Source organism: Taudactylus pleione, unplaced genomic scaffold (genome assembly GCF_031769625.1).
Source record: "Taudactylus pleione unplaced genomic scaffold, aTauple2 ptg000161l, whole genome shotgun sequence".
Taxonomy (NCBI): domain Eukaryota; kingdom Metazoa; phylum Chordata; class Amphibia; order Anura; family Myobatrachidae; genus Taudactylus; species Taudactylus pleione.
The window spans coordinates 58,578-202,756 of record NW_028284563.1 but is presented as its reverse complement, the minus strand read 5'-3'; the positions used below and the strand labels follow the sequence as shown (position 1 = coordinate 202,756).

Sequence of the window (144,179 nt, the reverse complement as noted above, 5' to 3'; positions counted from 1 at the left end):
TTCAGACCCGCTCGCTAGAAGTGCTCACTCGCGTCCAAAAAGGGGCCGGCCATTTAAAATCCCTGATTGCAAAGCAAGGCTCAAGGACGCCCTTTTTGTCTTTGCGAGCGGCGATGAAGCGATTGCAAACTGGCTTAATACCGCCCCCTCTACTCTCACAGCACACGTCATCTCCAGGAAGTGTATAACACCATCGGTAACATCGAGAGCCATCGGAAGCCCTTGCAAGGCTTAAGGTAGCCCTAGGCGGCCGCAAGTTCTGCGAATACTTCAGTCAATAATCAAACTAGGTGAAGTGTACAATGTCGCGTCCTTGTAATTATGGACGCCCATTAAATGCCGTTTTGAAGGTCAGACACGCCTGCATTCACACCACCACTCCCCCCGTTGACAAGCACCTTCCCCTGGTCCCACCCACGAACGGCACATTCTGTCACTCAACTTTCACAAGTCATTTCCTGCTCACAGTCTGTTCGAGCGATTGAAAAGTGATCGCAAATATACGGCCGCACATGCGCATAACGGACCAGATGCATGCGTGGTAGCAAAACATCGACAGCATACGAGTGAACGGATGCTTACGTCCGGGTCTGAATCAGGCCCTGAGAGAGGAAAAATACATTTATATTGGAAATTGATGGAAATAGTGAAAAAACTTAATTGTCCTGATTATAGCCTAATCATGATAATTCAAAAATAAAGTTGCATTGGATGACATTTTTTTCCAGCAAATCACTAAAATGTAAACAAGGGTTCAATGTATGTTGATGTATGCTTCATCGGTCTGCTTTTTGTCACCTGACTTTAAGGATGATATTTACAAGTTCACTGTATTTTCCTTACATGAAATATAATGCATTAAAGCAATCATTTCCATAAACAGTGTCTGAGAAGATCTCTATAGATTTGTAACCAGTGGAATTGTCCACATGAATTGTGCCATCAATATATACCGGCCTCATAGGGAACCAATATGAATTATGTCTCTCCATAAGGAATCAATATAATGTAAACATGTTTCTTATGCATATGTGTTGTTAGCGGAATGAATGCAATATAGGTGCTATATATCTGAGAAGAGAAATATAATATTTATAGAAAATATTGCTATTGCATTTTCTTGTCAAATCCCTGGAAACCATTACGGAGAAGGCACTTGCTGCCATCTATCTTCTGGTTGTGAGCTATAATGTAATGTATTTGTAAAAAAAAAACATTTGCAATACTACACTTAACATCTTGATACCTGCTAATAACCCTTCACTGCTAGGAAGGTATCCTGACTGTACACTGAGACCAGGGCCATCACTGGAGTAGGGGTACCGATACAGGCAGGACAACTAGTGCTAGAATCATAAGATTATTATATTTTCATCTTCAGACATCTTCTGGTATGAATTGGAAACTAAGGACAATAAAGACTCCAACGCCAAATAGCTACTAAAAAATAAAAATGTATTCAAGATATTTATTAAAAGCATTCTTGTAAAACCTGACAGTAATTAGTTCCTTTGATTTATCCAGGGCAAAACTAATACAAAAATCATATAAAAAAAATAAGGTGTATATAACAAAAGCAAGATATGTACAGTGTTCATGTCAGTGGGACAACAGTGGTATTTTTCACCAGCTGGGGCACAAGATACGTAAAATACTTAGTTATGAAGTTTCTAGTGAATTGAAATGCGTAGGAGTATAAATATAGGCACATATATAATTGTGTAGAGGCAAATGATTGACTTTATATGTGCCCACATCCCTGCCCGAACTTGAATGCCGTGGCCCAAAGCTGACAACTCCATCTGTTTGACACTGGGACTAGATAGTGGCCATCGTACACATGCTGTGATTTTTGGCCAATTAGGTGTAAAAGGGCCCAATTGTCCATCTAATGGGCACTTACAAAGAAGGCAACAATGCCAAAATGAGACAGATAATTAAAACTGAGAGAGCAAACAGAAATAGCCTGTGGCTAAGAGGTAAACTACCGATAGTGTGGAGTTACATGACTGTTATGCTGGGTACACACTCGATGACGTGTGTACCCAGCGAAGCGACCCGTGACTCCCCCACCAACAGGCCGACATATCGGGTGGCCCATACACACTGGAAGATCCGGTGCCCGATCGCTCAATATGCCGCCACTGCCGCATCCTGCTGCATGGGGTCGTCAGCCGCATTGTCTGATTGGACTGCATGTAGGGAAGACCAGACAATGCGACTGACGACCCCACGGGAGCAAGCACCACGATATAGTGCATATGCATACACACTGGAAGATTTTAACGATTGTCATTCCGATGTGTTGGAATCGGGCAAATTGTTACAAAAATCGTCTAGTGTGTAGGGGCCTTTTAAAATCTGATTAGTTGCTCTGCCTTTAGATATACTCATTCAATATCTGCATAGTTATGATTGAAAATGTACACTATTCGATGTTCCAGTCTGTATCTCTTGAGATCTTGTTTTACTGCTCCGCTGAATCTTAATAAAGCAGATTATGATAGCTACACACAATAATAATATTACAATGCATATGACGACAGTCAAGAGAGATGTGTGGCACTCAAAGAATGTATGATAGACATCACTAACCAACTTATCCTTAACCGAAATAGGAGAGTCACATATGTAGCCATTTGGCCACTGCTGAATTGTTAAACCAGACGTTTGGATTTCCTTAATCTCATGTACAAAGGAGCAAGAGCATGTATAGGGAATATTATCACCTTTAAAACTGTTCAGATGTTTAAAATACTGTAACTGACTCCCTTGCAGATTCATAATTGGATTCCCATCTACAGCTAGGACCTGTAGAAGAGGAAAATTTCCCACGTTGGAAAGAGTTGTGAGCTTATTGTAAGATAGATAGAGCTCTTTCAGTTTGAACAATGATACATTCAGAAATTCAATCTCGTTGTAACTTAAATCTAACACATCACAATTTTGTGGCAGACTGCTATTCACTTCTTCCAACCCCGTGTAAGATAGATTTAGGTGAATTAAAGATGGCTGCCACTCACAATAAACGATTGGCTTGGTAAATAAATTATTATTGTGGCTTAAATCTAAATGTATCAATTGGTTATACTTGCTGAGCGTTTGGCAAACTATTTCGAAATTAGCCAAATTGTTGTTTCTGAGCGCTAACGTTTTGAGACCGGGAAAAGAACCATCACAAAATGAAGAGTAGACGTCTTCATCTTGAAGAAGATTTTCCGATAGGTCTAGAGATGACAAAGTTTGAAAGTGAAGACTGGTGTTACAGGGAATATTCCTTAATTGAGATCCCATCACAGCTAATTTGTCCAGGCTAGACATCCAGTTGCCAAACCCACTGAAGGCAGAATCTCTCTGGATTAACGGGTGTGAAGACACGCGGATGAATTGTAACGAGGATATGCGAGGAGGTAGATGGCTCTTGGTGGTTGCAATTGGTTTGCCAACGAAGGTCGTGTTTTCAAATTCAAGTAGCTGGATTGGAATTCTGTGCACCCAGTTTATAAAGATTGACAAAAATTCCTCGGACAACACTATGTTTACAAATTTTATCTTGGTCATCGGGAAACGCATCATGCCTAGAACCTGTTCCATCTCTATATTAAAGGTAGTAAAATCTTCTGTATTAATGAAACTTCCTCCATTAAATTCAAAACTGGTAGCATGAATGCATGAAATGATGCGCATGATATTGGAAAGGTCAAGATGGGAACAAGAACACAGTTTAAGGTGATTATCATAGAGGCAATCTCCATCGCCCTTTGTCATCTTCTGAACAAATAGGAGAATGATAACAAAAGAATGGGTGATCTTCATCTTTGTATCTGGAGATAAAGGCAGCAAAAGAAATAACATTTAAGATTTGTTACATGATAACTTATTTTATGACATATGGAAAACATTTTATATGGCTCTGGTTTATGGTATTAAAAATACAATGCAAATTGAAATTATTTAATCTTGAAGTCCGTTTAATAATGCTAGGAGAGTTTTTAGAATAACTTGGACACTAGGGGCCGTATTCAATTAAAGGTGAAAAGTTGGACAAGTTTCGCCTGTCCGACTTTCCTCCTCCTTTGCTTGTTTCATAGGCGAAAACTTTTCGTGCGTGTCCCTGATTTTTGCTCTATTCAATTCCTAAACACGCGAAAACGGAAAGTGGTGAATGCGGAAAATACTGTCAGAAGTGGGAAAATCCATCTGTACCACAAAAAAGATGCACTAACATAGGGAATCAATGTAGATGTGTACTAATAGCCCTAATAAAGGTGTTTGGTGTACTTAAGTTGTTTAAATTGCTTCTTATTAGCGTCTTTGCATAAGTGGTAAAGAATGGCACAAAGCAGTATTTTTTGGTGAAAACAAGTACTCCAGTCAAATTTGGGGTCCTTGAGAATGGGTGCTAGCATATTTTATGTCTCTAAAGTGAACTTTTAAAAAACGTCAAAAACTGACTCATCCTTGCAGACCCCCAAGAAGTCTATTTCGCTAGTTTTTATGCTTGTCCCCCCACTTTTTACTTTTTCGCCCCAAAAATGAAAGTACTTTTTATGGGTGTTCTTGTTTTTTTTTTTTTTGCCAGATTTGTCCTTTGGGGGACTGTGGGTCATTTCCCCACGTTTGCATCCCAAAATAAAGATATTGCACTTCTTTTCACCTGCTATTTTTAGGAGAAACTTTTGTCTACCTTGTATGTCCCTGTTTTATGTACAGTATGCTATGTTTCCAACACCATTCGACGATGTGGTGCACTGTGGAATTTTAACAATTAATTACAGTCGTAATACCATGCAAAAAATTAAACAGGGCTCTTTGGTGTAAATTGTATATCCAATTATCAAAAACCTCAGACCAGCTGCTAAAATAAGGGATATGCCAGTTCCAAAGGAGTATAAATGTAATTTATACCCCTTTTTTACCAGAGCAAAATCCTGGGTTTTTGCTGGGTCTACCCGGGTCACAGCTCAGTGTAAAAGGGTCCCTGAAAAATAACCCGGGTCAAGTGACCCGGCAATCCAACCTAGGTAGCTACCAGGGTCGGACCTAGGATGGACCTGGGTAATACTGCAGTGTAAACGGCACAACCCGGGATATCCGACCTGGGTCATGCCTAAAATTAGCTGATTGGTGGTTGTGGAGCAGTCACCTCCCACTTTTTATGTCCTCACAAGTTTAGCAGGGCAGACCCAGGTTTAGTGTGAATGGGGCTGACCTGAAAATAACCCAGATCGATGTTGCTGTGTAAACAGTGTCTGATCTGGGTTGGATCCATGTTTCAAAACCCAGGTCGAACCAGGGTTTTTGGTGGAAAAGAGGTATCAGAGAAAGTAGCGCTAGGTGCAAGCAATCAGACTAGTGTGTTGTGGGACTATAAAATGTTAACATAATGATAGAATGTTGACCAGTGTATAGTAAAATAATAACAATATAATATTATTAGTTACAGTATATACTACATAAAATAAACAAATGCTCCCGGGAGTGGGAATCAGAAAATAAACAATAAATAAATAAATACGGACCATAAAGCCGCGTACATACTTGCCAATAATTTTAACGATAACGATATCGTTAAAAATATCGGCAAGCGTGTATGCAAAAAACGACCAGTGATGCGCGCTCCCACTGGTCATTTACGATAACCCCAGTCGGCTGTACATGCTGCGGCCCAATCTGGGGATATCGTGAGCGATGCCATACTGCTGAATGCAGCATGGCCCCACTGACCCCCTCCGCCGTCGTCTGTCGCTGGTCGGCATCGGTAAGTGTGTATACACTTGCCGATGCTGGCACCCCCGCCGGGCCCGCCGATGACGATATCGCCGCATACACACATCGTGTATGCAGCTTAAGAATATGATCCTTAATACATAAAAACAAAGCAAGAGTATACCACTCTGCGCTATTAGAAATGTTATCTAGTGATCCAATAATCGAAGGCTAGAGGTCACATGCAGTGATGCTATGCAAAATTACCTGGCTCAAGGTGCATATATACAGTATATATGATGGTCACCATGTATCCAAATGGGCAGTGGATGGGAACCCACTTCATATATGAGACACTGAGTAGTGGCCAGATACAATAAGTAAGTTATATCCGTGGGAATTGCAAAGTTCCTCAAGTCTCCCAATGGATAATATCAGGGCCAGAGAGTTTAGCCTCTCATATCATGGTACACCTTATGATGTAAGGGTGAAATGAACCTAGGGTGCTATGCACCAGTACAATGTACCAGCAGAGTAGCAGCAGAAGCATCCCTGTGAGTCGAGGCTAGCCATGGCTGCAGTAGCCACATGGATACAGTGGCCTCAGATTCCATCTGCTGGATGGTTATGACATGCAGGCTATGGTGTTACTGCTCCTGTGGTGCCAAGTAGTTGCCTGTGACTGCACAGCACCTGAGGTTCGTTCCACCTTTATTTTATAAGGTGTATCATCATATGAGTGGCCTTTCTCCCTGGATATTATCCATTGAGAGATTGAGGAATTTTGCAATTCCCGTGGATATTACTTACTTTATTGTATCTGGCTGCTACCCAGCATCCCATATATGAAAGTACCTGTGGGTTCCCATCCACTGCCCATCTGGATACACTGTGACTATCATATATACTGTGCAGTATATTCGCACCTTGAGCCAGGTACTTTTGCATAGTGTTACAGCATATGACCTCTAGCCTTCAATTGGACCGCTAGATAACATTGAAAATAGTGGAAAAAGGGGGGTGCCTGGACTACACACCCAAATATTAAACATAATGGGGGAGATGTACTAAGCTCTGGAAAGTGATAACCTAGAAAGTGATAAACTACCAGCCACTCAGCTTCAAACTGTCATGTTACAGGCTGTGATTGAAAAATGACAGTTAGGAGCTGATTGGTTGGTAGTTTACCACTTTCCAATAAGAGGCGCTACCATGCTGAAACTTGTAGTGCCATGCAGAGAAAAAGCACTATTGTAGGTAAGTCCTGGATACATTTATATAATGTGTCAGTAAAAGGGATGTTAGGGACCTATCTGATGAGGCAGGCCCGCCATCAGGGGGATACTGCCGGACTCCAGTCCCGGGCCCAGAGAGAGAGGGGGCCCGGGTGGCAGCGGCGAGAACTGCATGGGCGGCAGGCACTGGCAGGGAAAAAGATAAACAGTGCGGTAGCGGTAGTGGTAACTGAATATGGAGCCAGCCACGAGCCAATCACAGCTCGCGGAACAGCAGCCAATCAGGAGTGGCCGATTCTGATTGGCTGCCGTTCCGCGAGCTGTGAATGGCTCATGGCAGGCTCCATATTTTAAACCGGTTTATGCACCAATTGATGCCCCAACCCCAAAGTAGCTCCACCCACCCCCTTGAGCATTGGGTTATTTTATGCAGTATGTATACTGTAATAATTAATATTAGATTGTTATTTTATTGTATACTGGTCACCATTCATTATATCATTCTATTATCATTTATAGACCCACAACTCACTAGTCTGAGTCCTTGGACCTACTGTAGTGCTACTTTCCCAGTAATTTTACCTGTCAACACTCCCTATTGGAAATTTAGGACATACCCCTCCAGATGAGACCAGCAGGCCATGCCTATTTGGGAGGTATTCAGCATGTCTAAATTGACAACGTAGACAGTCACTATGACGACAACAGAATGTCTAATTTTACCCTGTCGACATGGTTAAAATGTTGACATTCAACATTTGTCTACAAAGTCAAAACGTGTAGGGTTAGTGTTAGGTGTCAACATTCTGAACATGTCGACATTATGAACATGGTGACATGAACTGTGTGGACATGGAGTAACCGAATTCATCCCTTTAAGGCACATATTATATACCCTTCTTTACATCCCTGGCACTCTGCATTCACCGCTATTAACCACACCTCCCCCATTTTTTTAATGATTTATATTATTTAGATTGTTTGAATCTCAAGCACAAACATAATGATCCAGCTTTTACTTGTATTTTATTGTATTCTGAATATCTAAGCCAGAGGTTCTCAAACTCGGTTCTCGGGACCCCACACAGGTCACATTTTCCAGGTCACCCAGCAGGTGCACAGTTGCATTCATTACTCACTGACACATTTTAAAAGATCCACAGATGGATCTAATTATTTCACTTGTGATTCTGTGAGGGGACCTGGGAAATATGCACTGTTTGGGGTCCTGAGGATCGAGTTTGAGAACCTGTGATATAAGCCAGTGGTTCAAAAACTCGGTCCTCAGGACCCCCACACAGGTCACGTTTTGCAGGTCACCCAGCAAGTGCACAGATGTAATCATTACTCAATGACACATTTTGAAAGGTCCACAGGTGGAGCTAATTATTTCACTTGATTCAGTGTGGAGACACGGAAAACATGTACTTTTTGGGGGTCCTGAGGACCGAGTTTGAGAACCTGTGATCTAAACTATACCTTATATCTTTCCTGTTTTGCTTATTTCAATAAATAAAAATTGCACAAAAAATGGCTATAGAACATGCTAACCTAAGATGTATAAGAAGATATTCATAAAAAAATACATACATTGATGAAAATAAAATGACCTTCAACTGAGAATGATCAAATTTAATATGGCATAAAAATTAATTATTTGAAAAACAATCTAAACAGGTTTTCCAATCCTATCATTGTAGTGATTCATGAGAAAAAAAATCAAATATCTTACCTAAAACAAATGACACAGCTTTCAACAATTATATTTCAAATTGCATATGATCTGATAACTCCTTATTTATGCAGAAAAGAACAACAGTATGAATATGTGTAGCTACATAAATATTCCCAATGAGTACACAATATATATATATATATATATATATATATATATATATATAAAAATATAGTTCAATAATGATTTTTTTTTATCCAAAATTCCAAATATACTTGCCAAAAAAAAAAAGTTTGTAAATAAATTAAATCCTACAAAAACTAATCATCATCATTAATCAAAGTGGAAAAGGTTCTTGATAGCCCACACTGTGTTACTGGTAACCGTTAATTATGAAGCATAGCAAAAGTTCACATTAGCAATCTTTGGTTTTACAAATGAGGAAGGGTGTCTTACCATCCGCTGAGTCAGTCTGCTGTAAGCCGAATGCCGATCCAAATCCTTGATGGCTTTCCTTAAGGTTTCTGTTCACTTCTGTATTTGGGGTAGCCACCCACTTTGCTCCCTGTACCGCATGTTGAGACACTTTTACATATTTGAAGAGGGTGTGGTATGACTTTTTGATATTCAGAATGTCAATACCAGAATATCGAAACCAGAATGTCAACAGGTTCTGAATGTCGACATGGTCCTATGGCCGACAATCACTATGTAGACATGTATTAAGGTCGACATGGTTAAATTGTAGATGCTTACAGAATGTCCCCATTTAACAAGTCGACACCAAAATGTCAACATATGGATTTTTTTTGTTATTTTAGCCTACTCTAACCCAAAACCTAATGCTAATCCTAACTCTAAACCTAACCCTAAAAATCAACAAAAAGAATGTCAACATTTTTGCCGTCGAAATGCTAAATGTCGCCATTCTGAACGTGTCAGCGTTTTAACCATGTTGACCTAAATGCATGGCTACATATTGATTGCCTACCTGATGACCGTGTCAACATTCTGACTGTCGACTCATATAATACATCGCCATTCTGGTGCTGAATATCGACCTTCTAAATGACGACAAGTCGACCGGATACCTTTAAGGAGGCCATTCTCAAAGATAATGTGACGTATTTATCAATCAGTATATAAAGCTTCTCTTATATACATTTTATTTCAAACTATGACAAAAACTAATTAAACAAATAAGTATTCTATGAATTTATAATAAACTGAAAAATATATATTGCTATGCTAAAGGCATAAAAAACGTTATATAAATAACATAATAGATTAAAAAATGAATATTATCGGCATCTCATGTAGCTTATATAATAGTAAAAGTAACTGTATAAGTGAGAAAATTTTAACTGACATCAATGTTATATAGAACTGGTGGTTCTGCATTAATCAGAAATCTATATAATGTAATGTATGTGATGGAATGCCTAGAGCTGATAACCCAGCAGATCGTCATTAAAGGGGGAGATTTATTGATTCTGCTAAAGAGGACAAGAGGAGGATTTGCCCATAGCAACCAATCAAAATTCCAGCTATTATGTAATAGTATGTTCTAGATCAATGGTTCTCAAACAGTCCTCAGGACCCCACACAGTGCATGTTTTCCAGGTCACCCAGCAGGTGCACAGGTGTAGTCATTACTTACTGAAACATTTTAAAAGATCTTGAGGTGGAGCTAATTATTTCACTTGTGATTCTGTGAGGAGACCTGGAAAACATGCACTGTTTATGGTCCTGAGAACCGAGTTTGAGAACCTGTGTACTAGATAAATAATAGGTAGACTCTGATTGGTTGCTATGGTAACACCTCCGCTTGTCTTTAGAAGGTTTGATAAATCCCCCCTAAAAGCTGACTGTGTGTGGTTACCGGGGACCAGGCATCTCTCATTTTCAAAGACCCAAAAAGATCTCTCTCTGCATTTATTCCCTTTCGGCACTAACATGACAATATTATAAATCAAATTAGTCTCTTTACAGGACACCTGTTATCTGTTGTCTATAAGGAAATTCATAGATTTAGAGTGAAAGCTTATAAAGTGCTAATTGAATCATTTAATATTGCAGACACGGCCCTTGATTCTTTCTCACAACCTGTCCTTGGTTCTTCCTATACATAAGGGGCAGAGTAGACGATAAATAACACTTTTAGTATTAAAATGTGATAGGAAGTTTAATGGTAATATTTTCCAATTGGACATTACTGTCTGTTGCTTGTTTACATCCCACTGAAGACCTATATTCGTCAATGTACTGTATACCAATATGCTTTCACATTTGTTATAATCACAGGACTAATAACTGCCTATTGATCAATCAATGCCCACCTACCGGGACAGTTGTTCCAATTGACGAGCTGTCCTGGCAAATCGTCAGCGGCTAATTGCAGTGACGAATGTTTACTCTGCCGGTTTCTGTTAGGACATGCATGGCACTGTGAGAGCCAGAGGAGGTAAAGGGATCTAAAATTATCCCCCTTCTTCCAGGAGTTTTTGTCATTGAAAAGGTGGGTTTACATAATTTAAAGATGCCACCAGCACTGGTTTTGCATATTACATGGAGCATAAATAATTTGATTTAGTGGTCTATTTACTAAGCAGTGTTAGGCATACTTGCCGACAATCAGCTCCAGCCTTCCGGGAGGGAGCTGATTGTCGGCTAATAGCGGGGGGCGGGGCCGGCCATTGGGGGCGGAGCAGCCATTTTGGGTTACACTGGGAGCGGAGCCGCACGATCGCGTCATCGTGACTCCGCCCCCTCTTCACAAAGCCGTGATTTTCGGCATTGTGAAGCGGGGGGCGGGGCCACGATGATGCGATTCTGCGCGAATCGCGTCACCGGGCCCCCCGCTGCGGGGATTTCTGTTTTTATCAGGGGGTAGGTGGGGAGGGTGTGAGACTTCCGGGAGGCTTGCCTGCCTTTCCGGGGGGGCCGGGAGCGGCACCCGAAAATCGTGAGGCTCCCGGCAAAATCGGGTGGGTAGGCAAGCCTGGTGTTAGGAGACAGAGTGAAAAGTTATAAGGTGCCAGCCAATCAGCTCCAAACTGTCATTTTTCAAACACCGCCTGTGAGATGACAGTTGGGAGCTGATTGGCTGGAACCTTATCACTTTCTTATCACTTTTCACTCTGTCTCCTAACACTGCTTAGTAAACAGACCCCTTAGTCCTGAACCACCAACCCGTTGCACCCAGTTTCAGAACCACTGACAGCTGCAAAATCTCCTGCATTAAATTTATAGGTGTGATAAATACAAGTTTTAGAGCCTGATTTCAAAAGGGCAGAATGCTCTCTGCCCTTATGGTGGCGCCCTGTCGGCGCCCCGCTAAAACAACCTTCCGGGTGCCATCCCCATCTGTGGCCGCAGTGTCCCGCGGGGGGTGGAACTGAATAGATGCCGTTGGTGTTTGCGGCACTAAGTTGCCATAAGCAAGCATCTGAGGATAGTAAAAACTAAAAGGTGCATTTTTTTCAATCCTTAACCCCGCCGCTTCTTTCTCCCCATGTGCCAGTTTCTTGCAGTGTTCATGGTCAGCTATTAGCACTGAGTGATTCACCCCATAGAGGAAGCAGCAGTGATTTTTTTTTTTACTTTTTTTCATATATATATATATATATATATATATATATTTAGGGGTGGATATTTCTTCATGTTTTGGATCTGGATTGGTTTTGCCAAAACCACCCTTCCGTGTATTGGGTTCTGGGTTTTGTGTTTTGGATCTGTATTTTTTTGAAAAAAAGCATAAAAACAGCTAAAATCACAGAATGTGTTGATTTTTCTGCTCCTATGCTATTATTAACCTCAAGAGCCTTAATTTCCACTCATTTCCAGTCTATTCTGAACACCTCACAATAGTGTTTTTATGTCCAAAAGGTTGCACCGCGGAAGATGGATGACTATGCTAAGCGACACGAGTGGGCGGCACAAACACGTGGCCCATCTAGGAGTGACACTACAGTGGCAGACAGGATGGCAGTTTGAAAAACTAGGCTCCAAACAGTACATAATGCAAAGAAAAAAAAGAGGTGCAAGATGGAATTGTCCTTGGGCCCTCCCACCCACCCTTATGTTGTATAAACAGGACATGCACACTTTAACAAACCAATCATTTCAGCGCCAGGGTCTGCCACACAACTGTGGCTGAAATGATTGGTTCGTTTGGGCCCCCACAAAACAAGCTGGCAATTAATGTGTCCCTGCACAAACTGGCTCTATGGAGGCAAGATGTCGTCCTCATCCTCCTCATCCACCGATTCCTCACCCTCTTCAGTGTTGTGTACATCCTCATCCTCACAGAGTATTAATTCGTCCCCGCTGGAATCCACCACCACTGGCCCCTCTGTACGTTCTGGAGGCTGGTCTCCCTGGAAGAGTTGATAATTAATTTTTATGAACATCATCTTCTCCACATTTTGTGGAAGCAACCTCCTACGCCTTTCGCTGACAAGGATCCCGGCTGCACTAAACACTCTTTCCGAGTACACACTGGAGGGGGGGCAACTTAGGTAAAATAGAGCCAGTTTGTACAGGGGCCTCCAAATTGCCTCTTTTTCCTGCCAGTACAGGTACGGACTGTCTGACATGCCTACTTGGATGCTGTCACCGATGTAATCCTCCACCATTCTGTCAATGGTGACAGTATCATATGCAGTGACAGTAGACATGTCAGAAATTGTTGCCAGGTCCTACAGTCCGGAGCAGATGTCCAAACTTGGTCGTGCATCACCGCCAGTGGGTTGCTTAGGATACCTACGTTTTTTCCTGGCAGCCCCAGTTGCGGGAGAAAATGAAGAAGGAGCTGTTGATGTGTCACGTTCGGCTTCAGCTGACAGTGTTTTCACCAGCAGATCTTTGCACCTCTGCAGGCTTGTGTTGGCCGGAAAGAGAGACACCACATAGGCTTTAAACCTAGGATCGAGCACGGTGGCCAAAATGTAGTGGTCTGATTTCAACAGATTGACCACCCTGGAATCCTGGCAAAGCGAATGAAGGGCTTCATCCACAAGTCCCACATGCCCAGCGGAATCGCTCCGTCTTAGCTCCTCCTTCACTTTCTCCAGCTGCTTCTGCAAAAGCCTGATGAGGGGAATGACATGACTCAAGCTGGCAGTGTCTGAACTGACTTCACGTGTGGCAAGTTCGAAGGGCTGGAGAACCTTGCACAACACGGAAATCATTCTCCACTGTGCTTGAGTCAGGTGCATACCCCCTCCTTTGCCTATGTCATAGGTGGATGTATAGGCTTGAATGGCCTTTTGCTGCTCCTCCATCCTCTGAAGCATATAGAGGGTTGAGTTCCACCGCGTCACAACCTCTTGCTTCAGGTGATGGCGGGGCAGGTTCAAGAGTGTTTGCTGGCGCTCCAGTCTTCGGCACGCAGTCGCTGAATGGCGAACGTGGCCAGAAATTTTTCGGCCCACCCAAAGCGTCTCCTGCACGCCCCTGTCTCTTTTCAGAAAATTCTGCACCACCAAATTTATTGTGTGAGCAAAACATGGGACATGCTGGAATTTGCCCAGATGTAATGCCAGCACAATATTGGTGGCATTGTCAGATATCACAAATCCGCAGGAGAGTCTAAGTGGGGTAAGCCACTGGGCGATGATTTCCCTCAGTTTCTCTAAGAGGTTGTCGGCGGTGTGCCTCTTACTGAAACCGGTGATACACAGCATAGCCTGCCTTGGAACGAGCTGTCATTTCTGAGATGCTGCTACTGGTGACGCTGCTGTTGTTGCTGCATAAGGTGATACATCTACCCAGTGGGCTGTCACAGTCATATAGTCTTTAGTCTGCCCTGTTCCATTTGTCCACATGTCCGTGGTTAAGTGGACATTGGGTACAACCGCATTTTTCAGGACACTGAGGACACTTTTTCTGACGTTTCTGTACAGTCTCGGTATCGCCTGCCTAGTGAAGTGGAATCTAGATGGGATTTGGAACCGGAGACACACTACCTCCATCAATTGTCTAAATCCCACTGCACTAATGGCGGATACTGGACGCATGTCTAACACCAACATAGCAGTCAAGGCCTCAGTTATACGTTTTGCTTCAGGATGACTGCTGTCGTACTTCATCCTCCTCGCTAAGGACTGTTGGAGGGTCAGTTGTTTAGTAAAAGTAGTGGTGTTCCTACTTCCTCTCTGGGATGATGAACAACTCCCAGCAGCAACAGCAGCAGCGGCAGCAGTAGGCGTAGCAATGCAGGATCCTCTGGAGGAATCCCGGATAGGAGAGTCAGTCATGCCATTGACATGGCCTGCAGGACTACTTCCGATCCTGACTAAGGAGGAAATTGACAAGGACGGAGTTGACGGTGTGGTTTGCAGGCGCTTGGATACAACAGGACGAAGGGATTTAGGTGTCCCTGGACTGCTTACGGTCTTAGCCAAAGTTTCTGAACTTGACAGTAACTTTTTATGAACGCGCTGCAGGTGACGTATAAGGGAGGATGTTCCTAGGTGGTTAACGTCCCTACCCCTACTTATTTCACCTTTACATATGGTACATATGGCAAGACAGTTGTCCGGATTTGGATAGAAATATTGCCAGACCAAAGAGGTGGAATGTTTGGTCTTCTGCCCAGGCATGACCGTGATGGGCTTTTTCATCCAACGGACAACAACTGTCTCTCCCGGAGCCTGATTTAAACAAACCACATCACCATCAGAATCCTCCTCGCCAACTTCCTCCTCAGCGCCAGCTACACCAGTATCCTCATCCTGTTGTACTTCAACAGTGACATCTTCAATTTGCATATCAGCAAGTGGACTGTGGGTGCTCCTTTCAGCACTTGTAGAGGGCATGCAAATGGTGGAAAGAGCCACCTCTTCCCGTCCAGTGCTGGGAAGGTCAGGCATCACAACCGCCACCACACTTGGACTCTCCTTGGGGATTTGTGATATCTTCTTAGAACGCACAGTTCTTCGCTGAGCTTTTGCCAGCTTAACTCGTTTGATTTTTTTAGCGGGAGGAGGGCTTCCATCATCATGTGAAGCTGAACCACTAGTCATGAACATAGGAGAAGACCTTAGCCGTTCCTTGCCACTCCGTGTCGTAAATGGCATATTGGCAAGTTTACGTTTCTCCTCAGATGATTTAAATGTTTTTTTAAGGTAATTTTCCTGAACTTTGTCATTTGGGATTGTATATGCCCTCTACTATGACATTGGGCATCGGCCTGGGCAGTACGAAGTTGATGGCATGTTATCGTCTATGTCATGACTAGTGGTAGCAGCTTCAGCACTAGGAGGAAGTGGTTCTTGATCTTTCCCTATTTGATTTTTATCGGAGAAAGTTTGGTCCTCCATTTATGTTATATTGATATATACGTTTGGCTAAGGCGCACACAAACACAGAAAATAATTTTTTATTATTGTTGGAGACTAGTGCACTTTGTGGGTTACACCACCCTTTAAGAAATGAGCCAGCCTGCTCTTTACTTATGGGACACAGGCGCATGCTTGGCGCTGCTGCTTTGAGGATGCACGTACAGTGCAGACAATTCACAAACACAGAAGAAAATGTTTTATTTTTGTTGGAGTGCACTTTGGGGGTTACACCACCCTTTAACAGACAGGCGCACGCTTGTCGCTGCTGCTTTGAGGATGCAGGTGCAGCTACAGCCCACACAATTCACAAAGACAGAAAAAAAAAGAAGAATTTTTTATTCTTTGTGGAGAGCACTTTGAGGGTTACACCACCCACAGACGCACGCTTGGCGCTGCTGCTTTGAGGATGCACGTACAGTGCAGACAATTCACAAACACAGAAGAAAATGTTTTATTTTTGTTGGAGTGCACTGTGGGGGTTACACCACCCTTTAACAGGCAGACGCACGCTTGGCGCTGCTGCTTTGAGGATGCACGTACAGTGCAGACAATTCACAAACACAGAAGAAAATGTTTTATTTTTGTTGGAGTGCACTTTGGGGGTCACACCACCCTTTAACAGACAGACGCACGCTTGTCGCTGCTGCTTTGGGGATGCAAGTGCAGCTACAGCCCACACAATTCACAAAGACAGAAAAAAAAGTAGAATTTTAAATTTTTTGTGGAGCGCACTTTGAGGGTTACACCACCCTTTAACGGACAAGCCAGCAGGCCCTTTACTTATGGGACACAGGCGCACGCTTGGCGCTGCTCCTTTGTTGATGCACGTGCAGCCACAGTGCACACAATTCACAAACACAGAAAATATTTTTTTATTTGGTTTGGAGTGCACTTTGGGGGTTATAGCACCCTTTAACAGTCAAGCCAGCCGGCCCTTTACCTATGACACAGGCGCACGCTTGGCGCTACTTTGTTGATGCACGTGCGGCTACTGCGCACACAATTCACAAACACAAAAAAATATATTTTTTAATTTTTTTTGGAGTGCACTTTGGGGGTTACAGCACCCTTTAATGGTCAAGCCAGCCGGCCCTTTACCTATGACACAGGGGCACGCTTGGCGCTACTTTGTTGATGCACGTGCGGCTACTGCGCACACAATTCACAAACACAAAAAAATATATTTTTAAATTTTTTTTGGAGTGCACTTTGGGGGTTACAGCACCCTTTAATGGTCAAGCCAGCTGGCCCTTTACCTATTAAACAGTCGCACGCTTGCCGCTACTTTGTTGATGCACGTGCGGCTACTGCGCACACAATTCACAAACACAAAAAAATATATTTTTTTATTTTTTTTGGAGTGCACTTTGGGGGTTACAGCACCCTTTAACGGACAAGCCAGCTGGCCCTTTACTTATGGGACACAGGCACACGCTTGGCGCTGCTCCTTTGTTGTTGCACGTGCAGCCACAGTGCACACAATTCACAAACACAGAAAATATTTTTTTATTTGGTTTGGAGTGCACTTTGGGGGTTACAGCAACTTTTAATGGTCAAGCCAGCCGGCCCTTTACTTATGACACAGGCGCACGCTTGGCGATACATTGTTGATGCACGTGCGGCTACTGCGCACACAATTCACAAACACAAAAAAAATATATATTTTTATTTTTTTGGAGTGCACTTTGGGGGTTACAGCAACTTTTAATGGTCAAGCCAGCCGGCCCTTTACTTATGACACAGGCGCACGCTTGGCGCTACATTGTTGATGCACGTGCGGCTACTGCGCACACAATTCACAAACACAAAAAAAATATTTTTTTATTTTTTTGGAGTGCACTTTGGGGGTTACAGCACCCTTTAACGGTCAAGCCAGCTGGCCCTTTACCTATGACACAGGGGCACGCTTGGCGCTACTTTGTTGATGCACGTGCGGCTACTGCGCACACAATTCACAAACACAACATTTTTTTTTTTTTTTTTTTTTTGGAGTTCACTTTGGGGGTTACAGCACCCTTTAACGGTCAAGCCAGCTAGCCCTTTACCTATGACACAGGCGCACGCTTGGCGCTACTTTGTTGATGCACATGCGGCTACTGCGCACACAATTCACAAACACAAAAAAATATATTTTTTTATTTTTTTTGGAGTGCACTTTGGGGGTTACAGCATCCTTTAATGGACAAGCCAGCCGACCCTTTACTTATGGGACACAGGCGCACGCTTGGCGCTGCTCCTTTGTTGATGCACGTGCAGCCACAGTGCACACAATTCACAAACACAGAAAATATTTTTTTATGTGGTTTGGAGTGCACTTTGAGGGTTACAGCACCCTTTAACGGTCAAGCCAGCCGGCCCTTTACCTATGACACAGGCGCACGCTTGGCGCTACTTTGTTGATGCACGTGCGGCTACTGCGCACACAATTCACAAACACAAAAGAATATATTTTTTTATTTGGTTTGAAGTGCACTTTGGGGGTTACAGCACCCTTTAATGGTCAAGCCAGCCGGCCCTTTACTTATGACACAGGCGCACGCTTGGCGCTACTTTATTGATGCACGTGCGGCTACTGCGCACACAATTCACAAACACAGAAAAAATATTTATTTTTTTTGTACTTGGGGGGAGCACCCCTGATGGACAGAGCACCCCCTGGACAACACTACAGCACCCCTTTAGGACTGGGACACTGCACAGGACTTTGGAGTGGACACAGCCCCTATGGACAACTGACTGCACAACACAGTCCAGCCAGCCCCTATGGACTTTGGAGGAGTGGACACAGCCCCTATGGACAACTGACTGCACAACACAGCCCAGCCAGCCTCTATGGACTTTGGAGGAGTGGACACAGCCCCTATGGACAACAGCAGCACAACACAGCCCAGCCAGCCCCTATGGACTTTGGAGGAGTGGACACAGGCCCTCATTAAGAGCCGCTCGTAATCGGCCGCTCGTTCGTTATGAGCGATGTTCGCTCATCTGCGCATGCGTACGGATTGTAATACGCATGCGCGAACCAGTCAGTGCGGCCGAAAATCGTTTGTTCGCTAAATAGCGAATGCCTACTATTTTGAGTGACAGGAGGTGGCGTATGTGGGTGGTAACAGGGGCAGGTGCTTGAAAACAGGGAGTGGAATTCAGAACGCAGACGTGCTTAAAGGTCAAAACGGGCGTTTTAAGGGTGTGCATAATTAAAACAGCAGCGTCATTGACCACGTCACTTGGTTGTTTTATAGGCAGAACTGCTCGCAAGATAGCGGTAGGAAAAAACAACCACAAGAATAGCGAGCAGTTCATACGCTGTTCGATGTACTCGATTAATCTAATAAATAGCGGACATGACGTATGGTGCGAGCGGCCAGGGGGCGTATCTTTCAAAATTACGGCCGCAAGTTTTGTTCGCTCGTTCAGACATAGAGGCGTCAACAGACCGCAAAGAGCGAACGGTTCATTTGAATAGCCACTTCTTTTTTGTGAACGAACGACCGCAAATAGCGTCCGGCTCTGAATCAGGGCCACAGCCCCTATGGACAACAGCTGCACAGCGCAGCACAGCACAACACTACACTACACTACACAGCCCAGCCAGCCCTAACTCCCACCCTCCCTCTTCACTGTCCACAGCCGAGTGAGAAAATGGCGCCGACGCGGGTACCTTATATAGAGTCCAAAACCCGCGAGACCCGGAGGGCGGGATGATGACGTTTTGCCTCGATTTCATTTCCGAGTCAGGCGGGAAAAGTCGAGCCTGACTCGGATCAGCCTCGGATCAGGGGGGCTCGGGGGGGTTCGGATTTCAGAAATCCAAACCTGCTCACCCCTAATATATATAGTTATTTACTGTGCTTTTATGCAATGGTAATACTGTTACTATATAAGAACAACTGTTCTCTGGAAACCATTTAGATCACTAGGTGCCACCTCCGGGTACCTCTTCATACAAGCCCTGCGAAGAGCACTGCTACATGGTTTCATGAGAAGAGGCAATTAGCGATACTGTGGGGAAAGATAGTGGTCATTTTTAAAGATAACTTATTTTAGTCATGATGCTCTAAATGACAGAATAACGCTTTATCTGGATCTCCTTATGGCCCTATAGATATTATAAATTGTGTATATAAAAATATCATGCATTTACACTGATTAACACATGCCTATTTATTGAGCTGTTCTTTTGATTAAAAGCAAAAAAGCAAAAAGAAAGTTATAGGCTTACAAAAACATAAGTGGCTAAAAGAGTTTCCTCTGTAGGCAAACAAACAAGACGTGATGAAATAAAATACTGTAAAGTATTACAAACAACTACAATAGAGAAATGCCCCTTATATAAAAGACTAGGGCAGCGTAACTTACTTTTCAGTCGACTTAAAAGATTCTGCTTATGTTGTCACATTCTCTTCATTGCTCCACTGCGTTTACCCCTGAGAGGGAACCAGCTCATTTTCTGTCTCTCCGCCTTCCTATTAAAGTTTAGGGAAGAGAGAAAAAAAAAAGGAGCTGGTAAAAATAACAGTGAGGACAGACTTCCTATTGAGAATTTTCTGTTTCAAAACCACATTGCAGGAGTCATTCTAAGCCTGCCGTAAGCTTATCCCACCCAAGTATATGACTTTTGCTTGAGGCAGGGCTAAGCCTTGCATGTCATTTCTGGACATAGATTTTGGCATTGTTGTTGTGTTTTTTTTAAACTATTAATTAAGTATCCTCAGACCATTGCATATCATTATATATATATATATATATATATATATATATGTGACATGATGAATGGTCCAGAAGATATATCGCATGTACAGACTGTAAACCAGACACAAACATACTGATCCACAAAGAGAGTTAATGGGTTCTTGTTATATTAGGTCTCATGCCAGCTGGAGGCAAGAATGTGTACAGAGGACACGGCTGGTTAGGAAGAAGGGAGAGAAGGGAGAGAGCAGGACAGTGATTGGAGGAGTGTGACTATAAAGGAGGGGCACTGTACAGTTATTCTTTTTTAAATGTAGGGGTCTATGTACTAAGCCTTGGAAAGAGGACGGAGATAATGTACCAACCAAACAGCTCCGTCCTAACTATTATTTTTCAAACACAGCCTGTAAAGTGACAGGAGCTGATTGGTTGGTACTTTATCTCTGTCCACTTTATCTCTCTCCAAGGCTTAGTACATAGACCCCTTAGTACTCAAGAGCTAAGTTGGGTATAGAAGAAAATAAGTTGCTTATATGAGGTAGTCCATAGTGAATTATTTTTCACACGCCACCACAGAATGGGATTGAAATGCTAGCGGCTGCCCGACAGGATCAAGATCCCGACAGAGGCAGGTAAGTACCCTAACCTCCCCTGTCCCCCCCTAACCCTTCCTTAGTAGTGCCTAACCCTAACCTCCACCCCTAGTGCCTAACGTACCCCTGGGGGTGCCTAACCCTAACCCCCCTTACCGCTCCCTAAACCTAACCCTCCCAGGGGGTGCCTAACCCTAACCTCTCCCCCCTAGGGGTGCCTAACCCTAATCCCCCCCCAAAACCTAACCCTGCTAGACTCCCTAATCCTAACCCTCCCCCCCGCAGGTAACGCTAAGAGCGCCCCAGACTTACCTTCGTTCGGGATGTCGTCCTCGGCGTTCCGGCGTCGGGATTATGATAAACATCGGTATTTCGACACCTATCATGACTCCCTAGCCGGCGTTCCGCTGTCGGGATTGTGCCCGGTCACATGACTACATCCCGCCACCACAGCTCTGTGATGTAATGAGGCAAGTGGGAACGGCCTATTCTGTGAGGACATATACACAGACAGGACGATAATACGTCACTGGGAGTGCTGGTGTGCCCACGCTCATACTTTGTGGAAATTAAATCACCTTAAACAAATCACATGCACAAAAAGTATACTTCTCACATTTTCCCACATTCACTGACTTTGTAAAGTAAGTGGTAGCGGCCATTATAAAAATTCATTTAGTGAATTTTCGATTTAGTGCCTTCTGACTTTTCAAACCTTTAGGGTCTGATTCAGCGCAGCACGCAATCCGCACGCACTGCCAATGTTCACGCAGTTGAGCGATTTTTTGCAAGTGTGCATATGCGAAAAGTTCTAAAGACTCTGCAGAATGTGCGCACAGAGACGCTATTGCGATCGAGACAGACATTATCACTAATGTTGAGATGGCTGCTAGTGCACGGAAAAATGGCGTGCGACTCACAATCAGGACCATAGTGTGAATACATTTTATTTTTTAATCATTTTTTTTCAATAATTAATGAGAATCACAGACTATTTTAAATTTATATTGATTTTTCACCACATTTATGGGTATATTTATTAAAGTGAGAGTTTTTAGAAGTGGATATGTTGCCCATAACAACCAATCAGATTCCAGCTATTATCTTCTAGAACATTGGTGGGGAACATTGTTTCTGACCAGGGCTATTTGGATATTTATAACATCAGTTGGGGGCCATACTGGCCGCTGTGCCGGTGAATTGACTGTGTTGACACAGTGTGTACCCATACTGACCCTTACACTAAAAGCGCTACATTTAGCAGCGCACTTCACAGGATCTATTGGGAAATGTCTGTATACAGGGCAAAGGAACCCATAGTAGCATCCCACTGCATCCCTATCTTGTGCATTGTGCATACCAGCGTGCAGTGTTAGTGACTGGTAGACCCCAGCCGGTCACACACACAATGGAAGCTCCTCTATGCTGCTATACAGGCAACACAGTGCCGCTGCCCTCCCACTGCAGACACAAGGCTGTGCTCTTACCGCCGCAGCGTTGTCATCAATACCGTCCTTCTTCATCCTCAGTACGGCCACTCTCCCGTAATAACCTGACCTTCCCCCCACCGATGCAGCTGCCACTTTCCTCAGAGATCTGCCGGGACTGTGTGCTCCATAACATGGCACCAGGGCTAAACTTGAGCCGCCCGCCCACTTGCCGCCGCGGGATAGGCCTGGAGAGGTACCACTTCTGCCGCTCCCGTGCTCATTGGACCGCGATCAACGCCACTCATGCCAGTAAACAAGCCAATGGGTGCAGAGGGGGGGAGAGTGCTCTGCACTCGGACCATCCCGCAGGTTCCTGCCGCTGAGGGGGACCCCCACTGTGCTGTCACTGATGCCACTGAACAGGAAAGAGCCACAGCCGGCCAGCCTGATGAAAAGATCTTGCGGGCCATATCCGGCCCGCTGGCCGGAGGTTCCCCATCCCTATTCTAGAAGGTGCTAGATAAAAGTTAAGTAGAATCTGATTGGTTGCTATGGCCAACATCTCCAATTCTAAAAACACTCACTTTAGTCTGTGATTCTCATTAAAAAATGTATTGTTTTTTAAAGTGGATAAACAAATAATATATTCACACTATAAGTTTCATCCAGTGGTGCTTGACATCGACACACCCCTCGACTGCCCCATGGGTGAGTGTTCCATACTGTAAATAGACAGTAATTAGTAAGACAATGTCTAGATAGACCCCAGATGTTAGACAGTCAATAGGTTGACAGGTACAAAAGGTCGACACACTAAAGGTCAACATGTAAGAAGGTCGACAGGTACAAATGGTCGACTGTAAAATGGTCGACACAAAAATGATCGACACGTTTTTTTTTTTTTAGGTTTAGGGTTAGGCACTTACCCACACGGTTAGGGTTAGGCATTTACCTAGACGGTTAGGGTTAGGCATTTACCTAGGCGGTTAGGGTTAGGCACCAGGCGGGAGGGTTAGGCACTTACTGGAGGGTTAGGGTTAGGCACTAGAAGGGACGGTTAGGGCTAGGCACCTACCCTGATGGTTAGGTTTAGGCACCAGGAGGGAGGGTTAGGATTAGGCACCAAGGGGAGGGTTAGGGTTAGAGTTAGGGTGAAGATTACGGCTAAAAAAATAAATAAATCAGGTGTCGACCATTTTGTGTCAACCATTTCCATGTCGACCTTTTGACCCTGTCGACCATTTGTGCCTGTCGACCTTCTTACATGTCGACCTGTAGTGTGTTGACCTTTTGTACCTGTCGACCTATTGACTGTCTAACATCTGAGGTCTATCTAGACATTGTCTAACTAATTACTGTCTATCTCTTATACCACACCCATGCGCACAGCGTCTATTCTGAGTACGGGGGGAAGCCCGTGGGCTGCCTAGCGCCCCATTAGTGACATAAACGGGGGCGTGTCACCAGAACACGCCCCTTTAGAATTAGGTCAAGCCCCTTTTCGGAGGCACGCGTGGGTCCCGAATCCCTCCCACCAGATGTTGGGAGGTATGATTTTACTACAGTAATCTCCCTTATATGATGTTTTGAAAGTAGGCAATGCAGATTTCTGTGAATCTGACACGCCCACTTGTGCCTGGAAAGGCAGGGTGGGGGAGGGAAAGGGTGGGCTAACATAGGCCGAGTACAGTATGGGCCGTTAATTTAGTTTAAAAATAAAAAAAACAATTAAACTATGTATTTTCATTGTTAGAGGAGGCAATAGCACCTGGAGGTAGCCCATGCAAAGACATGGATAACATACAAACTTCACACAGATAGAGCCCTGGCTGAAATCAAACCTATGATCTCATCATACAGTAATAATTCTGGAACCTAACATAGTTGCAGATGGTCCAAAATTTCTAAGTACAATGGTAAGTCTTACATGGGATACAGTCAGTATCCCGGGGGCCGCGCTGCAGGCACTGATATTGCTGGCATTGGATACCAACGCCTCTCACAGTACAGACGCCGGGATACCGATGGTAAGTAGTGGGGTTGGGGGGAGGGTTAGGCACTAGGGGAAGGGTTAGGGTTAGGCACTAAGGGGGGAGGGATAGGTTTAGGGTGCGGGGAGGAGGAGGTTAGGTTCAGGCACTATGGAGGGATGGGTAGGGTTAGGCACCAAAGAGGGAGGGTTAGGGAAGGGAGAGGGGAAGGGTTAGCATACCGAACAAGTGTAGGTATGCTAGCCCTGTCGGGATGCCAGTGTCGGGATTCTGACACCCGGGATCCCAACTGCCGGCATCCCATACCCAACCCGTCTAACTCTAGAGTTTTTTGTTACTAACTAAAAGCACAACGCATCTTATATTCTATGTATGGCTACAAGTCTTACTATTATATTAGCCTATGGTTTTTAAAAATGAATATTTATTGATGAAAATATGTAAATATTATCAAATTACACTAAAGCTAGGTACAGTACACACTATGCAATGTTTACATAGCCGACGGAACTACTTGATGGAATGATATATCGCGCCAGCTGTACAGCATACTTGCCAACACTCCCGCAATGGTTGGAAGGCTCTTGACAATTGTATGGAGCTCCCGGCTGCCCGCAAGAGAGGGCAAGTCTCCAGGACTGGACGCCACCCCCCCTGCACCCCTCCGCTTTTCCTGCTGAAACGCGTTATCATAGCGCCGCCCCCTGCTTTACAATTCTGAAAATATCAGCATTGTATAGCGGGGGCCGGGGCCACGATCGCGTCACCACGCCCCTGCATCGCCCACCACTGGGAGGTCACCACGCCTCCTGCAGTGGCAAGCTGGCTGCCCCATCCCAATGGGCGTTCAGGACATGGGGAGCTGGCCCAATCCCTGTGACGGACAGGGGGGGTTGCACAGAGGCAGGTAGGATGGGCAATATGTGTCTGCCTCTGCAGCTGCCACTAAAAGTTGTGAGGGGGATGTGACCTTTACTCAGCTCAAGTGAGCAACTGTGGAGGCAGATTTAAGTGCATTATATAATACTTTCTAGATGACTAAGGACAGGTGTTGTTTGAAAAGTGTAAACTGCTATTATAACTGAAAGAAGATACATGTTAACGGCTTCTGAAATTATAGCTTTCATGTTATTAATATAGAAGATGCCGCGCTTTTTCCTTCATCATTATAGGATTACCTAGACTTGGCTTCACCACTTCAAATCTCTATAAGGAAAGGACCTAAACAATGCATAATACTAAATAATATTTTGACCTCAAATGAAAGTGTGCCAGGCCTTCGCTGTCATATATTTACTGAACAGGAAAAAATTTTGGAACAAATTCTGTTTATCTTTGCGCTTCGCACTTTTTGTTTACTCTTTTGATCGTCAATCTAGAAATTAAGATATAAACTTATGTAGCCATTACAGTAAATCCAACATCATGCAGCAGCCAGTAGGAGTGGTCCTGTCCTTATCACGGTAAATAAACATAATTAAAACATTCATTGTCTATCAACTTAAGTTGTAGTAGTCCAGGGGTGAAACTTGGCTTTCTGTCCTCTACCCCCGTAGATAGTAGTCACCCACAACTTTCTTGAACACAGATGTCAACATTGTAAAGACTGAAATGATTGTAGGGTGAGGGTAAAAAACATACATTAAGGTGCCAACGCCTGCTGCATTTATTCTGTGTTTTCCCGTTTAACTGGAGCATGCAGGCACCATTGCCTCAAAGGTGCGCTGCTTGTACTAATGTACTATACTTCCTCACCCACCACACAGCTGCGCAGTGACCACCATATAATACAGAGAGCATCAAAGTTACTGCAATCTAATTGTGACCGCCATATAATACAGAGAGCATCAGTAACCGCCTTACAATACACAGAGCATTGCATGACTGCCACATAATGCAGAGAACACCAGTGCCCCCATATAATAGTATACAGTATATATTATTAGATTGTAAGCTCTCACGAGTAGGACCATCTTCCCTCATGTGATTTTCCTTTCCTCACTTATACCTTCATCTCCTCCCCACTGGCAAAACTGGCGCCAAATCTTTGGGTTCAGCCTGTGCTGGTTATTGCTGAAGCAATGTTTAAAAACCTTGTCCATGTATTGCAATGTGATGTACAGTAATACCACTTTTACACCAACTTAAAAATCCTGGGTTGATGCACGTGAATGTGCATCAACCCGGGATTTTTGTCGGTGTAAACGGATTAACCCTGGTCCAGTGACCCGGGGATCCGACACGGCTGGCTTGCAGGGTTGAGCACGGGTCGTCCCCGTGTCACCCTGCAGTGTAAACGGCGCGACCCGGGTCACGATGACTGCCCGATTGGCCGGCTTCAGTGGCGCTTGGAGATGACATCATCTCCAAGCATCCACTGCCGGGCCGACCAGAACAGAGCAGCGCACCCCACCCGCCCCTTCTGCTTCCGGATCGCTACGGAGTAAGGGGCTTGCAGAGGGGGAGGGAGGGTAATGAAGGGCTGCTCACCTGCGCCGGAAAGTGCCGCAGTGTAAAAGGGTGTCTGTCCCGGCCGGGTCTGATCCGGGTTGGAAACGTGTTCCAAATCCTGGGTCAGACCCGGGACTTTGGTGTAAAAGGGGTATAAGTCACTGCACCCCCATTTTGTCCATACTGTTTATGTACTATGTATATAGATATATATTCTGCTTTTTTTGTCTCGGATTTCTGCAGGAGAAAGAGGTGTTTGGGGTCTTTAAAATGTATATAATTTCTCCCACTGAGCCTCTAGTGTTAGATCTCATGTTTAAATGCCCTAACACAAACTTAAGAGTTAGGAACCTAAATTATCTTATAGTATAGTATATTGAATCTCTGAATTTTACAGTGCATAACTGTTCAATCAAACTAAAATAGTAGTACCACCTCATTACATTTTATCTGTTTTCCAGACACTAAAATGGTCGAATTTCAGAAAGTTCCAAATGTGGCGTCATTTGAAAGGGACATAAGGGACACAGACTATGCCTGTTCTAACAACAAGAGACCTAAACTGTGGCTGATATGTTGTCTCCCGCATCACTGTCATTTTGTTGTAGTGAATCGCATGACGGATTTGTATTATAGTCCTCAGTAAAATGGCCGCCGCTACACTTTTGTTAATGCAATCCTTGTATACGGTTCTGGTTCTGGAGTTACTTTTATAGTTTAAGATTAACAGTGTGTTTATGTGACGTATTTAGCCATGAGACCGTGCTCTGTAAGAAGGGTTGGTATGTTTCTCTAACTTTCTTTAATAATGAATAGATGCTCGTTTAGATCATTAAAGTAACTCAGACACTAGAAGCAGCCATTGCTTTTTTTTATTGCATCAATTAAATGCATTCGTTATTACAGGCAGCAGTGCAATTATTTAGAGTAAACTAATGTTTCAATATTTCTTCTGTTATGACTTGAATAAAACTGCTGTTTTTTTGTGTGCAAAATGCTGTATTTTTCTCAACTAATACTTTTATTAGTAAATATGAATATTAGTACATAAGTATGCTTAGTACTTTTGCACTGACTTGGATGCTCCAATACTGTAGTAATGATATTTGATATTTATGTTAAACTAGTTTAAAATCATTGAACATTACAACACTTTGAAATAAATCTTGTGTATCTCTTTAGTTTGCTTCATGTAGTAAGCAATGTGTGTTCTGTGATTGGTATGGTCTCCTGGCAGAAATCCTATGTATGGACCAAACAGTGGGTGGGTACAGTTGTGTAAGTTGCTTATCTGGACTTATAGCAGGAGAGCTGGCCATGTTGACTGCGCGATAATGCAGTCAACATGGAAGAGGGCAGGAGATATAGCCTGATAATTGGAGCGCCTCCATCCACTACACGATGTGCTGAGGCGATCTCCATTCACACCCTGAAGTTGGCTGAATGATGGTCGGGTGCGTCGGACATGTTTGAAAAACCAAACCGAACAAATCCAGACTGTTTTTCAGCAGTTTTCAGGCTGTGAGCAATACATAAGTGTGATTCAGATAATGGACGCATGTTTATGCAGACGAGCGATGTTTTGCTACTGCACATGCTCGATAAGTCCAGGAATCCCTTACTGTGCACTTCCGAACCCAAGTGTCCGATGGTGTTTGCAATTTCGTATGGCATCGCTAACACATGAGAAGGGGTGTGCGGTCCCTGGGTGTTTCAGGGTGGAGGCTGGGAGGTGGCCTAAAGTGATCGTATAAAGTTTCATGGGTGTGTTAGGGGAGTGTCACGGGTGTGTTTGGGAACGCTCCTGCACTTTCAATCGCAAATCTAATGCTTCAGGGGCCATTTTTAATTGGATTTTAGAAGAGTAGCTATAGTTGACCCTAGGCAGCCACAAATGTCGATGGTGTGACTGATGTTGCTTCGCTGTTGGAGTGTTTTACAAACTCCTTCGCAAATGCACAGACCATGCAGCCTGAAAGTGGGCGCCTCACCGCTCATACACTCCATTGCACCATGGAGCACAAAGGGAAGGCTGAGATTAGCATTTGCATATTCCCGCAACCGCTCTTGAGAGAGCGACTGTGAGAGCGGCTGCATTACCAGCCATCTCTGAATCAGGCCCACTGAATGGTACTGGTTCAAAGCAGTCGTTTGGTCGGCTAATTTGCACGATTACCGTACAGTGTATGGACAGTTTTACTGGCTACACTGAATTCTTCAGACAACATGATGAGGAGTTTGCTACATGCTGAGCCACCATTGGTTGTGGCCAGTGTAAAAGGGAGATGTGGTAGAAAATTATAGTTACAAGAAGACTAGTTTTGATCTGGTATAGGAGACTGGCAGTCGGGATTCCGGCTGTCAAAAGACCGACAGCGGCATCCTGATGTAGGAGGTAGGTAAGTATACTAACCCTCACCCCTTCATCCCCTCACCCTCCCTTCCTGCATCCTAACCCTCTACCCCCGCACCCTAACCCTAACGCTCCCAGTTAGTGCCTAAATCTACCCCTCACGCCTTAGTGCCTAACCCTAACACCCCCTGCTGGTGCCTAACCCACCCCCGGGTGTGCCTAAACCTAACTTCCCATCCCTGCAGCCTAGCCCTATCCTCTCCAGTGGCACCTAAAACTAACCCCCCATGGTGCTGCCTGACCCTAACCCTCTCTCGGGTGTGCCTAACCCTAACCTCCTACCCCCGCAGCCTAATGGAGCATACACACGGTCAGATTTGTCAGATTTGTCAGATGAACGATTGAACGATTTGAACGATTTTACCAAAGTTTTGAACGATTGAACGATTTTTGACTGCATTAAAATGAATGGAATCGTCCAAGTCTGACTGCAAACACATCAGATGTCAGATATCGTTATCTGACAAACGGGAATGCGCATTGTAAATCGTCCATCGTTCAGGCATGTCAAATATGTCAGATTTTCCTTCAGATATGAACGACTGAACGATTTTTAAATCGTTATCGTTCATATCTGAAGAAAAAATCTGACCGTGTGTATGCACCATAACCCGAAACCCCCCCCCCCCAGTGGTGCCTAAGCCTAACACTCCCCCCCCTGCGGCTAACAGCTAACCCAAGCTGCTATACTTACAATCGGGATGCTGGCTGTCGGGATTCCGGCGTCGGCATCTCACCCGATGTCGGGATTCCGGCGCCGGTGTTGTGGCCACAGATCGGGAATCCGGCGCTGGGATTTCACCCGCTGCAATCCCAATCATAGGAAAAATAAATACATCCCTTCTGGCATACCCCAGTAAATATGCCAAATTGATAGTAGGGATTTATTTTAGCAGCCAGAACATATGGGAATCAGGGGTCTATTTACTAAGCGGTGTTAGGAGACAAGTGAAAAGTGATAAGAAAGTGATAAGGTGCCAGCCAATCAGCTCCCAACTGTCATCTCACAGGCTGTTTGAAAAATGACAGTTGGAAGCTGATTGGCTGGCACCTTGTCACAGACTTATCACTTTTCACTCTGTCTCCTAAAACTGCTTAGTAACTAGACCCCTGTATCCTAACACTGCTTAATAAATTGACCCCTCAGACTGCTACAAAGGTAAGTGTAATAGCAAAACAGAAAAAAAAGCCTGGTGGGTAGTGCTTGTGGGAGATATAGAAACGGCTGATGTCTTAGAGAAGTATCAAAGTAATAGGGAATATGTTGTGTAATAATAACCTATGTACGTACGGCAATTGATATTATTTGTGTCATTTTGTGAGATGGTGGCAATACTTCTAAACAAGAATATGATATTTATTGAACCAATTTTGAGGGAAAGGATTTCCTGCAAAATTTGGTTTAATATGTATGTCCCGTAAAGTGGATGTATAAAAAATCTAATATATAAAATGATAAATAATAAATATAACATGTATTTCAGTTTACATTGAAAATAGGTACCCACTTACTGTAATACATTATAACAATATTATATTTGCTTGTTTATTTTAGGAGAGATTCTGGTGAATTATGCTTTGATCAGAGTGAGCCCTTAGTGGCCGGCGTGACGCTTCCCATAAAGTATGTGGCGTAGGAGGAAGCTTGGAAAGAGATCACAGACTGGACTGGAAGAGCTAAGAGCACAACGTAGAGAACGGGAAGCAGGTGATACATCACAATTTTCTCATCACTATAGGGATTGTTTTTAACATTCTTCAGCTGAGCCACTACCAACTTGGTCCCACCAGAGGCCATGCTTTGGCCTTAGAAATGAATGGCTGTATCTGCCCTGCCTGTGGTAGCTCCAACTGATCTGTTCTATAAGTTGTGGTCAGGACAGTAACCTTATATCAGTCAATGGTGTTGTACAACGTAGACTTAATAACTACATGAAAAGTGGTAGCTTGACACCAAAACCCATATCCATGCACTGAACACCTATCACCTTAACTGTAGTAACCTTCCCCTCTTTCCCCCCCTTTCCCTTTCTCGCCTTCGCACATTTCAGTGACCATGAACGCTGCTGCTATTTTCCTATATAACCGCTCTGCTTCCCCTCCCCCTTCTGCAACCTGCTTCATTGGCTCCTAATCCCCCTCCAAATCCAGTTCAAACTTCTGACCGTCACTTAAAAAGCACTTAATCACTCTGTACATCTCTGATCTTATTACTGTCCACACTCCCTCTTTCCTCTCTGCTCTTCCTCTGATTGCTGCCTCAACTCCACCCTGGTTACCCTCTCTCTCATGCCCGTCTCCAGGATTTCTCCCACTCAGCCCCCCTTCCTCTGGAACTCACTCCCTCGCTTAGTCAGACTTTCTCCCAATCTAGCCAGCTTTATGCATTCACTCAAAACTAGAGATTTGCAGAATCGGATCCGTTCGGATTTTCCCGCCAAATGCAGATTTTTTTTCCCACCAAATTTTCCGGAGTCAAAACGTCATCTTTCATGGACAAACATCATGTTTCATAGACAAAAGTCCATGAAAGGTGATGTTTGTCCATGAAAGATGATATTTGGTGGGAAAATTCGAACCGATCCGAGCATGCACATCTCTACACAAAACAGACCTTTCCATCAGAGCTTACCATCCATCCTCCAAAATCTGCTCTCTTCTCTCCTTTCATGTCCTACTCTTCTCCCCTGTACACCCACCAACTTTGCTTAACATGTAAGCTCTCATGGGCAGGGCCCTCCTTCTACTCTTCATCCCCAGCATTATCCTTGCTTCCATTGCTCTTGTCTTCTAGTCCCATTCAGAGCTCTAGCTCTCCCTTTACTGGGTACATTCTCATTGTGTGCTGAACTGCTGCTCCCATCCCCTTTACTCACCTCCACTTTCCTGTCAAGATTAATTGAGTTATCCAGCTCTTGTCCTCATCTACGTCCTACCTATTTTGTAGGTTTATTGGTACAGTTATTGTATCATTAATATGTCCTTTTCTCTGGTATAGTACTTGTATTTTGAGGGCTGTGGAAACTATCTGACACTTTAAAAATAAAACATCATAATAACGTAGAGACTGTGGCTTGCAGTGGTGTGACAGATTAATGTTATGCTCATCAGTTCACTGGTATATACAATATAGTATATTTACTGATGACAAAACCAGTATGGCTAATGAGCAGCATCCTCTTGGTGCTCTATACCACAGGTTCTTAAACTCGGTCCTCAGGACCCCAAACAGTGCATGTTTTGCAGGTCTCCTCACATAATTACTAGTGAAATAGTTAGCTGCACCTGTAGATATTTTAAAATGTGTCAGTGAGTAATAAATACACCTGTGCACCTGCTGGGTGACCTGCAAAAAGTGAACTGTATGGGGTCCTGAGGACCGAGTTTGAGAACCACTGCCCTATACTAATATAATCCCTTCCCTTCCCTGCCTACCTCCCTTACTTTACCCGTTAAAGTTGCGGATGAACACCTGTCGCCACTCAAGCTACTGTCAAGCTTTTAGCTGCCTGTTATAGACAATAAGCAATAATTGCTATACACTGGTATTGCCTATCCTGCTGCATCATCCCTAATGTCATGCAATTCAATCAGTCAGTAAGAATTTGCAATACACGCTCGGAGATTCAGCCGACTCGTCTCCGGCTTGCCATCTAAGGAAATTACAAATGCCACCCTAAATACGGATTTAAGTTCCCAGACATTGGGTATCATATGGCGTTGGAGACTGGCACTAATACTCCTCGCTGGCAGATAGCTTAGAGTCTTAGGGCCGTATTCAATTAGCGTCGAAAAGCCATTTCTGCGAAAATGGGTGACGTAATTTTGCCAGCAGAAACTTATCCCCGTATTCAATTGTTGCGACTTTTCGCCGGTGCGAAAACGCAGTGCAATGTACCCGGCGGAAAAGTTTAGCTTATGAATAGCTGTCGAAAAAAAGTTTAGAATTGCGGTTTTGTGGTGCAAAGTTGGGGAAACCACCCTGCACCCTTAGGACAGGTCCCCAAAGTAAACTGCGTAAAAAAAATCCCCCCAAAAATGAAAAGAACACCCCAAAAGTTTACTTTGAAAAAGGGGGCGAAAAAGTTAAAAGTTGGGGTACAAACTTAAAAACTAGCTAAATAGACTTTGGGGGTGTCTGCAAGTATGGGGGAGTTTTTTCTTTGGATTGCAGGTGCTTGCTGAAGGTGCGTTTTTCACGTTATTTAAGACCTCACCTTTGCGATTTTTAACCATGCTTGCTCCCATTTTCATGTACCCCAAATTTGCTGGGGCTATTTATTTTCACCCCAAAAAACTACTAAATGCTATTCTTCACCACTTGTGTAAAGACGCTAATTAGCAGATAATGAGAGCATTTAAGTACCCCAAATAGCTTCAGCAGGGCTATTCGGGGGCATCTACCATGATCCCCAATCTTAGTGCATCTTTTGGGGGGGTGTCAGGCTGATTTCCCCAGATCTAACAGCACTTTTCGCCTGTTTGCATTTTGCCGGGTGCTGTTTTTGTCGATTTCTAAGCGGGGACGCGCGCAATACTTTTTTGCATGGAAAACCAGCAATGTTGGCGAAAAGTATGGGACTTTTCGCGTCTAATTGAGTATGTCCCTAAGACAGTAACAGATTCCAATAATTATCTGTAACGTGAAGCCGATAATTGTATGATCAGCCTGATAAATGTATAGTGTGTATGCAGGGGCGTTAGCTGAAAAATGTATTAAAAACACTCCTGCAATGGACCGATCGGGGGGTCAGGACCGGGTGGCCTGCACAGACAGATACTCTTGTGGCATTTTGTAATTACTGTGTCTGTTTAGCTCTAAGGAAAGCACGAAGACAGCAGCAACTCGTCAGCAAAAGGCTGTTGCGGGACCTCACAGATGATGATGAGGAGTCACTGGAAGGAGATCTCCAACAATATGTTCTCTCTGAGCAGCAGGTTAGTAGGCTCTAAAATGTAGGTTTTTTTTTCCCGCTGTTTATTTTATATTGTACGACCTATTGTGAGGTTAGTGGTGTTGGCAGGAATAAATGGTGCATACGTTTATTATATTAATGGCCGCTAGTGAAATGGGTAGTTTCAGCGGCAGCAGTAGACGTCTTCATAAAGGTACTGTTCTAATAAAAAGAAATAGCCAACACTGTTATAAGAATATAGTATACTAATAATAATGCATAATAATGTCATAGAACTGGGATAGATTTACCCACCAACCAATCCCTGTACCCTCAACTGGCGAACTGATGGGGTCCTAATGCCAAGGACCACTGCTGCTCAGGAAAATGTATGTCCGCCAGCGTTGCGCCAAATGCATCATGATGTTTGTAGTGAGTGCATTTAACTGTAGAAACTTGAGCTTTAATATTTATTTGTATTTTCAAAATGGCGATCATGTAAGAGGCAAAAACCAGTTAGTTTTTGCCTTTTAAATGATTTCTGCTTTAAAAATACTGACCAACTTGCCGGAATCTCGCCAGAGCCTGCATCTCCCAGGCTATTAAGTAAGTCCCTTATATCCCTTTCACACACAGATCCCGTGTTCATTATATTGTCTCTGACCCAGGATTTAACGCATGTTGAATTTTTTCACACCACACTGTGGTCCTGGGTAAATTACTGGGTCGTCACTTTTCACACTAGACCCGTGTCTGTCCTGCAGAACAGGGTCATCACGTTGCTACGTTATTAAAAGCTTTGGATAAACCTATGAAGTTCCTTAATCATAACCAATGTAGAGTAACCCGGGACCTTAACTCAGGTCTTAACTCAGCATATCCAACTCAGACCCGTGAAAATCCCAGGTCATGACCAGGGGCACAGACCAGGGTCAGATAACAGAGGTTAAACCTTTTACACCAACACATGACCTGGGTTTTTTCCTGGGTCCTTGCCTCGGTGAGAAAGGGGTTTTAAGGCACATATCCACTTGAAGACATGAAAACTACTGCACGATTACGACATTGTAATCGTGCAGTCATTTGTCAGTCTGTAATGTGTCTACACTGAATGAGAGAGTCGTTCAGTGTAGGTACATCAATCATCGCCAAACATGCTGACCCTGACATTATCGTCGGGTTGTACAACATATGTGCCCGATTATAGATGTCTAAACGACCAGCGGGAGCGCGTATCACTGGTCGTTTTAGAAATACTTTTAAATGATGTGCAAACGATTATTGAACGATAACGATATCATTATCGTTCAATCGCTCAATTTAATCGTCTAGTGGATGTGTGCCTTTAGACTCTTATCTGGGTAATTTATGTAGCCCAGATTGGAGAGGTCATTGCAACTACATAAATAATAAACTTTGGAGACTCTAGCACTTTTGAAAGTGAATTGATGTACCTCCCTTATATGTTTATTGCAGGGCATCTCCCATATTATGTGGGAACATGTTTTTCATTTGTATGTTGATATATTTCAATTATTTAAAAAAAAAAAAAAAATCTAATTAAGCTAACTTGTTGACATAATAGAGTTTGCCATCAATTATGTGGTTTTCACCTACATGTGTGTGTATTAGGGGTGTGCACCGGCCACTTTTCGTGTTTTGTGTTTTGGTTTTGGATCTGGATCTTTCTTCGTGTTTTGGATCTGGATTGGTTTTGCCAAAACCACCCTTCCGTGTTTTGGGTTCTGGGTTTTGTGTTTTGGATCTGTATTTTTTTTAAAAAAAGCATAAAAACAGCTAAAATCACAGAATTTGTAGGTTTTTCTGCTCCTATGCTATTATTAACCTCAATAACCTTAATTTCCACTCATTTCCAGTCTATTCTGAACACCTCACACCTCACAATAGTGTTTTTATGTCCAAAACGTTGCACCGAGGTAGCTGGATGACTATGCTAAGCGACACGAGTGGGCGGCACAAACACGTGACCCATCTAGGCGTGAAACTGCAGTGGCAGACAGGATGGCAGTTTGAAAAACTAGGCCCCAAACTGTACATAATGCAAAGAAAAAAAAGAGGTGCAAGATGGAATTGTCCTTGGGCCCTCCCACCCACCCTTATGTTGTATAAACAGGACATGCACACTTTAACAAACCAATCATTTCAGCGCCAGGGTCTGCCACACAACTGTGGCTGAAATGATTGGTTCGTTTGGGCCCCCACAAAACAAGCTGGCAATTAATGTGTCCCTGCACAAACTGGCTCTATGGAGGCAAGATGTCATCCTCATCCTCCTCATCCACCGATTCCTCACCCTCTTCAGTGTGTACATCCTCATCCTCACAAAGTATTAACTCGTCCCCACTTGAATCCACCACCACAGGTCCCTCTGTACCTTCTGGAGGCTGGTCTCCCTGGAAGAGCTGATAATTCATTTTGATGAACATCATCTTCTCCACATTCTGTGGAAGCAACCTCCTACGCCTTTCGCTGACAAGGTTCCCGGCTGCACTAAACACTCTTTCGGAGTACACACTGGAGGGGGGGCAACTCAGGTAAAATAGAGCCAGTTTGTACAGGGGCCTCCAAATTGCCTCTTTTTCCTGCCAGTACAGGTATGGACTGTCTGCCATGCCTACTTGGATGCTGTCACCGATGTAATCCTCCACCATTCTGTCAATGGTGACAGTATCATATGCAGTGACAGTAGACATGTCAGAAATTGTTGCCAGGTCCTTCAGTCCGGACCAGATGTCCAAACTTGGTCCTGCCTGCCCTGCATCACCGCCAGCGGGTTGCTTAGGATACCTAAGTTTTTTCCTGGCAGCCCCAGTTGCAGGAGAAAATGAAGAAGGAGCCGTTGACGTGTCACGTTCCGCTTCAGCTGACAGTGTGTTCACCAGCAGGTCTTTGCACCTCTGCAGGCTTGTGTCGGCCGGAAAGAGAGACACCACATAGGCTTTAAACCTAGGATCGAGCACGGTGGCCAAAACGTAGTGGTCTGATTTCAACAGATTGACCACCCTGGAATCCTGGCAAAGCGAATGAAGGGCTTCATCCACAAGTCCCACATGCCGAGCGGAATCGCTCCGTCTTAGCTCCTCCTTCACTTTCTCCAGCTGCTTCTGCAAAAGCCTGATGAGGGGAATGACCTGACTCAAGCTGGCAGTGTCTGAACTGACTTCACGTGTGGCAAGTTCGAAGGGCTGGAGAACCTTGCACAACACGGAAATCATTCTCCACTGCGCTTGAGTCAGGTGCATACCCCCTCCTTTGCCTATGTCATAGGTGGATGTATAGGCTTGTATGGCCTTTTGCTGCTCCTCCATCCTCTGAAGCATATAGAGGGTTGAGTTCCACCGCGTCACAACCTCTTGCTTCAGGTGATGGCGGGGCAGGTTCAAGAGTGTTTGCTGGCGCTCCAGTCTTCGGCACGCAGTCGCTGAATGGCGAAAGTGGCCATAAATTTTTCGGGCCACCCAAAGCGTCTCCTGCACGCCCCTGTCGCTTTTCAGAAAATTCTGCACCACCAAGTTTATTGTGTGAGCAAAACATGGGACGTGCTGGAATTTGCCCAGATGTAATGCCCGCACAATATTGGTGGCGTTGTCAGATATCACAAATCCCCAGGAGAGTCTAAGTGGGGTAAGCCACTGGGCGATGATTTCCCTCAGTTTCTCTAAGAGGTTGTCGGCGGTGTGCCTCTTACTGAAACCGGTGATACACAGCGTAGCCTGCCTTGTAACGAGCTGGCATTTCTGAGATGCTGCTACTGGTGACGCTGCTGCTGTTGCTGCGTAAGGTGATACATCTACCCAGTGGGCTGTCACAGTCATATAGTCCTTAGTCTGCCCTGTTCCACTTGTCCACATGTCCGTGGTTAAGTGGACATTGTGTACAACGGCATTTTTCAGGACACTGAGGACACTTTTTCTGACGTTTCTGTACAGTCTCGGTATCGCCTGCCTAGTGAAGTGGAATCTAGACGGGATTTGGAACCGGGGACACACTACCTCCATCAATTGTCTAAATCCCACTGCACTAATGGCGGATACCGGACGCACGTCTAACACCAACATAGCAGTCAAGGCCTCAGTTATACGTTTTGCTTCAGGATGACTGCTGTCGTACTTCATCCTCCTCGCTAAGGACTGTTGGAGGGTCAATTGTTTAGTAAAAGTAGTGGTGTTCCTACTTCCTCTCTGGGATGATGAACGACTCCCAGCAGCAGCAACAGCAGCAGCGGCAGCAGTAGGCGTAGCAATGCAGGATCCTCCAGAGGAATCCCGGATAGGAGAGTCAGTCATGCCAGTGACATGGCCTGCAGGACTACTTCCGATCCTGACTAAGGAGGAAATTGACGAGGAGGGAGTTGACGGTGTGGTTTGCAGGCGCTTGGATACAACAGGACAACGGGATTTAGGTGTCCCTGGACTGCTTACGGTCTTAGCCAAAGTTTCTGAACTTGACAGTAACTTTTTATGAACGCGCTGCAGGTGCCGTATAAGGGAGGATGTTCCTAGGTGGTTGACGTCCCTACCCCTACTTATTTCACCTTTACATATGGTACATATGGCAAGACAGTTGTTGTCCGGATTTGGATAGAAATATTGCCAGACCAAAGAGGTGGAATGTTTGGTCTTCTGCCCAGGCATGACCGTGATGGGCTTTTTCATCCCACGGACAACAACTGTCTCCCCCGGAGCCTGATTTAAACAAACCACATCACCATCAGAATCCTCCTCGCCAACTTCCTCCTCAGCGCCAGCTACACCAGTATCCTCATCCTGTTGTACTTCAACAGTGACATCTTCAATTTGCATATCAGCAAGTGGACTGTGGGTGCTCCTTTCAGCACTTGCAGGGTCGTGCAAATGGTGGAAAGAGCCACCTCTTCCCGTCCAGTGCTGGGAAGGTCAGGCATCGCAACCACCACCACACTTGGACTCTCCTTGGGGATTTGTGATATCTTCTTAGAAAGCACAGTTCTTCGCTGTGCTTTTGCCAGCTTAACTCTTTTGATTTTTTTAGTGGGAGGAGGGCTTCCATCGTCATGTGAAGCTGAACCACTGGTCATGAACATACTAGGGATCGACCTTAGCCGTTCCTTGCCACTCCGTGTCGTAAATGGCATATTGGCAAGTTTACGTTTCTCTTCAGCTGATTTAAATGTCTTTTTCAAGGTCATTTTCCTGAACTTTGCCATTTGGGATTGTATGTGCCCTCTACTATGACATTGGGCATCGGCCTTGGCAGACGACGTTGATGGCATGTTATCGTCTATGTCATGACTAGTGGCAGCAGCTTCAGCACTAGGAGGAAGTGGTTCTTGATCTTTCTCTATTTTATTTTTATCGGAGAAAGTTTGGTCCTCCATTTATGTTATATCGATTTGATATATACGTGCGGCTAAACACAGAAAATAATTTTTTTTTTGGTTTGGACTGGAGTGTACTTTGTGGGTTACAGCACCCTTTAACGGTCAAGCCAGCCGGCCCTTTACTTATGACACAGGCGCACGCTTGGCACTACTTTGTTGATGCACGTGCGGCTACTGCGCACACAATTCACAAACACAGAAAATAATTTTTTTTTGGTTTGGACTGGAGTGTACTTTCGGGGGTTACAGCACCCTTTAACGGTCAAGCCAGCCGGCCCTTTACTTATGACACAGGCGCACGCTTGGCACTACTTTGTTGATGCACGTGCGGCTACTGCGCACACAATTCACAAACACAGAAAATTATTTTTTTTTTGGTTTGGACTGGAGTGTACTTTCGGGGGTTACAGCACCCTTAACGGTCAAGCCAGCCGGCCCTTTACTTATGACACAGGTGCACGCTTGGCACTACTTTGTTGATGCACGTGCGGCTACTGCGCACACAATTCACAAACACAGAAAATAATTTTTTTTTGGTTTGGACTGGAGTGTACTTTTGGGGGTTACAGCACCCTTTAACGGTCAAGCCAGCCAGCCCTTTACTTATGACACAGGCGCACGCTTGGCACTACTTTGTTGATGCACGTGCGGCTACTGCGCACACAATTCACAAACACAGAAAATAATTTTTTTTTGGTTTGGACTGGAGTGTACTTTGGGGGTTACAGCACCCTTTAACGGTCAAGCCAGCCGGCCCTTTACTTATGACACAGGCGCACGCTTGGCACTACTTTGTTGATGCACGTGCGGCTACTGCGCACACAATTCACAAACACAGAAAATAATTTTTTTTTTGGTTTGGACTGGAGTGTACTTTCGGGGGTTACAGCACCCTTAACGGTCAAGCCAGCCGGCCCTTTACTTATGACACAGGTGCACGCTTGGCACTACTTTGTTGATGCACGTGCGGCTACTGCGCACACAATTCACAAACACAGAAAATAATTTTTTTTTTGGTTTGGACTGGAGTGTACTTTCGGGGGTTACAGCACCCTTAACGGTCAAGCCAGCCGGCCCTTTACTTATGACACAGGTGCACGCTTGGCACTACTTTGTTGATGCACGTGCGGCTACTGCGCACACAATTCACAAACACAGAAAATAATTTTTTTTTGGTTTGGACTGGAGTGTACTTTCGGGGGTTACAGCACCCTTTAACGGTCAAGCCAGCCGGCCCTTTACTTATGACACAGGCGCACGCTTGGCACTACTTTGTTGATGCACGTGCGGCTACTGCGCACACAATTCACAAACACAGAAAATAATTTTTTTTTGGTTTGGACTGGAGTGTACTTTCGGGGGTTACAGCACCCTTTAACGGTCAAGCCAGCCGGCCCTTTACTTATGACACAGGCGCACGCTTGGCACTACTTTGTTGATGCACGTGCGGCTACTGCGCACACAATTCACAAACACAGAAAATAATATTTTTTTGGTTTGGACTGGAGTGTACTTTCGGGGGTTACAGCACCCTTAACGGTCAAGCCAGCCGGCCCTTTACTTATGACACAGGCGCACGCTTGGCACTACTTTGTTGATGCACGTGCGGCTACTGCGCACACAATTCACAAACACAGAAAATAATTTTTTTTTGGTTTGGACTGGAGTGTACTTTCGGGGGTTACAGCACCCTTTAACGGTCAAGCCAGCCGGCCCTTTACTTATGACACAGGCGCACGCTTGGCACTACTTTGTTGATGCACGTGCGGCTACTGCGCACACAATTCACAAACACAGAAAATAATTTTTTTTTGGTTTGGACTGGAGTGTACTTTCGGGGGTTACAGCACCCTTTAACGGTCAAGCCAGCCGGCCCTTTACTTATGACACAGGCGCACGCTTGGCACTACTTTGTTGATGCACGTGCGGCTACTGCGCACACAATTCACAAACACAGAAAATAATTTTTTTTTTGGTTTGGACTGGAGTGTACTTTGGGGGTTACAGCACCCTTTAACGGTCAAGCCAGCCGGCCCTTTACTTATGACACAGGCGCACGCTTGGCACTACTTTGTTGATGCACGTGCGGCTACTGCGCACACAATTCACAAACACAGAAAATTATTTTTTTTTGGTTTGGACTGGAGTGTACTTTCGGGGGTTACAGCACCCTTTAACGGTCAAGCCAGCCAGCCCTTTACTTATGACACAGGCGCACGCTTGGCACTACTTTGTTGATGCACGTGCGGCTACTGCGCACACAATTCACAAACACAGAAAATAATTTTTTTTTGGTTTGGACTGGAGTGTACTTTCGGGGGTTACAGCACCCTTTAACGGTCAAGCCAGCCGGCCCTTTACTTATGACACAGGCGCACGCTTGGCACTACTTTGTTGATGCACGTGCGGCTACTGCGCACACAATTCACAAACACAGAAAATAATTTTTTTTTTGGTTTGGACTGGAGTGTACTTTGGGGGTTACAGCACCCTTTAACGGTCAAGCCAGCCGGCCCTTTACTTATGACACAGGCGCACGCTTGGCACTACTTTGTTGATGCACGTGCGACTACTGCGCACACAATTCACAAACACAGAAAATAATTTTTTTTTTGGTTTGGACTGGAGTGTACTTTCGGGGGTTACAGCACCCTTAACGGTCAAGCCAGCCGGCCCTTTACTTATGACACAGGTGCACGCTTGGCACTACTTTGTTGATGCACGTGCGGCTACTGCGCACACAATTCACAAACACAGAAAATTATTTTTTTTTGGTTTGGACTGGAGTGTACTTTCGGGGGTTACAGCACCCTTTAACGGTCAAGCCAGCCGGCCCTTTACTTATGACACAGGCGCACGCTTGGCACTACTTTGTTGATGCACGTGCGGCTACTGCGCACACAATTCACAAACACAGAAAATAATTTTTTTTTTGGTTTGGACTGGAGTGTACTTTGGGGGTTACAGCACCCTTTAACGGTCAAGCCAGCCGGCCCTTTACTTATGACACAGGCGCACGCTTGGCACTACTTTGTTGATGCACGTGCGGCTACTGCGCACACAATTCACAAACACAGAAAATAATTTTTTTTTTGGTTTGGACTGGAGTGTACTTTCGGGGGTTACAGCACCCTTAACGGTCAAGCCAGCCGGCCCTTTACTTATGACACAGGTGCACGCTTGGCACTACTTTGTTGATGCACGTGCGGCTACTGCGCACACAATTCACAAACACAGAAAATAATTTTTTTTTTGGTTTGGACTGGAGTGTACTTTCGGGGGTTACAGCACCCTTAACGGTCAAGCCAGCCGGCCCTTTACTTATGACACAGGCGCACGCTTGGCACTACTTTGTTGATGCACGTGCGGCTACTGCGCACACAATTCACAAACACAGAAAATATTTTTTTTTTTGGTTTGGACTGGAGTGTACTTTCGGGGGTTACAGCACCCTTAACGGTCAAGCCAGCCGGCCCTTTACTTATGACACAGGCGCACGCTTGGCACTACTTTGTTGATGCACATGCGGCTACTGCGCACACAATTCACAAACACAGAAAATAATTTTTTTTTGGTTTGGACTGGAGTGTACTTTCGGGGGTTACAGCACCCTTTAACGGTCAAGCCAGCCGGCCCTTTACTTATGACACAGGCGCACGCTTGGCACTACTTTGTTGATGCACGTGCGGCTACTGCGCACACAATTCACAAACACAGAAAATATATTATTTTTTTAGCACTTGGGGGGAGCACCCCTGATGGACAGAGCACCCCCTGGACAACACTACAGCACTCCTTTAGGACTGGGACACTGCACAGGACTTTGGAGTGGACACAGCCCCTATGGAGAACTGACTGCACAACACTGTCCAGCCAGCCCCTATGGACTTTGAAGTAGTGGACACAGCCCCTATTAACAACAGCACCACAGCACAACACAGCCAGCCCCTATGGACTTTGAAGTAGTGGACAACAGCAGCACTACACTACACTACACTACACTACACAGCCCTAACTCCCACCCTCCCTCTTCACTGTCCACAGCCGAGTGAGAAAATGGCGCCGACGCGGGTACCTTATATAGGATCCAAAACCCGCGAGACTCGGAAGGCGGGATGATGACGTTTTGCCTCGATTTCAGATCCGAGTCAGGCGGGAAAAGTCGAGCCTGACTCGGATCGGACTCGGATCGGGGGGGCTCGGGGGGGTTCGGATTTCAGAAATCCGAACCCGCTCACCCCTAGTGTGTGTATATATATATATATATATATATATATATATATATTAGGGATGTGCAGGCTCGGATAGGTTCGAGTTTGCACGTGGAGTTCGGATTTTTCCCTCCAAAAAAACGGAACTCACAACGAGGCAAAACGTCATCTTACATGGACGAACATCATCATTCCTGGTCTTTTGTCCAGGAATGATGATGTTCGTCCATGTAAGATGACGTTTTGCCTCGTTGTGAGTTCCGTTTTTTTGGAGGGAAAAATCCGAACTCCACGTGCAAACTCGAACCTATCCGAGCCTGCACATCCCTAATATATATATATATATATATATATATTAGGGGTGAGCGGGTTCGGATTTCTGAAATCCGAACCCCCCCGAGCCCCCCCGATCCGAGTCCGATCCGAGTCAGGCTCGACTTTTCCCGCCTGACTCGGATCTGAAATCGAGGCAAAACGTCATCATCCCGCCTTCCGAGTCTCGCGGGTTTTGGATCCTATATAAGGTACCCGCGTCGGCGCCATTTTCTCACTCGGCTGTGGACAGTGAAGAGGGAGGGTGGGAGTTAGGGCTGTGTAGTGTAGTGTAGTGTAGTGTAGTGCTGCTGTTGTCCACTACTTCAAAGTCCATAGGGGCTGGCTGTGTTGTGCTGTGCTGCTGTTGTTAATAGGGGCTGTGTCCACTACTTCAAAGTCCATAGGGGCTGGCTGGACTGTGTTGTGCAGTCAGTTCTCCATAGGGGCTGTGTCCACTCCAAAGTCCTGTGCAGTGTCCCAGTCCTAAAGGAGTGCTGTAGTGTTGTCCAGGGGGTGCTCTGTCCATCAGGGGTGCTCCCCCCAAGTGCTAAAAAAATAATATATTTTCTGTGTTTGTGAATTGTGTGCGCAGTAGCCGCACGTGCATCAACAAAGTAGTGCCAAGCGTGCGCCTGTGTCATAAGTAAAGGGCCGGCTGGCTTGACCGTTAAAGGGTGCTGTAACCCCCGAAAGTACACTCCAGTCCAAACCAAAAAAAAATTATTTTCTGTGTTTGTGAATTGTGTGCGCAGTAGCCGCACGTGCATCAACAAAGTAGTGCCAAGCGTGCACCTGTGTCATAAGTAAAGGGCCGGCTGGCTTGACCGTTAAGGGTGCTGTAACCCCCGAAAGTACACTCCAGTCCAAACCAAAAAAAAATTATTTTCTGTGTTTGTGAATTGTGTGCGCAGTAGCCGCACGTGCATCAACAAAGTAGTGCCAAGCGTGCGCCTGTGTCATAAGTAAAGGGCCGGCTGGCTTGACCGTTAAAGGGTGCTGTAACCCCCAAAGTACACTCCAGTCCAAACCAAAAAAAAAATTATTTTCTGTGTTTGTGAATTGTGTGCGCAGTAGCCGCACGTGCATCAACAAAGTAGTGCCAAGCGTGCGCCTGTGTCATAAGTAAAGGGCCGGCTGGCTTGACCGTTAAAGGGTGCTGTAACCCCCGAAAGTACACTCCAGTCCAAACCAAAAAAAAATTATTTTCTGTGTTTGTGAATTGTGTGCGCAGTAGCCGCACGTGCATCAACAAAGTAGTGCCAAGCGTGCACCTGTGTCATAAGTAAAGGGCCGGCTGGCTTGACCGTTAAGGGTGCTGTAACCCCCGAAAGTACACTCCAGTCCAAACCAAAAAAAAAATTATTTTCTGTGTTTGTGAATTGTGTGCGCAGTAGCCGCACGTGCATCAACAAAGTAGTGCCAAGCGTGCACCTGTGTCATAAGTAAAGGGCCGGCTGGCTTGACCGTTAAAGGGTGCTGTAACCCCCAAAGTACACTCCAGTCCAAACCAAAAAAAAATTATTTTCTGTGTTTGTGAATTGTGTGCGCAGTAGCCGCACGTGCATCAACAAAGTAGTGCCAAGCGTGCGCCTGTGTCATAAGTAAAGGGCTGGCTGGCTTGACCGTTAAAGGGTGCTGTAACCCCCGAAAGTACACTCCAGTCCAAACCAAAAAAAAATTATTTTCTGTGTTTGTGAATTGTGTGCGCAGTAGCCGCACGTGCATCAACAAAGTAGTGCCAAGCGTGCGCCTGTGTCATAAGTAAAGGGCCGGCTGGCTTGACCGTTAAAGGGTGCTGTAACCCCCAAAGTACACTCCAGTCCAAACCAAAAAAAAAATTATTTTCTGTGTTTGTGAATTGTGTGCGCAGTAGCCGCACGTGCATCAACAAAGTAGTGCCAAGCGTGCGCCTGTGTCATAAGTAAAGGGCCGGCTGGCTTGACCGTTAAAGGGTGCTGTAACCCCCAAAGTACACTCCAGTCCAAACAAAAAAAAAATTATTTTCTGTGTTTGTGAATTGTGTGCGCAGTAGCCGCACGTGCATCAACAAAGTAGTGCCAAGCGTGCGCCTGTGTCATAAGTAAAGGGCTGGCTGGCTTGACCGTTAAAGGGTGCTGTAACCCCCGAAAGTACACTCCAGTCCAAACCAAAAAAAAATTATTTTCTGTGTTTGTGAATTGTGTGCGCAGTAGCCGCACGTGCATCAACAAAGTAGTGCCAAGCGTGCACCTGTGTCATAAGTAAAGGGCCGGCTGGCTTGACCGTTAAAGGGTGCTGTAACCCCCGAAAGTACACTCCAGTCCAAACCAAAAAAAAATAATTTTCTGTGTTTGTGAGTTGTGTGCGCAGTAGCCGCACGTGCATCAACAAAGTAGTGCCAAGCGTGCGCCTGTGTCATAAGTAAAGGGCTGGCTGGCTTGACCGTTAAAGGGTGCTGTAACCCCCGAAAGTACACTCCAGTCCAAACCAAAAAAAAATTATTTTCTGTGTTTGTGAATTGTGTGCGCAATAGCCGCACGTGCATCAACAAAGTAGTGCCAAGCGTGCGCCTGTGTCATAAGTAAAGGGCCGGCTGGCTTGACCGTTAAAGGGTGCTGTAACCCACAAAGTACACTCCAGTCCAAACCAAAAACAAAATTATTTTCTGTGTTTAGCCGCACGTATATATCAAATCGATATAACATAAATGGAGGACCAAACTTTCTCCGATAAAAATAAAATAGAGAAAGATCAAGAACCACTTCCTCCTAGTGCTGAAGCTGCTGCCACTAGTCATGACATAGACGATAACATGCCATCAACGTCGTCTGCCAAGGCCGATGCCCAATGTCATAGTAGAGGGCACATACAATCCCAAATGGCAAAGTTCAGGAAAATGACCTTGAAAAAGACATTTAAATCAGCTGAAGAGAAACGTAAACTTGCCAATATGCCATTTACGACACGGAGTGGCAAGGAACGGCTAAGGTCGATCCCTAGTATGTTCATGACTAGTGGTTCAGCTTCACATGACGATGGAAGCCCTCCTCCCACTAAAAAAATCAAAAGAGTTAAGCTGGCAAAAGCACAGCGAAGAACTGTGCTTTCTAAGAAGATATCACAAATCCCCAAGGAGAGTCCAAGTGTGGTGGTGGTTGCGATGCCTGACCTTCCCAGCACTGGACGGGAAGAGGTGGCTCTTTCCACCATTTGCACGACCCTGCAAGTGCTGAAAGGAGCACCCACAGTCCACTTGCTGATATGCAAATTGAAGATGTCACTGTTGAAGTACAACAGGATGAGGATACTGGTGTAGCTGGCGCTGAGGAGGAAGTTGGCGAGGAGGATTCTGATGGTGATGTGGTTTGTTTAAATCAGGCTCCGGGGGAGACAGTTGTTGTCCGTTGGATGAAAAAGCCCATCACGGTCATGCCTGGGCAGAAGACCAAACATTCCACCTCTTTGGTCTGGCAATATTTCTATCCAAATCCGGACAACAACTGTCTTGCCATATGTACCATATGTAAAGGTGAAATAAGTAGGGGTAGGGACGTCAACCACCTAGGAACATCCTCCCTTATACGGCACCTGCAGCGCGTTCATAAAAAGTTACTGTCAAGTTCAGAAACTTTGGCTAAGACCGTAAGCAGTCCAGGGACACCTAAATCCCGTTGTCCTGTTGTATCCAAGCGCCTGCAAACCACACCGTCAACTCCCTCCTCGTCAATTTCCTCCTTAGTCAGGATCGGAAGTAGTCCTGCAGGCCATGTCACTGGCATGACTGACTCTCCTATCCGGGATTCCTCTGGAGGATCCTGCATTGCTACGCCTACTGCTGCCGCTGCTGCTGTTGCTGCTGCTGGGAGTCGTTCATCATCCCAGAGAGGAAGTAGGAACACCACTACTTTTACTAAACAATTGACCCTCCAACAGTCCTTAGCGAGGAGGATGAAGTACGACAGCAGTCATCCTGAAGCAAAACGTATAACTGAGGCCTTGACTGCTATGTTGGTGTTAGACGTGCGTCCGGTATCCGCCATTAGTGCAGTGGGATTTAGACAATTGATGGAGGTAGTGTGTCCCCGGTTCCAAATCCCGTCTAGATTCCACTTCACTAGGCAGGCGATACCGAGACTGTACAGAAACGTCAGAAAAAGTGTCCTCAGTGTCCTGAAAAATGCCGTTGTACACAATGTCCACTTAACCACGGACATGTGGACAAGTGGAACAGGGCAGACTAAGGACTATATGACTGTGACAGCCCACTGGGTAGATGTATCACCTTACGCAGCAACAGCAGCAGCGTCACCAGTAGCAGCATCTCAGAAATGCCAGCTCGTTACAAGGCAGGCTACACTGTGTATCACCGGTTTCAGTAAGAGGCACACCGCCGACAACCTCTTAGAGAAACTGAGGGAAATCATCGCCCAGTGGCTTACCCCACTTAGACTCTCCTGGGGATTTGTGATATCTGACAACGCCACCAATATTGTGCGGGTATTACATCTGGGCAAATTCCAGCACGTCCCATGTTTTGCTCACACAATAAACTTGGTGGTGCAGAATTTTCTGAAAAGCGACAGGGGCGTGCAGGAGACGCTTTGGGTGGCCCGAAAAATTTATGGCCACTTTCGTCATTCAGCGACTGCGTGCCGAAGACTGGAGCGCCAGCAAACACTCTTGAACCTGCCCCGCCATCACCTGAAGCAAGAGGTTGTGACGCGGTGGAACTCAACCCTCTATATGCTTCAGAGGATGGAGGAGCAGCAAAAGGCCATACAAGCCTATACATCCACCTATGACATAGGCAAAGGAGGGGGTATGCACCTGACTCAAGCGCAGTGGAGAATGATTTCCGTGTTGTGCAAGGTTCTCCAGCCCTTCGAACTTGCCACACGTGAAGTCAGTTCAGACACTGCCAGCTTGAGTCAGGTCATTCCCCTCATCAGGCTTTTGCAGAAGCAGCTGGAGAAAGTGAAGGAGGAGCTAAGACGGAGCGATTCCGCTCGGCATGTGGGACTTGTGGATGAAGCCCTTCATTCGCTTTGCCAGGATTCCAGGGTGGTCAATCTGTTGAAATCAGACCACTACGTTTTGGCCACCGTGCTCGATCCTAGGTTTAAAGCCTATGTGGTGTCTCTCTTTCCGGCCGACACAAGCCTGCAGAGGTGCAAAGACCTGCTGGTGAACACACTGTCAGCTGAAGCGGAACGTGACACGTCAACGGCTCCTTCTTCATTTTCTCCTGCAACTGGGGCTGCCAGGAAAAAACTTAGGTATCCTAAGCAACCCGCTGGCGGTGATGCAGGGCAGGCAGGACCAAGTTTGGACATCTGGTCCGGACTGAAGGACCTGGCAACAATTTCTGACATGTCTACTGTCACTGCATATGATACTGTCACCATTGACAGAATGGTGGAGGATTACATCGGTGACAGCATCCAAGTAGGCATGGCAGACAGTCCATACCTGTACTGGCAGGAAAAAGAGGCAATTTGGAGGCCCCTGTACAAACTGGCTCTATTTTACCTGAGTTGCCCCCCCTCCAGTGTGTACTCCGAAAGAGTGTTTAGTGCAGCCGGGAACCTTGTCAGCGAAAGGCGTAGGAGGTTGCTTCCACAGAATGTGGAGAAGATGATGTTCATCAAAATGAATTATCAGCTCTTCCAGGGAGACCAGCCTCCAGAAGGTACAGAGGGACCTGTGGTGGTGGATTCAAGTGGGGACGAGTTAATACTTTGTGAGGATGAGGATGTACACACTGAAGAGGGTGAGGAATCGGTGGATGAGGAGGATGAGGATGACATCTTGCCTCCATAGAGCCAGTTTGTGCAGGGACACATTAATTGCCAGCTTGTTTTGTGGGGGCCCAAACGAACCAATCATTTCAGCCACAGTTGTGTGGCAGACCCTGGCGCTGAAATGATTGGTTTGTTAAAGTGTGCATGTCCTGTTTATACAACATAAGGGTGGGTGGGAGGGCCCAAGGACAATTCCATCTTGCACCTCTTTTTTTTCTTTGCATTATGTACAGTTTGGGGCCTAGTTTTTCAAACTGCCATCCTGTCTGCCACTGCAGTTTCACGCCTAGATGGGTCACGTGTTTGTGCCGCCCACTCGTGTCGCTTAGCATAGTCATCCAGCTACCTCGGTGCAACGTTTTGGACATAAAAACACTATTGTGAGGTGTGAGGTGTTCAGAATAGACTGGAAATGAGTGGAAATTAAGGTTATTGAGGTTAATAATAGCATAGGAGCAGAAAAACCTACAAATTCTGTGATTTTAGCTGTTTTTATGCTTTTTTAAAAAAAAATACAGATCCAAAACACAAAACCCAGAACCCAAAACACGGAAGGGTGGTTTTGGCAAAACCAATCCAGATCCAAAACACGAAGAAAGATCCAGATCCAAAACCAAAACACAAAACACGAAAAGTGGCCGGTGCACACCCCTAATATATATATATATATATATATATATATAGTTTTTTTTTATGGACGTTTGGTGTATTTTAATTAGTTGTTTAACCTTTTTTAATACAAGTACTGATTGCTACATATCTGTGCACAATCAGAGTCTGTGCTGAGCTGGCCACTTATGGGCCCATCCTACAAAGGCTGAGTGGATTGTTGGCTGCTTTTAAGAAAATGTAGACATTTGTGCCAGGTTTCTGCAGTCGTCTTCTGGCTGCTCGAACATATATGCTTGAATATTGATCCTGTGTTTCATCACAATCATTGCTGACCCATACACAGTGGCTAGTGTGCATTCTACCATCCTGCAGCATTTAAAAAAAATGACTTTATGGACTTAAAAATATGCTAGTACCCATTTTCATGTACCCCAAATTTGATGGGACCACTTAAAAAAAAAAACGAAAAAAAACCCTAAGTGCTCTTCTGCATAACTTCTTTAATGTCGGGGAAAAAACACTTGCCGCTGCTATTTAAAACCCTGACTTTCATTTGCAGGCTAAAACGGGGGTACCCATAGTTATCCCCAATGTCTGGACATCTTTAGGAGGGTCCTACAATTCCCGAAAATTCCCGGTTTTTTTTCATAGCTCCCAATTCGCCGGGTCCCGTTTTCGCTGACCTTAAATTGAATATGGGGATAAAGCGGGCACGCGCCCGATACTTTATCCTAGGAAAATCTCCGATGTAGAGCGAAAGGTCCAGCACGGACTTTTCGCTCCCATATTGAATACGGCTCTAAGTGCAATATCTCAGAATCTGTGACCCACATTAGAAACGTCTGTTTGCACCCCCTTCCCCTGCGACATCATTGTCGACCCAAGTTAGAACAACATTAGTGCTCACTCCAAGTCCAAGTTGCTGTGAAACTGTTATTCTCTCTCCTGCATTGTATCACTGCACAGATAAACCCTTACAGTTGCTATTTCTGATGCTTTTCGTCTTGTATAAAACGTTTCCAATTTATGGATGGGATTATTTAAGGCAAATTGATCAAAGGGGATTTGTCATTTATGATATTTCTATTGTGGGATGTGAGCTGAGAAAGTTTTCAAAAAATACTCGTACATATAGACATAACTAAGGCAAAGGAGTCTTCTTCCTCTGTTGTTATCAACATACATTACATCAGTGATGGGAATTGTGCTGTATGTCTTGGAATGGTACACATTCTCTTTTGCACAATAATAACTTTAGCAAATTAGATTTCTAGGTGAAATTCATATAATATGAATTGGGGGTGAGAGGTGAGGTGACCGAGGACTATTTCAGTTGTGACATACAAAAATCCCATCATTGTGAAAAAAAATGTTAGTGATGGGAGGGAATTACGTTGGGTGGAAATGGGCCCATAGAGATGCTAAGACGTTTAGGATAAGAAATGTAGTTGCTCTATCTAGTCAGGCTGTGGCTTTGTGGGGTACAAAGCTTACTACAATGTGGTCAAGTTGTGAAGCTAAATAATCTGGCTTTCACGTCAGGAAATCCTCAACCTCCTCAGATTGTGCGTTTGTTAAGGCTGAAAAGTGAGGTTCTCTGTGATCTCCTATTCCAAACTTATGTAATAAAGGTTATGGGTCTGATTCTGAGTTGGGAGCAAAGCAAAAAGAATGCAAGTCACTCTTCATCTCAGCAAAAGGATGTAGCACTGCAGGTGGAGCAGAGGTAAATGTGAGAGATCGGTGTCCAAACTCAAATATAAATTGCTGTGTAAGAATAAAGCTGTCCAGCATTTGTGGGCTACATGCAAAAGCAGCCAGTACTTACCCTGCATGCTAAACATATAAATGTATTTGCACCAGGGGCGTTTCTAGAGAGGAAGGGGCTCATGTGCAGTCTCTGTCCTGGCCCCCTCCTCACTCTCCGGCGGCCAGCAGCGCTCAGTGCTGCACCTGTAGACTCTGGGCACTAGAGTGTGCGCAGGTCACCGGGAAAATGGCCATTTTTCTGGTGATTCCTTTAGTGTGCATGCGCAAAACGCCGGATAAATGGCCGCAGCTGCCATTTTTTTCAGGTGTCTTGTCCAGCGCTACAGCCCGACGTGGGCTTCGGAGGGGTAAGTGTTAAAACATATGGGTGCAGGGTGTGCATTTCACACCCTGCACCCGTTATAAATCCGCTCCTGATTTGCACCACTTGCAGTGCAACATTGTTTGTTCCAGGTGCACAGTTACTCGCTTTTTTTATTTTTTATTTTTGTTTTGTTCCCAAATCAGAATGTCAACCCCTATGTGTGAATCATTGAAGATTATATTCAATTCAGGGGGTTTGGAACAAATATAGGCGTTTCAGAATTATATTCCTTTCAATCGCTATGATCCTGCCCAGCCATGTTGCTTTAAACCTTCTCTGTGAAGAATGGGTTGATTTCAATGTTGGAAATGAATTGGGGAAAGTGTCCTGGTAAATATGTCCATATCAGAATGTAATAGAAAACACTAGATTTTAATCTTGATCCTGTTAATGTAGCCTATTGGAAGTGTAATTTCAGCCCGTGTGATAAAGAGCAGCAGATCCTCCATAAATAGAGATGTTTGTAAGGTGCACTCATCATGTCCTCTCCATAAGTTTCTATATCCTCTCCTTTCTAAGGTTGCACAGCTGGTCAGAGATCTCCAGCATGGGCCAGCAGGCAAGCTGAAGTCTCTTATTGATCTTCGACTTGGTCTCCAGAGGAAGGACGTGCAGCTTATCTTCATCAGGTAAAAGCTAGGCACACACAAGACGCAGGGGCAAACGCAGGATTTTAGCAAAGGGGTTTACACAAATGCATATAGTGTGTGTGTATATATATATATATATATTAGGGGTGTGCACCGGACACTTTTCGTGTTTTGGTTTTGGATCTGGATCTTTCTTCGTGTTTTGGATCTGGATTGGTTTTGCCAAAACCACCCTTCCGTGTTTTGGGTTCTGGGTTTTGTGTTTTGGATCTGGATTTTTTCTTAAAAAATAAAAAAAAAACGCTAAAATCACATAAATGGGCCTTTTTTTGTTCCTACGCTATTAATAACCCCAATAACATTAATTTCCACTCATTTCCACTCTATTCTGAACACCTCACACCTCACAATATTGTTTTTAGGCCAAAAGGTTGTACCGAGGAAGCTGGATGACTATGCTAAGCGACACAAGGGGGCGGCACAAACACGTGGCCCATCTAGGAGTGGCACTGCAGTGGCAGACAGGAAGCCAATCAGCGTTATGGTGCCCATTTGCATGTAGCACGAACCCGGGAGATCCGTGCTACATGCATCTGTGTGATTGGCACAGAGCAATGACAGGTCCGTGAGACCCGTCTGTGCTGCTGTGGTAAAAAAAAAAACCTGTGTAAAAAAAGAAAAAAATGGCGTGCACCCCCCCAAAAAAGAGCAACCAGCCCCGGGCATTAGTAACCCAGTGCTGGGTGTGCTTAAATACAGGGGACAAACGACGTAGGGGTCCCCTGTACTTAAGCACAACCAGCACCGGGCTAGTCAGAACCAGCGCTGGTTGCCAAAATACGGGGGACAAACGACGTAGGGGTCCCCTGTATTCTGCGCAACCAGCTCTGGGCTCTGATCCGGTCCTGGTTCTGGAAATATAGGGGACAAAAAATGAGTAGGGTTCCCCTGTATGTTCCAGAACCAGCACTGGACTTTTTCTAGCGGGGGGCTGATGCCACAGCCAGGGGAGCCCTTTCACCGGGCCCCCCAGCCGCAGCATCAACCCTGACCGCTAGTCAGCCCAGGCCGGGGATCCCTGGAGAGCTGGGGACCCCCCCAATAAAGGGGTCACCCTCTCCAGGGCACCCCAGGCCCAGGCTGATAGCCCGGGGCTATCCCCGCCACCCCTGGTGGCGGTGGGTGGCGGGTTGATTGTGTGGTGTGGTGTAAATAAAGAATATCAAACATTGTCTTTACAAGTAGAACTGCAAGTCCCAGCTAGCCTGCCCCGCATGCTGGTACTTGGAGAACCACAAGTACCAGCATGCAGGGCATTAAGGGCCCACTAGTACCTGTAGTTCACCTGTAAAAAAAATGTTTAAAAAAACACAGGACACACACACCGTGACAGTATAAGTTTATTAAACATACATACACACACACACACACACATGTACACATACTCACCTATGTAACCTGTAGCATCGGTCCACTTGTCCGGTAAAGTATCCCTAGGGGACCTGTGAAAAAAAACATACTCACCATCTCCTATGCGAGGTTCTGTCCTCTTCGTTCCAAAGTAGGCATCCCCGGACTTGGCAAAAAAAAAAAACGAAAACGCGATCCACGAACTTAGTACCGTTCTATAGAACGGTACTTCCCGAATGAGAGCTTAGCGGCGGGGTATCACCATGGAAACCCCGCTGCTAAGCGTTCATTGGCTGAGAGAGGTCATCTCCCGTCTCTCAGCCAATGAACGGCTCCCTCCATTGTAGTCAATGGTGGGAACCGCAGGGTAAACTTTAATAACCTTGCGGCTCCCAGCATTGACTACAATGGAGGGAGCCGTTCATTGGCTGAGAGAGACGGGAGATGGCCTCTCTCAGCCAATGAACGCTTAGCAGCGGGGTTTCCATGGTGATACCCCGCCGCTAAGCTCTCATTCGGGAAGTACCGTTCTATAGAACGGTACTAAGTTCGTGGATCGCGTTTTCGTTTTTTTTTTTTGCCAAGTCCGGGGATGCCTACTTTGGAACGAAGAGGACAGAACCTCGCATAGGAGATGGTGAGTATGTTTTTTTTCACAGGTCCCCTATGGATACTTTACCGGACAAGTGGACCGATGCTACAGGGTTACAAAGGTGAGTATGTGTACATGTGTGTGTGTGTGTGTGTATGTATGTTTAATAAACTTATACTGTCACGGTGTGTGTGTCCTGTGTTTTTTTTAAACATTTTTTTACAGGTGAACTACAGGTACTAGTGGGCCCTTAATGCCCTGCATGCTGGTACTTGTGGTTCTCCAAGTACCAGCATGCGGGGCAGGCTTGCTGGGACTTGCAGTTCTACTTGTAAAGACAATGTTTGATATTCTTTATTTACACCACACCACACAATCAACCCGCCACCCACCGCCACCAGGGGTGGCGGGGATAGCCCCGGGCTATCAGCATGGGCCTGGGGAGCCCTGGAGAGGGTGACCCCTTTATTGGGGGGGTCCCCAGCTCTCCAGGGATCCCCGGCCTGGGCTGACTAGCGGTCAGGGCTGATGCTGCGGCTGGGGGGCCCGGTGAAAGGGCTCCCCTGGCTGTGGCATCAGCCCCCCGCTAGAAAAAGTCCAGTGCTGGTTCTGGAACATACAGGGGAACCCTACTCATTTTTTTCCCCTGTATTTCCAGAACCAGGACCGGATCAGAGCCCAGAGCTGGTTGCGCAGAATACGGGGGACCCCTACGTCGTTTGTCCCCCGTATTTTGGCAACCAGCTCTGGTTCTGACTAGCCCGGTGCTGGTTGTGTTTAAGTACAGGGGACCCCTATGTCGTTTGTCCCCTGTATTTAAGCACACCCAGCACTGGGTCACTAATGCCCGGGGCTGGTTGCTCTTTTTTTGGGGGGGGGCACGCCATTTTTTTCTCTTTTTACACAGGTTTTTTTTTTTTTTTTTTACCACAGCAGCACAGACGGGTCTCACGGACCCATCTGTGCTCTGTGTCACTGTCAATCACACAGATGCATGTAGCACGGATCTCACGAGTCCGTGCTACATGCAAATGAGCACCATAATGCTGATTGGCTGAGAGCCGTGACAGACGGCTCTGTCAGCCAATCAGCACTTTGCCCATTAAAGGCAAAGGCATTTTTTTTAAAATGGCCGCTCGAGGCAAAACCTCGAGATCCGACAGCAGATCTCGAGGTTTTGCCTCGGGAGAGGGATCCGGGGCAGACAGGGAGATCCGAGCTTGGGCTCGGATCGCCCCGGATCCCCGAAGTTCGGGTGGGTTCGGTTCTCAGGGAACCGAACCCGCTCATCCCTAATATATATATATATATATATATATATATATATATATATATATATATATAATATATATGGAATAGACGAAAGTCGGCACTCACAAGGCTTGTCTTCAATCACCAATATTTATTTGTAATCCAACATATGTTTCGGGCAAGAGCCTGCCGTCAGGAATTAACATACATCTCACAAAGAGTGTTTTTATGTAGGCAGTAACTCCCTCCCACATCCAATTAATTGTGTGCACTTGTGAAGGGTAATCAATGTTATTCACCTGCAAGCAATTAAATGCAAGCTTTTAACATCCACTGATAACCCAAACATTAAATATAGTAATAGAAAGATGTTATGTAAGTGAAATACCATAATAATTCACTGATACAAGAAACATATCATAAATAGTATTATATACATATAATTAAAAACAATTTGAAACAGTTTGTGGCAACATGTTCAAACAACATTGATTGCAAATATAAACTCCACACATATTTGCTTCTTACATCCAAATTTGAGATATTTACTCTTTATCTTACCATCTAAAACCTGAGTTGTTATATTCTATGTTTGTACTATCGTATCAGGTATTTAAATAAACCTTTTACTATTATTTTTAGAAAAAAACAATATAGGTCTAAAGTTTCATTCAAGCAAGTATAAACTCCACACATAATTTTTGCTAATTACAACCATATGAGAGATTTTTAAACCTTATCTTACCATCTAGGACCTGAATTGTTTACTTCTATGTTTTTACTATTATATCTGGTATTTAGATAAAGCTTACATTATTATTTTTAAAGGAAACAATGCAGGCCTAAGGTTTTATTTAAGCCTTTTGGTGACAATGTGTCCAGTTTGTGTATCCACCTGCTCTCTGATTGTAGCAGGCGCTTACCTCTATTGCCTCCTCTCCTAGATTGGGGTGCTTGATCAGTCATTTTTGTCCGTATACTAGATACATTATGACCTGCCTCCAAACAGTGTTTAGCCACTGGTTGTTCTGCCACTCCTTTTTGGAAGGCTGCCCTAATCGCTGTACGATGATTTGCCATCCTTTCTTTAAATTGCCACTCTGTCTTGCTCACATAGTATTTACCACATGGGCAAGACATAGCATATACCATGAATCGCGATGTACATGTTAAAGGGTATTTTATATACATACATATAGACACACACACATATATATAAACACATACATTACACACGCACTTACCTTGCAGAACTGGCAGGCTGGCACCATGTACTTAGGCCTCCTCCCCCTAGTGTGAAAATGCCACGAATTGTGGGTCAGTCAGGGGGCAGAGCCAAATGACGCGATTCTAATTGAAACGCGTCACACTGGCTCCGCCACCTCCCTATCGACCCGCGAATCGCAGCATTTTGCTGCTAGGGGGGCTGGGCTTAAGAGCACGATGCCTACTTTAGAGTCTTTCAGAGATGGGGGTTTCTGGGTACTCAGAAACCCCCCCTGCGTGCGCTACTGAGACGACTTACAAACGATGCAATGTCGTCAATGATTTCCCTTGAACTCCTGGGCAAACGATCTAGTGCATACACACTGTGCAATCTAACAAACAATATATCTTGCATCGTTTGGTGGTTAGATCGTTTAATATATAATGTAACCATATCTGCAGAAGCGACGAATGCCGCCACGGGAGTGCGCTAAGTGCGTAAACACTTGACGATTTTAATGATTTGTCGTTCCGATACATCGAATCGGCCAAATCGTTCAAAATATCGTCTAGTGTATTAGGGGCCTTTAGTGTTTTATCATCCTTTGGCTCCTTATTTATTAACCGGAGCAGAAGGGAAATAACAGCAGCAGCTATCTGTAGCCTGAATTGAAAACGGTCGCTACATCAGAGCACTTTGTGTACAGATTAATCAGTGCAGGCTCGTAAAGCGGTTTTGCTGCATCGACTAAGACGCACATTCGAGTGAAAAAGATGCTCAGCTCTAGCCGAGTCGCACGGGACCTGGCACACCGAGACTGCGGCAGTAGTGTATGAGGACACATCTGTATGCATGCAACGTTTTCCTAGCTGCAGTGATTTTTGGTAACCCCCTAAGTCGTCAAACTTCAGAGCCCTCTGCTTTTCTTTCTGGAAAAGATACACCCGCCCCATGCTGAGTGCATAAGATCCGCCTGAAACAGATATCCCTGCAGCGTCCAGACACCTCACAGCATGAATGTTGAGTATACTCGCACGGGACGCAGCGGCTGCATGCATCCGAATAGTTGCTACCCAGAAACGCTTATTTCACATAAGGCTCCATCCACTCAAGACGCAACTCAGACGGAACAATTTGCTGCACGGACACATCATGCAACAAATGCGCAGTCAGCAGAAAATTGACAGATGAGTTCATTTCTGCAGATGTGTCCCATTCAGAGTCAGTCCCTCGCCGCCGTATGTGTATTCACTTGTCTCTTACCTACAGATGTATCCTCATACACTATTCCTGCAGTTGTGCCAAATATCCTTCTCGGTGTGCCAGGCCCCGTGTGCCAGGCGTCTTTTTCACTTGAACGTGTGTCCTAGTCACAATTTGATGAGACAAAACCACTTTACTAGACTGCGCTGATTAATGTGATATGCGACATCTGTGTGCGACTGAGTGGGAATCTGTATACAAAGTGATCTGATGCCGATGCTTTCTTTCACGCCAAGTTCCACTGTGCTTCATATACAGATTCAGTGTCAGTCGCACACAGATATACATATACTGTATATGTTGCATATCAAATTTATCAGTGCGGTTTTGTCGCATCTAGGGATGTGCAGGCTCGGATAGGTTCGAGTTTGCACGTGGAGTTCGGATTTTTCCCTCCAAAAAAACGGAACTCAGAACGAGGCAAAACGTCATCTTACATGGACGAACATCATCATTCCTGGTCTTTTGTCCAGGAATGATGATGTTCGTCCATGTAAGATGACGTTTTGCCTCGTTCTGAGTTCCGTTTTTTTGGAGGCAAAAATCCGAACTCCACGTGCAAACTCGAACCTATCCGAGCCTGCACATCCCTAGTCGCATCCAATCACGACTAAGACGTACATTCCATCAAAAAAAGATGTAAAAAAGACACTGCACCGTTAAGTGTGGCTCACTTACGCCAGGCTTCTTGTGCCGCATGGCGTATTGTGGCAAGGGGGTAAATTTGATAAGAAACTTGCATGACATCGCGTGGACACGTGTGAGTTTGTTTCAAGCAAACCCACAAATTTAGAATTGTGTTTGACTGAATTGTGTTTTCCGATGGTATATGCAATCGTGTTTGCAAGTATGTCGGCAGCATGTATAGCAGACTGTAATAGGGGCATTAAAGTGTTACATGTTTTTAAAAAAACAAAAATGACGTGGGGTTCCCCAAAAGCATTACCCCCCTGAACCCATGAGTCGGAGCTGGGAGAAGAAGCCCACTGATTGGCTAATGCTGGGTACACACTAGGCTGACCCGCCGACCTATCTGACACTTATCTGACTTCACAACTGGGCAGGCGTTTAAAATTGTCTGCCCAGTTGAGCTGTCGCTCACCACCCAATCCCTGCAGCATGTGTGTGGGCCGTCGGCAGGAATTAAAATAAACGGTATGGCAGGTTGCCAATACACACCAGCAGATGCACCGATATATCTGCAGATATATCGGCCATCTGCTGTGCAGCACAGCCAAAGCGATATGTCTGTGAACGACGTTGTTCAAAAACATATCTGGGGTACACATTTTCCGACGCACTTACGATATATATCGCCCAGTGTGTACGCAGCTTTAGAGACAGACCACTCGCAGCCAATCAGCGGCCTGTTCTCATGGTAGTGGCTGGTGATTGACTCACTGCCGTAGAAGAGCAGGAACACATGGGTTCCGTCACTTTCGGGAGAAGACCTATGGGTATACACATATAGGCCCTCATTCAGAGCCGTTCGCTATTTGCGTTCGTTCGTTCAAAAACAAGGGGTGGCTATTCAAATGATCCGTTCGCACATTGCAGTCTGTTCACACCTCTAAGTCTGAACGAGCGAGCAAAACATACGCTCGTTTATTTGTTAAAAACGCCCCCTGGCCGCTCGCACCATACGTCATGTCCGCTATTTATTAGATTAATCGAGTACATCGAACAGGATATGAACTGCTCGCTATTCTTGTGGCTGGTTTTTTCAACCGCTATTTTGCGAGCAGTTCTGAGTTAAAAAAAAACAAGTGACGTGGTCAATGACGCTGCTATATTAATTATGCACACCCATAAAACGCCCGTTTTGACCTTTAAGCACGCCTGCGTTCTGATCTCCACTCCCCGTTTTCAAGCACCTTCCCCTGTTACCACCCACATACGCCTCATTCTGTCACTCAAAATAGCAGGCACTCGCTATATTGCGTACAAACGATTTTCAGCCGCACTGACTGGTTCGCGCATGCGTACTAAAAACCGTACGCATGCGCAGATGTGCGAACATCGCTCAGAACGAGCGTACTGCCGCTAGCGAGTGGCTCTGAATGAGGGCCATAGTTCTTCCATGTCTGCTTGGATTGGGTTACCAATTTTTAATTTTCATACCCCCTCAGGATGGGAAGCAATCGGGACTGTCTTATCCCGGCAAGGGTGAAATGCCGGGCGTCTAGATGTAGACACCCGCATTTCCCCGTCGCCGGTAGACCGGCGCCCGGCATCACGATCGTAGTGATGCCGGGCGTCGCGAGCGGACAGCCGCGGGGGGGAGGGTTAGGTTTAGGGGGGGAACTTAGGGTTAGGCACCCCCCCGAGAGGGTTAGGGTTAGGCTAGGGGGAGGGAGGGTTAGGGTTAGGCACCCCAGGGGGGGACTTAGGGTTAGTCACCTCCCCGGGGGACTTAGGTTTAGGCAGCGGGGAAGGGGGTGGTTAGGGTTAGGCACTTAGAGGGGGGATTAGGGTTAGGCACTTGGGGGGGAAGTTAGGGTTAGGCACCCCTAAGGAGGGTTAGGGTTAGGGGGGTTAGGTTACGTTAGTGGATACTTACCTATCCACGATCGGGATTTCCAGCGCTGTCGGGCTTCCGCTGCGTCGCACTCTGCTCCTGTCGGGCTGCCGCTGCGGCCGGCGGTATATCATACCCATTCCCTCAGGATGATAGTGGAGAAGAGGACCGACCAGCGCCTAGGATGCCTACTGGACAAGGGGACCGACCGGCGCAAGGGAGTAGGTTAAGTATGGAGTGCGAGTGAGTTAATTAGTAAGTGCATGTAATAAAGGACTCCAACATTTGGTGTGTGTACTGTCATTATTTTAATATTTTTTCCACAGTGGGGTACCGGTGCTAGCGGCCTGTTAGCACTTGTAGTTCGACAAGAGTCAAAACGCAGACTTGCTGGTAACTGTAGTTCCACTGTGAAAAACAATGTTAACCATTTATTTAACCCATTGTCCCTGCATCTACCACCCCCATGGATGCAGGGAAGAGTCCTGGGCTTTCAGCCTGCCCTGGGCTGACCATTTTTGGGGCTGGTTAATGGTTTGGCAGGGGGACCCAACGCTGTGTCCCAGTGCTGGTTAGAGTAAAATAGGGGGAACCCCAAGTAATTCCCCCCCCCCTGATTTTCCTCTCCCAGTCCAGGCAGAGGTTCAGGGCTGGGTATGACTTATGGGGAAGGGGGGTAGTCCCCACGTCATTTTTTTTTTTAAATTTAACACTATAATGCCTTTATTTCAGTCGGCAGCATGCACAGATCACACTGATCTGTGCATGCTTTTGCTAAACACGCTGCTCAGGAGGGGGTCCATTTATAATTTCTGTTTTGTCCCGAGTTTGCTCCACTTACGGTCGTATTAGCAGACACGTTTCTTGGTAAATGCCCGTATTGTATTCCTGTCTATGGAAAGTACTTGCAAGTTTGGCTGATGGTGTATTGATTTCTATTTGTGTTTTCACCCGTGTATAGCAGAGAGATTCGTGTTTTGTCACCCGTGTATAGCAGAGAGATTCGTGTTTTGTCACCCGTGTATAGCAGAGAGATTTGCGCTTTGTCACCCGTGTATAGCAGAGAGATTTGCGCTTTGTCACCCGTGTATAGCAGAGAGATTCGTGTTTTGTCACCCGTGTATAGCAGAGAGATTCGTGTTTTGTCACCCGTGTATAGCAGAGAGATTTGCGCTTTGTCACCCGTGTATAGCAGAGAGATTTGCGCTTTGTCACCCGTGTATAGCAGAGAGATTCGTGTTTTGTCACCCGTGTATAGCAGAGAGATTCGTGTTTTGTCACCCGTGTATAGCAGAGAGATTCGTGTTTTGTCACCCGTGTATAGCAGAGAGATTTGTGTTTTGTCACCCGTGTATAGCAGAGAGATTCGTGTTTTGTCACCCGTGTATAGCAGAGAGATTCGTGTTTTGTCACCCGTGTATAGCAGAGAGATTCGTGTTTTGTCACCCGTGAATAGCAGAGAGATTTGCGCTTTGTCACCCGTGTATAGCAGAGAGATTCGTGTTTTGTCACCCGTGTATAGCAGAGAGATTCGTGTTTTGTCACCCGTGTATAGCAGAGAGATTCGTGTTTTGTCACCCGTGTATAGCAGAGAGATTCGTGTTTTGTCACCCGTGTATAGCAGAGAGATTCGTGTTTTGTCACCCGTGTATAGCAGAGAGATTCGTGTTTTGTCACCCGTGTATAGCAGAGAGATTCGTGTTTTGTCACTCGTGTATAGCAGAGAGATTCGTGTTTTGTCACCCGTGTATAGCAGAGAGATTCGTGTTTTGTCACCCGTGTATAGCAGAGAGATTCGTGTTTTGTCACCCGTGTATAGCAGAGAGATTCGTGTTTTGTCACCCGTGTATAGCAGAGAGATTCGTGTTTTGTCACCCGTGTATAGCAGAGAGATTCGTGTCTTGTCACCCGTGTATAGCAGAGAGATTTGCGCTTTGTCACCCGTGTATAGCAGAGAGATTCGTGTCTTGTCACCCGTGTATAGCAGAGAGATTCGTGTTTTGTCACCCGTGTATAGCAGAGAGATTCGTGTTTTGTCACCCGTGTATAGCAGAGAGATTCGTGTTTTGTCACCCGTGTATAGCAGAGAGATTCGTGTTTTGTCACCCGTGTATAGCAGAGAGATTCGTGTTTTGTCACCCGTGTATAGCAGAGAGATTCGTGTTTTGTCACCCGTGTATAGCAGAGAGATTCGTGTATTGTCACCCGTGTATAGCAGAGAGATTCGTGTTTTGTCACCCGTGTATAGCAGAGAGATTCGTGTTTTGTCACCCGTGTATAGCAGAGAGATTCGTGTTTTGTCACTCGTGTATAGCAGAGAGATTTGTGCTTTGTCACCCGTGTATAGCAGAGAGATTCGTGTTTTGTCACTCGTGTTTGCCGTTCGTATACCCGTGAGAGTTTCCCCTGATTTTCAGACATGGAAATTTACTAACTCGACCAGGCACTATTCTTAGTAAATTTACCCCTAGGTGTATGAGGACACATCTGTAAGCTGTAATAAGAATTTCAGTATCAGCGTCTGTACTAATCATGGATAAAAATTCAATAACTTTGCTATATTATCTTCTAATGTTGGGCCACAAGGGGATTCTACACAGCTGGCGCCGTGTGTAAGGAGGATACTTTATTTGTTACATCATCTGACAGGTTGGACAGCATTACACAGAATGTAGCCGCTTGACCAAAGGAGCATTAAAAACAAATAAATAAAAGCATTGGTTCAATTACAGGTCTGCCAAAGAGATGATCTCACCATGAAATACCCTGGTCTCCTGCATAGAGCCATTGCTGAGCATAAGTAGATGAACAGTATATGTATGATAGACGGCTCAATCAACAAATGTTTTTCCTCGTTCATTAAGAGTGAAGGGAACAGATTGTTTGAAGGGAAACTATCATGAAAACTGTTGATTTTGCTTTTAAATACAGGACATGCCTATCACCAATGTTCAAAAATAATATGATTTGTGTTCAAGCCCAGCAGTCGTGTCTCTTATTCCTTACAGTTTTTTCCCAGCTCCACCTATATGTTAATATAAAAAAAAATATATATATTTTTTTATTTATAAATGATCACACCATTGCTGCAGCACTGTGCAATATGGGTGATTAAACATTGGCGACTTACCCAAGCATACTTACTTATATCTCCAAACTGGGTCAAGTGATAGAGAGGCCCCTGTTATTGCACGCAGCACAAGATCCATGTAGGGAGTGTGTGACAGATCAATAATACAAACCCTGAGCACCGGATCGGACGACATTTCGTCTAGTGCAGGGGTGGGCAATAAGCGGCCCTCCAGCCGTTGTTGAACTACACATCCCAGCATACCTTGCAACAGTTTTAGCATGGCCGAATAGCAAAATGGTGGCAGAGCATGCTTATTGCCCACCCCTAGTCTAGTGTGTACCCGGCTTTACTGTCCAGCTGCTTCTAAACTACATATAGACATCTCTTAAGGAGGTATGAATAATTTTCTGTAGTTCGATTGAATTAAGGTAGATACATTTGGCAACAGAACCTAATTCTATTTTGTTCTTTGATGTGATACCACTAAAGAAGACTTAATAGAATCTTTTATAAATCCTTTATATTAACTTCTTTCTGCTTTTCAGATTATTAAAGTTCTTTCAACTGCTTCTGATTGTTTGCATTCCTCCTAATGGCGCACCAGAAATAACATGGCCATAAGACATACCAGTTTTGAGCGTCTTAATAGCCAGCTCCCAGTCACTGCCCATTAACGCCCAGCACTTTTCAAAGACATATCTGATACTGTGCGTCCCCATCACAACAGCGCCTTTGTGCATACCAGGGCCGGACTGGCCATCTGGCACTTCTGGCAAATGCCAGAAAGGCCAGTGACCTGATTGGTCGATCCAAATTGAAATCTGGCTAAGCAGCTCCGCCTCCCAGCGCACTGCTCAGCCGGTATAGAGACCGGGGGGGTGCGGTGAGGCCACACCCCCTTTGTGTGAGATTCATGCCAGGGCTGATCTGGAACCCCAGTCCGTCCCTGGTGTATACACACTGTGTAACGCATGCGCTGTACAAGTTTTAGTGATTTCCGCGCATGCACAGTAGCAAAATAAACCATGGACCTTCGGCGTTGCCTGCAACTCACAATCGGGCCAAATGTGCTGCATTATATAACCTCTAACGTCTGAGGAGGGATTCTATCCTTGGAACATTAAGGGGCGGATGTACTAAGCCTTGGAGAGTAATAAACTACCAACCAATCAGCTCCTAACTGTCATTTTTCAAACACAGCCTGTAACATGGAAGTTAGGAGTTGATTGACTGGTACTTTCTCCAATTTATCACTCTCCAAGGCTTAGCACATCTCCCCCTAGGGGTGATAAGATACTTAGCCAAACTGAAGCGTACTATTTACTGTTTAATACAGGAGGAATTGCTTTAGTTCCAAAGACCAGTTCTCCTGACAGATCTGGTAAATATAGATGCACAAATTGTTCTTCTTTATAAGGAAATATTTGAGCTTCTAGTTTCTCATTAATCTATTCACTAATTCCTGTGTATTTTATACTGCAATGTGGTGATACAGATGTGTCCACATCTATCCTCTGTGCGCTACAAGTCACGTTACACATAACTGCTGACACACTAAAGCTGCCCATCCACTAGGAGATTAAACCTAGCGATGGAGCGATAACGACGGCCATTATCGCTCCATCGCTTGGTAATCGTCCGCAAATCGGGCAGTAAAATTTTAAAAACGACCAGCGATGCGTGCCCCTGCTGGTCGTTTTTAACATCAACCGCCGTCAGGTTACCATGTTCGGGGATGAACCTGCTGCCATATAGCAGAGTGCCAAGAGAGGGAGCGCTGTCACTCACCTGTCTAGAGGGACGCTGCTGCCATGGAATGTCCGCTGCTGGGAGCCGCTGAGGAGGGGGTCCTGCAGCCTGCCGGAGACCAGTGCCCTGCTGACTCTGCCCGTCACCGCCGAGGACTGCTGGGAGACTTGGAGGACCTGGGACCTGGGAAGAAGAATCGTCCCGTTGTCCCCGCATCGCCTAGTGGATGGGCAGCTTAACAAAGCATTTGGCATGTAGATACACCTGCAGTTGTACACAGTATATAGCCATGCCGCATATCATTTTAATCAGCACAAGCTGCTTGTGTGTCCTATTCACATCACAGTGCAAATAAGACACTTTGATGGGAAAATGTTGCACCAAAAGATGTTCGACGCTACTGAGTTACGCCATGGCTTGGCGCGACTAGAAGGGTTGCTTAAACTGCAAGGAGGCTAGATGTTTGTGGACACATCTGTACATCCATTGGTTTGTTCTAGTTTTTACATATATTATTTTATTATTTTCTTATAAAATATGTCATTGCAATGTTACCTCGCATAGAAGCAGCCTATATATAGATAATCTATCAAGGTATTTGTAAATGCTGCTAAAGGTGCCTACACACTAGGCGATATTTTACATGAGTTGCCCAATTTAGATGCATCGGAAAGGAAAATCGTGTAAAATATGTCAAAATCCTGAATGTCCACTCACGATGCCGTTGCACGTTCCTGCTGGTCGTACATCGCATCTTCAGATCTTGCCTGCTGCAGGCAAGATCTGCCAATCTGGGACACGATGCACTGGAAAAAGTTAAGGATGCACGGTAGATCGTTTGTCATATTGGACAGTTTTTAACACCATATCGTGTCCAGGACTGCCGGGGAGCTGCTGGGGAGAGTTCAAGGGGAAATCGGACACAAGATCGCACCGTGACCACATCGCATAGTGTGTAGGCACCTTTACAGGATAAAATGTTTTTTTTCCCACACAGCAGAAAAGAAACCCATTTTTCTTGCTTACACTGTTGCTGTAATGACGATTATGTGCTCATTCATCCTTGGGGCCGCATTCAATTAGTTTAGCACATGCGATATTTCTTCGCATGCCTACATCGTGTGTTTTGCATGCAAAAAAGTATCGAGCGCGCACCCGCTATTCCCTGTATTCAATTCCAAAGGACGGGAAAACGTGTCCCGGCGAAACTCAAACAGGCGAAAAGTACTGTCAGAAATGGGGAAATCAGGCTGTCACCCCCCAAAACATGCAGTAACATTGGGGATCAATATAGATGTCCCCGAATAGCCCTACTGAAGCTATTTGGGGTACTTAAGTGCTGTCAATTGCCTCTAAATAGGGTATTTGCCCAAGTGGTGAAGAATAGCATTAAGCAGTATTTTTGGGTGAAAATAAGTAGTCCTGTCAAATTTGGGGGTACATGAAAATGGGTGCAAGCATGGTTTAAAATCACTAAAGTGAAGTTTTAAAAAACTAAAAAAAAACGCACCTTCAGCAAACACCTGTAGTAAAAAATCACCTATCCCATATTTGCAGACCCCCCAAAAGTCTATTTTGCTAGTTTTTAAGTTTGTACCTCCACTTTGTACTTTTTTACCCCCATTTTCAAAGTCAATTTTGGGGTGTCCCTCAATTTTTTTTTTTAGGGATTATTTTGATGCAGTTATCTTTGGGGGGCTGTCCCAAGGGTGCTGGGTGGTTGTCGCACCTTAGCACCCCAAAATCGCAATCCTGCACTTTTTTCCGCCTGCTATTCAGAGGCGAATCTTTTTCGCCTATTACATTGCATTGCGTTTTCGCGTACTTGAAAAGTCTTTGGTATTGAATACGGAGGAAACTTTATTGCCAATCTCGGCTTTTCGCACACCTAATTGAATACGGACCTTGGTTGGATGTAGAATAATGTTCAGTGACCTTTTTGTTGCAGGACAGAAGGCAGCATGCGGGTCCTGATTGGACTGTTCACTTGTCAGATTGCCAATGTACAGATGGAGGCTGCTAGGTGCCTGCACGAACTCTCTCACTCAGATGAGCCATCGGTCTCTAAGGCATGCCTGCCAGCTACCTCGTACCTTCTAACTTATTTATCGGGGAGTAGCGCAGATTTCATGGTAAGGCCCTTTGTATTGTATTACTTTAGTTACTATACTAGTATTTTGGACTTGTCCTCCACCGGTTCGCTAGCTGTTGCACCCCCTCTACCTTTTCCATTTCTTCCTCTTACCCCCTCTCCACCCCGTCCATGCCACTTTCTCATCTCTCTTCCCATCCTACCCTCCCCATGCTGAACTTTCTCATCTCTGGGGAGCAAAGGACATCCTAAATCAGAAGTGACATTCTCTGTGAAATACACATACAGGTAGCAGGCATGAAATGGGGTAACACACACCTGGGACAGTCCAGCGTGAAAGCTGATTGCTCCTCCGGCAGCCTTAATGCCGATTACAGGGTGCTGTGTGCCGAGATGTATGAGGAGCAAGAGACTTGGATTAGATCTCTGGTGAACGCAATGTCGGGAAGAGTTCACATGACCACAGGAGAGGACAGCGTAACGGAGCATACACACTAGACGATATGCTCCCTGAGCGATATCGTCTAGTGTGTCCCCGGCAGGGTGTGCTCAATGTCGTTCATGACATTGAGCACACCCGCTGAACGATATCATTAACGATATCGTTCAGCGCCAGGCTCTCTCCCCCATTCCCCAACATGCAGCAACCTGACAACATCATCAGCTTGGCCTACATGTTTACTCGATGAACGATAAGGAGGAACGACCCACGGGAACGCGCGTCGTCATTATCGTTCATCGTTTTGATGTTTAAAATGGACGATAAAGTGTACGACTGAACGATAACAATATCGTTACCGTTCAGTCGTCCACTTTAATCGCCCAGTGTGTTAATCGCACCTTTAACTCTCAGTGCAGTCTTGCCTTCTCCTCCAGTTTGTGAGCCCCTCCCCCCAGCTCTCTACTTGACTTACGCTAGACACACGCCCGTACCTATATATATATATATATATATATATATATATATATATATAATAGATTATTTTTTACAAGTTTGAAATCTGTAAAAAGTTAGATGTGTGAACGAGCATTTCATATTAAGGGTTGTTATTGTTCGCCTCTACGTGCAACAAAGTTGCCTGAGTGCAGAGTTAAGAGGACTGGAGGCACTTGGAAGACTCCAGTCAACCTTACCTGTGCTGAGCAGGACCACCATTCTTTCAATTGTACCTGTACTATCAATGCATGAAGTGATATGAACTTCGCAGTGAAAGTGAAAGGTGAAGACACATGGACATTGCTGAAGTAAAAAAATATTACAATGGGTGCTAACAGCAGTTGTAGCGTCATCATCATAAAAAAAACAAACAAAATGATCATTAACATGGAGTATTTGCAGTTTGAGTGGGACCGGCCAGGTTTGTTTTGATGTAAAGTCTTTGCTGTCTCCACACTGCGCTCGGCCGTCGTACACTACTGTGAAATTGTCCAAGAGTTTAAAGCTGGGTAAACACTGCAGCAATGTGTACCCGGACGATATGGCGGCCGATATATCGTACCTCCTGTACACATCAGAACGATGTAATAAAGGATCGAACGACCCCTCGTTCCGAAATTCATTACCTTGCACGGCGCCGCCTACGTTATTGTCCTGTTGGTTGTGCAGCATGGCCGGCCGGAAGATATCGCTGACGACCGCGGGAGCGAGCAGGTTTGCCATACATGCTGAACAATACGCCGATATGTCGTTCGCATTTGGCTGGAAATGACATAGGCTGATATCGCTCCAGTGTTTACCCAGCTTAAGGGTTGCAGTAGAGTTAAGAGAATGTCTAGATATGCAACTTATTATATTAAAGATAATATTTGTGTATTGAGCTGAAAATATGGTGAATACTGGGTAGGAAACTGTTAATGTACAGGATGGAACTACTTGTGATTAAAACTTAATTTACTGGGAAATAGGTTCTGGTGGAGTTTTGCTGATTAAGGGAAATTTAGTAACTGATGATTTAATTCCTTAAGGGATTGTGGAATTGAAGCCAGCAGCATATTAATGTACAATGCCCTGCGTGAGCCTTTTCACATAAATAGATAGAATGTGATCGATCACTTACTGCATTGCAGCACTAGACACTATTGTCTGTGGCTATGCCAGACTGATGGAGCGTATAGCACATTATTTGTTATTCAGACATAAAAGTACAGCTCCGATGCCTTCCTGTGATGTCACACAAATCCCCTCGCTGTTACAGGGAGGAGCAAGGATTTGCAGGCTGAGATGGTGGTGTCTGATGGGGCATGAATTTATGCACCTGCATGAAGAAGTAGGATTTTATTTGAGCCATTTGCTAATTCAAATGGCTTCCAAGAGATGGTTGAGGTTTTGGGCTTTTCCTCCCCACAAAAGGACTTTTATTGCACAGATACTCAGAATGTGCCTATAGTCAGGAATAGTCCTATACATTTACATGGGATGACTTTTTAATAATAATAATAATAATAATTTTATTTATATAGCGCTTTTCTCCCATAGGACTCAAAGTCGCTTTACAGACATCAGAAAACATGGTACATTGTACAAGGATTTGGTGTTGCAAAAGAATAGAAAACCACACCGAGATAATTAAAAGCAACCGAAACCTAGAGAGCACAATAAGCATATTGTGGTGTTGGTGCAGACATTTTGGGAAATAACTTCCATGGGTTATATATTCCACCCACAAAGGTACCAAATGAGGCAGCCGTCTTGGGCGCACTACGTAGGATTACTCTGGGTGGAATAGGTTATGCCTAGAAGAGATGACACAAAATGGGTGGTTGCAAAATCCTGATGCTAGGAGTAGGGTCCCAACAGAATAGTCAGGTCCATGTATTTTTCATCCCATCCACGAGTGTACCAGGTGAGGCAGCCCTGATGGGCGCACTACTAAGGTTGCACTGTGGGTGATAAACCATACAAGGACCCAAGGCATATATGGGAAAAGTGACACATGTGCGGCAGTGATATACCCTTTGTGAATAGATCCACAGGTTTCACCTTGCAGAAAATCAGGATTCCTCTGCGACAGGAACTTTTGCTCTGTATATAAACCACTTGCTTTCTTTTTGGACAGCAAATACATTTAAACAAAAATAGATGTAGGAGGCAGGATGCCGGGTGCCAAAGGGCAGAACCCTCCTTTTCCCTATAACCACCTACAGCCTCCATCCTCCACAGATTTTTTTTCATAGTGCCCTATTTAGGTGGTGGCATTGGATTTGTCTTTATTAATTATTTGTTCTCTTTATGTAGTTTATTATGTTTTGGTACCTACAGGAAGGACTGGTTCCGCTGTCATTTGGAACGTCATAAGAGATGATTAACACCCTCTTAGTTCTTCTACTACTTCTGTCAGATCCATCTCTTTCACAACTGTTTCAGGCTCAGTCTTAGGTCATGTGGATTTTTCCTGCTACCTACGATGGAAGTTTTCTTTTCCCAGTACTGTTAACAGGGAGAAAGGGTTCCAGGACAGTAAGTGGCTGGAGGAGTCCTGGTAATCCCACAGAGGAGCTGTGAAAAAGGCAATAAAGGATTAGAACATCTGAGGTGTCTCTTACTTCTGTTCTCCTATGTTATTATTGTCCTTGGCATAATCCATGGCCTGTGGAGCAGTGTATGCCAGGAGACATCATCTGGTTGTTGTTGGATGTTGTATTGTTTGAGGACCTCTTAAATGAGAGTTTGGAAGGTCTCTTTAAGAAACTTTTCATTGCCATGATCTTGTAGGCCATCCTTCTACTCTGACCTGGTTCTATTGTCCAAGTGGGATGGACATTAATAAAAAAAAAAAATAGGTTCCTCCTATAGAAGCAAGTCAAGATAGACTTTCTCAGCTTGGGTATCCTGTTGATAGAGACAGTTGGATTCACTACATCTGCAAATATCAAAGAGACCTACCTCTATATCCCCACACTGCGGGATATAGAGGTAGGTGGGGGAGCCTGCTGTCCATATCGGTTTTCTCCACTTGCATTCATCCTCAGCTGTGGATGTCTTTAAGCAAGGTCCATGCAGCCTGTCTTCATTGCAGGAGGTCATGGTTATTCTTACTGTAGGCCTAAACCTGGGAACTGGTATCTTCAGCTGGTCTTCCTACTTTGTTGAGCATCATGACTGGTTGTCTCCTAGGATGGCTGCTCCTCTTAGATAGTGGATGTAGCCATTTCATACTACTCTGAAAGCCCTTTTGATCCCAAATTCAGATGATTTTCACTATCTGTGCCAGCCTACATGATCCTTACTAGAAGCCATTCTAGGTATGGCTTCTTTGGGAACTTGCAGTCGGTTCAGATGGACATTGTCATATTGATGGTACGTCTGAACCATCAAGGAGGACAACCGATGCCCTCAAATCACGAGGTTACTTGCTGCAAAAGTTCCATGCTAACTGACCAGCAAGTTGCTTCTTCATACCTTCTTCAAGTTGTATAAGGTTTGTGATGCTGTGTGTACAAGGCTACATTTGGCAGAAATGTCCTCCAAGCAGCTGTTTCTCATTAAGAATTCCTCCCAGTCATTGTGGGTGGCTGAGGGACATCCCTCCATCTGTATCTGCCTTACGCTCAAGTAAAAACAGGGTTTTTTCCTACTTATTACATTCTTTTCTTAGGCTTGGACACAAACGATCCCTCCAAAGAATGATTTATACATTTTTTGCTCTGTCCACGCTTGCTTTGCTACTTGTAAGCTGAGAAAGAGTTGGGCTGCTGGGAGTTTTTGAGGAGTGGAGGAATGTATCCTTTGACCAAAATAAAGTTATAACCACTGTATTCCCTTACAAGCATTGGAATAATGGATCTAACAGTACTCTATGTGCACAATGAAAAATCACTGTCTTCCAAGTTCATGTTAGCACCTGTGCAGTACGACAGTGGAGCAATGGTCATAGCCAAGCTGTTAAAAAAAAATTAACATGAAATAAATGTGTATTCAAGACAGGACCGCAAAACCATTTCATTTACTCGGAAGCAATGTGCATCTAATAGACTGAAGCTCATCAACAAGATAATTTTTCTTGTGGGGTACAACCTGCAAACAGCTAACTACCATTGTTCCTCTTTAAACAAAATATGTAGACTACATCCCCATTAAACATCAATTGGGTTGGACCGCTCCCTCTAAAGTGGATGAGACAGGTGCACACAGTGTAGGCAGCCATTTTGAACCTGCACTGAACCTATCAATTCACAAGGAACTAGTGACATCACTAACGCATGAGTCTGATTTGATAACCTGTGTTTAAAATACTGCGTTTAATAAACTATTTATTTATCTTCTCTCTCTCTGTAGGAATTATGCCTGTATACTTTAGGTAACCTTATTGTGGAAAGTGAGACAGCGAGGAACCAGCTACTTTTGCAAGGAATTTTTCCTGCCTTTGCACTGTGCACACAGGTACAATATACTAGGTAGCAATGCTTCATAGTCTGTATTAGGTATTCTCTTTGTTGCATGTCCTAGAACCCATGGAGTCCTACCAAGCACAAGTAATGTCTCTCTTGCACGACAGTCCCCTCACATGACCGTTTTAGAAGCCACCGGATATGCACTGTCTCAGTTACTGCAGGCAAAGGAAGCTTCTGAGAAAATAGTTCCGTAAGTTACTACACTAAATATGTATTAATGCGCATCATATCTGTGTGTGTGTGTATGTGTGTGTGTGTTTATATATATATACTGTATATATCACAGGGGCTCTGCACTCACTCACCATAATAACAGTAATAATAATAAACAGTGGGGTTTTGGTTCATGAATTGATCAATGCATTTAAGCTTGCAGCCCCGGACAAGGGACCCCACTTTACTGCAAGTCCCTACTCTATTGCTCAGAATTGTAACATGGAAATAGCTATCACATTAGTGTTAAACTCAGGGTGAGCTATCAAGGTTTAAAGCTCACAGCAACTTTTCTTTTAAACGTGAGACAGTTACCAAGCACACTTGTTGCAAAGCACCTAGGAAAACAGCTGACACAAGTTAGATAACTAGTTAAAAGGGGTGCATGAGAAAATGTGATCACAAAAATGATTAATTATAAAAATTAATCATAATAAACAAAAAGCACTAATCCACGGCACTCACCATTCCTAGATTTGGGGTGCAACATGGTATGTGACCACATTGTTTAAATAGAAATCACAGGGGCTCTGCACTCACCATAATAATAATAAACATAATAAACAGTGGGGTTTTGGTTCATGAATTGATCAATGCATTTAAGCTTGCATCCCCCGTCACGGGACCCCACTTTACTGCAAATCCCTACTCTATTGCTCAGAATTATAACATGGACATAGCCATCACATTAGTGTTGAACTCAGGGTATGCTATCAAGGTTTAAAGCTCACAGCAACTTTGCTTTTAAATGTGAGACAGTTACCAAGCACACCTGTTGCAAAGCACCTAGGAAAACAGCTGACACAAGCTAGGTTAAACAGGTTAAAAGGGGTGCATGAGAAAATGTGATAACAAAATGATTAATTCAAAAAATGAATCAAATAAACAAAAAGCACTGATCCACGGCACTCACCATTCCTAGATTTGGGGTGCAACATGGTATGTGACCACGTTGTTTAAATGCATTGATTATCTCTATTTAAACAATGTGGTCACATACCATGTTGCACCCCAAATCTAGGAATGGTGAGTGCCGTGGATCAGTGCTTTTTGTTTATTTGATTAATTTTTTTAATTAATCATTTTGTGATCACATTTTCTCATGCACCCTCTTTAACCTAGCTTGTGTCAGCTGTTTTCCTAGGTGCTTTGCAACAGGTGTGCTTGGTGACTGTCTCACGTTTTAAAAGCAAAGTTGCTGTGAGCTTTAAACCTTAGTAGCACACCCTGAGTTTAACACTAATGTGATGGCTATGTCCATGTTATAATTCTGAGTAATAGAGTAGGGACTTGCAGTAAGTGGGGTCCCTTGTCGTGGGCAGCAAGCTTAAATGCATTGATCAATTCATGAACCAAAACACCACTGTTTATTATTATTATTATAGTGAGTGCAGAGCCCCTGTGATTTCTTTTTAAACAATGTGGTCACATACCATGTTGCACCCCAAATCTAGGAATGGTGAGTGCTGTGGATCAGTGCTTTTTGTGTGTGTGTGTGTGTGTGTGTGTGTATATATATATATATATATATATATATATATATATATGTGTGTGTGTGTATATATATAAATATATATATACTGTGTGTGTATGTATATATATATATATATATATATATGTATATATATATCTCATACAATAACAACTGAATTGTTTACTTCTGTAGTTTTAACGTTTTACACACGTGTTTGCACCTTTTCTATTTGATTCTGTGTATTGGGTTATATCTGTTTTCTTGATTGATACATACTGTAAATAAGTTGTTTTCTACAACGTTTAGTATACATAGCTCTTTTACAGTAACCTCTTAGTACTGTGAGATCCACCTTTTCTTTTTTTTTTTTGTTTTGCATTTGTTTACTTGGTTTTTACAGATCAGCACCTCCATTAATAACCGTAAATTACTAATTGTGTGTGGGTGGTTTCTTACCTCTATTATGCATACTTATTACAGCCTGAATAGGTGTTGGTGCTATGCAACGCTGGGCAATGTGAATGTATTAGTCACTTTCCCACATCCTAAGAAACATAATTCAGCTACTTTAAAGATTAACTCCACTTTTACCCAGCTATGGTGTTGTTTAGAATGCTAAGATGTATGAGACTTTTTTTTTTTTTTAACTTAAAGATCACCTTCCTGTTTATATGACTGTAGTCACTGCTTTGTTCATCACTTGTTGCCGGGGGGATACAATTTAAAATGTTGAGTAACCTGGTGTACATATCCAACTGCGATATTTAGCTGATGGTCAGTTAGTTTCTGATAGGTTGCTGTGAACCACACATATATATGCCTGTACCCGCTGTCCACGCTTGTCCTCAATTTTATCTTTAGTGGTGTCAAACAGTACAAGAAACAGTTGTTTCAGCATTGTAATGTGTGTTACTATTTGGTGAGTCCAACAGTCCTTTTAGTGCTGTATTATTGCCTGTTGTTATATGGAAGTCATCCCTTTCTTCATGCAGAATCGTTCTGGAGTCTGGACTTGTACAGGACATACTTAGACTGTTACTCTCCGATTCAGAAGATGGGTTTGGAATGATGATTGAATTTGCTTGGTGTCTCCATTACATTGTTAGTAGGTAATTATTACAACCCTTGTCAGCACTCTAAACCAACCGGATATGAAAGAGTGTCTAGCTGGATCATATTGTAATAAGTGGATGTTAGAGGTATTGCAAGATTTTGGTAGTATGCATAAACTGAGAATTACATAGGAGCATTAGCCCAATCATTATAGTATGTTCCTAGGGCCTGATTCAGCAAGTAACGCAGTTGCTAATAAGCGCACAATCGGCCGATTGTTGCGTTCTGCTAATGCATCACAGTGCTTGAGCCAGCGACAGCGATCGCAGTGACTACGCAAACCCAGCGCAGAGTGATTGACAGGAAGTGCCGTTTGTGGGTGGTGACGGGGGGGGGGGGGGGTGGTGGTCAGCGAAACACAGTTGTGCCAGTGCGTTTCAACGTCATTGCAGGGGCCTGCCTAAATTAGCCGCTGCGATGCCATACGCAGCCTGAGGCCTGATAGCGTGCGCTGAAGTTAGCAGTTTCTGAGTAAGGTCAGACCTTGTGCAAGTTGCGTGAGGCTGCGATGGTACTGATTGTTACCGATGGTTTTGCAGTCTTGCTAAACATTACGGATGTGTATAAGGTAAAACGGGCGTCCTTCTGTTATGCTGCGATGGCATAGCGATCGCAGTGGATTAGCATAGTACCGCAGTTGAACTGCATGAGTAATTGCATTCGCAATAGCGATCCTTACTGAATCAGGCCCTTAGTTTGCAGCCTATAACTTAAAGCAGATCTTCTATGCAAATTGCATGCTGCCGAATTGAAGCATCTAACATTAGTAGTAAAGCCTCAGGAAAGTTTAATTACACTGTACAGGTATTAGCACATTATTCCAGGGTTTATCAACTGTAGAACTTCTTCTCCCCTACATTGAACATCCTGATCTTACAGGAAACTGGAAACCCCCACCCCTCACCTCTTGTTCCTCTTATATATCTCTCCAACCCACAGAGGGTGGGTGGGAGCAAACTGAAACTATAACTGACCAATCAATGTGCGTTAAGTGTTACATTGACAATGTGGGTCTGAAAACTAATACAACTAATGCTGGACATACACTATACAATTTTCTGTCCAATCTGGCTGGTTGGAATGAAAACCTGATAATGTATGGGAGAAAATGACAGTTGATTATATGGTTTTAAACACCGGAAAACAGACAAAAAACAATTGTTCAAATTGGTTAAAATTGTGTGCTTTAACCAATTTGTCTGAACAACCATTTTTGTCTGTTTTCCAGTGTTTGTGAGCACATGGACGGTTGTCATTGGCTCCCATACATTACCAGATTTTCATTCCAACCAGCCAGATTGGACAGATATCTGACAGATAATTGTATAGTGTATGCCCAGCATTAGTGTGGTTTACCCAATAAGTGCTTATGTATATGGTGTATTTTCATGTGTTACTTTAGTGTGTTGGTGACTGATCATTACTATTTAAATAAAGGCAATTAACGGTGTAAACCTAAGTTGAAGTGTAAATAAAATTCACTCTGATTTAGTATTTATGAGGTGGTAAACTACCAGAAATGTAACAATAATTAATAATGACCGATAAATATAGCCCCAGGACTTTGTTATTGCAGCTTCTGTGTTCTTTTTCAGCAAGGTGAATAGTTTGTCGCTGATCTCACAAAGCATCGTGTCCAAATTGACACATTTACTTATAAAGCAAGCTGAACTTGTCACTAAATCCGCTTTTCCAGGCATTGAACTGGTGAGTAGATTAAGCATTTCACTCTAATTTTGATGTGACTGAAACAATTCACCTATTTAGCTTTGCGATTGAAACTGTAATTGTCCCTTGAGTAACTTCAGATGGTCTCAACACCAAGTCTTAAAGTGGCACCACCATCTACTAACTTTGTGATTCCCAGTTCAGGGTCTACTCTGGTCAGCAGGTTCTCCTGGGGGTCTCTACTACTTCTTCTCACAGCCCTGGCTGCAAATTGGGGCCTGGTGATTGCTCCTGAGTGTGGGTGGGCAGAAAGACCAGTTAGCTGGTTCCGATTGGTCCTCCTACACACGCATCCGCTACTACCATAAAATGGTTAATGAAATAGAATTATCGGTTTACTATTACCAGGAGTGGTGCCCCCTGGGTAAAAAGGCATGTACAGAGCATCATTAGGGGCGTTTCCTAGCGGGTATCACTATGTTAGTAAAAAGTATGTAATATGTGCTAATGCAGCTTTAAACTTAGCTGGTTTGGGCATATTTCTTGATTTAATGCACAATATACAGTATGTGTCAGCTATTGTCATTTTATAAGAATACCAACGCACATCACTCAGTAACTGTAACCCGACATCAAAGGTTTTACTGCGCACATCTATAAATCTCTGATGCTGGTGAATAAGTCAGAACGTTAGCAACCCACTGCCATCACATAGAACTGAATTGTGCCCCAGTCTGTGTGTAGTTTTTCTAACATCACTTGAGATGAGTTTTTCCTCCTCATCTAGTAGGAAGGACGATCCTGCCTGTCTGTCATTCCCTCTAAGACTCTTTGCAGCCCCCGCTGCCTTGTTGTCATGGGTGCTAAGCTTTATTAAAATTAATGTGTTCATTGTTTAAGAGTTTGGCGTAAGGTATCCAGGCACCCATGAGTACACAGCAGTGGGAGTTTGAAGTGTGTGGGATGATTCAGCGGACAAGCTGGGAAAACTGCGCAGGTGGGAGAAGCCGGATCTCCAATGGGGGAGGGAGTCAAGTTGTTTAAAAAAAAAAAGTTAAATGCACTTTTAAAACTAAACTTCTTTGATGCACTTAAACCCCCCCTTTTTTTGCATTTAACTGTTCTTATACAATGTACAATAACCCCTATTTTTTAGAAATAATCTCTGTATAATATTTCTCTCCCACCATGCAGCTGATTTGTCCAGTAGTGCGATGCGTGGGGAACCTGCTAGCTGACGTCTGCCCAGGAGGCGGCACGGTACAGATTCAAGATGGTCGGCTACTTGTGGCCTTGTTTGTTTTCATGCAGCACTTTCACAGAGAACATCAGTTCATGGTGCGCGAGTGTCTGTGGGCTCTTAATAACCTGACAGGTAAAATCAAGAAACAAAAAGGCTTCAATGGAAATACAACCAGAACGATATTATAAATTATATGTAATTACAGGAGTAACCCTGGATATCCTGAGCCTTTGGTCTATTCTCCTCTCTTTGCCTACCTAGGCTGCATTGGGTGTTGTCTGTCTAATGTGCCTCCATTAGCCTGGATAAGTACAGATGATGGTTAGCATTACTGCCTCACAGTGAGGTTGTGGGTTCGATTCCCTCCATGGCCCTAACTGTGTGGAGTTTGTGTATTCTCCCTGTGCTTGCGCGGGTTTCCTCAGGGTGCTCCGGTTTCCTCCCACACTCCAAAAATATACTGGTATTTTGATTGGCTCCCAACAAAAAATAACCCTATTGTGTATATGTGTATGAGCATGTGATAGGGAATATAGATTGTAAGCTCCACTGGGGCAGGGACTGATGTGAATGGCCAAATATTCTCTGTTAAGCGCTGCGGAATATGTGTGCATTATATAAATAACTGGTAATAAATATAAATAAATACATAACTTTAGTCTTCAGATCATACCTTGGCTATTGAGCTTTGATGTCCCTGTGAAGCAGGTAACGCCAACATCTGTTAGAACCAGAGTTCTTCTTTGGTCCATAGACAATGCACAGGCTTCAGCCCTAAACATAGACAGACCCTTTGTACAAGTGGTTGGCAAGGCCTTATTAAATGTTCTCGCCACAGTACCCGCTGGCTGGCATGGGAAAAAAATTAATACTTCAGCTTCACTTTAAGTATTGGTGAGATTTCTACTGTGCGGCAATATAGAAGTAAAACAATAATATCTACCCAAAAGAGTGTGAGAGAATGAATGCACATAGAGTTGTAAAGGGTTCGTTAGTGACTATGATGTATTTAATCATAATTACCAGTATATTTTGAAAATTCTATACACGGTAGGGCCAAAAGTTATGAGATAGATGCCTACTCCCTCTAGCCCGGCGAAGTGCAGCAACTCGACATGGCATTGATTTCACAAGTGGACAAAAGACTTCTGGAGAGATGTTAACCCATGCCAGCCTGGACAGCTCCCTGATATTTATAAGTGCAGGATCTTGGGTGCGAATGGACCTCTCCACCGCATCTCAGTGTGGTGGACACAGCATTCATCGGAACTCTCCAGAATACTCCTCGACCAAATTCTGGACAACTTGGGACCGATGATATGGTGCATTATCCTGCTGGAGTATGCCATCATTGTAGGGGTACATGAAGTCCATGAATGGTCTTCAAGCAATGCAACATAGCAGATAACGGTCAATGACGTGTCAGACGGATTAGCGGACCCAACCCATGCCACATGAACACACCCCACACCATTATGGAACCACCATCAGCCTTCACAGTGCCTTGTTGACAACTGGGTCCATGGCCTCATGGGGTCTGTACCTTACCTGAAACTACCATCAGCCTGAAACAACTGGAACCATGACTCGTTTTACCACGCCACATGTTTCCAGTCCTCCAGGGTCCAATTAGCGATGTCACAAGCCCATGTGAGGCACTGTGTCTGGTGTTATCAGGGACAATCTGGTGGGTCTTCTGCTCCCATATCCCATGGAAGCTAAACAATGCTGCACTGACCTGCTGGAAATGCTTCTGGTACCTCCGGCATTGACCTTTATTGAATATGGATATGATTTGAGCCAGTGTAGCTTATCTGTTACCACAGACAATTCTGTCCAGATGCGGTTGGTCATGATCATTAAGCCCCCGTGGTCAGCAACCCCACAACTTCAGAAATGGAATGTCCCATCCGTTGGACACCCACTATCATGCACCGTTCGAACTCTGATAATTCATGTCGCTTAGCCATGAGCAGCCTGGCTGGTCTTCAGACTGACTCACGAGACGTCAGATGACAACTGATGCAGGTCTGGGTAATTCCAAGACGTCACAGTACGTTGATGCCACCTACCATTACCTTTACATACTGCTGTCCCATGACTTTTGGCACTTCAGTGTACATTGGTTTATATAACATACACTGTTGATATGGTTGTGTTTGCAACTTTTGTAGACCACTGTGCTGTCCTCCACTGGGTCTTCCTTCAATAGGTATAAATAATCCGGATTACAGCCATTTTCACACTAAGGAGAGGTCACGCATTCTCCATTTTTATTTATTTATTTATTATACCTTTTACTATTGCATGTTAGAATTTTAAATGGCAATGTTGCATTGAGAATACTAAATCAGATAATAACATTTACATTCTCTTGCCATTTGACAGTGGAAAATCCTATTATGTCCTCAGCAATGCTGCACTTAAACTTGGTGCCTTCCCTGCTGCAGTTTTTGGACCACTCCAAGGACATCATGGTGTTGGTAAGTCCTGATACAAGTGTGTGTGCAATCTATTTTACTATACACACAACACACATACAGATGTGTCCTCACTCGTCTTTGCTGCAGTTGCGTCAAACAGCCCCTCTTGGCGCACCTGGACCCGTGACACTCTAGCACTGGACAAGTTTATTGCGTCTTTTTTGCCAAACATGTGGCTAAGATGCAATGCGATGCAACGAGGACGCACCAGGAGACTGTGCTGATGAATATGATAGGTAACACTTGTATATCTGTGTGCACCTGAGTCTCTGAATCAGCATGTGAAGTGTTACATTGCAGCGGTTACAGCTTTCTTAATAATAATAATAATAATAATAATAATAATAATAATAATTTTATTTATATAGCGCTTTTCTCCTAAAGGACTCAAAGTGCTTTACATTTACGGTACAAAATAAGCTTAAACAAGGGACATTAGTGAAATGCTTGGGTGAAGAGGAGACTCTTGAGGCTTCTAGAGTGGAGGCCTCTCGAACTGTGCAGGGAAGCGAGTTCCAAAAGGTTGGAGCCACAAAACTGAGAGCTCGACCCCCAGACGAATTTCGGGAGATTGTAGGTACTGTTAATTGTCCTTCATCAACGGATCGCAGTAATCGAGAGGGACGGTAAGGAATCAGAAGCTGCTTCAGGTTCTTCTACACCAAGTTCTGCTTCCAGACTCAGTTGCACACAGATATACAAGTGTCACCTATCATATTGATCAGCACAGTCTCCAAAGAGCATGATGCTAGCAGAGTTGCACAGGGCCTGACGGCTTTCACTCACGCCAGGCATATCACGCTGCATGGCATAGATGTAGCCGGACACATATGTAGTGCCTGATTGCCTGATTTAGAGGTGGACGCAAGTAGCCAACGTATTCAGTCGGCGCATGCGTCCGAGTCGCACTGCACACGGTTCCTGATAGTTACCGCTCTAAGACGCAGAACGAGTGATTTTCAGTGGGAATTTCCGGGTGGTAGCAGAGGGGCGGCTAGCCTGGTTGGGTACGAGATGCTGGTGCTCAGGATCCTGGTGGTCAGAATCCTGACACTGGCATCCCGACAAGGTTAGGATACCGACACTTGTTGGTCAGTAAAATAAAATTCCCCCTCTCCCTACCAGCGCTGCAGATGGTATATGTCTCAGAAGGAAGACCATCAGCCAAAGAGTCCTGGGTGGCATTAGCCAAAGATGCCGTCGAGGCTGCAACTGCATCCACCTCTGAATCGGGATCATAGCCTCTACACTTTACCATTCCATGGTGTCGCATCTATTTTAATTGGATGATGCTTCGTACAGCTGGACCCACTTGCTTGTATTATGAATACAGGCCGGGCAGAACTGCTTAATGACGTGCCTCAGTTATATCTCTGGTAGGGAATTGATAGCCTGCATTCTCATGAATATTGAGGCAGTCAATAAAGTCCCAAAGAAATAAGGCATTAGTAATTCCCCGGGACTCCAGCAGATGGCGCAAGTTGCATCTTCCAGTATCTCAATGAAGTTAAGCAGCTTTAAAAAGAGAGAGAGAGAGTGCTCTAAATATCCTATAGGAGCTTATGCACAAAGATGCTGCCCCCATAGTACATACAGTCTGGGCTAGTTTTAATTGAAATCTGTGTAAAAGTGCTGGCAATACACACTGCTGATCAGAGTACGCTGGAGGGATGAGTGCATCACCTCCTACTGTCTTGCATCCTATCCACGTTTGCCCAATGTTCCCTCTTGGCATCTGCCTACATGTAATGCTAGTTAAGCTGCTTTCATCAAGCAGGGGCGTAATGAAGACCAAACATATCATTGGTAAAGTGAAAGCTCACTTGTGTATGTGCCCTATAATATATAAGGGAAGTCAGCACCCTCTCCAGTCAGTGATCAGATAGCAAACAAAGGAAAGGCTACGTTCCCAGAGCTGATGGGGTTTGCAGTTCTCATCTGAACCCAGAGGGAAAAGAACAGCCACATTGTAATTTGGATTAAACCTGTACTTGCTTTAGCTTCTGTTCATTCGTCTTGGCGAATGCGTCTCTGCTGTAGATGCTGTTATTGTACATGTATTGATAGGTTCTTCCGCCGCAGATTACAACGAGGGTAGTAAGAAATGACGCTCGTTATTGGGTTTTGTTATTGCATAGAGCGGCTTCTTTGAATGACGAGCGTGAAAGCCTGTAATGTCTCCTCCTCAGGTTCTCGCAGTGCTGTGCAGCATAGCTGACTCTGGGCCTGCCTACTGTCAGTCTCTTCAAGAAACAGGCGTATTCTCCCCACTGTCCCGGCTCCTTGGTAGCCTAGATGCGCAGGTGGCTCTATGCAGTCTGGATCTAGTGGGCATCATCTCGCGTCACTGTCCCGAGGTACAGTTGTCACCTGAACATATCACGTCAGTGGAATATGCAGTTTAGTCGATGATTTGGTGCAATTCTCGTTAACATAAATGTTAAAAGGCAAAGTCTGGAATTCGGGAAGTCTGTACAAAGTCTGAATTCTTGGTGTGAAATAGACACATTATAAGAAAAACAGGCAGTTCCACTGTATCAACTGCACTGACACCGAAGGGCATGTCCCTTTCCAAATTTGTTGTCCACGCACCCAGGACTCTTTATTCATACTCCAGAAACATGGCAGCACACTCCTTGAAATAACTGTCCATCATTTTCATATTACTAATTACTATTTTAAAAAAAATTAATAAAATCAGACAGGGTTTTACAAAGCGGCTTGTTGGCTTGGGGTGGAGAAGGCATGCGCCTATCTCCAGAGTGTGTGTACCACTTTGCCAGTATTTTGGTCCATCTTCTGGCCCCTGATCACCTTGGTGATTCTGCATGGTAAAGAATCTATAATGCCTTGTTAAATAAGCAAAGTACAAATGCTGGGGAAGGATCCAGAAATGTAGATTTTGTGCTTGTAGATCACCCTGAAATTAATAGTGTGATAAAATGTTATAACCCCTAAACATTGTGGCAGCCTAATTTTTATATACCAATAAACTGCTTAAGAAGTTCAATCTTTAATTTCCTTGAATGTTCAATACCAAACGCTCCAGATGGCTGTTATTGTAAAACGGGATTATCTGAAATGAGCGAGTGGGTACTGCAAAGGGAAATTACCAAACAATCCTCCTACTGAGCGCTTTTAGGTCATCTTTCTTTCACTGATAGTTTATGTAGATTAAGTTGCGCTTAGAAAACTTAGACATTACCTATGGAATAAAATCCACCATTCGCACACAAACGTTCTTAGTTTTTTAATTGATATTATAAACATCACTGAACTGATCAGACGCTGCCATTAAGTAGTAGACCCCCACCCCATTTAGACGGCATATATACTCTATACTGACAATTGCAGGCTATTTCTGTTTTCTGTCTGTATGGGCATCAGCTAGAGAATCTTCTAAAGCAGGGGCAAGCAACGTGCTGCACTCCAACTGCTGTAGGACTACACATCCCAGCATGTTCTAACAGCAAAACTGCGGCAGTGCATGCTGGATCGTGTATTTCAACCACAGCTCCATTCGTTGACTACCCCTGCTCTAAAGTGATACTACCTTTAAATGTGTATATATACTTGTATAGCTCACCTTATTACATATTTAAAAACTATTAATAAACAAATATTGCACCAATCAAGTGCTTGTATGTGGTAAGGTGTACTAAGAAACAGTTTAATCAGTGGTATAGAAGCATTTGAATCGAAGAATGTGACACATGAAATTTAGACCGTTTCGATGTCCCTATTTTCATTACTTTTTTTTAGACTGTTGCCCGCAGCTTTGCCCCCAATGAAATCGCTTCTGCTAACATTTCATTTATTTGAGGTGTTGTAGTTGTATTGCTTTGCATAGGGGCAGTCGCTGGTGTAGCCCACGTTACCAGCCGCGCTATACAGACTGGTGGCAGCAGCGCCTTCACCCACACCAATGTCACTGTGTGCCCTATTCACAGACTGCTATGTAACCTATCCTATTCACCCACCACTCACACCAATATCACTGTGTGCCCTATTCACAGACTGCTATGTAACCTATCCTATTCACCCACCACTCACACCACTGTCACTGTGTGCCCTGTGCACAGACTGCTATGTAACCTCTCCTACTCACCCATCACTCACACCAATGTCACTGTGTGCCCTGTGCACAGACTGCTATGTAACCTCTCCTACTCACCCATCACTCACACCGATGTCACTGTGTGCCCTGTGCACAGACTATGTAACCTCTCCTACTCACCCATCACTCACACCAATGTCACTGTGTGCCCTGTGCACAGACTATGTAGCCTATCCTATTCACCCACCACTCACACCAATGTCACTGTGTGCCCTGTGCACAGACTGCTATGTATCCTATCCTATTCACGCACCACTCACACCAATGTCACTGTGTGCCCTGTGCACAGACTGCTATGTAGCCTATACTATTCACCCACCACTCACACCAATGTCACTGTGTGCCCTGTGCACAGACTGCTATGTATCCTATCCTATTCACCCACCACTCACACCAATGTCACTTTTGTGCTCTGTGCACAGACTGCTATGTAACCTATCCTATTCACCCACCACTCACACCAATGTCACTGTGTGTCCTGTGCACAGACTGCTATGTAGCCTCTCCTATTCACCCACCTCTCACACCAATGTAACTGTGTGCCCTGTGCACAGACTGCTATGTAACCCCTCCTACTCACCCACCTCTCACACCAATGTCACTGTGTGCCCTGTGCACTGACTGCTATGTAGCCTATCCTATTCACCCACCACTCACACCAATGTCACTGTGTGTCCTGTGCACAGACTACTATGTAGCCTCCTGTTCACCCACCACTCACACCAATGTCAGTGTGCCCTGTGCACATACTGCTATGTAGCCTATCCTACTCACACCAATGTCACTGTGTACCCTGTGCACAGACAGCTATGTAGCCTATCCTACTCACCCACCACTCACACCAATGTCACTGTGTACCCTGTGCACAGACTGCTTTGTAGCCAATCCTACTCACCCACCACTCACACCAATGTCACTGTGTACCCTGTGCAGACTGCTATGTAGCCGATCCTAAGTGAATGTGGTCCTAAAGCACCTCTACCCCCCACCCCATACCAGCCACGAGCATGGTACCATTACCTATTTTTTGTATTGATGAGGTCAATAAATTTTGTTTTTGCTCAGCTTCAACTTGATGGATCGATATGAGACAAAGTGCAGGTTATTTCTAGGCGTTTCCACAACAAAATTTCATGAAAAATCGGTTCAGTAGTCAGTGTTCTCCCCAGAAATTGTTTCCAGCCAAGTGGGGGCCTTACCCCTTTTCCCGTTGTGCGCATAATTGCATATCCCCCTTACCTAATCCAGGCCGACAGGTCTCAGTCAAATGTGCCCATTATGCAGTGCCCCCTGTAGTTTAACTTTGCCCTTATGCAGTGCCCCCGGGCTTAAATAGTGTGCCTTATGCAGTGCCCCCAGACTGGTCCTTGTCCCAGCCCAGCACTTACCTTTACTAGATCCAGCAGGCGTGCGGGGCAGGCTCCTCACGCCGCGGATGACGTCACCCGCGCAGTGCATCACTGGGAACGCTGGTCTCTGAAGCGATCGGAGGCTTCTTTAACCTCCGGTCACTTCAGAGGCCAACGTTCCACAGCGGGGGTCGGCGGAGAAAAGTGCCGGGTGATGCGCCCGCAGAAAACAGCCTGGGGGAGAATACTGAGTAGTATTTGTGCCAACTTGGAACAAACGGACCGACACAAAGTTATTAAATTAGAATAGATATATCTGAGACTTGAAGTGGAGTTCAAATGAATAAAGGGTCATGGTCCGAAGTGATAATAGCAGGATTTTGAAGTGATGATTTCAGTTTTCTTTATAGATGTGCACTCCTGTCTTTTGCTTAATCCTACAAATGGTTATGTAAAGTATTTTGAAAGCAAATGCCAGGAATCAGCTGTGTGAGCTGGAAGTGTTAAAGCATCCTATTAAACTACTCAGTATAAACATATGCCTTATTTAATGAATTTAAAAAAATATATTTTTTTGCTTTTAGATGGTAAAAGACATCCTTGTACATTCTGGATTACAAATGCCCACATCTTATGAAGATCATCCTGATATTCACCAACGAGTGCAAGCGATATGGAACTGCTGTAATAACCCACTGGTGAGTAACGACAATTAGGTGGGGCAAAAACAAAACTGCAACTGTTTAAGACTCCGAAAACACTTAGGGGTAAATTTATTAAACTGAGAGTTTTAGAAGTAGAGATGTTGCCCATAGCAAGTGCAACCAATCATATTCTAGAGATTGCATAGAGGGTGCTTGTTAAATGTTAATTAGAATATGATTGGTTTCTATGGGCAACATCTCCACTTCAGTAAATTTACCCCTTTGAGTCAAGTGTACGGGATCTCCAATGGCTGCCACAAATGTGCATTAAACTGTTCCAAACGCAGGGACTGATTCAGCAGTGCACTGCTGATCCCAGATTATCGTGTATCTGCCGCTAAAAACTCTTAATATTGAGACTTCTTGTGTAGATCTACTCAACACATGTGATCATCAAGGGACCATTATACATATGGAAATTGTCTTCCGCACTCTCTCATCAGCCTGCCTCTTGTACCTACCCTGCAATGTCAATTGATATCAGGGGAGTGACAATTTGTGCACACTGACAGCAGAGGTGCTCTTTTGCTTCCTTCCTACCAGCTGCCAAACCCCGTTCTCTCATCCCGTGTCCTCTGGTTACATGACACAGTGACAGCAGAAATGGGGGAGACAAATGTCTGGGCTCCTTTTTGGAACAACTATCAGGAGCGTATATACTTTTGTATAAAACGTTAACTTACAATAATTGCATGCAACTTACTTCCCAATTTAGGTGACACAGTGATTAAAAGATTTTGATACATGTATATTGAGCATCATGTATTAAGTTTATTCACAGCCATTTAAGTTTGCATGCATCCGATGATCCATGGACTTCGCCTATTAACACCACGTAGGTGCTGTTTAATAATATGATCTTTTTATCAACAGATTATAAATAACAAACGTCTGTTGCTGCCTGTGTTAGAATCAATGCAGAAATTTACACTATTACCTGGGTATGGTGATTCTTTTCATGCCTGTCTATGTGAGCAATTGTTTGGTAATTTTTTATGCTCACTTATGTGAGCAAATGTTTGGCTGTATGTGACATCAGGAGATCTCTTCCTAGTTACATACCTATATTTGACAATTTAGTCGATTGAATTTCTTGTACCTTACTATTATTCACCTGAAGTTAAGCTTATTTCAGCTTAGCTCATTTTCACATCATTTAATAGTGCTATATGCACAATCTGTTCCACCTATCTGAGCGATATTGTGGACAAAATATATTATACATTCTTTTGTGTTGTATGTCATGTACTGTTGAATTACCTACTGTTTTATATTTAGTCACATTAAAAGTTAAGTTTTAGTATCACTAGTTTTACTACTGATACAACAATTGAGTGCCCCCAACATCGAGTCTTCTTTTCTTTCTCTACACATTTACATACTTTGCATCTTTCTGACTCAGGGGAGCACCGCCAACTCAAAAATCGAAATTCTCTTTATCATTGAATATTATTATTACTATATAAGTTGGTCCAAAGAGGTATATACCACCCATCCTACGTGTGTAGTTTGTATACACCCAGGAGGTCTACAATATTACCCTTTTTCTGTTTTTTCCTGTGCGGGCTCTAAAGATATTTTGTTCTGTATCTGCACGTGTACAAGATCCATTCTGCGAGTGTGCAGGATGGGCCCTGTGTAATCGCACACAGACACTTTAATGTCTTTTGCCTGATTGGCAGGCAGAGGCATTTAAGGGGCAGGGTCATCTGGCATTCCCACAAATGGGGGTGTATCTACCCCAATTTCTGGGAGTGGCCAGCCCAGGATCTTCATTGATCAACGCAGTGTCCTGAACTCGCAAGCTGGCTTACTCAGGTGGCCGGAGGCCCAGTGCCGTCCATCAAGGGTCACAATGGCAGCTTGCCTGGGATCTCAGTCACAGTGTTGAGATCGCAAATGCAGCAGTGGGTGTCGTACACCTTCTGCTGCATTTTCATAATAGCAAAGATTGCAGTTGCAAAGCTGTCTGCGTGCAGTTTTGCAATTGCGATCCTTGCTGAATCAATGTATGTATAGCTAGTTCTAAACAGTGGTCTAAAGCTACAGATTTTCTCAGATGCAGCCATTTCTTGTGGTCTCACTTACAGCAGGAAGGACCAAATGAAAACTGTATTTTATCATGCTATACCATGGTTAGCAACCTGTAACACTCCAGTTGCTGTGGAACTACACAGCCCATCATGTCTTGACAGTTTTAGTATGACCTAATAGCAAAACTGTGGCAGGAAATGCTGGGATGTGTAGTGCCACAGGTTGTCTACCATTGGGCTATACAATATTCCTGCTGTAGGTTATATTTGCTGATGTATACCAAATCTACTTTATTTATTTTTTTATTTAAAAGGAGAAAGACAACAGCAGTGGACTTTCACCTATGGAATAAAGTAGCAGCCTAAACAGAAGGATAGTGACTGCAGGATAAACAAGGACTCCATTCACACATCCTTTTAATGATGTCATATGAATAATAAGTGTTTACAGTTTTCTAATAAACTTAAATGATTTTCAAACAGACAGCGTCATTTCTGTTATAGGATCAATTGCACAGTCCACAGCTACTTTCCAGGATTTCCTTTTCCTAATTCCCATCAAGACAAATACTTGTCGCATCTCCTACGAGGGTGATGAATAAATAAGACTTCACGGCTTGCTGTTCACAACAGACTCAAGGGCCTTGGCGACTTGTTCAGCTTTCAGATTATTGAGTGGCAGACAAACTTCTTTCCCGAAATCTGTATGGACACATTGTATGTTTTAGTTACTTCAGAAAAATTATAGAAGGTAGAAATATCCTATCTTCATAGTTTAGAGTCTTGGAGCACTGTAGTCTCGCTGACACATATGCTGAATGTCATTACACCATGATATTTGGCTATACCTATAAAACGGGTGTCAGGCGGTTCAAATCCCGGCAGAAGTGAATATCCCGATCGCTAATTAAGGAAAGTATTGCTAACCTAATTCTCCCCCCTCTAAGTGCCTAAACCTAACAACCACCCCCCACCCCCTTACCCGCAGCCTAAACCTAAGTCTGCTGGGGGGCTGCCTATCCCTAAGCCCCCCTGGGAGCCCCTAACCTAACCCTCCGCCCGGCTTACTTTCGTTCAGTAAGTCGGGTGTTTGGCTCCCGGCGTAGGTCTGACAGGAGTCTGGATTTCGACGCCTGTCATTAGTACTTTTCCGGTATTAGACAGTCGGGAAGCCGGCAGTCAGTATTTAGACCGTCGGCTTCCTGACTACATCCCCTGTAAACTACTCAGAATTTTTTTTTTTTTCTTAAAAACACCTTTTAAAAGCAGCAAATAGGAATGAATGGTAATAATTGCATTTATCATGGACTAAAAAAATACACTTATAATACAGTTGCACAAGATTTCCAAGATGAAATACACTACATGGCTAAAAGTATAAGAACACCCATTCTAGCTATGGTGTTTAGCCACTTCTACCACACCATTGCGTACAGGTAGATAAAATCAAGCATACATCCATGCAGTTTCCTTAGTCAAACATTAGCAGTAGAATGGGACATACTGTAGGGTTCAGGGTCATTCAATGTGGCATTGTTTGTCAAATGACTGCCCTGCAAGAGCCGTCAGTCATCGGTGATTTCTCTTATTATGAAGTGGAAGAGTTTGGGAGTAATAGCAGCTCAGCTATGAAGCTGTGGCCACCCAGTCACACAGAACAGATGACAGAGCTAGAAATCAGAAATCAAGCAATGTAGGAGTTAATGCTGTACTAAATCATTTTCACTTTATGGGGTCAAATCAATTAGCAAGTTTGTGAAAACCAGTTTGTATCATGACACTTGCATACATTGCATGAATGTGCACACCTGAGACATACAATTAGAAATGCCAATTTGCGGTGAGGTTATGCAGCTTTTTTACAAAAAAACATCCTGGGAGAAGGAGCATGACAAAGTGGGGATACCGTTCTGGCCCCCAAAGAGTGACAACTGAGATAGCAGGACCAGAGCCGTAACTAGGGTAATGCAACCAGTGCCATGACACAGGGCACCGCAGCGCAGGGGCCACTGTTTGGCTCTATCAATTTTCCTGTTTATTATCATTCTCACTTGCAGCTTCCTCTTATTTTATCCCCTGCAATTCCTGGCCTTTCCCATCTCTTCCCTGGCCCTTCCCCATGAGGCCAGGGCCCTTTTTCAGGTGCACTATATTATGTCCGCATTTAATAAAATGAGAGGGGGGGGGGGGGGGGGGGGGGGATGCGCCGCCGCCAATGCTCTCTCTGGCACAGGGCACCAAAAAATCTGGTTACGGCTCTGAGCAGGACCTTATAGAAGGCTGTTAGCGGCCATAAGGAAAGTCCTGGTTTTTTTTTTTAAAGTGTCAAATGGCTGATTTTTTTCCACTTTTTTTTTTAATTAATGGTTGAAAAGTTATAGCAAGTCATAGCCCTTTTACACCAGAGCTAATACCCAGGTTACTGCAGGAGTGACCCGGCAAGCCAACACAAGTAACTTGCAGGGTTTAACAAGGGAATGACCCATGAAACCCTGCAGTGTAAACGGCGAGATCCAGGTCACGATGACCTGGCATGTGCTGCACTTCAGTGGCGCTTGGAGATTACGTCATCTCCAAGTGTCCACTTCCACGCGGGAAGAGCCGTGTCTCTGCAGACCCGGCTCCGGTGTGAACGACGCCAACTTTGGAATATTCTGGGTCGGCGCTGGCTAAATTCCAGGTCTGATCCGGTTTGGAACCCTGGGCCTGATTCAGAGCCGGACGCTCTGACCAGAGCGCTCGCTCTGAATCAGGGCCCTCCTACCTAAAAATGGAGCGGCCTCCTGGCCGCTCGCATAGCTGTGGGTAACCACCCACAGCTTATGCGAGCGGCCAAAAAGATGGTCAAGACCATCGGGCTTGCGACGAGACCCTGCGGTAGGGTCTCGCTGCCGCAAGCCCTGGAGTGCTTTTGGCTCTATCAGAGCCAAAAGCACTCCCACTGACATCACTAGTGATGTCAGTGGGGCCGGCCCCAGACGGAAGGCGTTCCCATGGGAACGCCTCCGTCTGGGCAGCAATGCCCCCAGCACGCCCACCAAAGGGGGTGTGCTGTCAATCACCATCGACAGCACGCCCCCTTTGGTGCGAGACCCATACTGTCACTATGCGGGCCTCGCACATGCGCATGACGGAGCTCCTGTTCCAACCTCCGGATCAGACCCGGAATTTAGGTATAAAAGCGGTGAAAGTGTTTCTCAGCAAATTAAAGTCTTTCCGCCATTCTGGGATAAAGAAAATGTCTTATTTTTATTTTTTTGTGTTTTTATATAAGTTTGTAAAAAGTTGGAATAAACACTTACCTCTTATCTGCAAGTTCAAAAACCTCACTCCCATCAATACACCTCCACGTACCTGCCCCACGTCATTTACTCCCTCCACCTACCTGCCCCACGTCGTTTACCTTTATTTAGAGAAATTCACCTGAAAAATGACATGTCTATATAGGCCAAATTATACTACTTAAACCCCTCCAAGTGCACGATTATTAATTGGGAGGAGTGCAACAGAGGTTCTGCACTGTGTCCTGACAGATTTCCTCAGAAAAATCAATGCGGGTTATTGAATTGCCAATGTGATTTGTGGTGCGAGTTCGCTGTGAGAACAGCTCGCAGGACCCAACTCGCACTGGATTGAAATGACCACTATATATTTTCCCTTTCCGATAACTTTACATGCTGAGTGCGATGTGTAGGTAACAGCCACTACTTTATACTGTAATCGCTTGTAATGGTACGTAATGGAGATATGCCCACTGCTGGTCACATGCTCACCATATCTCGCCCATAGCTTGGGCTGCACTTCTGAGCATTCTCTAATCAGTATGGGGAATTCCGGATTAGCCTTTTTCAGTTCCACATAGTTCTGTTCAATAAAGTCTCTAGGAAAAGAAAAAAAATAAGTGGACAGTATAGTTAATCTCATCAAAACCCATCCCTTTTTCAAATAATACCACTACATGGAATATACTAAAGAAATACTGTCCTACATTTTAAATGATACACAGAATAGAAGTTGCTTAGAATCAATGTATTAACCCATCACAGGTGCATGTAAGGGAGGCGTTAAAATAGACAAGAAAAAACAAGATACAAATTCCCCCAGCACACTAATGGGACAGGCTTCCTACATAATAAAATGCAAAGTACCCCGTTACACATTTGCAAATATATGGACCGGCAGAGAGCGAGAACAAGCTATGAGCAAAACGCGCGTCAGCGGAGGTCACGTTCTGTGCACAGACAGGACTATGGGGCATAGGAGAGTGTTCTGCTGCAAGTTTACCAGCATGTCAGAATCAACGCATCTGGCATCTTCTGGACATTTGAAGCATTAAGGGGTCTATGTAATAGTAATCACGGAACTGTCGCGATTATTAAGTATCCATATTGCAGGTGATATGTTCATTAAAATCTCACCACTATGTACAAAGGGGAACTCGCATACGCACAGTGTCAGCTTCTGCCACCGTTTGGCGGCTGCATGAGAGAGATCACATGATCTCTCTCATGCTCGTAACTTCCATAGGTTCAGTTGGTGTACTAATCAGTTCACACATGTGCACTAATACGGACATGTGAAGTTCTGACACTAGTAACACTGCACAACAATGAAATAGTTTCCGATGTGAAAATAGTTACTTCTATTTGATTTCAGCATGCAAAGAATGAATATGACATTTAAAACTCTCAGTTAGCTCTGAGTTCCGAGATATAGCCCATTTATGACGATGTAGGGGTATTACTAGTGAAGTGGGCAGAATGGAAAGAATCTTACCAGCAATCTGCGTTCCGCGCAGAGGGGGCGGGGCCTAATGACCCAATTAAATGAATCAGTTATTTGTCCCCTCCCCTATTCAAATATATGCGATTCACGGGATTACCCACACAAGATAACGGTGGTGCACTGAGTGACAAGCATAGTGAGCGATTCCACCAAGACATTTCAGCAATGGAACAAAGATATCAGGGCAGGTGATCACTACTGTTGGACAGTGACAAGAGATTCCCCAGAAGAGGAGTACAAGCGACAAGCAAAGAGAAAGCACCCAAATGAATAGGCCACTATATTACATAGTACTTTCCTATGCTGTATGTTTGTTTCGTTTTGTGTTCTTATTTGTGATTGATTGATAGAAAATAAATAACAGTTGTTTTAATTCAATCAAGAAAATATCAGATTATTTTAAAACAGCTTTTCACTATGACTATATTACTAATGTACATACAGTATAGTGCAAGTAGTGAAGCTCAAAAAATAGAGCTAGTAAAAACATTCTGAAATCATTTTAGTTTTTCTTGACCTCAAATTAGTAATGTATGACTATTTTTAGAAAGGAAACAAATTAAAAGTATTGATTTGTTGTACAGTGTAATTAGTGACAAAATTGGCAGTGTGTTTTGAAACAGTTGTTTCCGCACCAGAGCAATCTCAAATTACTCGAGTAATATGGTATCCAGTGCCGCAACTCATGTTAATTCTGACACCGAAGTATTGGGGCACATTGCTAAGTGTGGTTTCAAATCCAGGCATACATCTAATAGTAAAACATCCTGAAGAAATATTTCTCACAATAATTAATAGTTGTAAGTGAAAATCAAACTTCACAGTAGCACAACAAGAAAAAGGGTTTTGAAGTGGTATGGAAAAAAATGCAACATATAGACAAAAAAAAAAATACGCTCACTGTGAATTACTGCAACGCGTTTCACACAATCAATATGGTTCCTCAAACAGCAAGGACCAAATTGGGACAGGAGAGACCTGGATCAAGGCAATCCTCCCCCAGTGCACAAAAAGCATAAGTAAATAAAATAGTTTAACATTAAAAATGCTAAATTAAAATAAGTACCTTTCACCGAACACTGTTCACAGGCCATTAAAAGTGTACCAAGCCATTATATGACACCTAGTCAATTTGCATGTATGTTTCCTACTCATGTAATCATCATAATGGGCTTCTTTTTGGTACTTGTTAAGGATACTGGCGCCACTATAACTCTCCAGCATGGCATGCACTTGCACCATCTCCCAGCACCTGGTGTAAAGGTGCCTACACACTTGGCGATGTGCTCACAATCAGACATCGTGTCCAATTTCCCCTTGAACTCTCCCCGGCAGTCGTGGGCACGATTTGGTGTTAAAAACAGTCAATTGTGCCTCCTAACTATTCCAGTACATCGTGACAGAGATTGGCAAATCTGCCCTACAGCACGGCAGATGTGAAGATGTGATGTACGACCAGCAGGGACGCGCATCGTGATTAGACACTCACGATTAGGACATATTTTACACGATTTGTCAGAATCGGGCAAATCGTGTATTATATCACCAAGTGTGAAGGCACCTTAAGGCAGGGACTAAATGGCCGGGCAGTGGAATAGGTGATTGCTGCAGCACGCATTACCAAACAGACGCCAGCGTGTTTCTTTAGCTTTTCATTTATTTTACTTTATTCTGATATTTAATTTGTACCCTATATATTTAGTACTGTTCATAGTTTTATTATGCAAAATAGATTTTTCAATATAATAATAATAATAATAATAATATAACTAATTATACTAACACATCAGTATAAATTACATTTGTTCTGGCCATGACAGATTGAAGCAGCAGTGATACTGACTATCATGCAGTACAGTGACATGAACGGGTCTCAGGTCACCTCCAGCTGCGGAACTACAACTCCCAGCATGCCCTACAGTCTCTGTGAGCAGTGACATTGCTACCAGGAAGGTGACCCCCGCAGTCACAGTGCAGGCCTCCTACCTCCCCATCGCCCCCCATCCTCACCTCACCCCCTGGCTGCCCGCAGACCTCTGGCACAAGTGGATCCTGATCTCTCGCACATTCCTGCTCAACTTGGACCCGATGCTCCTCACCACGGCGGCCGCCATTACTATCCCCCTGGTAACCAGGAGAGGACCTCGCTCAGCTAATCAGCGCTATTGAAAAGCGGCGATTGACGGAGGCTCAGCCAATCAGGATACCGCTATTGCTGTGATGGGCGGCGCTGATGTGAGCGTTTCCACCGTCCAGTGAGAAGCCGGGGAGAGGTAACTGTACGGAACAGTAGCCACTTTCTGTTTCCGGTTGTTGCTGTACGGTGTACGGAGTGTCCACATCCTGTTTCCGCCGGTTGTTGCTGTACGGAGCAGCAGCCACTTCCTGTTGCCAGTTGTTCTACGTGAGGCTGCAAACATGCCTGAAAGAGACAGTAAGTAGTAATATTGTTATCTATGTGCCCTGTATATGTGTCTGGTCCCTGTGACAAATACTGTATTGTGGGGGCTGTGTTTACACTTGCTTACATGGCTTTATAATTGCTATCTATCTCATTATCTATCTATGGCAATGTGTTCCCTGTGAATAGTCCACTTTTACTTCCAAGATTGTTTGTTCACACTAGTATAGCTGCTCTTCTCTATGTTTTGTAGAACTGCAAGTCTCAGCGCGCGTCGGCCGTGCTCCATGTTAGGTCTTGTAGTCACCCAGCAGCTGGAGCGACCCCTGTGTGTACTGATTGGTGCACCCTGCAGCGCAGTGCACACACTTCATTTAGCGGAGTAAAGCTGCGTACACAGACGATATGTTGGATGAATCAGAACGACAAATCGTCCATATCGCCCAGTGTGTATGCACTATTGTGCGCTCCTGTGTGTCGTTTGTTACATCTTCAGATCGGACTGCGGTGCAGGCCAATCTGAAGATTCGAGGAACGACACCATGCTTCTGGATGTGGTGGGGGAACAACATATCGGGCGGGCGTAAACCAGATCGTGCAGTGTGTACGGGCGGCCAAAAATAGCGTCCAGTCGCATCTGCTGTCGCTGGGTACACACATCGGCTAATGGGTACCAGCTTAAGTGTCCCGGTTCCCAGCAGTGTAAAAAGTTGTTACTGCGGGGATAATTATCCTGGGTGGTTGGGTAGAGAGAACGCAGCATCTCTGTATTAGTGCAGCAAATGGTAACCTGAAATGTGGGTGACTTAACATCAGCCTGTGCTTGGTCATGGAGCATACACATGGTGAGATTTGTTAGATGAACAATTGAACGATTAGACCAATGATTTGAACTAGGAACGATTTTTGACTACATTAAAATGAATGGAATCGTCCAAATCTGACTGCAAACACATCAGATGTCAGATATCGTTACCTGACCATCGGGAACGCTCATCGTTCATATATGTCAGATTTTCCTTCAGATATGAACGATTTTTTAAATCGTTATCGTTCAGATCTGAAGAAAAATCTGACCGTGTGTATGCACCATCAGACATAACGACATGTAATGTAGTGTCTGTATTACTGGGAGTACTATAGGGTTGCTAGCCATCAGTCCCTACACATACAAATTCCCTATGCATGATATATGCAATGCTAACCTTTATTTACCGTTCAGCAGTGACCAAGTGGGGCATTTCTGGGTCCTTGCGTGCCTGCCCTGTGGCATGCGGACTTCACTGAATATTCCCATTCTCCACAAGCTTGGGGGACAGGTTCCTCTTTCTATGAGGCTGTCTGGTTTTGGAAGCCTGCTTTAATTCTGACGTCGCTGCTAAAGCAGGGGTTCAGTATGTTTTGTCACCTATCATACTATCTACAGTCATTATCTAGACACCATAAGTATTGACATCAACCTAACTATATCATTTAACTTTCATGTGTTGACATTTGGACTGTCAATATAATGCTAACTACATATGTTGTGGTATTACAGCTAATATTGGGTAGTTGGTCTGGTATGGGAAAATGTTTAGCCCCATAGAAGGGCCAATCATGGGCCTCATTTGCCGAGTTTTCACTCACAAAGAGTGATTAACCTTGTTACTTATGATGGTGCTCCAGCCAATCAGCTCCCAACGGTCATCAGTTAGAAAAATGACTGTTGGGAGCTGATTGGCCGGAGCACCATTTATCATATGTAACATGGTTTATGACTCGTTGTGAATGATAAATGAGGCCCCATATTATTAATGGCCTTGCTGACAAAGGCGGTCAGAAGGTGAATGTTATTGGCCTGTGTGGACATTTTGCGGCCACATTACACTGTGGTAATGTTGCTTGCCGCACAGTGGCTAATCCAATGTGTGGCCGTCTTCGAGTTTGGTCCATTCGCTTGCTGCTCCTGCTTAGCAGAAGTATCTCTAAGATTACGCTTATTCCTAAATGGTGCAATGTGTGACCTCCGCTTTGGTAACCTATTGGCTGTTTATTATGTTAATGTTCCTTTCCTTATCATTTTAGGTGAGTTGTTTTCCAATCCTCTGGCCCCTGATGGCCATGAGGTGGAAGATCTTCATTCCTTCCAGTAAGTAACATATGCTCCTTGTTGCCCTCAGTTTCGCTTCTTGGCTTTAGCATTAAATAACTTTCAGAGAATTTCGGAAGCGCACGAGCAATCCCTCAGCCTAATCCAACAAGTAACTTACATAGTAATGTCTAGGAGACAAAGGGTGATCTTATTCTACAAGAATGCGGTGAATAATGTCACATAGTTAATTAATCAGAAGAGCCGTGAAGTAGGCATTCTGATTCGCTAGCAGCAGGGAACCAAGGGCCTGATTCAAAGATGGACAAAAATCCCGTCATGACCGCATCTTTGTATGCTGTGACTGTCTGAAAATATGCAAGTGTCACAGCCGCCAGGATTTGTATCGAGACGCCCACCGGCCGCTCCACAAATCCAAGCGTTCGCACGTTACGCAGCCTCGGACACAGATCAGTCGATTATCGACGTTCTGAGTTACGCCATGGTTACTTATACTGACCGTCTGAACTGAGACGCCGGAGATTTCACAATTGCGTACGGGATCGCCTCGCAAACGGTAGTGACCCTCCTGCATTTGAGTCGCCTCACCACCACTTGCCGCCCACAAAAGGTCCCTGCCTGTCACTCACTTTGCAAATAAATCCTCATGTGACCATCGTAGCACATGCACAGTGTGACATATTTTTTTTTGCTTCGCTTCAGGGGTAGGCAACTTGCTGCACTCCATATACCATAGAACTACACATCCCAGAATACCCTGCCAAAGTTTTTCTGTTCTAAAAATGGCAGGGCATGCTGGAATGTGTAGTTCCACACAGCTGGGATGCAACAGTTTGCTCACCACTGCTGTATAGTAAATGGGTCAACGCAAAATTCCCTGCTACTTACATTTGAAGAGCTAGAGTTGCTAGGAAGGATCTTAGTTGGTCTGGGACCCAGGATTAGGTGACTTCGCTCCACTGACCCTGAGATTAGACCACAATGAAATATGAAACACACTTGCATCAGTGTCTCTGAAGTAATGCAGGATTTAGTCTTGTTATGCAATCGCCGCATCTATCAAATGTGGTAGAGTTAGCCGGCATAATGGTATAACAAACTGCCATTTTTAATTTAGCGCAGATCAGAGCCTATTATAATTTGGCGTCTAGGGTTCATTTAGTAGATGAAGAATAATTGAACCAGACTGACTACAGAGGATTCCTGGCAAGGCAGTATAGCTCCTAGATTCTGTCTCTTTACATCACCATAAATACTATTTGGTATTTTGTTGCGTTGAATGTTGTCTTATTCTGTGCATTTTTCTTTATGTAAATGACCTTGATACCTTTTCACCTGCTGTTGAGTGACAGGACGAGCCCATGTGGCTCATTACATGTATTAATTGGTAAATATTTATAGATAATCTGTGGTTCTTTTTAGGTCAAAGTTGACAAATGAAGACTTTCGTAAACTGCTTATGACCCCTCGTTCAACCCCTTCCTCTGCACCCCCTACAAAATCCCGTCACCATGAGTAAGTACAACTGTTAGTTACATTCATGTTTGGAGGAATATTATAGCCTCCTAATCTGTAGCCCAGTTCTTATTGCCCCTTCATTGCAATAGATGATCTCTACTGTTGTCTCTTGTAGAATGCCACGCGAATATAACGAGGATGAAGATCCAGCTGCTCGGAGAAGGAAGAAAAAAAGGTAATCTCCTGTCAACTTATATACTTTATTACATGGTGCCTGAAACAGGCATTCTGCAGATGACATGGCAGCTTCTACTAAAGCTAGCTACTATATAATTATATCATGTGACGTTACAAAGTGCCGCTACGGTCCGTTTCCTGTGGCCTCCAGCTCCTTCCTACTTTATTGTTGAAGTTGTTCGTTATAGTGTGTAACACTTGCTTAAAATGCCTCCTTTATATGCGATTATTTGGTTCGAGAGCCACCCATGCTGCCCTTGAAGTGTATCAGGTTTCCTATTGCTGGTCTATGGGCCTGTATATAGGGGCGTTAATTTTACACCTCAATGCACATTCTTACTTTATTACAATCTGTCTAACACTCCTCCTTTTGTGCACGCCCTTACAATCGGAGTTTCTGGATTGCATCCGTATGCCCTTCACGTGAAACAAATGCTCTTTGCAGATTATATTTTTGACTTGTAATGATTTAAAAAAAAAATAATAAACGTACAGTTCTGTTTTAGCAGTGATTCCCTTGTAAAATAATCCTTTAAACTTAATTCTGTACCGCTGTTAACATACCTGCAGCTACTACGCTAAATTGCGACAGCAAGAGATTGAGCGGGAGAGAGAGCTAGCTGAGAAATACAGAGACCGAGCCAAAGAACGTCGAGATGGAGTCAACAAGGACTATGAAGAAACTGAACTTATCAGCACGACAGCCAATTACCGAGCAGTAGGACCCACAGCGGAGGCGTAAGTTACTCGCAAAATGTAACCTCTCCGTAGTTTTATTGTCTAAAAGTGTTTATTTTAGTTTACGGTGTGTCCTCGGCAACTCTGAGAATTCAGCTCTTGATTGATACAATTTACATTTTTCGCCATTTCGGGTGCAATTCTTAGTTGCTAGGGGGTATGTGTTTGGTGGAACGAATTTACACAACATTACTAACTAGGTTACTTTTTTGTGTCACCTAGACATTATGTATGTATAAATTTATATAGCACCCCTGGGGATACTGAGCTTTACAAGTGCGTCCTTTTGCAGTGACAAATCGGCCGCAGAGAAAAGGCGCCAATTGATCCAGGAGTCCAAGTTCTTGGGTGGTGACATGGAGCACACTCACTTGGTGAAAGGTTTGGATTTTGCTCTACTACAGAAGGTGAGTAACATTATTCTCAATATAATCTATGTGCAGATTTACATGTGAATACGTTTCTTAAATGGTTTAATTGGAAATGTCCTAGTCCATGTTGTTTGGTGGAGGATGGAATGTTGTAGTACCTATATAGAAGTCTTCTGCAGATACCTGCATGCTAGTGTCTCCATCCTCACAGGGCCAGGTGTATATGGTCTTCTGTCTACAACTACCCCACCCCCAAACTGTAAGCTACAGAGCACCATTCACTTTGTACTGAGTAGTGAAAATAATATTCTCACCTGTGAAAAATATTTGAAATAACTTACATATGGTGATAATGTGTGTGTGTGTTGTATTGTTAGGTCCGTGCTGAAATTGCCAGCAAGGAAAAGGAGGAAGAGGATATAATTGAAAAGCCTCAAAAAGAAACCAAGTAAGTGACCTTCAGACATTTGAATAAAACAATTGCGGGTTACCTGGCTGACATGATTTCATAACATGTTGCTGTTTCTAGGTAACAATAATTAGATACAGCGTCAATTTGTACTTAGACTTCCTATTATTATATATTTCAGTCACTGTATCAGTGGATGCCATAGGGCCTAAGCATTTTGAAGTAAACGTATAATTTACAGTCATAACCCCAGAGCAAAAACATAGCATATGGTTAAAACTGGTTGATACTGTAAGTGGGGTGACGTCTGTGTTTCCTAGTTCTGTGGGCACGATGAGAGCTATGCTAATAAAGCAGCCTAAAGGTTTGGAACTTGATTGGAATGTTTTGCACATGACAACAACCTCATTATGTTTGTAATTCAGGGTTTAACTTTATATATTGGCTTCAGGATAGATCGTTCAGATGTGCCAAAAGTTTATTTTATTATACTAAGGTTCCACTATATTCATCACTTTTCTTTAAAGGGATATTATTCTTGTTATTAGTAATATGGTGTGAGGAGCTGATAGTTCTTATCCTTTAACAGTCTACGTTCAAGGCATGTGAGATGGACGTCCTGTGTCATCCACCAGGGAGGAGATGCTTCAGATTACTGTTCTATATTGGGCAGCCCCCCCTCCTGTATAATGTTGTAGATGCTGCAGCTCGATACAGTGTCAGTTTAGTAAATCTAATTGTAAGTGAGAGATATGAAATGGCCTCTAAAGCCCCATCGTTTAATAATTTTTTTCTCTACAATAGGAAAGATGAGGATCCAGAAAATAAGATTGAATTTAAGACTCGCCTTGGTAAGGATTTCAAGCACCTCTTCCCCCATTATCTTCTTTAAAAAAATAAAATTAGTACCAGCAATGGCCTGTAATCTTCTACCCACAGGTCGCAACGTGTACCGTATGCTCTTTAGAAGCAAAGCCTACGAGCGCAATGAGCTCTTCCTGCCGGGACGGATGGCGTATGTCGTTGACTTGGATGATGAATATGCAGACACAGATATTCCAACCACGCTCATTCGAAGCAAGGCTGACTGCCCGACCATGGAAGTAAGTCCTGTCAATGTAAAATTATTACAGCACTGAACAGTTCTAAATCATTGTGGGTACTGTAATAGTATTTTCTCTTAACTATTGGGAAGCATTGTTGGACCTAGAGCCAAGTGGTGGTTAATTGGGCCATCCTGCAGTGAGAACCCACCAATCGAGTTAATACGGCAGCATGATAGCAGGGGGGGACACAATGCTGACATCAACTTACCCATAGCTTATTTTGTTTTATTGATAGTATCCAGGTAACCGCTTTGCCCATTTATTTTTCAGGCTCAAACAACACTCACAACTAATGACATAGTCATCAGCAAGCTGACTCAGATCTTGTCTTACCTGAGACAAGGGACTCGGAACAAGAAGCTGAAAAAGAAGGACAAAGGTAGTTATTGCTGTATTTATCATGCACTGCACATCTCTATATCCTCCTCCTAATCAAACGCATCAGTTTTGCTGCAACGCACAACATGGGGACATTAATGGAAACTGGTGCATAGGTGTTGGAAGAAGTGCAGCAACTAATCGCAGGATTGCTTTCATTTTCTGGAAGTGCTGAGAAAAGACATAGGGGCCTATTTATCGATTATTTGATGGATATAATAAGTATCCCCCCATTGTATGTAGCCGGGGACCGCAGTCTCCCGTTTTCCCTCACCAATGCAGCCCCCATAGTTTCTATGGGGACTGCTTTTTAGCCGAATTTGCCAAGCTCCAGAATGCGATGTATTCCAGGGTCTGGCCCGGTAGCTAACGCTATCTGAAGATAGCGTTAGCTTGTTGGAGCCTGTAGGCTACATTATGCAAAAAACCTCCCCGGCACTTGCCACTAGCACATGCGCAGTAGTGCGCCCTTCTACCAAAGACGATGTGAAGGGTTTGCGAATTGGATCTCTTTTCCCTGCGAGTGTGTTTTCATACATTTGGGTGATTCATAATTTCTTATTGCCGCAAATAGCGACAATAAGAAATTATAATTATTGGGTCTAAAGGGGGGTATCCACTAGACGATAAAGTTGAACGATAATGATATAATCGTTTGATAATCGTTCAAACATCGTTTGCAAATCGTGCAGAAATTGTTTCTAACGATGTACGATGCGCGCTCCCGCTGGTCGTTTGATCGTCTCCTCCATCGACTGAACATGCAGGTCAATTTCACTTGATTGCTTAGAAATCGTTTACACACCGTTTACACATCGTTCACGCTGAACGATCAAACGATGAACTACTATCTGCCCACTATAGCTGAAAGGTCTCAATCACAGATTGAAACAACATAGTTTATCGTTAGATCTTTTGCAAATCTTTTGAAAATCTTTTACAAATCTTTTGCAAATTGTTCAGAGTGGAAGATCAAATTTCAAGGGAAACTTCAAGGGGAAATCGTTAAGAGGTTGGACAGGGATAAAATCGTCTAGTGGATGCCCCCCATAAGACCTGATAATAAATATGCTCCATTAGAATCTGGTTGCCATGGTTATAGAACATCGTTATCCCAGTTACGTGTGTATAGTTTCTTATTGAGTTCTACAGAGCACCCATTTTTCGTGTATAGTCTTATTGGTTCTAGGAATGTGAGGTTCTAGCAATGTGTTCATTGAGAGTTTGGCGCAAAAAACTGCTGAACATGAATATTTTACTGTATGCCGTCTTTCAACTTATTACGTGCACAGTAAGGAAGGGCCGAGTATTTATAATGGGTTACAAAGTTGCATTCTGGATGTACTACATATAGTGACTGATTGTGGACCTCAGTGCAGTGCTCCGATAACTCCGTGAATGTTGTACCTCTATGCTGCTACCTACAAAGTTTGCTTAGGATGAGAGTAATTTTTTTACTTGATGGAAAGGTTGTGAGTTGTAGAATTCAGGGAAACGGACTATAAATCTCTTTAGCAGATTCATAGGAGACCTCACCACAGTGCCTGGAAGGGTAAGCCACCAAAATCCAGGTGATCACTAGTGATCTTCCAGCATTATCCCAAGAGGGTACAGTAGGTGACACACTGTATAAACATAATAGCTGCCAACTCTTTGCCATTCCTTAGTGCCTAATGACATTGTAATGTTCTGAAACTATATAGTTTGGAGCATATGCAGCATTTGTAACAGTTGCCTTTATGGACTTTTTAATGCATTCTTCTTTATTTATTTGTAGGAAAATTGGATGAAAAGAAGCCTCCAGAGGCTGATCTGAAGTAAGGTCTTTTTTTTACATAATTTCCCAATTATTTCTGTAGCTTTGCTCTTGTATGAGATAAATGAAGTTGTGTCATATAGAGCTAGAATGCAGGGACTGTCCACAGTTTGGTATAAAGGACCACTAAATCGCTGCTTTATGTAATAGCGCTGTATAAATACAATTACTTTCTCCCAGGCCTGCTAGTATCATTCACAAATAGATAGGCAGTTTTAGAAACCGCAATGTCTAACATATTTTCTTACCTGAGGTAAACAAACCGATGGGCATCACCGGCGGTTTGGGGGTCCGAAAAACAGGATTTACTAAGCAACGGATTTGATTCTGTTGTTCTATGCCCATCGGTTTCTAAACCCCGATCTCTCCTCAAAAACACAGTGGGGGCGTTTCAATGCAACGTGAATTGGATAGTGCCGGGAGCAAGCTCCTGTAGCTATTGAATCTAGTGCGCTGTGTGGTCAGAGAATGCCGGTTCTCGCGCCTTAACAAGGGTGTTAAGGCGCGGTAACCGGCATTCTCTGACCAAAGTGCCGGGCGCGCGGTTGTTAGCGCCGCGTTATGCAGAAAAACAGCTGCACGCCCGGCACTTTGGTTGGATTTCTACTCGCATCCCCAGGGGGGTGCGAAAAGAAATCCTTAGCCCGCCCAAACAGCGCCGGTATATTGAATAGCTTCGGGAGCTCCATCCCGTCGCTATTCAACATCGCACTGAATTGAATTCCCCCCAGAGAAACCAATGATTTTGTGAAACTGAACCAGATGCCACCTCCAAACGGCCAGGGGCGCTGCATATGCGTAGCAGGGGTCTTGCACATGTGCAGATGCACTGTAACCAGATTTGGGACAAATCTGCATCAGGCACTAGGCTAGTGGAATAATCATGGTGATAGAGAGCAATAGGGTCCCCTCTAATTTTCCACTAACCAGCACTAGGCTTTACCAGCCAAGGCTGGTGGCGCTATAGCAGGGATCCTGGGGCAGTCACCACAGAGCTATTATCCCTAGGGCAGTGTGGTTTCTCTAGTGTATTGCAGCGGCTTTCAGCTTAGTTTATCATCCGGATGCAATTGCACCGATATGGCCAAACCCACATTTAGTCAATTTACCTCTTAGGGGGGAAATTCAGTTGTTTATTGCGGCCACAGCTCCCGTCTAAAGTGACCGGGAGCTAGTGAATTGTTTTTGGGCTCCCAGTACTTATTGCAGATTTTTGCTCGCTGCCTACTGAGGTGCAAGCAGAAAACCGCCCAAGTTAGGGCTTTTAGTTGCCTTAGCTGGCACTTTGCACGGGAGAAGCCGCTTTACACGGTTTATGCAGTGCATCACGACAAGGACAGAGCTGGATGCACAAACCATTGAATAGTTCCCATAAATTGAACCCCCCCTAAATTGGAAAATGACAGGTTAATAGCGTCTAGATGCTGATCTTGCATTCAGCTTATATAGCAAGGGTAGAGAATGATTTGAAACATTAAAATTGTTTTTCAAATGTTAACAAGATCCCTTTTTCACATATTTAGAGCTCAGATTTAGTTCCATGACTATCATGAAGTTTGAGCTTAGTCTGCCCTTGTAGCACACCAAGAGGCCCCCGTTGCTTATGACTTTCCTACTTGCAGATGATTGAGTTAGGATATGCATCAAGTAGAAATATGCTCAGATGGAATCTGCTTTAGAATGTGTATAATTGTCCTTCCTCTTCCTGTCCTGAAGCATATTTGATGATATTGGAGACTACATTCCGACCGCGGCCAAAGCTCCTCGAGAGAAAGAGCGAGAGAAACACAAAGAGAGGGAGCGGGATAGGGAACGAGAGCGTCCAAGGGAGAGAGAGAGAGACCGAGATCATGACCGAGAGAGAGAGCGGGACAGAGACCGTCCTCGTGACCGAGAGAGGGACCGGGATGAAGAAAAGCGGAGACAGAGCTATTTTGAGAAACCAAAGGCTGATGATGATGATGATGAGGTGAGGACTGTAACTCTAGACCAGATTCTTTTCCTTCTGTTAGAGCTGCTCTCCTACAACGCTGAGTTTTAGTCTTCTGCGTAATGACCTATGGATCCAGGGGATGCTCCGACAACCAATCTCTACTGTTTTTATGGCAGACTCTCACCCACTCATTCCTGGGAAAAACCAAGCCCCTCAATAAATAGTAATTGTACTTATTCAGAGATCTGTACTGGGGTGTAGTTGGCATCCCGGCGGTAAGGATGTCAGCGGTCGGAATGCCAGCGTTAAATTCCTGACAACAGTCAGATTCCCGGCACCAGCATCCCGGCAGCTGACATTTTGTCAGTAAGTATCAAGATTGGGTTAGGGTAGGGGTTAGGCACTAGGGGGGAGGGTTAGGGCTAGGCTGTGGGGAATGAGGGTAAGGCTGCAGTGGGGAAGGTTTTAGGGTACTTGTCAGGAGGTGTCGGCATTGTCACCCATTCAGGATTCTGGCGTTGTATCAATTATTGTTATGGAATCTTTGTTAGTATCTAATCCCATATCTCTATCTAATTCTGTATAACTAATCCCTCTATCTCTATTTAATCCCGTATGTCTGTCTAATGCCGTATTCCGTATCTCTATATAATCCTGTGTGTCTGTCTAATGCCGTATCCTGTATCTCTATCTAATCCTGTATCTTTATCTAATTCCATATATCTGACTAATCCCGTATCCCGTATCTCTATTTAAATGAGGCACGTAGTCCTAGTCTGTACGGTGACCAGGTCCACCACACAGTTTGGCCGATTGGGACACATCTCGGGAGCAGATGCTTAGTTACCTGTATGCAGACTTGCACTTCTTTCGTCGGTGCACCCGCCTCTTATCCATACTCTTACTTGAATACTCTGCATTCACATTGGGGCTCCCATTCACCGGCATATACTAGTTGTAAAAGATGTGACTGAAAAAGGCGTATTTAAGCTTCTGTCTAACTCTGAGTAGCCGCAATTCCGCCGATACGCCTCTGTTGAACTTGCCTATGTGACAGCGCCCTGCTACAGGCCAGTTACGCTCCTACAGTCGCAAGTGCAGACTCAACTCTGTACAACTCTAAATCGGTCATACTTGCGGATGCTGGGTTCCGGCGCATGCTTAGCGTGAAAGCTTGCAAGATCAGCTCAGCAAAAGGGCATACACACCATTCTGCCTCGTCACCTTTGTTTGATCATCAAAATAATATGACAAGAGGCATTATCTTACTAGACTACATAACACATGGAGCTATTAGAAACTTTAGCGATGTGTCATCCCACTACTGAGAAATAGCTTCTAGTTGATCTTACAGTTATGCAATAAGCTACACTGGGCGTTCTTTCTGCGATTCCATCACCTCTATTCATTGATATGAATTGTCCTTAAGATTTATTGAGAACATGCAAAATCTCTATGCAAGGGCGCAGGATTGTTTTTGGTAACACTAAATAGAGTTAGGGCTAGAATTACTAAGCGACGGTTTTTGTAAGCTGCAGGTATTTAAAGCGGCAATAAATAGTTTTAAATTAAGTAATAAAACTTTTTTAGATTTACACAATTCAAGTTGTAAGTTATTGAAGGGGAATCCGTTTTTATATTGCCTTTGATTGGATAATTAATTTTGGTTCTAAAACGTAAGTGCAAATAGCAAGAGGCTTGTCTTTCCCATAAAGGGAGATTATTATGAGTTTTAAGATTATTTATTCACGGCTAAATGTTTTTGTACAGAATTGAAGAAAAATAAATAAAATCATTTTAGAATTTCTTATTTCTGTAATATAAATCACCATGGGTTTTTCTCAAATTTGTGTATTTTTTTTTTTTCTTTCAGCCTATTAATATCGAGGAAGGTAAGTAGCTATTTCTAAAATAAATGTACAGGAGCTAAATGCAGTTGATACCAAGTACGGAATTAAGGGTCAAGTGTTAAAGAGGATGTACAGTAGTTTTATGTATACAGGGGTGGCAGGTGCAATCACAGGGGTGAATTTTTAGAATGCTGGAGATAACAGGATGCTCTGTGATGTATGGAATTGTGGTTGCGCAAACAGGGCTAGTAGGCTAAAATATCTATATACATTAGGAATAAGGTACAGAAAAGATGAAATCTTAATCACGTTTTGAAAACTCCTTGTACAGTATATTGTCTAAATCTTCCTATGTGCACATTAGATGGTATTGCTGTGATTGTATGGGAGTGTGGTCTGCACAGTCACTAGTAGCTGTCGGACTCGCTAATGAAGTCCTGCCACACACATATTAAACATTAGTCCTGATTTCTCCTTCATCCACTAGGGGACAATGGAGTTACGACACTGGGTATAGACGTGGGTCGAGAAAAGCGTGACACTTTTTATACATTTCAAAAGATGTGACTGGCTCCTCTCCCTCTATACCCCATCAGCCCCAGTTTTTAAAACGTGCCCGAGATAAGCCGGAGCAATGTGGGCTGTCTCCAGCCCTATTGGATTTTATTTTTCAATCTTGTTCATTTTTAACTATGTGTTGATGAGGACCGACAGGCTGCTTTCTGCGACAGCCTGCCTGCTACATGGCTGCCGCTGGGGAGGGCACCGTCATGGCTACTGCTGCCAGTGTCCGGTGCCCTGATAAGGAATCAAGTAAGACCTGCCACAGCAGAATCTTGAGCTTGTGCCGGTCCTCTCTCTTCTTCAGCCCAGCACCCCAGCCGCAGCAGAACACTGAGTATACACACCGCTCCTGATTATCAGGAGCGGTGTTAAGTCTGGGCTCTAAGTGCGGTACTTGGTGCCTGCTGATGGGTAGCGAGAGCTCTCCTCCCGATAGCTGGGGGAAGGAGAGCGGGTGGCCTTAGGCCCAAAGGAACCAGGGTTTCTATTAAAATCTTTTCATAGTCCCCAAACCAGATGGTTCGGTCCGACCCATCTTGAACTTAAATTTCCTTAGATCTTTACCTGTCTTATCACAGATTCAAGATAGAATCCCTCCATTCAGTGATTGCGGTATTGGAAGAGGCGGAACATCTGGTCTCCTTATACATCAAGAATGCTTATCTTCACATCCCCATTCCGAAACTGCATCAAGCATTTCTTCGCTTTGCGATTCTGGATTCCCATTACCAGTTTCAGGCCCTACCGTTTGGCCTATCTTCGGCTCTCAGGGCCTTCACCAAGGTAATGGCGGTGATGGTTGCCAATCTTCGCTCACAGGGAGTGAACATTGGGCCTGATTCAGGCCTGCTCGCAAACGGGTCGATGTTGGCCCAGTGCGCATGCGCACGACGGACCCGGATAGCGATGGGCAAGCCGTCGCTATGGGTCTCGCTACAAAGGAGGCGTGCTGTCGATGGTGAGTGACAGCACGCCCCCTTTGGTGGGCGTGCCGGGGGCGTGGCTGGCCAGACTGAGGCGTTCCCATGGGAACGCCTACCGTCTGGGGCCGGCCCCACTGACATCACAAGTGATGTCAGTGGGAGTGCTTTCGGCTCTGATAGAGCCGAAAGCACAACAGGGCTTGCGGCAACGAGACCCTACCACAAGGGTCTCGTCGCAAGCCCAATGGTCTTGACCATCGCGACCATCTTTTTGGTCGCTCGCTATAGCTGTGGGTGGTAACCCACAGCTATGCGAGCGGCCAGGAGGCCGCTCTAAAAAAAAGAAAAGGACGGCCCTGATTCAGAGCGAGCGCTCTGTCAGAGCCATTGTCAGGGTCATTGTCCAATATTTGGACGACCTTCTAATTAAAGTATTGTTGAGGGAAAATCTACTGGAACATGTAGCCTTGACACACCAGTTCCTCATTCAACACCGCTAGATCATCTATTACCAGAAGTCCCAGTTGATACCATTTCAACGGCTTCAGTTTCTGGGCATGAATCTGGACACAAATTTTCCTTCCTCTGAACAAGGCACAGGCTATCCAGGACTTGGTACGTCTAGTCCTCAAACCCTAACGTGTTTCTGTCCAGCTTTGCATCAGACTCCTAGGGAAGATGGTTGCGTCCTTCAAAGCCATTCAGTTCGACAGGGTTGCACTCCAGGACGTTCCAGTTGGATCTTTTGTCCCAATGGTCCGGATCTCATCTGCAGATGCATCAGCTGGTAACCTTGTCTCTGCAATCTCGGATTTCTCTACTTTGGTGGCTCCAGATGGATCACCTAATGGCAGGACGTTGATTCGACATTTGGAACTGGGTTCTGACTCCAGTCTTCGGGGTTGAGGGGCGGTGATCTTGAACAACCAGTTCCAGGAACACTGGACACGCCAGGAGTCTCTCTTGCCTATCAGTGCCCTAGAACTGCGAGCCGTCTATTGCTCTCTTCTTGCATCGGCTTCTCTGTTACGGGGGACACCGGTTCGTGTCCAATCAGGCAACGCCACAGCCGTGGCTTACATCAATCGCCCAGGGGGGATTTGCAGCCGCATGGCAATGTGAGAGGCAAGACACATTCTCAGATGGGCAGAAAGGAACATCCCGACCATCTCGGCAATCTTCATTCCGGGAGTAGACAACTGGGAAGTGGACTAGCTCAGTCGGCAGGTTCTTCATCTGGGGGAATGGGCTCTTCAGGTCTTCCCACGACTGGTGTTCTTCAGGTCTACTGGCGACTGGTGTTCCGTTGGGGTGCACCGCAGATAGATCTCATGGCCTCCAGGAACAATCACAAATTACCTCTGTATTCCTCCAGGATCAGGGATACCAAGGCGGTAGGAGCAGACGCTCTGTCTGTACTCTGGCCATACGATCTGGTGTACCTGTTTCCTCCTTTCCCTCTGATTCCACAGGTGCTCAAGCTCATTCAAAGCGAATCGGTGACAGCCATTCTGGTGGCTCTGGATTGACCTCGCTGAGCTTTGTACTCTGACCTTCTCTCCCTCCTGGCGAACGATCCTTGGCCTCTTCTGCTTTGATCAGATCTTCTGCAGCAGGGCCCTTTCGCTCACCCCGATTTACGGCGTCTCCGTTTGACGGCGTGGCTATTGAAACCGCCATATTTAGAAGTCGGGAGATTCTGTGGAAGGCGATTTATACAATGCTTTGGGCTCGTAAGCCGGTCACCTCGGCACATTACCATAGAACTTGGAAATCTTATGTGCCCTGTGGTGAGCTGCGTGGTACTACTACTACTACTACTACTACTACTACTACTACTAATACTACTACTACTACTACTACTACTACTTTTTTTTACCTCACCGCCTTCTTTTTCTAGAAAGAGGCTTGGATGCTGGGCTTTGGTTGGGTTCCCTTAAGGTGCAGGTTTTCTGCCTTAGCTGTTTTCTTTCAGTGTCATGTGGCGCTGCTTCCCGAGGTTCAGACTTTTCTCCAAGAAGTTCTTTGTGTGCAGCCTCCCTTTATTCCACCTACATCCCTATGGGATCTTAACCTTGTTCTTTCTTTTTTTCGGTCTGTGCTCTTTGAACCGTTTGGTCGAAATTGACTTGAAATTGCTTACCTGGAAGCTGGCGCTTGCTTCCACTAGAAGAGTTTCTGAATTCGGCGCCCTTTCTTGCAGGTCTCCTTACTTTTTCCATGAGGTTCCTGCCCGTCTTGCCTAAGGTGGTGTCGGCTTTCCACATAAATTAGCCTATTGTGGTTCCGGCACTGAAGGATTTGTCAGGAGCCTCAGATCTTCTGGATGTGGTGCGAGTCTTCCGAATTTGTTTCTCACACTGAGGGGATCCATAACTCAGATGCTATTTTTGATCCTTTATGAGGCGGCCAAGCAGGGTTGGCCGGCATCAAAGCAGACCTTTTATCGAGGTGGATCCGACTGAATATTCGTCGGGCTTATTTGTCTAATTCTTTGCCCCTGCCCATTTCCATTGCTGCACATTCTACGTGCTCAGTGGGTACTTATTGGGCGGCGCGCAGGGAAGCCTTCGCTTCTCAACTTTGTAGGGTGACTACTAGGTCCTCTCTTCACACCTTTGTAAGGTTTTACAGGTTTGATACCTCTGCGGCCTCGGATGCTAGTTTTGGCCGTCAGGTGTTATAAATTTCTCAGCGCTCTCCCTCCCTTGATGGGGGCTTTGGGATGTCCCCAGTGTCGTAACTCCAGTGTCCTCTAGTGGATGAAGGAGATAACAGGATTTTGGTACTTACCGATTCCACAGGGGACACAAAAGGCCCTCCCAGCCCTGCTTCTTGTTGTGTTTGGTTGACAGTTACCTGTTGTGGTTGTTTTCTTCCGCACTCATTGCTGCAGTTTGTTGTTTATGGTGTGACTGCTGTGTGTTTGGTGTTTGTATGGTGTGGCGCAGTGTGTTTGGTTTGCAGCTGTGCTGATTTCCTTATAAGCTTTTCCTTCTCCTTTATATGTATCCTCCGTCTCTTCTCGGGCTCAGTTTTATAACTGTCGCTGATGGGGTATAGAGGGGGAGGAGCCAATCACATCTTTAGAAATGTTTAAATGGCCAGGCTCTTCTCGGCCGACGTTTATACCTAGTGTCGTAACTCCTGTGTCCCCTGTGGAATCGGCGAAACATATCCTATTTTTAGTTAAATAACTGTTTAAAAGCAGGATTTTAATAACTTTTTTTGATCTCTGTATACAAATTGGAAACAGTTGATCCTTTTTTAGTCTTGTAGTATATGTGGAAACTCCTTTGCTTTCTATGCTTCTTTCCCCTCACTAATGCTTATATATAGGCTACTTTGTAACACCTATGTGAAGCAGGATATGATGATCTGGATTGTGAGCTCCACCTCTAACCATATTACACATATATAGCTATAGTTACACTATGGAATGGGAGTGATTTGCTTAGCCCTCCTCTCTCCCGGAGCTTCCAGATCACTGCATTGCTTCAATTTTATGGTGCCCCATTAGTTCTTGTTCAGTTAACAAATTCTTACCTGCTTGGTATGTGGGGTTCATGTGTCTCACATAAATAAGTGGGACCACACTTGGACTGATGTCTTCTCTGGACACTTGCTCTGTTTATTGTATATACGATGTGCCAGAATATAGACCAGGTCTCACTTGTCATGCTGAAGTCAAAAGATTTGTAGTAAGGTTGTATCCCTTGTCTCCTGTTTCCACGTGTTAGTGGTATTAGCTGGTTTTGTGCCATTGCAACTTCTTATTTGTGTTTTCATTTAGTAGGACCCGGATCCACCAAGGACCTTCTCAAGTCCATCAATGATAACTTTATTGGAGCTCCTGGATGGGAAGCAATGGAATATCCTTTTCATATTTTGCACAAGCTCAAAATAGAATACACTTTATTATTCATGCTTACTAGTACTGCAAAGAGCTTCATGATGTATGCTCTAGCCCCCACCCCTTCCCCACTCCCTCCTCTCTCCATACCTCCTTAGCTGCCTATGAACTTCAATCCAGCTCAGCATAAATGTATTAGTAATGCCTTACATGATGGGATGCCTTATTCAGGTTCCCTTTGCATCTATAGTAAATATTAGGGTTAGGCTGTGGACGGGGTTAGGGTTGGGCTACTTACCTTCAGGTGTTGGGATTCTGACTGTCGGGATGCCACTGTTGGTTTTCTTACTGCTGGCATCTTGACCGCCGGGATCCCCTACCCAAATTCGTATGCAATGATCTGGGGGTATATGTACGATGCCGTGACTTTTGTCAATGCTTCTCGGCAGGTTTGACCTCAAAATTTAAAGTTGCCATAATATTATGTGCAAATAACTCCAGACACTACACTTAATGTTAGTGGTGCTTAAAATTTTTAAGTCAACTCCGCCGAGAAGTAGAGGCTTGCAAATAATGCCAGACTTCAGTTGACCTGTTCCATCAACAAAAGCCAAACCATTTAAGGACAGTGGGGGAGGTATTTCAAGCCTTCTATAAAGTGAACATGAGGAAAAGTTCCCCATCGCAACCAATCCACTTCTAGCTATATTAAAGAATGTACTTGATAAATGATAGCGATCAGCTGATTTGTTGCTATGGGCAACTTGTCCTCTTTTAGGAGGTTTGGTATATTTCTACTATTCATATAACCTGTTTCAGTCCTAATATTCTTGTATTCTAGGCCTGTATAGTGTTATTGATCATTGCTAGTTTGCTATATAAGATAGAATAGGTCATATATTACAATATGGTCTTTAACGGCTGCAAACAATGAAGAAACATGAAGATAAGAAGCAGCTGGGGGATTTCTTTGGCATGTGGAACAGCTATGCTGAATGTTACCCTGCTACGTAAGTCTTTCTTGGTCCATCCATCACAGAGGAATCCACCTGTTGTTGTGTCTTGGTTTTGTGTAATCCGTTCCAAGGACTGTTCATCCTGGGCGAGGCAGCCATCTTGGATGCACTAGAAAGAATGACACTGGGTGGAATAGGCAATGCGTGGAAGAGATGACACATAATGGGAGAGATACAAAATGTTAGGTAAAATCCTCCGAACCATGCATTCTTCTTCTTACCATGAGTGTGCCAGGTGAGATAGCCATGTTGGGTGCACTACATAGGTTAAAGTGTGAGAGGGACACAATACATGGAAATAAGACATACACATGTAATTAGAGATGAGCGGGTTCGGATTTTCATGCCAAGTTCTGAGTTTTCCCGACAAAAATCGGGTCTCAGAAAGAGGCAAAACGTCATCTTTCATGGACAAACATCATCATTCCAGGACAAAATTCCAGGAATGATGATGTTTGTCCATGAAAGATGACGTTTTGCCTCTTTCTGAGACCCGATTTTCGTTGGGAATAATCCGGACTTGGCGGGAAAATCAGAACCCGCTCATCTCTAGTAAAATGGAAAAGTGACTAATAAAATATCCACTGAATAAATAGCTCACATGTTATTCATCTTGCCCGTGAAAGTACCAGGCGAGACAGTCACCTAGGGCGCAATATACAGATTACAGTGAGCCGGATGAATGATTCATAGGAGTGTAACATACAGTGGGGAAGCACAGACCAAATCATCAAAAAAAAAATAATTCTAAAACAGGGAGGCAACCATTTTGTGTGCATCATGAGGCGGGGCTGGGGGCCTGGGTTATATTATAATGTTTTGGTGGTGAGGAAGCGAAGATGAAATATTAGGTTGAAGGTGGGAAAAGCTATTGGAAAGCTATTGGCTAGTAGGAAGAAGGGGGACAGTGGTGGGATGGTGGAAGGGGTATGAATGGATATTTGGAAAGCTGACAGTGTATGGCCAGTCGGAGCACATGGTAAAATAGATTATTAAGTCTTTAAATGAAATGCTTAAAACATAGACTTGACAATTAAAGGTTTAAATATATGTTTGTGGTGGGTTTTTTTACTTTTATATCCAACGTTCTCAACCCTCAGGTTTTCCCAACAGGTCATGTTTTATGGATTTATGACTGTGGAAGCAGGTGGGGGATAATTACAGATCCAGCAAAATAGATTAACTCACTTGTGAATGAACAAAGAAATCCAAAAAAGATGACCTGTTAGCATTACTTGAGGACTGGAGTTGAAAACCATTGCTTTCCATTCGGTTATAATCTGTCATGGGTCTAGTGGTGGGTCAGACAGTAAAACGGAGTGTCCGGCACTATGCAACTATGAATTCAACAGAGTGAATGGTTATAAATATAGTGTGTTGGTTTTGCATCAATTTGAAGCTGACCTGCTCGGAATTCTGTTTCTTCAGCATGGACGACATGGCAGTCGACAGCGATGAAGAAGTGGATTATAGTAAAATGGACCAGGTACGTTTCAGTAAATTTTGTAAATAAACCCATTCAGGGAAATATGACGCGTTTAGTAAACTTAGATATTTCCCCATATCAAGGTACTAAGCAACATATTTCTTATATCTTTGATGCAGGGTAACAAGAAGGGACCGCTAGGACGATGGGACTTTGATACACAGGAAGAGTACAGTGAATATATGAATAACAAAGAGGCCCTACCCAAGTGTGTAGTATTCATTGCTTTACTGGCACAGAGATAAATTGTGTGTGTACTATGAATCCAGTTGCTTTTATTATAGATTTACCTTATGGGTAATGTGATCCTATAGTCGCACGTACACATTGTTTGCTGATTGGACTGGTTTCCAGTTCTACCCATGCATTCAATAATCCCTGCGTCTTGCCCCCAGGGCTGCATTTCAGTACGGCATTAAAATGTCGGAGGGACGTAAAACGAGACGCTTCAAGGAGACAAATGAAAAAGCGGAACTGGACCGGCAGTGGAAAAAGATCAGTGCGGTAAGATTCCATTCTATACATCTATTTTTCTCTGCTGGCAAATCTCCAAGTCTCATCACGTACATCCTGGTTTCATTATCTTCTGACACACATGGTGTGTTGCTGGAAACACTCCATTGCTTTTATGTGCCCTACCGCTGCTAGTAGCTGACAGTAGTTAGGTGTAAAGGAAAAGGACTAATCTTTTTTTTTTTTTTTCTTTCCCCAGATCATTGAAAAACGTAAGAAGCTGGAGGCTGATGGGTAAGTAAACCGTTTTTTATTTTTTAGCTTTGACAGTTTTTCTATATTTGCTGCAAACTTCCTTTACGTCCCCTTTGTTACTTTATTTATAATCTAATGTAGAACAGTTTATATACTGTAGAAGGTCAGCACATAACCTAAAGGTGCGTATCCACTAGACGATTAAAATGAACGATTACGACATCGTTATCGTTTAATCGCTCATTTATCGTTCATAAATCGTGCATTAAAATGTTGAAAACGACCGCTGGTCGTTTTTCGTCATCAATCATCGCCTGAACGTGTTGGTCAATCTGCCGATAACGAAAGGTTGTGCATGTTCGGGGATGAGGGAGGGTGTCTGCACTGATCGGCATATCGTTCAGTGTAGGGACATTATCCACTGCACAGGATGGAGAACGATTGCACGATTACAGTGTTGTAATGGTACAGTCGTTCCACTCTCGTCTAGTCATGTAATAATAAATCCACTTAAATATCATATCTAAGCAGCCAATCACATCTAACATCTAGTACTCTGTCAGAGCTTTGCAGCATGGGAATATATTATATTTACTGTATTAATCAGCTGCTATTCACATCTAACATAACGTACTCTGTCAGCATTGCTGCACAGGAATATATTTAACATGGCATTGAACGCTAGAGATATTTTCTCCTTCATCCACTAGGGGACACTGGAGTTCAAGACAGTGGGGTATAGACGGTGGTAGAGTAGAGCCTGGCACTTTAAATAATCTAGAAGTGTGACTGGCTCCTCCCCCTCTATGCCCCATCAGCCCCAGTTTTTAGAATGTGCCCGAGAGAGCCGGTCGCACATCAGGCTGTCTCCAGCCTTTCTCATATAATCATATTTTAAGCTTTTATACAAGCACTGAGGACAGGCAGGCTGCTTACTGTGGAAGTCTGCCTGCTACGTGGGAGCCGCCGGGAGGGCACCACACGGCTACTGCAGTCTGTGTCCGGTGACCCTGAGGGGGGACTTTAAACAGAGTCATCGGACTCCATGAGGACCCGCCACAACTGAAACCGGTTCGTGTCCGGGTTTCCTCATTTGCCCCCCAGCCCAGCAACCCGGCCGCAGCAGTCCGTAAGTATATCCCACTACTCCTGACTAGCTGGAGTGGTGGGCCAAAACGCTGGGCTCAGGGACAGCGCACACTGCATGGCTGTCACACACTGCTCCTTCCCCCTGCCAGTGAAAGTGGTAGTGTCGGAGCTGCTGACTGACTTATTCCTAGCCATCCCCCTCCTATTAACGAGGGGATGGAGTCGGGCTCGTGCTCTAAGCCCTCATCTGAGAGCAGCGCGGTCTGCCGGTCCGTTAGCGCTGCTGCGCTGACATACTCTGCATTAGTCCCCCCGGGAAGGGACCTCAGAGGTACCTGGGAGGGCATCCTGCCGCGTCTAGAGCGGGCAGCAGCAGCCCCCCCATTATTAAAATGGCGGCCGCACTCGGGGAAAAGCCACGCCCCCCTTCGCGGCCCTAATTGCGGGGCAGCCCAACCAGCGGGGCAGCCAGGTGTGAGTAAGACAGACGCCGCACCGCTGCTCACTAAATAGTGCAGCACAGGCGAGGTCCTGCCATCTGGTGTAATGGCCGGCTTCAGGAGGCCAGACGCGTCCCTCTACAGAGGCAGTTGCAGCGCTGACAAGCAGCGCGATCCTTGGTAAGGAGTACCCGCGTAAAGAGGCTTCCCTTATTGAGTGGCCCAGCCTTATAAAATGTATCTGCTGGTCCCGCACCCCGTTCTGCAGGGCCGGGAGGAAGGTTGTCTTCCCTACATTACGCCCAGCCCACTCTTTCCTAGTAAGTGGGCAGAGGCGAGCATAACAGTGCACGCGCGCGCGCACACACTGATAGCCGGGATTTTAGGGAAGGGCGCGTCATGCATAATAGCCGCGCCATCTGTACCACTGCCTGCCGCTGGTTAAAGGTGCAGTGCAGACCAGAGCCTGAAGAGCGCGGCTGCCTCCTAACTCCTGCAACAGGGTTAATTAGCGTGGGTATCCTACGCGACTCCCTCCTTCTCCCACGCTGGGAGTGCTGCTAGCACAAAAGTAGAGATAGGAGTATAGGGCTGGCTACAAATAAGTATCAGCGCAGGGCTCGGATCTCTCCACGGCTCTTGCTGTGTGGAGTTTGTATGTTCTCCCGGTGCAGGCAGCACTGTCTTTGCTTAGGCTGGTTTTAAAAAATTAGCAACGCTCCTCATCTAGATCTCAGGAGGAGATGCCGCGTCCCGCAGCTCCTGGCTGGGCTGAGCAGGCTTCCCTGTTAGCTATAACATAGGGCTAATAGCCTTACGTTATACCAGCACAATGCGGCTCCCCGATGCAGTGCTGTATGACCTTCACACTCCTGTCACAGCAGGACAGCATCACCGCTTTATACTATTAAGGGGGCTAGCAGCGCTGTGCTAACTGGAGTGTAGCAGTTTGCACACGTACAGCGCTGTATTCATGTACAAACAGCGCCCCCTGTTTCCCTTTTAAGGACTGTAGTTACTACTGCACACAAGCATGATAGCTCAGTGCACTACCTGCAGCAGGGAGTGCTTTAGCGTGGGTCTCTTACGCCTTCCACACAGGGAGTGCTTCAGCGCAAAGGGTAGGGGAGGCCCTGTCCTTGTATGACAGGAGTTTAGTGCTAGCTACAGTGCATAGCTGGTTGCTAGCTGTATGGGAACTAGCTCAATTCCCTTTTGCACCATAACACCACGTTAGGCGGTTCTGAAAGAGGCCAGTTCAGTCGATGCATCACAGCTAGAAGCGAGGGATTGACGAGACAGTCCCGCCAATGCAGCGCCGCTTGGCAGGCTTCCCTTCGTTCTATAACAAAGGGCGCCTAGCTTAATCTAATGGCTTGGTATCTTAGCTTGTGAAGTATCATAGCCTCATGGTGTACTAGCTCTACTGTTCTGGTGCTGCTGCCAGAACTTATGGTTATAGCATACCCTTCACCCAGGGTTAGCACATTTTGGCGTCCCATCCCCAGGCTTATGCCTCACATGGGCTCGCCTTAAAGAGGGGCAGTATCTTCCCATGCATATATGTGGCAGCACATATACTACATTACTACATATACTACATTATAGGCTGGTCTTAAAACCTTTCACCAGTTTTCTGTGCTTACTTTAGAAGGTATGCATATGTGCATCTATTTATTTCTCATGTGTTCCCTTCGGCAGCACATACAGGAAGAGGTTAGTAACGTGGCATTGCTGCCTCACAGCACTGAGGTGGTCTTTTTGATTCCCACTTCGAAAAATGGGTTAATCTGGCGCTAAAATGGCTCACCTGCTAAGGCGAGTACACCTGTAACAGAAGGGTCCCAGGATTGAAACCAGTCTGGGACAGCACGCAGCTAACATACCCTGCCCCTGCGCAGTAGCAGAGTGACGGCCACACGCCGTACATGAGCAGTCCCCCTGCGTGGGGGTAAGCCACGTGTATGGTATGTATATGTGTGTGTGTATATATATATATATGTAATATGTATATTGTATTTTATACTAGCCCTGCAGTAGAACATATACATGCTGGAGTGAATTTTGTCCTTGGGCTCAGTTCCTTCCATGGCTTTAATTTTTGCTCATGTTCTAATTTTACAATATTATTGTCACCTACTAAATTTGTATGTAGGTATGCATATGCATATGTGGATATCGCTTCTTATCCTTACCATAAGAGCAGGGGTAGGATCTGTTGTTATCAGTTTTATGTCTGATACCTTGCATATTGATAGAAGGCTGCGATTGGAGGCTGGACTCCTGATGCGGTAGATGGTACAATAACTCCGCTTAACACGATCTCTCCCGGGGGATTGGGTTGTGTGTATATACATGTATATGTGTAGGAGGCCTATACTTCTACAAGCATTAGGTTACCTATAACACCACGCATGGGAAGCCGCCAGGGATTACCAGAAGCTGTAGGCTATATCCATACATATTATATGGTGGCTCTATAATCTAAAGTCATGTGCTGCAGCTTACATAGTGATAGTCACAATTCCCTAAGGCATTGCTTCTAGTATGGACCCTAGCCATGTCACATGTATATAAGGATATATACTTATATAGCTCGGTTCATGTTAGTCTATATCTATGGCGCCCCGTTTCGGGGGACCTATTATCATTACAGTGATGCACTTGGTAGCAAACTGGTAAGACGCCCATTCCTTGTATGTATATTTCCTAATAATTGGGAAACAAAAACCTGTTTTCTGTTTAACCCTACTGGGGTTATCACTACTGCTATCTCCCTTCTTTGCTTGGGATAACTAACGAGTTCTATGTCTAAGTACAGGTACCCTTCTCAGTATCGATTCCGATACTCCATATTATTGTCGTATATCTCAATAGAATGAGTCTAAAGGGCCCTTAGGTACAATTCATATCTTGAAGGCCTAGGGCCACCTACCGATTTAGGCAGGGACAGACCTGGGTTATATTAGATTGGTGGGCATAATACACATTGTAAATATTTATGTAAGGATACTTAAACTAGCAGACCGTTTTTGGGGTATAAGTATAATCTTCAGATACACGTCTCTAATGGAACAGGCTCAGGTATAGAGTCCTGTTTTACGACCTTCTTGTCTCCACTAACATTCTGCTAGTTTCCACAGTATTTTCTACTGCACATCTCCAGACTGAAGTACGTGCTGTAGGGCATTGGTCTTAGCCCACTGAAGCTACTCTCTATTCCTAATGTGGCGGGTTGCTTTGCGATACAACAGGTCAGTGACATTCTACATTTCGGGCCAGAGGGCTTCTGGTCGCTCACAGGTGAGAGCTTACCCACTAATGCCTCGGTAGAGGCTCCTATTTCATGTAAACTGACATACATAGAGTTCTTCTCCCTTACTGCCTCCTAGCAGCCATCCACTCTTTTAATCAGTTGGCTCTACACTTTAGAATTTTCCTGGAGTGTTGGTGCATAGTTACAACATTGAGAACCAATTCTACTATAATCTGTTGGCGTTATGGACCAAAGCACATCTCTGGGCTACTGCACATCTTTACATAGAAGTGTGACAGTCACTATGTTCCACTCAGGGGGCCTGGTGGGTTTCCTGTTCAGTAGCTGTTGATATTTTTATCATACTGACAGGTACCTGACTGGTATCTTCCTGGTTGTTTTCATGCTATGTTCAGGCCAGCAGTTACTACTACCTATGCACTTCCATCATGTTGAAAGTTGTCCGTTGTTTTCTCTTTAGCGTCAGGGTTTCAGTTGCTGGTTTATTCCTGTTCTCAGAAGGGGTTGTACTGCGGTCTGACCCTCTGGAAGGTATTGTAATCTCAATCTTCTCGAAGCCGCCTCGGCCTCATGCCCAGGGTGATCTCCACTCGTTGGAGATTTCTATGGTCTCATCCTTCCGCTGGTTCACAACTTTGTAGTAGTTGGACTTTCGGAAGGGTTCAGGGCGACTGTGCGGCCTTGACTTTTACCTTATACTTTTTGTGAGGAGTCTGTGGACTCTCTGTTTTTGTAGATTGGTATCGTTATACTTCTATCTATATGAGTTATGTCCAGCAGTGCTGGTATTCTGCTATCTGCAAAATGTGGCAGCTTCCTGTTTCCGAATCTGGTACGGTTTCCTCGAGGTTTCTTCTCGGGTTACTGCCCTTCTCCTATGGATTCGGGTAGGAGTTCTCTGCTCCCAACAGTCTGGCTTGGTCTGTTTTCAGCTGAGTTTACAGTGTTCTGATGCTTCTCATCTGAGGGTGTTTTCTCGCTAGCCGCTTATTCCATTCGATTACTGTACGTTGTGGTAGTCTGTGTCTGTTCCGCACGGAGTTCTGGTTGTCTCCTGGCTCACGACACTTGATTCTCAGCTCTTGCCTTCCGTTGAACCTCCGGTTCTATGCGGTCCCTGTTCGGTTGCCCGAAGGGTCGGCATGTTCTCCGCGCTTCCCACCCGGGAGGTTGGCTTTTGGACGTCCCCACTGTCTTGAACTCCAGTGTCCCCTAGTGGATGAAGGAGAAAACAGGATTTTGGTACTTACCGATAAATCCCTTTCTCCGATTCCACAGGGGACACTGGACGCCCGCCCGGCGCGGCGTACCTGCCTGTTGTGGGTCTTTATATAGTTGTGTGGCTGCATGTGTTCCCTGCAGTGGTTTCCTCTGTTCTCCTTCAGTCGGTATTGTTCCGTTCTGTGGTCTTCTCCTTCTCCTCGTTTTCCTGTTGTCCTCCGTCTCCTCTCGGGCTCAGTTCTTAAACTGGGGCTGATGGGGCATAGAGGGGGAGGAGCCAGTCACACTTCTAGATTATTTAAAGTGCCAGGCTCTACTCTACCACCGTCTATACCCCACTGTCTTGAACTCCAGTGTCCCCTGTGGAATCGGAGAAAGGGATTTATCGGTAAGTACCAAAATCCTGTTTTTGCATACCTTGTGTATTTTATTATTTTAGAGTTTTTTTGCCTTGTTATTGATGTCTGAATAGCTCTTGTAGGCACCCATGCTCTATACCTTAGAGAGATCATTGGATCTTAGTGAATTGCTAGGCTGTACTCATTGGTTTAGCTCACACACGTTCTGCCTCCAGTCTGTACAGGCAATGAATATAGGTTAAGTAGTTCTTGAGGCTCTTACACCATATCAATACCATGCACAAAATGTAACTTGCATGACAAACACAGTTGTAGGCTTGTCCATTTGTTGTTTTGCATTATTGCTGTATTTTTTGTTGAATTGAGCTTGTTATAAATAACTTTTTATTTTCTTTTTATTTACAGGGTTGAAGTGAAAAGACCTAAATACTGAATTTCTAAATAAAAGACCTTATTTTCCATTTTCAGATGTGGTAGGGGAGGTGTGTGTATTATGATCTGTATTAAAGTGCACCTGTCTCTTATACACAGTGGTGGCAGCAGTTTTGTTAACTGGCATTCATAAGCAGACAGCTTTCTGCCCTCACGGGTGACATCACTGGCACCATTAGTGAAATCACGGCTCCTTCAAGTAACTAGCTCTTAGTAAATTGACATGCCGTACGTTGAAGCATGTAACAAAATGGCTGCCTCTATCTGTATAAGAGGAATATGGTTTAAATGTACAATGTATTATTTTATAGATTTCTTGCCTTTTTTATAGATGTTGTAAATTAAATTAAATTGATGCATGCTAAGAAAAAAAATATCAAGTATTGGGCTTTGTACGTAGCGTCATTTTCCTGATTTATCGCTGGTTTTGTCTTTTATCCCTGAATTGCAAAGGGAAACTGCACATGAGAACCATTTGTTATTGAGATCATCAGAATCCTGTGTTGTGTAACAGATCCTATTAAATATTTAACATCCTGTTGGTGTCTAGGGTTTTCATTATTTTTAGTTTAAAAAGTTTTTGTGTAAGGTTTTATACTGTGAATTTCTGTTATGGGGATAACAAATCTGAAATCATTAGAAGTAAACCTTTTCAAAGGGTTAATAGGGAAAAATGTTACTACTTTGGTAAGCGCCAAGAACGCACCTTTCTCACCTTTTTTAAAGGATTGGCCATTTGTAAGCAAACCCCTCTTTTAATTGAATTTTCTTCCTTCTAAGTGGGGGGGAGTTACAAGGGAAAGAGATCCATCCCTTCATTTGCATCATGTTCAAAGCAGGTCTTTGTAGTCTTCTGTGAAGCATTTTCTATGTGGAAAATAGGCAAGCACATTAATTACCCACTAAGCCTTATTACATAGATTATCCCAACGAAACGCATTGTGCGAGTCTTCTACAGAATCTTGCAGTTAATGGATCACAAGTGTTTTCTAGGTAAACCTCACTAACAATTTATACGTATATATGCCTGCTGCTTTTCTACACTGACTCTGAAATGGAGGAAGCATCGAAAATGGGTGGAACATGAATGTGGTGTTTTGTATTTTGCTTTTTAAAAAGGAGAGTGGATAGAGATTGTCTTGGGTGGCGCACAATATTAGTTAAAAATGTAACTTTTATTACTTTCTGATTAAAACATTGTTGATTCCAGTGAAATATTTAAAACTTTCCACAAACAAATATACAAATACACATAAAATATAATAAAGTAAAATGTGATAAAAACTAAAGGTTCCACTGTGAATTTATTCTAATTATGAATATTCTAATTTAATGCATGCCAAGGTATACTTTAGCAATATAATCGGGTGAGCTACCAATGAATTTTTAAAGTATATTGTGTCCACTTATCCTATCCATTCATATTGTGATTTAATTTGTTCTTGATTCTTGTCATTCTGGTACGATGCAGGTCATAGGACAGTTTATATGGTGACAACAGGTATATGGTCCATCCCTCCAACAATTCTTTTGTGGCTGTTTTCCCACCGATGAATGAGCTTAAACTGGCTAAGACACTACATACAGATTCACAATATCTAACCAATTTCTATCTATAATCCATAACTTGTGGACGCATAATACGACTCCCTTGCCGATAGAACTGGAAGTCTGCAAATAAACAGGGTGTCAGTATAACACTAAACAATACATATCTACGATGTTCAATGCCTTTAATATCAACTACATACATTTTACACCATAATAAGCTAACAAAACCTCTAATATTACGCTCAATGCTAGGGAACCTTTATATACTGTATGTACTTGCATAAGTGAATGTTAGATATTTACAGGAATTCATCAGTATGCGTTGTGCGTCTGACCGCAGCACAAACGTGCTGCGTGTATGTGTTGTATATCATGCAAATATGTGCTGTACGTGAATGTGAGTCTGTATATTGAAATAGCAACTATTTATATGTATGCGAGTACGCATGTAAGCGATGTGTACGCATATGGATACACATGCGATTGTGTATGTATGTATATATATATGTGTGCAAATGTGCATCTGTGTATGTGTCATGGATTATATATATATATAATGTCCAAAATAGAACGTCACTCAGAGTTGTCCAAAGCAAATAAATATATTGTGTAAGGTATACGACCGTTTCCGGGCTGAAGCCCCGTCTTCAGGACCACAATTACAAAAAAAAAATGTGATACACAAACACTTACCCCCCGTATGTACCTCATCACCAGCCGGTGTGCGTCTCCAGCCGTCCATCAGGAACCGCCCGCTGGAAGCACGTGACCGCCGGAGTTACAATAAAAATCAGCATGAGAGCACAAACGATATTTAGCACTCGAAAATCCACAAGCCCACAGATATATATCCATATATATCCAAGCTCTTAGAGGTACAGACCTAATAATAAATCTAATAGAAAATTAATACATAAGGCTATTCCAATTGATCTTTTCATTTAATCCATTGGGAGCAATGGTATTAAGTCTCAAAATCCATTTGGATTCCTTAATAAGTAACTGCTTCGCCCTATCTCCACGACTCAAATTGACAGGCACATGGTCGATCATAAAGTACCGCAATGTAGCCAGAGTATGCCCAACCTCCTTAAAGTGTCGGGCAACTGGCTGATCAATAGTCCTCCCTTGTAATGACAGCCTGATAGCGGACCTATGTGCTGCCATTCGTTCAGGAGGCAGAGAAACAGCTGGTCAAAGGAAGCGTCCCTAGGCTCCTCAGGTCCCGTTTCCCGAAATGTCTGGAATGCCCTTGTTCAGAGCTACTCGACACCGATTTTAGGCCATTTTGACCTTCAGAAGGGGGAGAAACAGCCGGTCAAATGAAGGGTCCCTAAGCTCTTCCGGTACCGCGGCTCTTCCGGTCCCGCTATAAGTCAATGGAGATTTCCATTCACTTTAAAAGCTTGTGGTTATCAATCCATGGGGTCTAAAATTATGGGAGAAGTATGACTGGGAAGCCTTTATTCAGAGCTACCTTCACATCGATTTTGGGCTATTTTGACCGCCAGCTGGCAGAGAAATAGCCAGTCAAAGAAAGGGTCCCTAGGCTCCTCAGGTCCCGCTTTAAGTCAAAGGAGATTTCCATTCATTTAAAAGCTTGCGGTTATCGATCCATGGGGTCTAAAATTACGGGACCAGTATGCGTGGAAAGCACTTGTTCAGAGCTACCTTCACACCGATTTTGGGCCATTTTGACCATCAGGGGGCGGAGAAATAGCCAAAGAAAGGGTCCCTAGGCTCCTCAGGTCCCGCTTCCAGAAATGCCTGGAAAGCTCTTGTTCAGAGCTACCTCCACACCAATTTTGGGCTATTTTGACCTTCAGGCAGCAGAGAAACAGCCGGTCAAAGGAATCATCGCTAGGGTCCCGCTGCTCTTCCGGTCATGCTTTAAGTCAATGGAGATTTTCATTCTCTTTAATAGCCTGCGGTTATTGATCCATGAGGTCTTAAATTACAGGACCAGTATGCGTGGAGAGCACTTAGTATGCGTGGAAAGAGCTACAATAACATCGATTTTGCGCCATTTTGACCTTCATGTGGCGGAGAAAAAGCTGGTCAAAAGAAGGTTTACTAGGCTCTACCGGTCCCGCTTTACATCAGTGGAGATTATCATTTGCTTTAAAAGCTTGCGGTTCTTGATCTATGAGGAATAAAATTATGTGACAAGTATGTATTTGAAAACCCTTGTACAGAGCTACCTTCACACCAATTTTGGGCCATTTTGACCTTCAGGCGACAGAGAAACAGCTGTTCAAAAGAAGGGTCCCTAGGATCTTCTGGTCCTGTTTTAAGTCAATGGAGATTTTCATCCACTTTAAAAGCTTGCGGTTATTGATACATGGGGTCTAAAATTACATGACTAGTATGCATGGAAAGCACTTGTTCAGAGCTACCTTCACACCGATTTTGGGCCATTTGTACCGTCATGTGGCAGAGAAATAGCCAGTCAAAAGAAGGCTCCCTAGGCTCTTCCAGTACTGCTTTAAGTCAATGGAGATTTTCATTTGCTTTAATAGCTTGCGGTTATTGATTCATGAGGTCTTAAATTACGGGACCAGTATGAGTGGAAAGCACTTGTTCAGAGCTACATTAACACCGATTTTACGCCATTTTGACCTTCATGTGGAGGAGAAAAAGCAGGTCAAAAGAAGTGTCCCTAGGCTCTTCCGTTCCCACTTTAAGTCAATGGAGATTTTTATTCGCTTTTTAAGCTTGCGGGTATCGATCCATGGGGTTTAAAGTTACGGGACCAGTATGTGTGGGAAGCACTTGTTCAGAGCTACCTTCACACCAATGTTGGGCCATTTGACCTTCAGGCAGCAGATAAATAGCCATTCAAAGAAGGGTCCCTAGGCTTTTCTGTTTCCGCTTTAAGTCAATGGAGATTTTCATTTGCTTTAAAAGCTTGCGGTTATCGATCCATGGGATCTAAAATTACGGGACCAGGATTGGTGGAAAGCACTTGTTCCGAGCTACCTTCACACCGATTATGAGCCTTTTTGACTTTCAGGCGGCAGAGAAACAGCCAGTCAAAGAAGGGTCCCTAGGATCTTCCGGTCCCACATCCAGAAATGCCTTGAAAGCCCTTGTTCAGAGCTACCTCTACACTGCTTTTTGTGCCTTTTTGACCTTCAGTTGGTGGAGAAACAGCCGGTCAAAAGAAGGGTCCCTTGGCTCTTCTGGTCCCGCTTTAAGTCAATGGAGAATTTCATTCGCTTTAAAAGCTTGCAGTTATTGATCCATGGGGTCTAAAATTACGGGACCAGTATTCGTGGAAAGCACTTGTTCAGAGATGGCCCAAAATCGGTGTGAAGCTATTTTTACTGTAAAGCGGCAGAGAAACAGCCGGTCAAAAGAAGGGTCCCTAGGCTCTTCTGGTCCCTCTTCTGGTCCCGCTTTAAGTCAATGGAGATTTTCATTCGCTTTAAAAGTGAAATATAGAAATATATTTCTGGAGAGTTCTGTGTCAAAATTAAGCACCAAAATCAATTTCTGTCACCGCAGCAAATCTTTTTTTAAGGTGTACCGAAAGTTTTAAGCATAATTTCGGAATTTTTGAGAAAAATTCTTTTTAAGGTCCGGGGCTTAGGGAATTTCTCATACGGGTAAATATATTTCTGGAGAGTTGTGTGTCCAAATTAAGCACCAAAATCAACTTCTGTCACCGCAGCAAATCTTTTTTTAAGGTGTACCAAAAGTTTTAAGCAGAATTTGGGAATTGTTGAGAAAAAATATTTTTGGCCAATTTTGACCTTCAGGCAGCAGAGAAATAGCCGGTCAAAGAAGAGTCCCCAGGCTCTTCCGTTCCCACTTTAAGTCAATGGAGATTTTCATTCGCTTTAATAGCTTGCGGCTATTGATCCATGGGGTCTAAAATTACGGGACCAGTATTGGTGGAAAGCACTTTTTCAGAGCTACCATCACACCGATTTTGGGCCATTTTGACTTTCAGGCCGCAGAGAAACAGCCGGTCAAAAGAAGGGTTCCTAGGCTCCTCCGGTCCCACATCCAGAAATGCCTGGAAAGCACTTGTTCAGAGCTACTTCCACACCAATTTTGGGCCATTTTGACATTCAGGCGGCAGAGAAACAGCCGGTCAAAGAAGGGTCCCCAGGCTTAAAGCAGGTCCCGCGTCTCCTCCGGTCCTGCTTTAAGTCAAAGGAAATTTCCATTCGTTTTAAAATCTTGCGGTTATCGATCCATGTGGTCTAAAATTACGGGACCAGTATTGGTGGAAAGCACTTGTTCAGAGCTACCGTCACACCGATTTTGGGCCTTTTTGACTTTCAGGCGGCAGAGAAACAGCCGGTCAAAGAAGGGTCCCTAGGATCTTCCGGTCCCTCTTTAAGTCAATGGAGATTTTCATTCGCTTTAAAAGCTTGCGATTATCGATCTTTGGGGTCTAAATTTACGGGACAAGTATGTCTTTGAAAGCCCTTGTTCAGAGCTACCTTCACACCGATTTTGGGCAATTTTGACCTTTAGGCGGCAGAGAAACAGCCGGTCAAAGAAGGGTCCCTAGGATCTTCCGGTCCCTCTTTAAGTCAATGGAGATTTTCATTTGCTTTTAAAGCTTGTGGGTATGGAGTCTAACAATACGGGACCAGTATGTTTGGAAAGCACTTGTTCAGAGCTACCTTCAAACCGATTTTGGGCCATTTTGACCTTCAGGCAGCAATGAAACAGCCATTCAAAAGAACGGTACCTAGGCTTTTCTGGTCCCACATCCAGAAATGCCTTGAAAGCCCTTGTTCAGAGCTACCTGTACACCACTTTTTGTGCCTTTTTGACCTTCAGTCGGTGGAGAAACAGCCGGTCAAAAGAAGGTCCCTAGGCTCTTCTGGTCCCGCTTTAAGTCAATGAAGATTTTCATTTGCTTTAAAAGCTTGCGGTTATCGATCCATGGGGTCTAAAATTACAGGACCAGGATGCGTGGAAAGCACTTGATCAGAGCTACCTTCACACCGATTTTGGGCCATTTTGACCTTCAGGCTTCAGAGAAACAGCTGGTCAAAAGAAGGGTCCCTAGGCTCTTCCTGTCACGCTTTAAGTCAGTGTAGATTTTCATTTGCTTTTAAAGCTTGTGGCCATCGAGCCATGGAGTCTAACAATACGGGACCAGAATATTTGGAAAGCACTTGTTCAGAGCTACTTTCAAACCTTCAGTCAGCAATGAAACAGCCATTCAAAAGAACGGTACCTAGGCTCTTCTGGTCCCGCTTTAAGTCAATGGAGATTTTCATTTGCTTTATAAGCTTGCGGTTATCGATCTATGGGTATGTCTTTGAAACCCTTGTTCAGAGCTACCTTCACACCGATTTTGGGCAATTTTGACCTTCAGGCGGCAGAGAAACAGCCAGTCAAAAGAAGGGTCCCTAGGCTCCTCCGGTCCCACATCCAGAAATGCCTGGAAAGCACTTGTTCAGAGCTACCTCCACACCAATTTTGGGCCATTTTGACCTTCAGGCAGCAGAGAAACAGCCGGTCAAAAGAAGGTTCCTTATGTTCTTCCGGTCCCGCTTTACATCAATGGAGATTTTCATCCACTTTAAAAGCTTGTGGTTATTGATCCATGGCATCTAAAATAACGGGATCAGTATGCTTGGAAAGCACTTGTTCACATCTACCTTCACCGATTTTGGGCAATTTTGACCTTCAGGCGGTCAAAAGAAGGGTCCCTAGACCTCTCCGGTCCCACATCCAGAAATGCCTGGAAAGCCCTTGTTCAGAGCTACCTCCACACCGATTTTGGGCCGTTTTTACCTTCAGGCAGCGGAGAAACAGCCGGTCAAAAGAAGGGTCCCTAGGCTATTCTGGTCCCGCTTTAAGTCAATGGAGATTTTCATTTGCTTTAAAAGCTTGCGGTTATCGATCCATGGGGTCTAAAATTACAGGACCAGGATGCGTGGAAAGCACTTGATCAGAGCTACCTTCACACCGATTTTGGGCCATTTTGACCTTCAGGCTTCAGAGAAACAGCTGGTCAAAAGAAGGGTCCCTAGGCTTCTCCGGTCCCACATCCAGAAATGCCTGGAAAGCCCTTGTTCAGAGCTACCTCCACACCTATTTTGGGCTGTTTTGACCTTCAGGCGGTGGAGAAACAGCCGGTCAAAAAAAGGGTCCCCCGCGGCTCTTCCAGTCCTGCTTTAAGTAAAAGGAGATTTCCATTCGCTTTAAAAGCTTGCGGTTATCGATCCGTGGGGTCTAAAATTACTGGAAAGCCCTAGTACAGAGCTACCTCCACACCGATTTTGGGCCGTGTTGACCTTCAGGCGGCGGAGAAACAGCCGGTCAAAAGAAGGGTCCCTTGGCTCTTCTGGTCCCGCTTTAAGTCAATGGAGATTTTCATTCGCTTTAAAAGCAAAATATAGAAATATATTTCTGGAGAGTTCTGTGTCAAAATTAAGCACCAAAATCAATTTCTGTCACTGCAGCAAATCTTTTTTAAGGTGTACCGAAAGTTTTAAGCAGAATTTGGGAAATTTTGAGAAAAAAAAATAATTTTTGGACAATTTTTTTTTTTGTTTTTTTATGTTATCTGTTTTTATTGAGAATGAAAACAGCACATTACATATATGGTCTACAACGGCCCACAAAGACAGCAAATAAAATCAAAGAACAATATGAAGTCAGTGAACAAATACTCATACAATATGAGATCTAGGAGCAAGAAAGAATAAGTCTCAAATCACTTAATTTTGAACGTGCTTTCAAATATTACTAACTGAAATAAAATGAAAAACAAACAAAACAAAAAAAAACAACACAATATAAAAGCAAAAATCAAAATAGCTAATAAAACAAGATACATAAGAATTAAGAAAGAAAGAAAATAATATATAGAAATAAATAGAATAATATTTCTTTTGTATTCAACAGTCTCTTTAAAATTCAGCCAGCAATACCAAATGTCAGTAAATTCTAGAGGAGAGGATTTAGACAATGAGAGGTCTTCCATATACATATATTGATCTATTCTCTGGAACCATCGAGAGATGGGAGGACAAGTCGAAGACCTCCAATAACATGGTACAGTAGCCCTCGCAGCATTCACCAAATGACGCAACACGGATTTTTTATATATGGATATTGGGAGGTCAGATAAATTTAGCAACCAAAATTCAGGTTTATCAGATAAAGGAAGACCAGTGATCAATTCCGATAATTGTCGAACCTTCCTCCAAAAGTCAGCTATAAGCGCGCACTACCACCAAATATGGAGAGGGGTGCCCACCGCCTGTTGACAACGCCAGCATAAATCAGGTAAATTTGGAAACATCCGGTGGATGTGGACAGGGCATCTATACCACCTTGCCAAAATCTTATATTGGGTTTCTAGAACTTGGAGTGAAGAGGAACTAGCAAAAGTAAAATCAAATATTTGTGACCACTGATCCTCAGATCCCTTCCTAGTTCACTATGCCAAGCAGAGACATAAGAAGGTAAAGATGGGTTAGAGCATTCAAGACATATTTGGTATATGGAAGAAATAAGGTGTCTCGGTGGTTCTACTGCCATACATAAAACTTCAAATTTAGTTGGAATCCAGCGAGGTTCACTAGCCTTAAGAGAATTCACATAATATCTTAATTGGAGAAATACCCAAAATGAACGAGGTGGGAGATTATATATTTGCTGTAGTTCTGTAAAGGATCGTATTCCACTAGGTGGCACTAGATGGGATATAAGTGTAATACCTTTTGTGGACCAACTAGATAAATTAGATGTCATAAGGCCTGGGGGAAAATCACAGTTATCTACCAGTGGAGTAGGCAATGAAGCGCATGGGCTAAACGAGGGGAGGTTTCTAAATTTATTCCAACAGCGTAGAGTGGGGCCTAGTGTCGGGTGAGATAAGTACGGACATTTAACAATCCAGGGAAGGACATGGAGTGGTTTACCTACTGTGTGACCTACTACACATGTCCATTGTTTGATTGCCGATAGACGAGACATTTCAACAATCCTAGATAAGTGGACTGCATGGTAATAAGTAAGGAAGTGGGGTAATTGCAAACCACCTCTCAAACGGCTTTGCGTTAATACAGCCTGTGATAGTCTGACTCTACCTGAGCCCCAAACAAAATGACCCACTAAGCTTTGTAATTCCCGAAAAAAGGAAACTGGTATTGCAATAGGCAACACTTGCATCAGATATAGGACCTTAGGTAAAATAGACATCTTAACCATGTTAATTTTACCCAACCAGGATAGCTTCAATATAGTCCAGGGGGAAAATTTAGCTGGTACAAATTATTATTTGAAGGGGATAAAAGAACACCCAAATATTTAAGACTAGAAGAAGTCCGAACAAAGGGAAAAGCACCTCTAAGACTTGTCACAGTGCTGTCAGGGGTTGATATATTCATGGCAACGGATTTGGAATAATTGATTTTAAAATTAGAGACTCCACTGAACCTATCAAACTCTTGCATGAGGGCAGGGAGAGAGGTCACCGGCAAAGAGATGGTAGCAAGGAGATCATCGGCAAATAGTGTCAATTTGTATTCATGGTCTCCAATCTGCACACCTTTAATATCCCCATTACATCGGATAGCCCTCGCCAATGCCTCCATGCAAAGTACAAATATAAGAGAAGACAGTGGGCATCCTTGACGTGTACCATTAGTGATCGGGAAAGGCTCTGAAAGGGCCCCATTGACTCGTACTCTGGTCGTGGGAGATTTATAAAGGGCTAAGATACGATGAAGACAGTGGGATCCTAACCCCATATATCGAAGAAGGCCTTCCATGAACTGCCAATCAATCCTGTCGAAGGCCTTCTCTGCATCTGTTGAGAGAAGAATAACAGGGGTCCCAGTACCTTTAACAAAATGGATTATATCAATAATCTTAGAGGTATTGTCCTTAGCCTCCCTACCTCGAACAAATCCCACTTGGTCTTCGTGTATCAAGCCAGGGAGAAGAGAACTCGGCCTATTTGCCAGCATTTTAGCATACAATTTTAAATCATTATTTAATAAAGAAATAGGCCTATAGCTAGCGCATTGTGCAGGGTCCTTCCCCTCTAGGAATTATTGATATATGTGCTTCAAGTGTCTGAGGGGAAAAACCTACCCTATCGGAAACTTCATTACAGGCTTTCAAAAAAAGGGGCAACAGCATAGAGCGAAACGTCTTATAATAACTTACAGGAAAACCATCGGGGCCAGGGCTTTTCCCAAGAGGGGTATTTGACAGAGGAAGATCTAGTTCCTCGTAGGTAAAGGGGCGATCGAGAGAAGTCAGATCGCTCTCATCAAGTTGTGGGAAATCAACCGAAGAGAGGTAATTTCTGATCGCTTCCTGATGCGTTAATGAATGGGTAGGTGATTGTTCCTTACGTAAATTATAAAGTTTCAAATAATAATTTTGAAAGGCAGCTGCAATCTGAGGAAAGGTGTGGACAACATTCCCCCCTGAATCCCGAACATTGGAGACATAAGATTTTAGCCTCTGAGTTTTTAGAGCTCTAGCAAGCATTTTGCCAGGCTTGTTTCCCCATTGATAAAATTTATGCCTGCATTTCTGTAGATCTAATTTAGTTTTATCCTGAAGAAGCTTATTAAGAGCCTGCCTTGCTTCAGTAAGTTCTCTCAATGTAGTTGCATCTAAAGAGGATTTATGGGATGTTTCCAGGGACTTAATACGGGCTAGGAGTTGTTGCCGTTGAGCCATTCTTTCCCTTTTTAAGCTAGAACCTAGTTGAATACAATGTCCTCTAATCACACATTTGTGTGCCTCCCACACCATAATCTTGGACACATCTGGAGCGTCATTAATATCAATATATTCAGTAATGGCTTTTAGAAGATCATTTTTAGTACAGGGGTCACTAAGTAAGAGCTCATTAAAGCACCATGTCCAAGAAAGTAATCAATACGTGAATATACAGAGTGCGGGTTAGAGTAAAACGTATAGTCTCTAACTGTTGGATGTTGAGACCTCCATAAATCTATAAATTGGTATTCAGAAAAGAGTTGACGTACTCTACGATGATCCCGCAAGGAGACTCGGGGCGATCCCAAAGAACAGTCTAACACAGGGTCTAAAGACCAATTAAAGTCTCCACCTATCATTACACATCCCTCTCTCAATGGTTCCAAAAGTTTCAAGACCTTATTAAAAAATTGCCTCTGTTTCTGATTAGGGGAATAAACATTTACAATAGTGTATACTTGATTATATATATTACATTTCAATATCTGACATCTGCCTTCCACTAGAATATGATGAGATATATCTGTAACGGCAAGCCTACGAGAAAGAAGTATAGCCACTCCCAGAGATTTACTCTGAGAGTTATTATTACAAAACACATGAGGGTAATAATAATTCCCAAGCTTAGGAGCAACTAGCTGTTTAAAGTGTATTTCTTGCACAAAAGCCACATCTACTCTCTCTAGGTGAAGTTCTCGCAGTAAAGTGGACCGTTTTTCAGGAATATTAAGACCTTTAACATTAAAGGAACATAATTTTATATTTTCTGGTTTAAGGGGGGCCATGGCAGCGGCTGTGGAAAGGGTGAATCATAGACAGAGAGTGAGGCATTATATGAATCTTATAAGAGTTTACATGAGCAGCAGAGATATAGCGACAAAAAGGGGAAAAAATAAAAACAAAAATATTAAAATAAAAACAATAATAATAAAAAAAAGAAAGAAAATAGTATAAGGAAAACAAAAAAAAAATCTTATTAGAATAAACAGAGAAATATATCCATGAAGAAAAATTTCCACTGTTGGAGCAGGCAGGAGACAATAGGCCCTGATTCAGACCCACTCGCGAGCGGCTGTCCGCTCGCAAGTGGGTCGATGTTCTGCACTGAGCATGCGCACGACGGAGGGAGCTCCGTCGTGCGCATGCGCCAGACGCGACGAGCGAAGGACTTTCCTTCGCTCGTTGTGTCTGATCAAAGGGGGCGTGCTGTCGATGTTGATTGACAGCATGCCCCCTTTGGTGGGCGTGCCGGGGGCGTGCCTCCCTGACGGGGGCGTTCCTAAGGGAACGCCTCCCGTCAGAAGCCGGCCCACTGACATCACTAGTGATGTCAGTGGGAGTGATTTTGGCTCTGATAGAGCCAAAATCACTCCGGGCCTTGCGGTTGAAAACCTCAACCGCAGGCTCCGGCTCGCAGTTTCGATGGTCGCGATGGTCAAGACCATCGCGGCCATCAAACTGCACGCTCGTATAGGCTGTGGGTGGTGACCCACAGCTATACGAGCGTCCAGGAGGACGCTCCATAGTTATGGAGGCCGGCCCTCATTCAGAGCGTACGGCTCTGAATGAGGGCCAATAGTCGGCTCATGCTCCAAGGTCGAAAATGCGGAACGACCCAACTGGGGTAAGGCAGCGATAACCACCCCCCGGGAATAAAGAATTAACATATATCCTGTAAACAGCAATATCAAAAAATAAATAAATCATCTACATAATAATAATAACAGGACCATCTACATTAATATCTTAAATGTATGAGGCATATCTATTTAACAATTCTAGAAGAATTTCGTAAAGAAACTTACTAAAACATACACAACCTTACAAAATCTGCTGTGTGATGAGAACGAAAAAGATAAATAAATACTGTCCTTTCGTAGAAATGACAAATAGAAAGCATTAAACTATTAAGTAAGAACCAAGACAATTATAAAAATCTATAATCATCAAACGATCAGTGAGCGAACTGACCCCCAATAATATCAAAAGGATACAATTCCGGACATGTATCCTGTCTAAGCTCAACAAAGAAGCAAAGAATCACATTTAACTATCGCAGGTGATCAGGTGCCAGAGGCTGTCCCTTCAACTCGTGGAGAAGTTGAGTTATGCCTCTGCCACCTCACTGTTGTCCAAGGAGCCGTTGCAACAGGTGAGATGGGTGGATCTAGACGTGAAAACAGGTGGAACCAATCTTGGAGAGGAGGTATTGAAATAGAAAGTGCGGCACAGAAATTATCCAGGTCTTCCAGTGTCTGTAAGACTAGTTGGCGACCATCATGCATGACTTGGATACTCAGAGGAAATCCCCAACGAAAACGGACATCTTTCTGTTTAAGAACGTCAGTAAGAGGTTTAAGAAGACGTCTTTGATGGAGTGTATTCCAGGAGAGATCAGGAAAGATTTGAACTTTATTACCATTAAATTCAATACCATCCAATTTGCGTGCTTTGCTGAGGATTTCTTCCTTAAGATGATGGTAGTGGAGTCGACAAATAATGTCTCTGGGAACCTCAGATTGGAGACCCTTTGGACGTAGGGCCCGGTGAGCACGATCAAAAAGAATTGCATTGTCTGGTTCTGCATCAGTAAGTTCATTGAACATTTTAGTAAGTGCATCAATGATACCAGGACCTTGGACGTCTTCTGGGATTCCCCGGATACGTAAATTGTTGTGACGACCTCTGTTATCGAGATCGTCTAGTCTACGCTGCAACATTCTCATCTCTTGTGCATGCATACAGTGTCCCGGACTTTTTGTTGGAAAGAACTGACTTCCTCCATGTGTGTCTCCATGTCAGATACCCGGTGTGCAATGTGAGAAATATCTATTTGAAGAGTAGCGATTTCTGCTTTGACTGTGGCCCCAATTTTCTTATCAAGGTCTAAAAAGTCCTGTTTTGTGGGGAGAGAACGTAAGTGCGCCAGGACCTCAGACATAGTGGTGTCTGACACATCTCCTGAACCAGTATGAATTGGTGATGCCATAAGTCCAGTATTGTCAGACGACGTAGATGGGTTAGAATCAGAGCGTGCATTCTCTTCAAAAGCACCACCGTCAGGGGTAAGGTAGCGGAACAGATTGGGTTGCAACGAGGTATCCACAGTCTTCTTAACACTAGGTGTCCGCACCGTCTTCTTAGTTTTTCCCATCAGAGAGATAGAGACAGGAAAGACAAAAGGAAAACACACACATAGAGAAAGGAAAAAGAGCAAGTACAGCAGATATGTTGGTCAAAAATATTAATACTTGTATAGCCTCAGGAGGTACATTCCCGGGATATGGTCACCACGTACCTCTCCCCATAATATACGGGTGAATCAGGGGGTCATGGCCAACTCGCAGTGTACGTGTCAGCCCATAGAGATCAACTATCTCCACAACAATATATAGAAGATATAATAGTAATATTAGGCAATACAAAATATTATTGACACCTGCTGTGAGATCAAATAAAATGACTTTTGTAAATAGGGAAGTGTGAAGTTACAAGTGTGGCCACACGGGGGAGCTCCAAGCCCAAATATGTTATAATATCAATAGAGACTCATAGGAATGAAGGGAAATATATTGGAAGAAAAGAAAAACACATATGAGTTGGTCAGCAGGAGGGATATATCTGCTATCAGGCAGATTGGCTCAATGCGTTTTGGATATCATCCACTGGCTATCTTCCCTTGTGGTGGTCAATCACAGTAACTGCAATGTAGCAGCGGAGATGCCAGTATCCCCTCACAGTGGAGAAATGCGGTCAGCAGTCCCAGTGACCAAACATAGGGCCAATAGACTCCTGTAAGGGCCTCAGTATGCAGGACAAAGGAGTATATGTGCGGAGGGAGAGTCACCTAGCGCCTCCTCATATATGGAGGCAGAACGGGGTCACCACAGGCAGAGCAGCATCTACAGCAGAAGTGATCCCATCGTCCGGCAACAAGCTGGGGGAGAGAGAAAAGGGCAACCAGAGCACCAGTAGCAGGGACGCAGGAAGGTAAGCTTCACCTGATCACCACCGGGCCCTGCGGCGTCCCGAGAAGTGAGGACAAAGGGTCCGGAGCACCGGCGGTAGGTGCGCAACTAGGAGCCGCCGGAGCGCCGCCTGTCCCCAGCCGGTGTGTGGTGTGTATCGGCAGGCACATGGGGTCACCAGGCAGGAGGGAGGCTGTGCTTTGAAGTGGGGAATGGAGGTTTTGTCGGGCGGCTCGTGCATTCTAGGTCCCGGCTTCTTGGCGCGGACCAGGCCTCAAGCCTCAAACGGGGCTAGCAGACGGTCTCCGGGAACAGCAACCACCCCACGGGCAGCACAGCAGGGTCCCGAGATCAGAAACAGACGCCCAGTATATAGGGAGAGCCCGATAATAACTCTGATGAGGGCTTTTAGGGCTGATGTAACAGGAGCTCACTGGAGATGCGACTGCTCAGCTCCAAGTCCAGGCCACAACCCCTTTTGGACAATTTTTAAGGTCCGGGGCTTACAGAATTTCTCATACGGGTAAATACATTTCTGGAGAGTTCTGTGTGAAAATTAAGCACCAAAATCAACTTCTGTCACCGCAGCAAATCTTTTTTAAGGTGTACCAAAAGTTTTAAGCAGAATTTGGGAATTTTTGAAAAAAAAAATTTTGGCCGATTTTTAGGGTCCGCGCTTATGGAATTTCTCATACGGGTAAATATATTTCTGGAGAGTTCTGTGTCAAAATTAAGCAACAAAATCAACTTCTGTCACCGCAGCAAATCTTTTTTAAGGTGTACCGAAAGTTTTAATCAGAATTTGGGAATTTGAGAAAAAAAAATTTTGGCCGATTTTTAAGGTCCGAGGCTTACGGAATTTCTCATATGGGTAAATATATTTCTGGAGCGTTCTGTGTCAAAATTAAGCACCAAAATCAATTTCTGTCACCGCAGCAAATCTTTTTTAAGGTGTACCAAAAGTTTTAAGCAGAATTTGGGAATTGTTGAGAAAAATTTTTTTTGGCCGATTTCTAAGGTCTGGGGCTTAGGGAATTTCTCATACGGGTAAATATATTTCTGGAGAGTTCTGTGTTAAAATTAAGCACCAAAATCAACTTCTGTCACTGCAGCAAATCTTTTTTAAGGTTTACCGAAAGCTTTAAGCAGAATTTGGGAATTTTTGAAAAAAAAATATTTTTGGCCAATTTTTAAGGTCCGGTGCTTAGGGAATTTCTCATACGGGTAAATATATTTCTGGAGAGTTCTGTGTCAAAATTAAGCACCAAAATCAACTTCTGTCACCGCAGCAAATCTTTTTTAAGGTGTACCAAAAGTTTTAAGCAGAATTTGGGAATTTTTGGGAAAAAATACTTTTGGCCGATTTCTAAGGTCCGGGGTTTACGGAATTTCTCATACGGGTAAATATATTTCTGGAGAGTTCTGTGTCAAAATTAAGCACCAAAATCAATTTCTGTCACCGCAGCAAATCTTTTTTAAGGTGTACCGAAAGTTTTAAGCAGAATTTGGGAATTTTTAAGAAAAACATTTTCAGGCTGATTTTTAAGGTCCCGGGGCTTAGGGAAATTCTCATATGGGTAAATATATTTCTGGAGAGTTCTGTGTCAAAATTAAGCACCAAAATCAACTTCTGTCACCGCAGCAAATCTTTTTTAAGGTGTACCAAAAGCTTTAAGCAGAATTTGGGAATTTTTGAAAAAAAATTATTTTCAGGCCAATTTTTAAGGTCCGGTGCTTAGGTAATTTCTCATACGGGTAAATATATTTCTGGAGAGTTCTGTGTCAAAATTAAGCACCAAAATCAACTTCTGTCACCGCAGCAAATCTTTTTTAAGGTGTACCAAAAGTTTTAAGCAGAATTTGGGAATTTTTGAGAAAAAAATTTTTGGGCCGATTTTTAAGGTCCGGGGCTTACGGAATTTCTCATACGGGTAAATATATTTCTGGAGAGTTCTGTGTCAAAATTAAGCACCAAAATCAACTTCTGTCACCGCAGCAAATCTTTTTTAAGGTGTACCAAAAGTTTTAAGCAGAATTTGGGAATTTTTGAGAAAAAATACTTTTGGCCGATTTCTAAGGTCCGGGGTTTACGGAATTTCTCATACGGGTAAATATATTTCTGGAGAGTTCTGTGTCAAAATTCAGCACCAAAATCAACTTCTGTCACCGCAGCAAATCTTTTTTAAGGTGTACCAAAAGTTTTAAGCAGAATTTGGGAATTTTTGAGAAAAAAATTTTTGGGCCGATTTTTAAGGTCCGGGGCTTACAGAATTTCTCATACGGGTAAATATATTTCTGGAGAGTTCTGTGTCAAAATTAAGCACCAAAATCAACTTCTGTCACCGCAGCAAATCTTTTTTAAGGTGTACCGAAAGTTTTAAGCAGAATTTGGGAATTTTTAAGAAAAACATTTTCAGGCTGATTTTTAAGGTCCCGGGGCTTAGGGAAATTCTCATACGGGTAAATATATTTCTGGAGAGTTCTGTGTCAAAATTAAGCACCAAAATCAATTTCTGTCACCGCAGCAAATCTTTTTTAAGGTGTACCGAAAGTTTTAAGCAGAATTTGGGAATTGTTGAGAAAAAAATATTTTTGGCTGATTTTTAAGGTCCGGGGCTTATGTAATTTTTCATATGGGAAAATATATTTCTGGTGAGTTGTGTCAAATTTAAGCACCAAAATCAACTTCTGTCACCGCAGCAAATCTTTTTTAAGTTGTACCGAAAGTTTTAAGCAGAATTTGGGAATTTTTGAAAAAAAGTTATTTTTGGCCAATTTTTAAAGGTCCGGTGCTTATGGAATTTCTTATACGGGTAAATATATTTCTGGAGAGTTTTGTGTCAAAATTAAGCACCAAAATCAACTTCTGTCACCGCAGCAAATCTTTTTTAAGGTGTACCGAAAGTTTTAAGCAGAATTTGGGAATTTTTGAGAAAAAAATTTTTTGGTCGATTTTTAAGGTCCGGGGCTTACGGAATTTCTCATACGGGTAAATATATTTCTAGAGAGTTTTGTGTCAAAATTAAGCACCAAAATCAACTTCTGTCACCGCAGCAAATCTTTTTTAAGGTGTACCGAAAGTTTTAAGCAGAATTTTGGAATTTTTGAGAAAAAATTTTTTTGGTCGATTTTTAAGGTCCGGGGTTTATGGAATTTCTCATACGGGTAAATATATTTCTGGAGAGTTCTGTGTCAAAATTAAGCATCAAAATAAACTTCTGTCACCGCAGCAAATCTTTTCTAAGGTGTACTGAAAGTTTTAAGCAGAATTTGGGAATTTTTGAGGAAAAAAATTTTTGGCTGATTTTTAAGGTCCGGGGCTTACGGAATTTCTCATATTGGTAAATATATTCTGGAGAGTTCTGTGTCAAAATTAAGCACCAAAATCAATTTCTGTCACCGCAGCAAATCTTTTTTAAGGTGTACCAAAAGTTTTAAGCAGAATTTGGGAATTGTTGAAAAAAATTTTTTTTGGCTGATTTTTAAGGTCCGGGTTTTACGGAATTTCTCATATTGGTAAATATATTTCTGGAGAGTTTTGTGTCAAAATTAAGCACCAAAATCAACTTCTGTCACCGCAGCAAATCTTTTTTAAGGTGT

General features: G+C 44.2%; 4 protein-coding genes across 7 annotated transcripts; 2 read left to right on the top strand and 2 right to left on the bottom strand.

Moving 5' to 3' along the window:
- Positions 1–1,454: 1,454 nt before the first annotated feature.
- On the bottom strand, positions 1,455–20,412 carry CD14 (CD14 molecule). The gene is made up of 2 exons (XM_088475046.1): positions 20,325–20,412; positions 1,455–3,824 (listed from the first exon to the last, which is right to left on the bottom strand). Exon 2 carries the CDS (start codon positions 3,814–3,816, stop codon positions 2,410–2,412), a length of 1,407 nt encoding a protein of 468 aa, XP_088331172.1. The 5' UTR covers positions 3,817–3,824; positions 20,325–20,412; the 3' UTR covers positions 1,455–2,409.
- Positions 20,413–27,825: 7,413 nt separating this feature from the next.
- Positions 27,826–90,877, top strand: TMCO6 (transmembrane and coiled-coil domains 6). 3 transcript variants are annotated; one of them, XM_088475022.1, is made up of 14 exons: positions 27,826–27,904; positions 31,091–31,243; positions 34,352–34,473; positions 53,382–53,491; positions 68,464–68,647; positions 73,883–73,987; positions 74,103–74,188; positions 76,678–76,794; positions 78,394–78,505; positions 79,661–79,841; positions 82,098–82,192; positions 84,382–84,549; positions 88,243–88,356; positions 90,710–90,877. In XM_088475022.1, the coding sequence occupies exons 2-14, from the start codon at positions 31,162–31,164 to the stop codon at positions 90,746–90,748; spliced, it is 1,515 nt and encodes a 504-aa protein (XP_088331148.1). In that variant the 5' UTR covers positions 27,826–27,904; positions 31,091–31,161; the 3' UTR covers positions 90,749–90,877. The 3 variants fall into 3 exon arrangements, with proteins under 3 accessions (XP_088331148.1, XP_088331151.1, XP_088331150.1); XM_088475024.1 differs by having other exon boundaries at positions 27,852–27,900; XM_088475025.1 differs by lacking the exon at positions 84,382–84,549.
- Positions 90,796–97,460, bottom strand: NDUFA2 (NADH:ubiquinone oxidoreductase subunit A2). The gene is made up of 3 exons (XM_088475026.1): positions 97,191–97,460; positions 94,169–94,275; positions 90,796–91,097 (listed from the first exon to the last, which is right to left on the bottom strand). The coding sequence occupies exons 1-3, from the start codon at positions 97,292–97,294 to the stop codon at positions 91,006–91,008; spliced, it is 303 nt and encodes a 100-aa protein (XP_088331152.1). The 5' UTR covers positions 97,295–97,460; the 3' UTR covers positions 90,796–91,005.
- Positions 97,444–125,875, top strand: IK (IK cytokine). Of its 2 annotated transcripts, none has more exons than XM_088475021.1 (20): positions 97,444–97,614; positions 99,649–99,712; positions 101,096–101,188; positions 101,307–101,366; positions 101,939–102,106; positions 102,399–102,513; positions 102,855–102,925; positions 103,691–103,737; positions 103,826–103,989; positions 104,263–104,371; positions 106,148–106,187; positions 107,903–108,155; positions 109,993–110,011; positions 115,253–115,329; positions 116,240–116,319; positions 117,754–117,811; positions 117,931–118,019; positions 118,207–118,315; positions 118,524–118,558; positions 125,311–125,875. In XM_088475021.1, the coding sequence occupies exons 1-20, from the start codon at positions 97,599–97,601 to the stop codon at positions 125,336–125,338; spliced, it is 1,695 nt and encodes a 564-aa protein (XP_088331147.1). In that variant the 5' UTR covers positions 97,444–97,598; the 3' UTR covers positions 125,339–125,875. The 2 variants fall into 2 exon arrangements, with proteins under 2 accessions (XP_088331147.1, XP_088331146.1); XM_088475020.1 differs by having other exon boundaries at positions 115,250–115,329.
- Positions 125,876–144,179: the final 18,304 nt, after the last annotated feature.

What these genes read in the sequence shown, in the direction of transcription:
- CD14 (XM_088475046.1), bottom strand. Translation starts at nt 3,816, where the DNA reads ATGAAGATCACCCATTCTTTTGTTATCATTCTCCTATTTGTTCAGAAG.
- TMCO6 (XM_088475022.1), top strand. Translation starts at nt 31,162, where the DNA reads ATGTGGCGTAGGAGGAAGCTTGGAAAGAGATCACAGACTGGACTGGAA. An exon ending in ACGTAGAGAACGGGAAGCAG is followed by an intron (nt 31,244 to 34,351) that starts GTGATACATCAC and finishes GTGTCTGTTTAG; the next exon opens with CTCTAAGGAAAGCACGAAGA. An exon ending in GCTTCTGAGAAAATAGTTCC is followed by an intron (nt 74,189 to 76,677) that starts GTAAGTTACTAC and finishes TTCTTCATGCAG; the next exon opens with AATCGTTCTGGAGTCTGGAC.
- NDUFA2 (XM_088475026.1), bottom strand. Translation starts at nt 97,294, where the DNA reads ATGGCGGCCGCCGTGGTGAGGAGCATCGGGTCCAAGTTGAGCAGGAAT. An exon ending in GCGGGCAGCCAGGGGGTGAG is followed by an intron (nt 94,276 to 97,190) that starts GTGAGGATGGGG and finishes TTCTTTTCCTAG; the next exon opens with AGACTTTATTGAACAGAACT. An exon ending in CAAGCTATGGGCGAGATATG is followed by an intron (nt 91,098 to 94,168) that starts GTGAGCATGTGA and finishes GTGTCCATACAG; the next exon opens with ATTTCGGGAAAGAAGTTTGT.
- IK (XM_088475020.1), top strand. An exon ending in CTGGATGGGAAGCAATGGAA is followed by an intron (nt 115,330 to 116,239) that starts TATCCTTTTCAT and finishes CGGCTGCAAACA; the next exon opens with ATGAAGAAACATGAAGATAA. An exon ending in AACAAAGAGGCCCTACCCAA is followed by an intron (nt 118,020 to 118,206) that starts GTGTGTAGTATT and finishes TCTTGCCCCCAG; the next exon opens with GGCTGCATTTCAGTACGGCA.